The sequence below is a fragment of the Triticum aestivum genome, chromosome 2D, assembly GCF_018294505.1.
Source record: "Triticum aestivum cultivar Chinese Spring chromosome 2D, IWGSC CS RefSeq v2.1, whole genome shotgun sequence".
Lineage (NCBI taxonomy): Eukaryota > Viridiplantae > Streptophyta > Magnoliopsida > Poales > Poaceae > Triticum > Triticum aestivum.
The window spans coordinates 487,766,191-487,910,369 of record NC_057799.1 but is presented as its reverse complement, the minus strand read 5'-3'; positions in this window follow the sequence as shown (position 1 = coordinate 487,910,369).

Sequence of the window (144,179 nt, the reverse complement as noted above, 5' to 3'; positions counted from 1 at the left end):
TGATGGACTACAGAATAAGGAGTGGCAAGAACCTACGCTTGGGGATGCTCAAGGCACGCCAAGGAAATATTCAAGGACAACCAAGCATCTAAGCTTGGGGATCCCCCGGATGGCATCCTGATGCGGAGCATCCCAAGGTCATCCCCAGGGACCTACCATCGTCTCACCAAGTGCCAAGAGGACTGATGACACAAGCATGAGCTGGAGCTCTCGAGACCGAGGTGACATCTCTCCTTAGTGATATTCCATATGACCCACTCGAGACATGGCTACTACCTAAGTCCGGAATGTTATGCATGATCAGGTATCAAGAGGAACCTCTCGGAGATGTACATGAAGACGGATAAGTCCCCAAGTTCATGGATGAAGAGGACCGATGGAAGGAACGAAGAAGTCGTCAGGACCCGGACATCCGGGCCCAAGACCCGGACATCCGGCCCCTGGAACATCAGCCAACACAGCCCAAAAACCAAAGCTACAAGGCCCGGACATTCGGCCCAGGCCCCGGACATCCGGCCCGACGCGTGCCTTGGACATCCGGCCCCAGGCCGGAAATCCGGCAGTCTACATAGAATGCAACCGGAGCCAGGCCGGACATTCGGCCCCCACAGCCCGGATATCCGGCACCCCTCGAAGGCACAGACATCCGGCCCGACGCCTGGACATCTGGCCCCCCTGTCTGTGCACAGTAAAGGGCCGAAGCCCATGTACCCCTTCGCCCCCCTAGACCATATATACTCCTCCCCCACCATTTTAGGGTTAACATTGGTTTAGCTCATTTTAGAGATAGAGCTTTGCTCATCCACTTGATACATACTCCATTGGAGACCGAGGCCTCCTAGGAGAAGATCCCCCAAGTGGATTCAAGACCCCATCAAGGGAAGATCCCCCCGTGGATTCAAGCCCCCATCTCCTCACGGATTGGGAAGAACTATCGACCGTTTGTATCGTCCCTTGTTGTGTTTGGATCGTGTGTGTCATTGTGTACTTGGCTTTAGCACATGTGTAATCGAATCTCGTTGATTTGAGTGTTTTCCTCTCGTTTCCCTTGTGTTTTCACCTCGTGTGCTCTTCGTGTTCTTCAGGGGATTTGCTCCAATCGTGAACGATCGGCCTCTAGGGTTCCACCCTACATCATCTTGGTATCATGAGCCAAGGTTGATCACGATTTTGGAGTCTCTCCCTTCGTTTTGTAGCATAATTTTTTTGTGTTTTGTCCCAATTTTGAAAATCCCTACAAAAATAGCCTCCCATTTTTTTGTGATTTGTTGGTGTGATGGTGTTTTGTTTAATTTGATCCGTGGATTTGATGTGTTGCAGGTAGATCTAGCTTCTCCTAACTTTTTCCCCAATTCCCTCCATGAAATTCCTCGAATTTTGCCCCGAAAATTTTCTTTCCCACGAGATCCACCGAGTTCATCATGGATTTGGAGCCCCGGACATCTAGCCCGTGGCCCCCGGACATCCGGCCCGCAAGCCCGGACATCCGGCCTCCCGCAACATCACCTCATCCACTACTCATCCTTTCGCCTAACTTTTGCCAATTTTGACCGGGGTTCCACCAATACTTCCACATACCACCACTGCTTTCCGCAACCACCATTTCTTACGCGCTACCACCTCCGACAATTTTGACATGTTTTGTTCTTTGAGAATTTGAGTTACAGTTTCGTTTCCTAACGTGTTTCGGCTACTTAGGGACGGCTCGCCAATGAAATCACCACCGCTGATCTTCGCCATGGACTCGTCATCGACAACAACCACTTCACCATTTTGACACCTTCAACCGTAAGCAAGGGCGGTAACTTCGGCTACACTCTCGGACATTCTCCCTTGCCATAGTTTTGTTAATCCCTGGCCTACCTTTTGCGTCACTTGCCTATCGAGCCTAGCCATTGAGTATTGTCGGCAACGTTACTTGTGAACATTAGTGTTCATCATCCCCATTGCATATATCATATCGCTTTGGTATTTGTAGCTCGGTATCATCTTGTTATCACTAGTGCAACATCCTTGCTCTGCATACACAATTGCTATCTTGGTTCGTGAAGTTTTGAATAAGTGGCCAAAAGAAAGAGATCAAAGAAAAAGAGCCAAAAGCTTTTAAGCAAAAGAGGAAGATAAGCAAAGAGCTTTTAAGCAAGAACCATGGCATCATATTACATTGCACTTAAGATTGTCATATTCGATCATCTTGGATTATACCACCGAAACATCATACATATAGCATACTTGGGATAGGAAGTCGTTGCATTGTTGCTTTGTAGGTTGTGCACAAGTCTCGTATCCGCCTATTGAACAATCGTGCTAGCGTCTCTCTAGCGTTGTGCAACAAGAGCCTTTTCCATGGATTCCACATTTTGAGCTCGTTCCTTGGTTGCACAACCCCATTTATCAATCTGTGTGTGTGTTTCCGTGTACCATTATTTGCTATCGGTCTACTAGTTGCATTTGCAACTTTGCGAATCTTTTTCAACATTATTTGAATCTCGCTAATAATCACATAAGATTTTGTGCCACCATCCTAACCAAGCTACTCCAAAATCCTTACTTGTGTAGGTGTGAGAATCGACAAGATCCGGTAGGAATTGTGTTATTTCCTTGTTACATTAATCGAGTGATCATTGGTCCATTCTCAACATCGGATAAGGTACATTTGGTATAATTTTTTCCTTTAGTCCACTCACACATTTTCTTGACATGATGGCTAGGTCAACTACTTCTACCAACCCACTCTTCATCGAGCAAGATGAGGACCCGAACATCTATGTCACCAAGAACCACCTTTTCGGTGCGCAAAGAACTTTACATAGAGAATGAAGCATTGAGCGACCGCATCAACCTACTCGCTACCGGCTTGCGACAATACGAGCAACGTACAAGAGACTACGTCGACAACAAGCTTGCCGCACAAAAAGAGGAGAACGATGCAAGGATGGAAGAGATTCGTGCCTTGTTGGTCAACCGTTCTTCTACATCTTCGTCCTATTCAAGACGGAGCTACTCAAGTCGACATTCTTCGCAATCTTCTTCAGATGCAAGTCCCCCTAAGGCTCGCTCGCATCATCACCAAGACCATGAAGATCATCAAGCTCCATGAAACCCATTCCATGGCAGTGGTTTACAACCCGCCTCCATGAACGTGAACGACTACGTCGACAAGCTAATGATCCTCCGGTCCAAGAGCAAGCTCCAATATGCCAAGATCAACAAGAACAACAAGATGGCGACGCCCTTCAACAAGAGCAACATCGTCGTGAGGTACAAGCACTTGAAGCCCAGCGTGCTCTATGTGAATCAACTAAAGCCGTCAATGAGCGCAACCGCCAAGTACGTCTACAAAAGAAGCCCTCCACCAAGAGCGACAAGAAGAAGCCACACGCCTTGAGGAGTGCCAAGAAATTAGGAACCGTGCAAGAATCCACGTCCTCCTTGTTAAGCTAATAATGAAGATCACGAGGAGCAAGCGGCTCAAGATCCTCCACCACGGCAAGAGCGTCATCAAAATCACAATCGACCCGCACGCATTGAAGAGCAACGCTACGGCAAGCTCAAGTTCAACATGCCTAAGTTTTTCGGCGGCACCGACCCCAAAGACTACCTCTCATGGGCAATGAAAGTTGTCAAGATCTTTCGCTTGCACAACTATGAAGAAGAAAAGAAGATCACGATGGCATCTCTTGAGTTGCAAGACTATGTCCTCGTATGGTGGGAGCAAGTCATTGAGCGGCGCGAAGTAAGAGGTGACCTACCCATCACAACATGGAATCATATGAAGGATGTCATGCGAGCACCCTAGGGGCGCCCTGAGGGCTTGTGCCCCCCGGAGCTCCTCTAACCCTAATTCTTGGCCTATAAATTGACAAATATTCCCAAACGACCAGAAACGTCCAACAAAATACTTTTCCGCCGCCGTAACCTTCTGTACCCGTGAGATCCCATCTTGGGGACTTTTCCGGCATCCTACCGAAGGGGGATTCGATCACGGAGGGCTTCTACATCAAATCTATTACCCTTTCGATGAAGCGTGAGTAGTTTACCATAGACCTACGGGTCCATAGCTTGTAGCTAGGTGGCTTCTTCTCTGATCTTGAATACAATGTTCTCCCCGATGTTCTTAGAGATCTATGCGATGTAATATTCTTTTGCGGTGTGTTTGTCGAGATTCGATGAAATGTGGATTTATGATCAGTTTATCTATGAATATTATTCGAGTCTTCTCTGAATTCTTATATGCAAGATTTGATATCTTTGTATTTCTCATAAAATTATCGGTTTGGTTTGGCCAGCTAGATTGGTTCTTCTTGCAATGGGAAAGGTGCTTAGTTTTGGGTTCAATCTTGTGGTGTCCTTACCCAGTGATATAGTAGGGGTAGCGAGGCACGTAATGTATTGTTGCCGTCAAGGGTAAAAATAATGGGTTTTCATCATATTGCTTGAGTTTATCCCTCTACATCATGTCATCTTACTTAAGGCGTTACTCTGTTCTTATGAACTTAATACTTTAGATGCATGCTGGATAGCGGTCGATGTGTGGAGTAGTAGTAGTAGATGCAGACAGGAGTCGGTCTACTTGACACGGACGTGATGCCTATATTCATAATCACTGCCTTGGATATCGTCATAACTTTGCCCTTTTATATCAATTTCTCGATAGTAATTTGTTCACCCACCATATGTTTTCTTTCAAGAGAGAAGCCTCTAGTGAAACCTATGGCCCCCTGGTCTATTTTCCATCATATATTTTCAGGTCTATAAACAAAAAAACACAAAAATACCTTGATGCAATTTATTTGTTTTTACTTTGTTTTATGTTTTAGTAATCTTTTATATCTATCTCTATTAGATCTCATCCTTGCAAGTGATCGTGAAAGGATTGACAACCCCTTTATCGCGTTGGGTGCAGGTGTTTGATTGTTTGTGCAGGTGCACAGATTGGAGACTTGCGTGTACCTCCTACTGGATTTATGCCTTGGTTATCAAACTGAGGGAAATACTTATCTCTACTTTGCTGCATCACACCTTCCTCTTCAAGGGAAAAACCAACGCAAGCTCAAGAAGTAGCAGGAGCCGCCACGGGCGTTGCGGCAGACTTGCGGGGCGGCCGCGCCCTCTCTTCGGCGGCGCCAGCTCCGGCTCCTCCCGTGGTGCCTTCCCCTTTTCGGTAGCAGAAAACCTCCTCACTGGTGCCATGGCCGCTACGGCAAAGGCTTGGGGTGGAGAAGCGAGAAGACGAAGATCGGTCGGAGGCACCATCGGCCAGAGAAGGCCAACCGGCGTACCTTCACATTCGGAGCAATGATGACCTCATAGCATGCACGACCAGGCTTTTTGTTAGCCTGGGCAGTTGCCAAGGCGACATGGGGAAGTGGAGGTGTCCGCGTCCCGTTGTCGGTTCTATATCCGGCATATCTCGTAGTAGGGGTCCTAAGCTAGGCGTCTTGGAGCGATGGTAACATGGACATAGGGTTTTACCCAGGTTCGGGCTCTCTTGAAGAGATAATACCCTACATCCTACTTTTGATTGTATTGATATGGGTGTAGTACAGAGTACATGTATCTATCACGGGATTGTTCTAATGAATATCAGATTGTCTATTGACTAGCCTGGCCTCGGTTTATATAACACACTAGAGGCCTAGGGTTTAGGGGAGTCCTCGTCTTGGGCGCCAAGTCTTGTGGGATCTCCCTTGTATGCGGCATGGGCTACCCGAAGTGGCCCATGAGTAAATCGCCATGGGGGTCCTCGGCCCGATCCAGCTGGCCGGGAGACGACATGGTGAGTACCCCCTAGTCCAGGACACTGTCACCCGTCACGCGCCACGCGTCAAACCTGGCCTGCAGGTGGTGAGGGCCCATGTCGCTTCGCCCTCCCTTCGCCTTGAAGCCAGGCCGAGCGCGCCATGGGCCCGAGAGCTACTATTGGTGTTCTGGGACCGGGGGTACCCCGACCCGTCTGCCTATGGCCCAATGCGTGGCCCCATCAACGGCCCTGTACGGCCCAACTCCAAGGACTCACGAGCAAGACCCTCACGAGGGCCCCCCCCCGCCTTGCGAGGCACGACATCAAGGCCTCCCGAGGAGCAGATATCTCTAGGCAGGCGCCCCACCTCACAAGGCGTGCAGTGACATGAGCCATGATGACCAAGGCCAGGACGGTGCCAGCGGGCGCGGGAGAGGACAGTTTCCTCTTTGGTGCTAAGGAGGCAAGGACGTACGCGGGTTCCCAAGGAATCCCCCAAAGGTTTCCATTCCAGTGCAACAAGACCAAGACCGCTGGCTCGGCAGGATGGAGGTCATCACCGAGCCCACCACCGCATCATGACCAGAAGCTTTGTAGACGAAGACCACCTTGAGTCAGAATAGGGTGTACTCTTGTCCCCTTTCAAATTAGCCAATGTGGAATCCCGTCCCGCCTAAGCTATGAGGGAAGAGGACCAAGGCCACTAGAAATATAGGCTAGTCTCCACCATAGAGAAAGAGAACCCTTCGGCCATTGAGCTCTCTCGAGGCAGCTCACACTTGTACTAGTTCAAACTGATCCTACTCGCGAGGCAATCCACCACAAAGTAGGAGTAGGGTTTTACACCGCAAGGTGGCCTAAACCTGGGTAAACCACCGTGCCACCTCTTCTTCCCACTCGCTCGAACCCGACGAGGCCAAGCCATGGGGCAGTGAGCTGAGAGTTGCGGCTTGGCTAGATCCTTCGCACATGCTCCAGAGTTCGAACCTTGTTTGGGTCCGCGGAGCCCCGATCTTGACAGGTGTATTGTGACCACTTGAGGGGCCGTGCGGCTTTGATCCTCGGGAGGGCCACATTCACCTCACGAGAGAACTGCTTGAAGACGCAGTTTGAGGCGGGTGCCTAGGCACCGCCGAGGATACACGCAATCGCGTGAGGCTCCTGATGGTTGACATCGTTCCTCCTCGGTGGTGGTGGCAGCGGAGGGAGGCCGGCGTTTCCCTGAGGATGGGCTTCATGAGGCTGATCGCGCCAAGGGCCGTTGTGAGGTTGATCACGCCAGCCACCCTTGCGAGGCTGGTCGCGCCAGCCCGGACGAGGGTTGCGGTTGTCCCAGTGGCCTCCGTTGTCGGATTCAGGGTTCCTCAGACCCTTGAGAGGTTCGAACTCTGGGGTGCGTGCGAAGAACTCGTCCTCCCTAGTCTGCCTACTCGCTAATCTCACTGCCTAGCTCGATGAACTGGATGTAGAAGGGACACAACAGTTTATCCTGGTTGGGGCCACCTTGCGGTGTAATACCCTACTCCAGCTTTGTGGTGGATTGCCTCGAGGGGCTGAGGATGAACTAGTACAATGGTAGAACAGCCTCAGGAGGTGAGGTGTTCTTGTGCTTGATGATCTGGTGGGTGTGAGGATGATTTGAATGATCCCTCCCCTCTATGGTGGTGACTAAGTCCTATTTATAGTGGCCTTGGTCCTCTTCCCAAATATAAGGCGGGAAGGGATCCCACAATGGCCAAATTTGAAGGGGGGCGGCTAGTACATGCTATCCTGGCAAAAGCAATCTTCACCTGCGAAAAGCTTCTGGTCGTGACGCCGCGGTGGGCTTGACGATGACCTCCGTCCTGGCGGTCTTGGTCTTGTTGCACCGAAATGGAAAGCTTTGGCTGATTCCTTGGGACCCCGTGCCTGCGCTTGCCTCCTTAGCGCAAAAGAGGAAACTGGTACACTGCGCCCGCTGGCGCCCGCCTGGCCTCGATCGTCATGGCTCACATCATATGAACCTCGCGAGGTGAGCCTTGCATAGAAATCTCCGCTCCTCGGGAGCCAGCCTGAGGAGGCCGTCCCTCGAGGAGGTCTTGGTGTCGTCTGTCTCGCGAGGCTTGGCCCCTCGCGAGGGTCTTGGGTTGTTGATCCTGAAGCTGGGCTGTACCAGGCCGCCGATGGAGCCACGTCAAGGGCTGCAAGCAGACAAGTCTGGGCACCCCCGGTCCCAGGACACCGACAGTAGCCCTCGGGCCCAACGCGCGCTCGAACTTGGCTTCCAGGCGAAGCCAAGGGGCAAGTGCGGAGCGCCGTGGGCCCTAATAGCCTGTGGCCTCGGTTGACGTGTGGCAATTGATGGGACGTAGGCGTCTCTGCTTCCCCATACTGCCTCGGCAACCGCTCCTGGCTGACAAACAGGCTGGTGCCTACTGCGGGGCCTTCATTGCCCTTCCTTCGTCTTGCTCCAGATCCCCTTCTCCTTCTGCCCAGAAAAACTCTAGATCCGCCGAATCTCTTCCCCAAGCCCGCGACCGATGGCCACCGATAAGGCGAAGTCCTCGGCCGCGGCCGCGCGCTCATCCTCCTGGTTCGAGCCTGCCCTGAGCGCGTCCACCATCACCGAGGAGAAGCACCTCGCCACCGCGCTCCAGCTGATGGCGGGCAGCAGCAACGAGGGGGGAGAGACGGTGCTTCGGGCCGGCTCTGCCAAGCCGGAAGCCTTGGGCGGTACCTTCTATCCCTTCTTCCTGCACAACGTCTTCGCGGGGCTGGTTCCCCCTTTCTCCAGCTTCTTCTACGCCGTCCTTCGCCACTATAATCTCCATGCCCTCCATCTTCGTCCCAACTCCATGCTCCTCCTGTCAATCTTCGCCTTTTACTGCGAGGCGTTCGTGGGGGTGATACCCACCGTGGCGCTGCTCCGCCACTTCTTCTATCTTCGGGTCAATGGCAGCCAGTGTTCGGGGTGCGCCAACTTCATCACGGCCAACGGCAGCAATGCGATTTCGCGGGCCGGCAAGAAGGTGGATGACTTCCGGAACAAGTGGATCTTCATGGACGCCAAGCGCTCCTACCCCCGGCTGGAGCTGCCGACCGGGCTGCTGACGCCCCACGAAGGATGGTCTCATGAGAAGCTCACCGATCCCTGTGCGGAGCATTTGATGGAGAAGATGGTGGCCGAACTGAAGCCGGACGATCCGAGGGCGGGGAAGCTGACGGGCGCCATGATCGTTAAGGAGTTCCTGACGCAGCGCCTGGCTTCGCTCCAGGCGCAGTCGCGCCCCCTATGGAGGCTCAGGGGCGCGGAAGCTGACCTTCGGCTGCGCCCGGACAACTTGTGTGACGAGGAGCTGAACAAGGTCGTGCGCCTCCTGCTCGGGAAGGACTAGGGTTGCCCCCCGGACACCCATCTTCCGCTGTACCGCCGCCCCGACTGGGAGAAGATTGCCGATGCCATGCCCATCTTCGACGAGCGCGGGCTCGTGCCTCTGGCGCCTTCTCGGCCCCCGGGCTCCCCGATGACGGTGTCCTCCGGTGAGTCCGACGAGGAGGAGAAGGAAGGCTCGGAGGCAACTTGGGAAGGTGCAGGGAAGACCTCTCCCCCGCACCAGTCCGATCTTCTCCGCGTCCTTCCTGACGACGACGCCAGCGAGCACCCGGTCAGGGAGTCGTCGCGCTCCGCCGGGGTCACCATGAGGTCCAAGGTCACCCCTCCGAAGAAGCTGAAGCTAGGGGTCCCGAAGAAGGGCAGGTCGGCGCTGATCCCCCGAGGCGATGCCCCTACCTCGTCGCCAGCCGCCACCATTGCAAAGGCAGTCGTGCGTCCGTCTACCCCTGAGGGCACGATGGATGCCCACGCAGCCCGCGGGCCTCGCGCTCCTGAAGAGGACGAGGCATTACGTCGCCACAAACCAGTAAGCGCGCCGTCTTCTTGGTTTCTTGATCTTGCCGTAGTGTCCTGACGTTTGTTTCCTCTGTGTCTAGGCCAATGCCGGTGGTGAAGAAGAAGAAGAAGGGGGCTGGATCCACCGAGGCCAAGCAGCCTGCCGCGGCCGCCCCTCCCCCCGGCGCAGAAGGATGGGGCTGGCCCACGTGCTCCCGCGGCTGGGTCGTCCTCACAAGGCTCGGAGGCCCATCCTCAGGAGGAGGTGGTCTCTGCGGCCAGGCCTACTCCAGAGATGCCCGCCCTCAGCTCCCCTGCTGAGGTTCCGAAGGCCTCGGAGCCCCCGGCCCTTCTGCTGCTGCTACTTCACCAATCCTGGCACCGGCGCCGCTTCCTCCCTCGTCCATTACGCCGCCGAACCGCGGCTCTTCTGCCGCACCTGGTGCTCTGGAGGAGGCTCTTTCCATGCTGAACCAGCTTCGTGACGACCTTCAAGGCGTCGACCAGCGCCTGGCGTCGGGGCGCCTAGAGCTGATCTCGGGATGGCTCCGAGCCGATGCATCCGTCAGGGCGGCATGGCGCCAGGCCGTGGCAGCCTCAGAGGAGGGCGAACAGGCTGCCGGCCTGGCCGCGGCCGCCCGCGACGTGGCAGTGAAGGATGCTGAGGCTGCTGAGGAGTGCTGCCGAGCGGTGGAGGCCGAACCGTAGACCCTCCACGACAGGCAGGCCGCCGAGGCTCGTCAGCACGAGGCGCGGGAGGAGGAGCTGAAGGCCCGGGAAGTTGCAGTCGCCAACCGTGACATTGAGCTGGAGCAAGCAGCAGAGAAGCAGACCGCAGAGTGCGACCACCTGGAGAAGTTGAAGGAGGAGGTGGAGGCGGAGAAGGCCCAGCTGGAGGCCAAGGCAAAAGTTCTTGCCGAGGGGCGTGCCGCCTTCGACTCCCTTGAGAAGAGGTCTCGCAAGGCACTGCGGGATCTCTATGGGAGGGGGTTGAAGGAGCCGTTGGTGACTGTGGAGGAAGGCCCCGCCGAGCTGCTCCCCCAGCTTGTCACGATGCTCGAGGGCGTTGTCGTTGGAGTCGGCCCCATGGTGGAAGGAGAAGCCCGCGCGCTCTCCACCTCGGCTGTGACGCGCGTCTTCAGCCGCCTCCATCTTCGCGACCCCAGCTTCGACTTTGGTGCCTTGGTCGAGCCTATGGGCCCGGAGCGTTGCACCACCGCCGTCGAAGCCGTGAAGGACCAGGTAGAGGCCCTGCTGCGGTAGTTCCTCGCCGTCGACCCCGCGACCACGGCTGATGGCGCCGCCGACCCCACGGCCACGGCTGACGGCACGGGCGACGGCGACATTGTCGACGACGGGGCACCCCTTGCGGGCGATGGCAGCACCCAAGGCTGAAGAAGGAGCTCGATGGTGGCGCCCCCCTCTGTTTTATCTCCTGCAACATGCATCATGCCTCGTGGAGGCGTAAAAACTTATATGCTTTGCACCTTTAAGAGACAGTATGTTTTGTAATAATTTGCTAGGATTTTGCGATTTCCTTCCCGTTTGCTTTAATGTTCTGCGTTGGCAGGGCCCGGCCCCGTGCATACCTCAGCCGCCGTTGGGTCATCTGGATCACCAGGACGAGACCAAGGGGTGAGGGGCTACGTGACCAGTTAGGCTCCTGAGTCACGATGCTTAGGAGTCCCCCTTGACGCGCAAACAACCCTCGGGAAGGAGATGTGAGAGTAGGCCTTAGCGTTCTGCGTGGGCAGGGCCCGGCCCCGCGCATACCTCAGCCTCCGTTGGGTCATCCAGATCACCAAGACGAGACCAAGGGGTGAAGGGATATGTGACCAGTTAGGCTCCTGAGTCGCGACGCTCAGGAGTCCCCCTTGACGTGCGAACAGACCTCCATACCTTCCCTTGCCGAGGTCCCGCTCGGGAGGGGCGCACGAAGACCAGGTCCGAGGGACCTGGCAGGGTGGTGTACACCAAGCGTGACCTGAGCGTAGCCCCCGTGCCCAGCCCCCTCGCACGACTCTCCCAAAGGGAAAGCGTTGCGGTGAGGCTGAACACCGAGCTTGGTAGCTCCCCGAGGTTGGTACAGCCATGGGGCCGCCCTCAGTTGTTTATCACCAGCGCGGAGCATGGCGCTTCCGCACTTGCACGGGCATAGCCGCTCCTCGACCGTGTCGACTACCAGCGCGAAGCATGGTGCTTCCACTGGTGCGTGGGTGGGGGCTCCCTTTGAGTGGAGCCCCCAGGGCGTGTACAGCCCCGCCCTGACATGTGGCTTGCATGGCAGGGCTAGAGGAGCTGTGTCTGGGCACTCGTGAGCCAGCGCGGGACTCACGAGGCCCTACCTCAAGGCGGGTTGTGCCTGAATTTGATTCGGAACACTTGTGATGATCCTGCGAGATGGTTAGGCGACCTGCGCCGAATGAATCTCCTGAGGTTATCACTTGAGAAGGCCAAACACCAACGACCCAGGAGGTGACGTGAACGGGGCCTACCCGTCAGACAGAGCTCAGTCGTTGGGTTTGTCGATGCTGCAGGGACGGACCCGAGCACAGACGTCGTGCCCAGTCTTCTCATGCAAAAGTCCTGAAGGAAAACAACCGGTGCGCGGCTCCCGTGTTGACGAGGCACCATGTCACGCGCCCTAGCTCATCCGTCCGCGATTAGCTCATGCGAGAACAAAGCACCAAGGGCCATGGGAGGTGACGTGCACGGGAGCTGGCCCATGAGCCAGAGCTCAACCTCTTGGGTTTAGCGACGATGCAGGGACGGACCCGAAAACAGACGTCGTGCCAGTCTGTCGGAGTAAATGGCCACGGGTAGCCTAACCAACTCCCCCTGGCTCTTTGAAAAATTACCAGGCCATTCAAGCCTTCAAGCATACAAAGCACAGGGCCGACTCCCAGAAGGCGACCAAGTCTCAGAAACCTCCCCCAAGAAAGACACGAGATAACCGACTCACAGGGAGCCGGCTCCAAGAGGACCGACTCCCAGAAGCCGGCCATGAAGAAAGCCAACTCTCGGAAGCCGGCCATGAAGAAAGCCGACTCCCGGAAGCCGGCCGTGAAGAAAGTCGGCTCCCAGAAGCCGGCCAAGACTGCACCCACAAAGACTGTACCCACATAATGGTGATAGGATGGGGCGTGGCTGCAGTACAGCCCACTACCCCCGAATCCGGAACAGGTATGGCCACAGGGCGCCGTACGGGCCTGCCATCTCCCGTCCGGCGCGGCACTGTAGCCATGTTGGCCTCGATGTCACCCATCACAGGCGCCAGTACGGCCCGTCGGCGGCGGGCCCCTTTGCCAGAGAGACATCTGAAGACGGCCCGGCCTCCTCTAGTCGGCCAGGGATGTGGCCAGCTCCCAATAGCCGGCTACCTCCCTCCCTCGAATCATGCGCCCCATTAAGGAGACAAGACGAGGTAAGGCTACAGTGAGAGCTCGTAAGGCGGCGACACTGTAGCCACGCTTACCTCGACAAAGCCCTCGTCATCAGAGGCGAGGCAACAGTAACCAACCGCCGACAAAGCCCCCAAGCGGTGGGGCCGGCGTGCCGCCCAAGAAGCCGGCAGCCGGCGGGACCCACCAGTCGGCGGGCCCCAATGACCGGCGGAGAAGCCGGCGAGCATAGACACTGACGGCTGGGACCCGCGCCTAGCCGGATTACCATTGTACCCCTGGGGGGTAGGCCTATAAAAACCCCCGGGGACACCCATGCAAAGGGTTGATCTCATAGAGTTACACACACCACCTAGAGAGAAAGGAAGAGCTAGCCTTGCCCTTCTTCTTCCTCTAGCCAGACAGCTCGAGGAGCACTTGTAGCCACTTGTATTGATCTAGTGATCATGCGGAGACCCCGCAGAGCAGGACTAGGGGTGTTATCTCCACGGAGAGCCCCGAACCTGGGTAAGATTCGCCGGCGTGCATGTCTTCACCTCATCCCGTTTCCAGGCACCGACGATGTCTTACTGGCTCCCACAATGATAAGCCACCCGTTGGCATATGTCGCACCTACCACCCGACATTTGGCGCCCACCGTGGGGCCAGGTGCACCGTCGTCCGGAGACCTGTTCTGGACGGGAACCCTTTTCCTTCCCCGCGAGCGCAGCCAGCCTGTTGTGCCCGATGGCGCTTGCCCTGACACGCTGCAAGGCGTTGACGACGCCTGCGCAGCGAGCTGCCTCGCCGATCTACTCGGCGAGACTCGCACCTCCGACGAGCCCGCGTCCGACGCAGGCACGGACTACCCCGAGAGTCGCCTCGTCAGTCTCCTCGACCAACTTCACGTCTCCAGCGAGCCTGCTGTAGACTTGGAGTCGGTCGGCTCCACCGACCCGATGCTTGTCGACTCCGACACGGCATCGCTCGACACCTACCCCTCCGACGTGGTAGTCTTCAATGACCCTCTCCCTCGAGCTGACAGCGGCAGCAGCGCTGTCACTGAGGTGCTGGTCATCAGCCACGTCGTAGACTCGGGCGAGAACGCTCACGACGCCCTGCAAGCGATGATGCATGACTTGTCCGTCCCCATCCCGGCCAACGCCGACGCCGAGACCCTGGAGGCACGCCGCCTTGCCCTCATCGCGGAGGGCCAGAAGATAGCCTCCATGAGACGCCTCACCGAGGCCCACCAGCGCGAAGTCGACCGCGCCGCCTTCGGTACGCCGCCTCATGACGGGCCGAGCCGAGCCGGCCTCGTCAAGAAGCGCGGCGCGACCATCCCCAGCATGCTGGGGGCAGACCGCCCCGTCTACGCCACACCGCTCGAGAATCTGCGAGCCGCTCAGGCGGCCGCTGAAGAGCTAAATGGGCTGGGGGCTGATGAGCTCCCCTACATGACAAGGCGCATCCAGCAGCTGATCGACGTGGCCGTGGAACGGCATGAAGCCGGCGCCCGCGCTGGAAGTCCTCCCCCGCGCCAAGAGCACGCCGCGACATCTCGGTCGCCGACTGCGAGCGGCGCCCGCGCAAGAAAAGACAAGGAGCCGGCAGCTAGCCGCAGCCGGACTCGGATTACCATCGAGCGCGAAGCGGAAGGCCGCCCTCGAGCAGTGGAGCGCCAAGGCAATCCGCCTCCACCCCCGCCTCGGGGGGAGAGGCGTCCCACCCCGTCGCCTGTCACACATCCGACTCTCGGTGGCCGACTGGGCCGCCGCGAAGGAGTCGGCGAGAACGACGCCCGCCACCGGATCGACCGCCTAGCTCGATCCCTAGCGCTAGAAGAAGAAGACGATGTCGGCCCGCCATGCTTTGGCCCCCGCATCCGCGACGAGCCCTTCCCCAAAGGGTTCTCGCTCCCTAGAGACACGCCCAAGTACAACGGCTCTGTGAAGCCGGAAGATTGGCTCATCGACTACTCTACCGCTGTCAGCATAGCGAACGGCAACATGCACGTAGCCGTGAAGTACGTCCCTCTCATGCTGCAAGGCACGGCACGCACCTGGCTCAACAGCCTCAAGCCCTACAGCGTCAACAACTGGCTGGACTTCACGGAAGTCTTCGTCCGCAACTTCACCAGCACGTACAAGCGGCCTCCCAAGCCCCGCCAGCTCTCCCTATGCGTCCAAGGGCCCCACGAGTCAACCCGCGACTACCTCACGCGGTGGGCCGAGCTCCGCAACTCCTGTGAGGGGGTGCACGAGGTGCAAGCCATCGAATACTTCACCGCCGGGTGCCGAGAAGGAACCCTCCTCAAACACCGACTCCTCTGCAACAAGCCGGCTACCCTCGACGAGCTGCTGGTCATTGCAGACAAGTACGCCACAGTCGACTCCTCGATGAAGACCGAGCTCCGAGTGGACGCCTCTGGGAAGGTGCTTGCTCCGGCTCCTAAGACACCGGCTGGCGACTCCAACCGGCGCCCCTACCAAAATGACCACAAGCGCAAGGCCCCCATGCCGCCTTCCACCAGTCGGCAGGTGGCCACAGTCGAAGATGAGCAGCCCGAAGAACGGCCCGCTCCCAAGAAGAAGGGCGGCAGGCCGGCTTGGCAGCCGGCCTTCTCCTACGAGCAGACTATCGATGCCCCCTGCAAGTTCCACAGCGGCGCGAAGCCATCCAACCATACGACTCGAAAGTGCCACTGGCTCACACGGATCTCCAAGGGCGAGGGGCTGGTGCCGCCTCCGCCTCCCGGCCCGCCGCCTCCAGCCCCCCAGCAGCCGGCTGCTCGACCAGCAGTCGGAGCCATTCAAGATGAGTTCCCTAATGAGCACGCCGCCTACGTCGTCTTCACAAGCCAGATTGAAGACAAGCGCAGCCGGCGCCGACAGCACCAAGAGGTCAACGCAGTCGCCTCCAGCAACCCCGAGTTCATGCATTGGTCCGAAAGGCCTATCAGTTGGAGCCGGGCCGATCACCCAGAGGTGATGCCGTCCCCTGGCTCCTACGCATTAGTCTTGGATGTCACCCTCGCAACGGAGAGGCGAGCTACCCGATTCTCCCGTGTTCTGATTGATGGCGGAAGCAGTATCAACATACTGTACCGCGATACCATGGAGAAGTTGAACCTCAAGGTAAAGCAGCTCATGCCAAGCCGGACCGTGTTCCATGGCATCGTACCCGGCCTGTCCTGTTCCCCGATCGGCAAGATCAAGATGGATGTTCTCTTCAGAGACAAGGATCACTTTCGCCGAGAAGCAATCTGGTTCGAGGTAGTGGATCTGGAAAGCCCTTACCACGCCTTGCTTGGCCAACCTGCCCTGGCCAAGTTCATGGTTGTGCCCCACTACGCCTACCTGAAGATAAAGATGCCGAGCTCGAAGGGGATCATCACTGTAGCCGGAGACTACACGAAGTCCATCGAGTGCGCTGCAGCCAGCAGCCGGCTGGCCGAGTCCCTCGTAGTGGCAGAGGAGAAGAAGATGCTGGAGCGAGTTGTGGCCATGGCCGGCAAGCAGCCGGCCTTGTCCCCCAACCCCAAGGATTATGATGCGCAGGGCTCCTTCCAGCTGGCCAAGGAGACGAAGAAGATACCTCTGGACCCGGAGAACTCGGAGAGGTTCGCAGTCATCGGTGCAAACCTGGACAGTAAATAGGAAGGCGAGCTCGTCGACTTCCTCCGTGAGAATCAGGATATCTTTGCATGGTCCCCAAAGGACATGCCGGGTGTTCCGAAGGATTTCGCCGAGCACAAGTTACACGTCCTAGCCGACGCGAAGCCGGTCAAGCAGCCTCTCCGCCGACTGTCAGAAGAGAAGAGAAGAATCGTAGGAGAAGAGATAGCCCGGCTCCTTGCCGCCGGCTTTATTATGGAAGTGTTTTTCCCAGAGTGGCTTGCCAACCCAGTCTTGGTGTTGAAGAAGAATAACAAATGGCGTATGTGTATAGACTACACTAGCCTCAACAAGGCCTGCCCCAAAGATCCGTTTGCTCTGCCACGGATTGATCAAGTAATAGACTCCACAGCCGGATGCGAGCTGTTGAGTTTTTTGGATGCCTACTCAGGATACCACCAGATCAAGTTGGACCCAGCAGACCGCCTGAAGACTGCCTTCATCACACCATTCGGAGCTTTCTGTTACCTGACTATGACATTCGGCTTGAGGAATGCCGGTGCCACTTTTCAGCATTGCATGCAAAAATGCCTCCTCAAGCAACTCGGCAGAAATGCCCACGTCTACGTAGACGATATTGTGGTGAAGACAGAAAAGCGCGGCACCCTGCTGGAAGACCTCAAAGAAACATTTGCCAACTTGCGCCGATTCCAGATCAAGCTCAACCCCGAGAAATGCGAGTTCGGAGTGCCAGCTGGCCAGCTTCTAGGCTTTCTGGTCTCCGAACGCGGCATTGAGTGCAACCCTGAGAAGATCAAGGCCATTGAGAGATGGAGGTTCCCACCAAGTTGCGGGACGTTCAGAAGTTCACCGGGTGCCTGGCCTCCCTAAACCGCTTTATCAGCCGGCTAGGAGAGAAGGCTCTCCCCCTGTACCGACTCATGAAGAAATCCACTCATTTCGAGTGGAATGACCAAGCAGACCAAGCCTTCCATGAGTTGAAGAAGATGCTGACCACTCCACCTGTCCTGGCGGCGCCGACTGAGAAGGAGCCCATGCTCCTCTACATTGCCGCAACTAGCCGAGTGGTCAGTACAGTCGTCGTGGTCCAGCGCCCAGAAGAAGGCCGAGCCCAGCTAGTCCAGAGGCCGGTATACTATCTAAGCGAAGTACTATCCAGCTCAAAGCAAAACTACCCACACTACCAGAAGATGTGCTATGGAGTATACTTCGCCGCCAAGAAACTGAAGCCCTACTTTCAAGAGCATCCCATCACGGTCGTGTGCACCGCCCCGCTTGCCGAGATCATAGGCAGCCGGGATGCATCCGGCCGGGTGGCTAAATGGGCCATTGCGCTTGCACCTTACACAATCTTCTATCAGCCCCGCACCGCCATCAAGTCCCAAGCGTTGGCCGACTTCCTCGTCGACTGGGCCGAGACCCAGTACCTACCGCCGGCTCCCGACTCCACTCATTGGCGGATGCACTTCGACGGGTCCAAGATGCACACCGGCTTGGGAGCCGGCATTGTCCTCACCTCTCCCAAAGGCGACAAGCTCAGATACACGCTGCAAATCCACTTCGCCGCCTCCAACAACGTGGCCGAGTACGAGGCGCTCATACACGGGCTCCGGCTAGCCAAAGAGCTCGGCATACGCCGGATCCTGTGTTATGGCAACTCAGACTTAGTGGTCCAGCAGTCATCTGGCGACTGGGACGCCAAGGACGCAAACATGGCGAGCTATTGATTCCTCGTCCAGCAAATCAGTGGGTACTTCAAAGGGTGCGAGTTCCTTCACGTGCCACGGGCTGACAACGACCAAGCAGATGCCTTGGCACGGATCGGCTCCACCCGACAGGCTATACCAACCGGTGTCTCTCTCCAGCGCCTCCTCAAACCGTCCATCAAGCCGTCTCTAGAGTCGGACTCTATCTTTGTACCGCCCACCCCTGATGCAGCCGGATCCGACTGGAGGGACCCAGCAGGCAGCTCGAGGACTTCGACAAGTGACCCGGGGACTGCCGTAGTCGCACCCGGCTCCGGGACTTCAGAACCCGGCCCGGGGATTGCAGCAGTCGGCCCGGGGACTGCAGCGACACAAGAAGTGGTGGCCGACTCCAACTCTCCACCACCCAACCCACCCACCCGAGTCACAGTGGCCGTACTGACAGTAGAAGAAGTCACAGCTCCATCATGGGCCCAGCCCATCCCCAACTTCCTAGTCAACAGAGAGCTGCCGACTGATGAGATCTCAGCAAGATTAGTGCAATGCCGAGCCAGAGCATATGCAATAATAAACAGAGAGCTTGTCAAGCGCAGCGTCACTGGAGTCTTCCAGCGCTGCGTCGAGCCAGAGAAAGGTGTGGCAATCCTCAAGGATATCCACCAAGGCGAATGCGGCCACCACGTAGCCTCAAGATCACTTGTGGCCAAAGCTTTCCGCCATGGTTTCTTTTGGCCGACTGCTTTGGAAGATGCCAAAGAGATAGTCAAAAGCTGCAAAGGATGCCAAGTCTTCAGTTCCAAGCAACACCTGCCGGCTTCTGCACTCAAGATCATCCCCCTCACCTGGCCCTTTGCCGTCTGGGGGCTGGACATGGTCGGCCCATTCAAGACAGCCTGCGACGGCTGGACACATCTGCTTGTCGTCGTGGACAAATTTACCAAGTGGATCGAAGCGAAGCCGATCAAGAAGCTGAACGGGCCGACTGCCGTGACATTCATTGCCGACATCACTACTTGGTACGGCATGCCGCACAGCATCATCACCGACAATGGCACAAATTTTGCCAAAGGAGCACTGGCACGTTTCTGCGCGATGCAGGGTATCCGACTAGACTTAGCATCCGTTGCCCACCCGCGGTCAAACGGCCAGGTCGAGCGAGCAAATGGACTCATCCTCTCCGGCATCAAGCCCCGACTGGTCGTACCACTGGAGCGATCGGCCGACTGCTGGCTCGATGAGCTGCCGGCTGTCCTCTGGAGTCTGCGTACTACCCCAAACAAGTCAACCGGCTTCACTCCGTTCTTCCTTGTATATGGTGCCGAGGCTGTCATCCCAACTGACATCGAGTTCGACTCGCCTCGGGTCACCATGTACACGGAGGCGGAGGCCAAGGAAGCGCGAGAAGATGGCGTCGACCTGCTGGAAGAAGGCCGGCTGTTAGCACTCAGCCGGTCCGCCATCTACTAGCAGGGTTTGCGCCGTTACCACAACCGAAAGGTCAAGCCAAGATCTTTCCAAGAGGGCGACCTTGTGCTTCGGCTGATCCAGCAAACAGCCGGCCAACACAAGCTCTCGGCCCCTTGGGAAGGCCCTTTCGTCATCAGCAAAGCACTAGGCAACGACTCCTACTACCTGATTGACGCACAAAAACCAAGAGCACGCAAGAGGGATGATTCCGACAAGGAGTCGGAGCGACCATGGAACGCGAACCTCCTGAGAAGATTTTACAGTTGAAAGCAGTATGTATCATGCTACCTTTTTGTGTTAAGTACGAAACAACGCCCCCCCCCCCGAGGAGCACTCGGGGACTGCCCTCCTTTATCTATGAATGACGAGCGTCATACTCATGAATGTATTATTACATTTGATTTTCTGTCTGGCATCGGGTTCGACTAGTCGGCCCGGGGACTGGCCGCCTTAAGTTATATTAAAAGTTCTACCTGAAGTCAGACAAGTAGTGTGCCGGCACCCGAGCCCTCTCTTGTTGAAAGTCGCAGCTCGAAGAACCGACTGTCCGACTGGCAAGAGCCAAAGGCAGGAAGGATGCCCACACGAAAAACGACTAAGGACTAACGAACTTATATAACGCAAGCCGGCCTCCAACCACGCCTACCGGCTGTCAAAACAGCCGGCTGGCCGGCCTCCCAGTCACTTCGCTAAAATCCAACAAAGCTAGAGTACTTGCCCTCCCAACTGGCCAAGCACTTCTCCAGCCACAGATTGCAGAGCAACTGTCCGACTGGGGTGGCGGCAACCAAGGGAGGGCGGCAAAGGAAACAGCAGAAGGATGAAAAGCAAAGAACAAGGGAAAGCCAAACGCATGCATAATTATATTTACACATAAGGCCCCAAAACCGGCCGGCAGTCAATATAGTTCGAATACACCCAGTGGGTGGAATTGTGCAAACTTAACCAAATACTGTTCCAAGAGTGGTAAAACAGGAAAATAGAGGCAGCAGACTAGACTATGGGCGCAGTGTGGGAGCCGGGTTGGTCGGTGGAGACGGCGCCACCGGCTGGAGGAGTGGCCGGCTGGCGGGTCTCGGCTTGATCATCGCCGGCTGCAGGCGGTGCACCTGCGTGTGCCTTGTTGCTGGAGGCACGGTCAAGCTGAGGCTGACCGGCCGCTCCACCATCTGGCCTGGCGTCTTCACCCTCCTCCTCCTCCTCCTCGCCCTCGTCGCTGGAGTCGATCTCCTCCGCCGAGTCCTCGCCGTCTGCCGGGTTCAGCCCGAACCACTCCTCTGGCTGGGCAACGCCGCTGTCGTCCAGCTCAGGAGCGAAGACGCTGGTGTCGGTGTAGTCGGCGATCGCCGAAGCCCGCTGGATGATAGCCGGCCGCGCCGGCTCCAGCTCCGTGTCGGCCTCCTGCCGCCAGGTGGCCAGCTGGTCCAGACTCAGCTCGGGATACCAGGCCTTGGCGAACTCCAGCGCCCGCCTGGCGCCGGACCGAGCCGCCGAAGCCTTCCAGGCTTCGAAGCAGCCGACCGCCACCTCCAGCCAGTCGGCGGTCCGACTGGGGGTGCGCGGAATCACCTCTCTAGGCCAGAGGGCGGCTAACACCTGCGCCCCAACACGCTGAAGCCGGCGGAGCATGCGATGAGCCGGCTGAAGGCGGGCTTGAATCGCTAAGAGCTGCTCCTCCAGCGACCGACGAGCGTTTGGCGCGATCTCGGCGCCAACCTGCCTCCGTGCCTCGCGGTGGGCCTCGACAACCTGGTTGGCGGCGGTAGAGTAGCCAGGGAAGTACTCTGCGCAAGGCAGAAAGAGAAAGAATAGAAAAACACCAAGTCAGAAAATGAGCTAAAACGGCAAGCGGCAGGCAAGGACGAAGAAGAAGGCGGCCTACCGTCAACCAAGTCTTCGATCTGGCCATAGCCGTTGATCAGCGTCTGCTTTGCTTCGGCCCAGTTGGCCGCCTCTGTCTCATACTCGGCTTGGAGGGCGGCCTCGCTGTCCTGCACTGCCTTCAGGGCCGCCTTGTGGCTCTTCTCCTGGTCGGCCAACCTCTTGGCCAGGCGGTCACGCTCCTGTGCCAAGGCGGCAAACTCGGCCTCCTTAGCGCGGAGGGCGGCCTGAGTCCCGCCCAGCTGTTCCCTCAGACTGGCGTTGGCCGCTGCAGGGATGGCAGAAAAGAAAGAAGCAATAAGGGAGAAGTCGTCAAGGAAGATCCGACCCGACTGCTCAGCAGTCGGCCCGAATCTCGGGGACTACACCCAGTGGGTGCGCTGACGCGCCCCCACGTGAGATAAAAGACGAAGCACTTACCCCGGCTCTCAGATAGGTCAGCAGTCTTCTGGGTCAGCTCCCGAGCCTGGGAGTTGAAGGCAGCCGCGCGGAGGTTGTGGTAGTCCTGCAAGTCAGACAGAGGAGCGAATGAGAACAAGAATAGCAAAACAAGGCCCGCTAGGAAGTTCCAAGCCGCCTGCTCTGCAGCCGACTCGGAACTCGGGGACTACACCCAGTGGGTGCGCTGACGCGCCCCCACGGAAGAAACCAAGATCAAAAAAGCAAAAATAAGAAGACTAACCCGAATGGCCGCCCGCGTCGCAAGGAACTCGTCATTATATTTCCTCAGCGCCGCAGCCTGGGACTGAAGTCGGCTCCAGATGTCCTGCGCTGCCACGTTCACCACAGCCGTCCCTCCACCCGGCGTCCACCCCGAGCTGGCGCTGGCCGCCTCCACGTCCTGGGCCGACGAGCTGGAGCCCGCGGCCTTCTGCGGCTCCGATGCGGCCTTCCCCGTGCGTTGGCGCAGGGGCGACTGGACCACCAGATCCGTCCTTGCGGCCGGCTCGCCCTCGGCCGATTGCGCAGGCGGCAAGTTAGGCCGGCCGCCTTGGGTCGCCCCAGTCGGCGGGGCCGGTGCCGCCTCCCTCTCTAGGACGACGACGTCGTCCTCCCTCTCCAATCCCGGCTGGTCACCGCCGGCTTCCTCTGGCAGGGGCTCTGGGGCCTCAGGCGCGGCGACGCGCAGAGGGGTGACGAGCAAGGCCCCCTCCGCCATCGCCGCGGCCGCAGACTCCGCTTGGGCCTTGGCCGCTGCGTCGGCGCGCGCCTTCGCCGCCTCCTCCTCCTGTGCCGCCTTGGCGGCAGCCGCCCTCAACTCCTCTGCCTCCCGCTCCTCCCGCGCCTCCTGCGCGTTTCGCTCCGTCGCCGCCTGAAGCTCGGCGCGGGGGTCCACGCGGCGGGTGCTCCCGGATCCTCCCGGCGATCCAACGACGGAGGCGGCAGTAACCCGCTCGAGCGACAGCAGAGCCCTGATTTTTTGAGAAAGGACAAGGATTCAGAAACTACCAAAGGAAAGAAGAAAGAATGCACAAAGGAGTATGCACTTACGTCGACACCGTCTGCGGCTGCTTCACCACCTTGCGGAAGCGGGCCGCCTTTGCGGCCGCCTCATCCCGCCTGGTCACCGCCGCCCCGCCCTTGGGCTTCTTCGGCCGACTGCCGAACAAGCTCGGCGCGGCACGACGCTTCTGTACGCCGCCCCGAGCAGGCGGCGCGGCGGAGGAACCCGCGCCGTGGCCAGACGCCGGCTGGCGGCGTGGGACGACTTCCGCCTCGTCGTCATCCGGCCAGTCGTCGAAGCTGGCTCCAAGACCGGAGCCGCCTGCCTCGCCGCCGGCTTCGCCGCCACCCGTCTCGGTGTTGTCCTCCATGCCCGCCGCCCCCAAGTCGTAGTCCTCCAGGTCATGCTCCGCCCGGTCGGGGAGGAATCGGCACTTCGTCTCCGACCCGGCTGCAGGTCGAAGGAGAGAGCTCTGCCAAGGCGTGCCGACTGGTCAGAGGCGGCCAGAAGGAATTCGGCAACAAAACTAAGGAAAGAAAAGGAAAGAGAAAACATACCATGGGCGGAGGATGCGCACGGGAATATGGCTCCTTACCAAACCGCCACTCTGCGGAGAGCTTGCAGTTCGCAAGGTAATTCACCATGTGGGCCACCTCATCATGCGGCATGTCCTTGGTGCACATCCGGCTCGGATCGAGCTGGCCGCTCATCTGACAGATCAGGTGAGGGCGGCTCTGAAGCGGAAGCACCCGGCGCACGACGAAGGCGGCTAGCAAGTCAGGCTCAGTCAGGCCCTCCGACTGGATCATCACCCGCAGTCGGGCGACGGCCGCGGCTCCAACCGGCGTCAGCGATGCGGCCCGATAGGACCAGTGGGGCCGCCTCCCAGCCGGCGGGCCGGCTACGTAAGCCGGCAAGTTGACGTAGTCGCCTTGCGGGGCGACGTTCTTCACGTAGAAATAGGACTTCTGCCAGCGCTTCACCGACTGGATTAACGTGATGACGGGGAAGGGGTTGTCGGCCGCCGGCCTCCGCATCGCGATGAAGGCGCCGCTCTGGGCCGGGCACTCCCTGCATGCGGGTGCCCAGCTTAGATTGGAAGAACTCCCCCAGAGCTCGAGGGTGGGGAGAACGCCAAGGAAGCCTTCGCACAAGGTGACGAAGGCGGACAGCAGCACCACCGTGTTTGGAGTGAGGTGGTGCGGCTGGAGTTGATAGAAGTCGAGGAAGGCGTGGAAGAAAGCGCTCGCCGGCAAGCCGATGCCGCGCAGGAAATGCGAGCGGAAGACTACCCGCTCACCTTCCACCGGCTCCGGCGTGATCTCCCTTGCAGGCGCGAGACGGACTCCCACCTGGTCCGCGCTTGGCAACCGCCGCGTCTTGCGGAGGAACTCGATGTGGTCCGTGTGGACGTTGGAGCCGTCCCAGTCCCCGTCGTACTACATGGTGGCGAGAAGCTAGCAAGGAAGAGTGCGGCGGCGGAGAAAGCACGGCCCTGCGGCGGCAGAGCTGTGGGGCGGAGTGAAGAATGGTGGGACGGCGCGGCAGCGAGGCGCTGCTACAAGGGAAAGCAGGAGGAAGAAGATGGCAGAGAGGAGAGGAGCGTGCGAGCGTCCGCCACTTCCCCCTCCTCCCCCTACTTATAGCCTCGTGCGGCGAAGCCGAGAAGGCGAGGTGTGGGGAGGAACGTGGGATTAACTGCGCCCACTCCCCCATGTCCCGCGATTATTGCGCCCTAACGGCGTGCGGAAACCGCCGCCGGAAGACGTGCGGACGGCTTTGGGCCGCAAAGAATCCGCGCCTGGGCCTAGGCGTAGGAGTGCTGGGCCCTTGGCCTGCGGCGACGTCTTGTCGCGCGCGTGGGTTGGCAGGCTCTCTTCAGCCAGGGGATGCCACGTGGTTCGCAGGCGGCGAGCGGCCGGCCCGCAGCCCGGCGCACGCGCCAACAGACTCCTGCCTTCCGACTTTAAAATTTTTGCCAAGACGGCGCGCCCAACCGAAGCCGGCTCCTAGCTGCTGGCTCGTCAAGATAAGAAGCTGACCGAGCTTCTCGACCTCCACTCAGCCTCGAAGCCCAACCAGCTTCGGGGACTACTGTCGGAGTAAATGGCCACGGGTAGCCTAACCGACTCCCCCTGGCTCTTTGAAAAATTACCAGGCCATTCAAGCCTTCAAGCATACAAAGCACAGGGCCGACTCCCAGAAGGCGACCCAGTCTCAGAAACCTCCCCCAAGAAAGACACGAGATAACCGACTCCAGGGAGCCAGCCCCAAGAGGACCGACTCCCAGAAGCGGCCATGAAGAAAGCCGACTCCTGGAAGCCGGCCATGAAGAAAGCCGACTCCCAGAAGCCGGCCGTGAAGAAAGTCGGCTCCCAGAAGCCGGCCAAGACTGCACCCACAAAGACTGTACCCACATAACGGTGATAGGATGGGGCGTGGCCGCAGTACAGCCCACTATCCCCGAATCCAGAACAGGTATGGCCACAGGGCGCCGTACGGGCCAGCCATCTCCCGTCCGGCGCGGAACTGTAGCCATGTTGGCCTCGATGTCACCCACGACAGGCGCCAGTACGGCCCGTGGGCGGCGGGCCCCTTTGCCAGAGAGACATCTGAAGATGGCCCGGCCTCCTCTAGTCGGCCAGGGATGTGGCCAGCCCCCAATAGCCGGCTACCTCCCTCCCTCAAAGCATGCGCCCCATTAAGGAGACAAGACGAGGTAAGGCTACAGTGAGAGCTCGCAAGGCGGCGACACTGTAGCCACGCTTACCTCGACAAAGCCCTCGTCATTAGAGGCGAGGCAACAGTAACCAGCCGTCGACAAAGCCCCCAAGCGGTGGGGCCGGCGTGCCGGCCAAGAAGCCGGCAGCCGGCGGGACCCACCAGTCGGCGGGCCCCAATGACCGGCGGAGAAGCCGGTGAGCATAGACACTGACGGCTGGGACCCGCGCCTAGCCGGATTACCATTGTACCCCTCAGGGGTAGGCCTATATAAACCCCCCGGGACACCCATGCAAAGGGTTGATCTCATAGAGTTACACACACCACCTAGAGAGAAAGGAAGAGCTAGCCTTGCCCTTCTTCTTCCTCTATCCAGACAGCTCGAGGAGCACTTGTAGCCACTTGTATTGATCTATTGATCATGCGGAGACCCCGCAGAGCAGGACTAGGGGTGTTATCTCCACGGAGAGCCCCGAACCTGGGTAAGATTCGCCGGCGTGCATGTCTTCGCCTCATCCCGTTTCCAGGCACCGGCGACGTCTTACTGGCTCCCACAATGGTAAGCCACCCGTTGGCATATGTCACACCTACCACCCGACACAGTCCTTAATCATGAGGCGGTCGTGGGTGGGTTTGCAAGGGCGTACGACGTTCATGGCAACGAAGTACCGGACAGGCAGATGATAATCATAAAGCGACTGATGGAAAGAGTAAAGCTAGTTCTGATAGAGGCAAATGATACATGCCACAGGGACGACCGACGTGGCCTGGGGATGATGCAGCCCGAGGGGCGTCCCCAACTGAATAAACCGGAAAATGTCACCTTGCACCGTTGCTGAAGAGATGTTGGAGTAGCTGAAGACGCGTGCTGAAGGAGTCGCTCCTCACGAGCCACGTTGGCCTTGTGCCTCAGGAGGTTCCGGAGGCTCGGCAGGCTCGTGAAGGACCATCGCCATCTCCATGAGGACCGCCTAGTGCCTGGCCTCCTGAGCCGCCAGGACGCTCCGCATGTGGTGCTGGAAGGTAAAAACCGTGTTCGGTAGGCCAAAAGGCATGCGAACGTAGCTGTGAGGGGGGCCCTCGCACCGACCAACACGCGATGGCCGGAAGCGCTCCTGAGATGCGGCCCTGTCGAGCCCAGGGATGTTGACGCAGGCACGTAGCTTGCTATCCTCGCCAGAACAAGGAGCCGCGCCGGGTGGTGCGCGGCGATCGCCACGCATGGCTCTCGCCTCTTGAAGCTCCTTGGTTGCCTTGGTGATGAACTCCTAAGCACATGGCACCCCGTGCCTAGTGCCCTCCTGGCGGAAGCGCGCGCTGAAGCACGCCTCCACATGGTGCCCGAGCGCCTCCCTCGTGACGTTGGCTAGGTCAAAGGCTCTCCGGAGGAGAGCCCCTGAGCCCAGCCTGAGAGGGCGCCGGGTGCGCGTTCATATGCGTGAGAGGGAGGCGCCCCATCCGTGGGCGCAGGTCCTGAGGTGGTGCTGCTGGAGACGCTGTTCTCCTGAGGCCCTTGGTGGAGCAGCTACTTCTTCTTCTTGGCGACAGCCTCAGGAGGGTAGACGGTGGCTTCGTCGTCGGGGTGCTCAACTACCATAGCCTGGTAGGTGCGCTCGAGAGAGCACACTGCGTCCTTCTCCTCGCAGGCGATCATGATGATGTCGCGGTTCCCTGGCATCTTGAGGACATTGTAACCATGATGAGTCACCGCCATGAACTTGGCCAGGGCTGGATACCCAAGGATGGCGTTGTACGGAAGGCGGATGTGGGCGACGTCGAAGTCGATGAGCTCAGTGAGGTAGTTGTCACGCTTGCCGAAGGTGACAGGGAGGCGGATCTGCCCTATCGGGGTGGTGGAGCCGTCGGTTACTCCTGAGAAAGGCTTGGTGGGCCGCGGCTGGTCATAGGGCACTTGGAGGCGGTCGAACGTCTCAATGGAAAGAACATTGAGTCCCGCACTGCCATCGATGGGAGTCTTGGTGACGAGGATGTTGCTGATGACGGGCGAGCAGAGCATCGGGAGGGCACCAGTAGTTGCCGCGCACTTGAGCTGGTCGGTTGAGTTGAAGTTGATGGTGCACTTGGACCACCTGAGCGGCCGCATGGCCTCGAGCCTGGGGAGGGCTGCGTTCACTTCGCGGGCAAACTGCTTGAAGATGTGATGAGATGCTGGGGCCTGAGCACCGCCCAGGATGCAGGCGATGGCGCGAGGCTCCTAGAAGCCCCCAGCCCCCTCGTCCTGGTGGTGGTTGTCGTTCCTTCTTGGTGGTGGTGGTGGCGGAGGGAGGCCGGCGTTGCCCAGAGGACGATCCTCACGAGGCTGATCTCTCTAGGCGCCCTCACAAGGCTGGGCTTGCCAGTGCTCCTCACGAGGCTGATCGCCCCACTCCTGGTGGGGGCCGCGGTCGTCCCAACGTCCTCCTCCTCGGCCTCCTCCACGGCCGTAGCCTCGGTCGCTGTGCTCGAGGCGATGACCGAGGCGCCCGTCGCGGATGGACCTGAGCTCCTGACAGTCATTGGTGTTGTGGCTATGCACGTTGTGGAAGACGCAGAACGGGCGGCTGCCCTTGGATGACTCTGGGTGGTCGCAGTCGCGCTTCATCGCCGACTCAGCCGCAAGCACGGCCGGCCCCTTGCGCTTCACATCCTTAGCCTTGGCCTTCTTGTCTTCTGGGTCTGTCCCTGGGAGCTCCAGGAGGGAGAGGCGACCCTCCTCAGCTCTCGCGCACCTGGTTGCCATGTTGAACATCTCCAGAGCCGTGCACAGGTCCTCGTGTATGGCGATCTCTTCCTTCATCTTGACGTCGCGGACGCCATCAGAAAACACAGAGATGATGGCCTCGTCTGAAACCTTGGGGATCTTGAGGCGAACACTGTTGAAGCGCTAGATGTACTTCTGCAGGGTCTCCCCTGGCCGCTTCTTGATGCGCCGCAGGTCACCTGCAGCCAGCGGGTGGTCGCGAGTGCCCTCGAAGTTGGCAACGAAACGGTCGCGCATCTCGCCCCAGGAGGAGATCGATGCCGCGGGCAGGTTCAGGAGCCACGAGCGTGCGCCATCTTTGAGGGCCATGGGAAACTAGTTCGCCATGACCTTCTCATCGCCGTTGGGCGCCTCGATGCTCAGCTCGTAGAGCTATAGGAACTCAGCAAGGTCGGGGGTGCCATCGTAGCGTGGAGGCAGGTCAGGCTTGAACTTCCCCGGCCAGACGACACTGCGAAGCTCCAGAGTGAAGGCACGGCAGCCCGCGGTAGTCATGGGAGCCCATCATGGAGGTGGAGCCTGATCTTGGCACTCATGTGCCACCACCGCAGGCGGCGCGCGGTCTTGACGTGGTGGTGCTGGGAGTGCAGGAGCATCTTCTTGCGGCCGCTGGACCTCCTGGCAGCTTTCTTCTTCACGCGCGGGCGCCCTGCGTGGTGGGTCATGCCGTGGGGCCGCGCATCTTGGCCCAAGGGCGACGTCTTGACGGGGAGGTGGAGGAGGTGCTCCATGGGCTACGTCGCCTGCAGCAGGCGGCAGGCGAGGCAGCGAGAGAAATGGTGCAGGAGAGCCCCCAGCGGCGCTGACTAGCTCGGCGATGCGGTCCAGCCAGCCTTCGTAGAAGTCGTCGACGGGGCGGTAGCGCAGGAGCTCGCGCGCCATGAGCAGCGCAGCCTACGCGTCCGCCGGCGCGCGACGAGCATGAGATGACGAACCAGCCGGAGTCAGCGGCGGCGTGGCCGTGGGTCCATCGCGCCGTACGAAGGGGTGTAGCGACGAAGCTTCCTGCTCATGCCGCGCCGGGCTGGTGGCGGCGTTGGCGGCAGGCGATGGAGAACGGTGGGGAGGCCCACTGGCAGGCGCCATCTGGGCGACGCGAGCGGCGAGGGCGGCCTGATGCTCGGCACAGGCTTGACGGGCGTCAGCCATGGAAGCAGTGGAGCGGTGGCGGGTCGACTGACGGAAGAGAGGCTCCGACGCACCCCTACTTGGCACGCCAAATGTCGGATTCAGGGTTCCGCAGACCCTTGAGAGGTTCGAACTCTGGGTTGCGTGCGAAGAACTCGTCCTCCCGAGTCTGCCTACTTGCTAATCTCACTGCCTAGCTCGATGAACTGGATGTAGAAGGGACACAACAGTTTATCCTGGTTCAGGCCACCTTGCGGTGTAATACCCTACTCCAGCTTTGTGGTGGATTGCCTCGAGGGGCTGAGGATGAACTAGTATTAGAACAGCCTCAGGAGGTGAGGTATTCTTGTGCTCGATGAGCTGGTGGGTGTGAGGATGATTTGAATGATCCCTCCCCCTCTATGGTGGTGCCTAAGTCCTATTTATAGTGGCCTTGGTCCTCTTCCCAAATGTAAGGCGGGAAGGGATCCCACAACGGCCAAATTTGAAGGGGGGGCCAGTACATGCTATCCTGGCAAAAGCAGTCTTCGCCTGCGAAAAGCTTCTGGTCGTGACGTCGCGGTGGGCTCGGTGATGACCTCCGTCCTGCCGTCCTGGCGGTCTTGGTCTTGTTGCACCGAAATGGAAACCTTTGGCTGATTCTTCGGGACCCCGTGCCTGCGCTTGCCTCCTTAGCGCAAAAGAGGAAACTGGTACACTACGCCCGCTGGCGCCCGCCTGGCCTCGATCGTCATGGCTCACGTCATCTGAACCTCGCGAGGTGAGCCTTGCATAGAAATCTCCGCTCCTCGGGAGCCAGCCTAAGGAGGGTGTCCCTCGAGGAGGTCTTGGTGTCGTCTGTCTTGCGAGGCTTGGCCCCTCGCGAGGGTCTTGGGTTGTTGATCCTGAAGCTGGGCTGTACCAGGTCGATGATGGAGCCACGTCATGGGCCGCAGGCAGACAAGTCTGGGCACCCCCGGTCCCAGGACACCGACATCTGCCGCGGCCAAAGCCACGGTCACCACGCTCGGGCGATGGCCCAGGCGCTCATCCCCGAGTGCCCTGAGCTCATGACAGTCATTGGTGTTGTGGGTGTGAACATTGTGGAAGACGCAGAACAAGCGGCTGTCCTTGGCGGGCTCGTCGCGGTCACGGCCGCGCTTCATCTCAGGCTCTGCTGCCAACACGATGGGGCCCTTGCACTTCACTTCCTTGGCCTTGGCCTTTTTGTCTTCAGGATCGACGTCTGGGTGCTGGAGGAGGGAGAGGTGGCCCTCGTCGGCCCTGGCACACTTGTCCGCCAAGTTGAACATCTCCAGCGCTGAGCACAGGTCATCGTGGATGGCGAGCTCCTCGCTCATGTTGACGTCCGTGACGCCCTCGGTGAACGCCAAGATGATGGCTTTGTCTGAGGCTTTCGGGATCTTGAGGCGGACCTGGGTGAAGTGTTGAATGTACATGCAGAGAGTCTTGCCCGGCTGCTGCTTCACGTGCCGCAGGTCGTTGACAGTGAGGGCGCGGTCATTGGTGCCTTGGAAGTTGGCGATGAACCACTCGCGAAGCTCATCCCAAGAGGAGATCGATCCCTCTGGGAGGTGCATGCGCCAGGATCGCGCGCCGTCCTTGAGAGCCATGCGGAACCAATTCGCCATGACCTTGTCATCCCCATTTGCCGCCTCGATGCTCAGCGAGTAGAGCTGGAGGAACTTCGCATGGTCAAGGATGCCGTTGTAGCGCGGAGGCAGATCTGACATGAACTTGCCAGGCCAGACGACGCGGCACAGCTCACGGGTGAAGGCGCGGTGGCCCGCCGCGCTCATGGGAGCAGCCCGCGTGAGCGGGGCTCGGTCCTGACGCCCATGCACGGCTACCTCCAAAGCGGCCCGGTCTTGATGTTGACACGGCGGTGTGGGAAGTGCACGCGCGTCATACTATGGTTGCTGCACCACCTGGCAGCTGGCCTCGCCCCTAGCCGGCGTCGGTGCCCTGCACGGCGGGTCGCATGGACGCGTGTCACGCCTCGGCTCGACGTCGGCGCTACGCAGAGGAGGAGGTGGAGGCGCGCCATGGGCCACGTCACCCGAGCGAGATGGCGGGGTACGGAGCGAGTGGGAGGGTGTCGGGGCCTCTCCGGCGGTGTTGACTAGCTCGGTGATGCAGCCAAGCCAGGCGTCATAGCCCTCGTTTGCAGGACGGTAGCGTAGCAGCTCACGTGCCATGAGAAGCGCAGCCTGCGGGTTCACCGGCCCGCAGCGAACATGGGAGGACGACGCCGTGGCGGGAGTGAGGGAAGGTGTGGCGGTGCGGCCATCATGCTGCACGAAGGGCGGCAGCAAAGAGTCCTGCTGCTCATGAGCAGCGGGATCAGTGGTAGCGTTGGCTGCGGGAGAGGCGAAGCGGCGGGTGGCGCCACGGCCCACCGGCACCGTCTGGGTAACGCGGGCGGCTCGGCGCTCGGCGCAGAACTCGGTGGGTGTCGTCCATGGGGGCAGCAAAGTGAGGACGGGGCAAAGCAAAAGGGAGAACTTCGACATGCCCCTACCTGGCGCGCCAAATGTCGGGATCAGGCCTCCCCAGACCCAAACAAGGTTCAAACTCTGGGGCATGTACAAAGGATCTCGCTTGGCTACAGCTCTCTGCTCGCCGCCCAATGACCTGGTCTCGTCGAGTTCGGGACAGCGGGAAGAAGAGGTGGGCGCGGTAGTTTACCCAGGTTCGGGCCACCTTGCGATGTACAACCCTACTCCTGCTTTGTGGTGGATTGCCTCGCGAGGAGGATGAGTATGAACTAGTACAAGTGTGAGCTGCCTCGGGAGAGCTCAATAGCCAAGATCCTCTCTTTCTCTACGGTGGAGACTAGCCTATATTTTTCCACATAATAAGGAGGCACTACCTTGTGTGCGAAGATATGGCTGGTGTGTTCCAACTGTTGAGGGAGGAATTTTTTTTGCCCATAATAAGGAGGCATTTTCTTGTGTGAAAAGATGTAGCTGGTGGGTCCTAGCTGTCAGGGGGAGGAATCATTTTTTCACTTAATAAGGAGGCACTTCCTTCCGTGTGAAGATGTAGCTGGTGGGTCCCAGCTATCAGGAGGAGGAATTTTTTTTGCGCATAATAAGGAGACACTTCCTGGCGTGCAAAGATGTAGTTGGTGGGTCCCAGCTGTCAGGGGGAGGAATCATTTTTTTGCGCATAATAAGGTGGCACTTCCTTGCATGCGAAGATGTAGCTGGTGGGTCCCAACTGTCAGCCTCTTCACATACAGTCCTCTTTCGATTCCTCTCATTGTTGACCATGTTGACCACGCAGCGCCGAGCGCACCAAGGCGTTGGACGGCGGCGAGGCCTAGGATGGGAACAACCCGGAGTAGTGGAAGACGGGGCATTGGGGAGTACGAGGGTTGATTGGTTCGGCTACGGGGTGAGGCTACCGTCGCTGGAGAATGACAGAAGGTGTGGGTGAGTACATGTATGACCTGGCCACCGGTGGGAGTAGGGTGGGCCGGTGAGGCCTGTGTAGTTGCACAACCAGCCACAAGAGGCAAAAGTAGGCGCTCCCTGATGACCCACAAGTATAGGGGATCAATCGTTGTCCTTTCGATAAGTAAGAGTGTCGAACCAACGAGGAGCAGAAGGAAATGATAAGTGATTTTCAGTAAGGTATTCTCCGCAAGCACTGAAAATAGCGATAACAGATAGTTTGATAGCAAGGTAATTCTAACAAGTAGCAAGTAGTAATAGTAACAAAGGTGCAGCAAGGTGGCCCACTCCTTTTTATAGCAAAGGACAAGCTGGAATGATCTCTTATAATAAGCAAAGCGTTCTCGAGGACACATGGGAATTCATCTAGTCTCTTTCATCATGTTTATTTGATTCGCGTTCTACTTTGATAATTTGATATGTGGGTGGACCAATGCTTGGGTTCTGTTCTTACTGAAGCCTCCCACTTATGATTACCCCCTCTCGCAAGCATCTTCAACTACTAAAGAAGAATTAAGATAAATCTAACCATAAAATGAAACATATGGATCCAAATCAGCCCCTTATGGAATGACGCACAAACTAGGGTTTAAGCTTCTATCACTCTAGCAACCCATAATCTACTTATTACTCCACAATGCCTTCCCTTAGGCCCAAGTATAGTGAAGTGTCATGTAGTTGACGTTCACATGACCCTACTAAAGGAAGCAACAACATACATGTCATCAAAATATCAAACGAATACCAAATTCACACGATTACTTATAACAAGACGTCTCCCATGTCCTCAAGAACAAAAGTAACTACTCAAATCATATTAATGTTCAAGATCAAAGGGGTATTGAATATCATTAAGGATCTGAACATATAATCTTCCATCAAATAAACCAACTAGCATCAAGTACAAGATGTAATAAACACTACTAGCAACCCACACGTACCAATCTGAGGTTTTGTGACAAAGATTGAATACAACAAATAAACTAGGGTTTAAGATGAGATGGTGCTGGTGAAGATGTTGATGAAGATTGGTCCTCCCATGATGAGAGGATCATTGGTGATGTTGATGGCTTGGATTTCCCCCTCCCGGAGGAAAGTATCCCCGACGGGATCGCTCCACTGGAGAGCAAAAGTGCTCCTGCCCAGGTTCCACCTCGAGGTCCTCTCCTTATTTTTTTTCTAGGTTAAAACCCCTCATATAGCAGAAGATTGGCACTAGAGGCCAGCTGGGGGCCCCATAAGGCATCAAGGTGCGCCCAAGGGGTGGACGTTCCCTGTTGCCTTGTGGACAATTGGTGGGCCCCCTTGATACGTCACCAGCGTATCTATAATTTTTGATTGTTCCATGCTATTATAGTATCGATCTTGGATGTTTTATATACATTTACAAGCAACTTTATATCATTTTTTGGGACTAACCTATTAACTTAGTGCCCAGTGCGAGAGTTGTTTTTTTTGCATGTTGTTGGCTTTTCAGGAAATCAATATCAAACAGAGAAAGAACTTTGGATTTTTTTCCTAGACCAAAAGAGACCCTAGAAGGTTCGGGAAGAGGCCAGAGGAGCCACAGGGAGCGACAAGACCTAGGGGCGCGGCCCCCAGGCTTGTGGGGCCCTCACGGCACATCAAACCCTAATTCCACCTCTATAATACTCAAATATTCCCCTGACATCGGAGAGACACCCAAAATACTTTTTCCGCCGACGCAAGTCCCAGAACCACGAGATCCCATCTGGAGGCCTTCTTCGGTACTCCGCCGGAGGGGGAATCGATCACAGAGGGGCTCTACATCAACCTTGCTGCCCTTCCGATGATGCGTGAGTAGTTTACCACAGACTTACTGGTCCATAGTTCGTAGCTCGATGGATTCTTCTCTCTTTTTGATCTTCAATAAAATGTTCTCCTCGGTGTTCTTGGAGATCTATTTGATGTAATGACTTTTTGCGGTGTGTTTGTTGGGATCCCATGAATTGTGAGTTTATGATCAGATCTATCCATGAATATTATTCGAGTTTTCTCTGATCTCTTTTATGCATGATTAATATAGCCTCGTATTTCTTCTCCGATTTATTGGTTTGGTTTGGCCAACTAGATGGATTTATCTTGGCATGGGAAGAGGTGCTTTGTAATGGGTTCGATCTTGCGGTGCTCAATCCTAGTGACAGAAACGGACATGAGATGTACGCATCGTTGCTATTAAGGGTAAAAAGATGGGGGTTTATTCATACGTGGGTTTATCTTGTCTACATCGCGTCATCTTGCCTAAAGCATTACTCTGTTTTTTCACGATAATACACTAGATGCATGTTGGATAGCGGTCGATGTGTGGAGTAATAGTAGTAGATGCTAAATCATTTCGGTCTACTAATCTCGGACGTGATGCCTATGTATGATCATTGCCTCGGATATTGTCATAATTATTTTCTTTTCTATCAATTTCCCATCAGTAATTTGTTTACCCACCGTATGTTATTTTCTCGAGGGAAGCCTCTAGTGAAAACTATGGCCCCCGGGTCTATCTTTTAGCATATACTAAAAATAAAATACCTTGCAGCAATTTTCTTTTATTTATTTTATTTTGTATTTTTGTTCAATCTATCTATCGAAAACTATAGTAGATCCACTACTATCCTTCTTCACAAATTTTATGTGGGCATTACTACTTGGTATAGATTCGTTCTTGATACTATTATCGGAGGGAATTTCTTGAGTTTACCCTATGGATGCTTTCAGTGCTATGGGAATTTAGTGGGATCACCACCTATCACTATTAATGAAACAATTTTAACTCTGGAACATGTTATGCAAAGATTAGATGCTATTGAAAAGAAAATGCCTACAATAGAGCATATTGAAAATTTGGATAAGAAGATTCACAACCATGTCACTCAATTTGGATGAAAGGTAGGGATTACCCTTAAGATGCTAAAGGAGAAAGAAACAATAATTAATGAAAGGGTAGAACAAAGTCCCGCTCGAATCGATAAGTTGGAAGAGATTTTTAACAATTTGGGTTCTGCCTTTTCTTCTGTTAAAACTATTGAAAAGACTCCTCCTAATAAGTTGATTAGTGTTCACCCCAATTGTGTTGATAAGTTGCAAGTTTGCTTATGTCCCTAAAAATAAAGGTTCCCCTTCTAGTAGCAACAACGAAGATCTTAAGATGATTAGTGTTCACCTCAATTGTGTTGAGTTGATAAAGAAACCTTCTTGCGAGAATGGATTCCTCAACTTTGGTCCTAGAAGCGTGATCATTAAAAATATGCATGCTAGAACTCTTAGGAATTACGGATGTGTGATTGAGGATTTGGAAACCAAATATGACAATACTTGAAACTATGCATTATGCCTAGCTAGGGGCATAAAACAATAGCGCTTGTTGGGAGGCAACCCAATAGTTATCCTTTAATTTTTTTTATAAATACACAATTATGCTACTGTTATGATTGTGATTTTTATGTTTTAATTAGTGTTTGTGCCAATTAAAGCCTTTAGGATGGTTTGGGTGATAGTTGACTTGATTCGGTTAAAAAACAGAATCTTTTGCGCCCAGTTTTGGAATTTTGTAAATTCATAGAAACGTGTTTTTGCTCTGAATTTTGTACACATAATTGATATAAAATTTCCCATGTCATCCTATTTGTTTCATAATTTTTAGAGTTACAGAAGTATGGTCAATGTTCAGATTGCTACAAACTGTTCTGTTTTTGACAGATTCTGTTTTCGTTGCATTGTGTGCTTATTTTGATGAATCTATGGATTTGTATAGGGGGTATAAGCCATGGTAAAGTTAGAATACAGTAGGTATAATGCAATAACAAAATATGAATGAGTTTGCAACAATACTTAAAGTGGTGATTTGCTTTATTATACTAACGGATCTCATGAAGGTTTTTGTTAAGTTTTGTGTGATTCAAGTTTCAAGTTTTGGGTGAGATCACGATGGATGAAGGAATAAGGAGTGGCAAGAGCCTAAGTTTGGGGATGCCCGAAGCGCTCCAAGGTAATATTCATGGACTCCGAAGCAACTAAGCTTGGGATGCCCCGGAAGGCATCCCCTCTTTCTTCTAACGACCATCGGTAATTTTACTTGGAGCTATATTTTTATTCATCACATATCATGAGTTTTGCTTGGAGCGCCTTGTATTATATGAATCTTTGCTTGTTTTACTTTTTAGTTTGTCACAATCATCCTTGCTGGACACACCTATTTGAGAGATCCATAAGTTTATTATTATTTGTTATAATCGCTCTATGTGCTTCACTTAAATTTTTTGAGCTAGGGAATTGCTCTAGTGCTTCACTTAAATATTTTTTAGCATGGTGGTGATTTTATTTTGAAGAAATATGCTCTCATACCTCACTTATATTATTTTTGGAGTTTATAAATGTTGAAGAAATATGCTCTCATGCATCACTTAATCTTTTTGAGTTGATATGATAAATTTTGAAAAAATATTTATGCTCTCGTGCTTCACTTTAATCTTTTTGAGAGTTGATAATAGTAATGGTAATTTGCACGAGATATGCATTTGGTCCCAAAGTGATGAATATTCAAGAGGGATATAATAAAAACTTTCATGAAGATCATTGGATATTATAAACTTGATTCCTTGCAATAGTTTTGCGACATGAAGATAGTGATATGTGAGTCATGTTCATGAGTAATTATGCTTTAGTAAGAATATTGGTGTTAAGGTTTGTGATTCCCTATGCAAGCACGAAAGTCAATGGTTATTCAATGAAGTTACATCCTACTTGTGGTGCATTATTCAATGTTAGTTATGTTTAATGCGTGTTTATGACTATTTTTGTTTTTTGGTTGGTCGCTTCTCAATCTATTTGCTAGCCTTCATTTGTACTAAGCGGGAATGCTGCTTGTGCATCCAACTCCTTAAACCAAAGTTGTGCCAAATGAGTACACCATACCTACCTATATGCAGTATTTCCATGCCATTCCAAGTAAATTTGTATGTGCCAACTCTAATATTCAAAATGAATTTCCTTTTTGTGTACCCGTACCGCTCACGAGGCGGCAGGGGGTGGCCAATTTTTTCCATGCTAGGTATTTTATTCTCCTGATCAGTGTTTATTCACTTGTCATGGCACGAGAGTGTGGCAGGTAATAGGGATGCCCGATCCCAAAATGGTTTTTTTAATATGTTGTTAATAATAAAAATTCCTTGGAAAGTGTTGGTATGGAAGGCACCCGTGGATACGGCTAGCCATGGATTGTGTAAGAATGGTGGAAAGGAAATAAACTTTACTTTCTGCTTGGGAACCGCCTATGATTTATCTAGCATGGAAGGTATTGGGAATTCTCAGTTGGTTTTGTTGATAGTAAAAGCATGGCTCACAAAATAATTTTATCTCTCGGTTTAAGCTATGAGCTCTGGCACCTCTACAAGTGTCTGCTTCCCTCTGCGAAAGGCCTATCTATTTGCTTTTATGCAATTTTTATTTTAATTTTGAGTCTCCATCTGCTCTTATAAAGCACCAACTAGGGAACACTATTGTCATACTTGTGCATTGGATGTAGCTAATATTTGAGTGTGTTTCATCTTTAGCGTTGATATTTTGAAAGACATGGTTCTTGTTGATATGCTTGAGTATTGATGTTTTCATGTCAAATTATAGACTATTGCTTTGAATCATTCAAGTCCAAATGTCCATGCTACAAAGAAAAGAATATATGATGAATATGTTAGGTAGCATTCCACATCAAAAAAATTGTTTTTATCATTTACCTACTCGAGGATGAGCAGGAATTAAGCTTGGGAATGCTTGATACGTCTCCAACGTATCTATACTTTTTGATTGTTCCATGCTATTATAGTATCAATCGTAGATGTTTTATATACATTTACAAGCACCTTTATATCATTTTTGGGACTAATCTATTAACTTAGTGCCCAGTGCCAGTTGCTGTTTTTTTGGCATGTTTTTGGCTTTTTAGGAAATCAATATCAAACAAAGTCCAAACAAAGAAAAAACTTTGGATTTTTTTCTGGACCAGAAAAGACCCTAGAAGGTTCGGGAGGAGGCCAGAGGAGCCACGAGGGAGCGACAAGCCCTAGGGGCGCGGCCCCCAGGCTTGTGGGCCCTTCGTGGCACATCAAACACTAATTCCACCTCTATAAATACTAAAATATTCCCCTGACATCAGAGAGACACCCGAAATACTTTTGATGCCGCCGCAAGTTCCAGAACCACGAGATCCCATCCGGAGGCCTTCTCGGGTACTCTGCCGGAGGGGGAATCGATCATGGAGGGGCTCTACATCAACCTTGTTGCCCCTTTGATGATGCATGAGTAGTTTACCACAGACCTACAGGTCCATAGTTAGTAGCTAGATGGCTTCTTCTCTCTTTTTGATCTCAAATACAATGTTCTCCTCGGTGTTCTTGGAGATCTATTTAATGTAATGACTTTTTGCGGTGTGTTTGTTGGGATCCGATAAATTGTGAGTTTATGATCAGATCTATCCATGAATATTATTTGAGTTTTCTCTAAACTCTTTTATGCATGATTAATATAGCCTCGTATTTCTTCTCTGATTTATTGGTTTGGTTTGGCCAATTAGATTGATTTATCTTGCCATGGAAAGAGGTGCTTTGTAATGGGTTCGATCTTGCGGTGCTCAATCCTAGTGACAGAAAGGGACAAGACACGTATATGTCGTTGCTATTAAGGGTAAAAAGATGGGGTTTATTCATACGTGAGTTTATCTTGTCTACATCATGTCATCTTTCCTAAAGCATTACTCCGTTTTCCATGAACTTAATACACTAGATGCATGCTGGATAGCGGTCGATGTGTGGAGTAATAGTAGTAGATGCAGAATCGTTTCGGTCTACTAATCTTGGACGTGATGCCTATGTATGCTCATTGCCTTGGATATCGTCATAATTATTTGCTTTTCTATCAATTGCCCAACAGTAATTTGTTTACCCACCGTATGCTATTTTCTCGAGAGAAGCCTCTAGTGAAAACTATGGCCCCCAGGTCTATCTTTTATCATATATTAAAAGTAAAAATACCTTGCTGCTATTTTGTTTTATTTTTTATTTTTTATTTTTGTTCAATCTATCTATCAAAGACTATACAATTTAATCTTGCTCATGATTGTTGAGGGATTGACAACCCCTCTACGCGTTGGGTTGCAAGTATTTGTTGTTTGTGCGCAGGTGTTGTTTACATAGTGTTGCTTGGTTCTCCTACTGGATTGATAACCCTGGTTTCATAACTGAGGGAAATACTTATCTCTACTGTACTGCATCATACTCTACTCTTCGAGGAAATCCAACGCAGCTCATAAGTAGCACCCCTCTGGTACTTCTTTGCTCCAGTATTTTCTATATATTAAAAAATCTCCATGAAATTTTAGGTCATTTGGAGCTCTGTAGAATAGGTATATATGTTGTAGCTTTTTCATTTCCAGAATTCCTGCTGCCGGCAATCTCCCTCTTCATGTAAATCCTGCAAATTAAGAGAGAAAGGGCATTAGGATTGCATCACAAAGTGTAATAATGATCAAAAACATTATAAACATAAGTAGGAAAACATGATGCAAAAATGGACGTATCACACCCACCGGTGATGGTTTTGGCGGCTGGAACAACAAGATCAGAGATTGAAGGGGCATAATGCCGTTGGATGTCAATCCAACGACTAGAATAGTTTGTTGACTTTTGTTTTTGACCATTGAATCATTTTGTTGACTAAATGCACAACGTCTTTTGCAGGCTTCATCCACGTGGGCCAATAAAGTCAGCTTCGAAAGCTGTGAAGGACATGCAACCCATTTATTTAGTTTTTACAACCCATTTGATTTTGTTTTCCAATACATCTATTTCCTGGGCTGGGTGAAAAAATAAATAGCCTATTTACTATTCTGAGAATTTACAGCATATGATTTTTTTAATACACGTATTTACTAGGTTGGGTGGAAAAATAATATTGCGGACATGCAACACGTTTATTATTTCTGGTAAATTACAACCCATTTCCTTTTAGTAGAAATAGACCCATTTGTTGGGATGGGTGAAAAAACAATGTTGGTCTCGACAAAGCATTTCTTATAAAATATATAACTGAGCTGGGAATTTTATTAAAAAAACTTAAGTTGGGTTTGGCATTCTTATATATAAAAATAGAACTGAGATCTGCATTTTCTTAAAGAAACATAAGCTGGGCTGCGCTTATTTTAGGATGAAACAAAACCTGGGCTGGCATGCATCTTTCGGTCCAGTTGCATTGCTGATGTTCAACGAACAAGGGCTGTTTATTACAGTACAACTTTACATAGCTACTCAGCCCACATCCAACGATGCTTGGAATGGCCCGATCAAGGCTTGTACACTTCTTTTTAAAATCACTCAATTCAAATCATAACTTAAGAAAAAAGGTAGAGTCCAATGAAAGCTAATTAAAAGCTGCGAAGAAATAACTTAGCCGATCCCACTTGTTAGCGAGAGAGTGAGAAACCAATCGGTCGATGCTCATGCATACATCTTCAAGCCATATGCATTCCTGATGCTCAGTACAAACTTATATAGTTGACACAATCATATACAATATCATAGCACATTGAGCTTACATACAAAAGTTTCACGCGGGCGGCACAATAGGGGTGGAAGTAGTGGATCGCTATGGGTAGGGCTATCTTGAAACCAGCAAACTCGTACATCACCGTTCATCGTCTTGATCAATAATGTGGAATTATTTTGAATGTTGTGCAAAGAAAACAGACAGGCAACATAATAAGTTCTGCTAGCACATTAAGTTGACGTACACCTATTCAAAAAAAGTTCAGGTACAAAAATAGAACTTGTCACAATCAAATGCATTGGCACATTAGAGCTTCACTCCTTCAGCTCGGACATAAGTAGTATCCGAGAAGATTCAGTTGTTACCTCAAATTAGAGCACATCCAGGCAGCGAGCCCGGTCTCTTCTCCCAAAGAAGCAGTGGCCTCCGCCACGCGATGGAGTAGGCCCTGTGCCATCCATCATTCCAAGCAACACGAGGAAAGTCTGATGTTGACGCCTGAAATGGACGTCGTCGATGGACCGCGGCACCAATGGCGGCTGCAGGACTTTGATTGATGGATTCACCACTTCTTTGACATGCACAAAGACTCGATACAGGTACATACCTAACATGGTCCGCGGCGGCTGTGGTGGGGATGAATAGTACAACCCAGGTTCTTGCATCGGTATCTCAACACCAATCACCTTTAGTATGGTGGACAACTTCTTCATCCATGCCATAACCGTCAGGGCTCAGCTATCCGGGGGAACAAACATACTTAAGAGATCACCTCCTAGGTCGTTGATAAGCTCATTCATGCACTCGCTCTTCCAAGCCCGTCGAGGCATGCCGTGGAAGGCAAGCTTTGTTAAAAACTCAAGCTTGGAGGGCACCGAGCCCCATCCTGGGTGCCACCGGTCCAAGCTGACCAGCGCATCATTGCGGAAGAAACGCCTGGAAGATTCGAACACACAATTGTAGTTGAATGTTGTCTAGAACCTCATGAAGAATCAGCCGGCGGTGGACAAACTTCGACGAGGAAGTCACTTATTTGGATGCCGTGCGCAATGCCAATAGCTTTGACCAGGTCGTCCGACGAGATGGGAGGTCGGTCGCCATTGATGGTTACCATCAACACTTTGCCGGCAAACTGGTCGTCACCGCCGCCATGCCATTGTTGAGCGATAGCATGCAGCGCCCGAAGGCAGGACGAACCTCAGGATCTCCATTCGAAGATCCGCGTTGATCGGCGACATGATAGTGCACTTGAGTACATGGAGTAGAGGAGGGGTATTTGAGGAACTGGAGTAGGAATCGGGATTCCAGAGGTGGGGGTGGGGCGGGGGATTGGGATGAAAAGGTAGCATGAATTTTGAACGCTCTTGGCGCGCAAGCGCTCCAAAAACAAGTGGCGCCTACATGTCGGCCTCAGAGTTCATTTTTTTAGCGCCCACCCTCAGAGCTCATAACTTGCGTTTGGCATTGCATTACTACTCGGCCCATATTCAATGACACCTCACATGTCCCAAACAAGTGTACATCATCGAAAAGTCAATGAGCTCAGATTATAACTTGAAAAAAGGACACACACACACACACATTGAACACTGTAGAATGGTGATTCCCTCATTTAGCCCATCAACAGTTCGAAACAAAAAACTGTTCAAAACAATGATATATACAACATGCAAACACTGACTAGTGCCCAGTACTGACAAACAGCGAGACATGAAACTTGACACTAGAGAATGTGATGCCCTCATTTAACCCATTAGCAGTTCAAAACAAAAAACAATTCGAAACAACGATATATACATCATGCAAACACCGGCTAGTTACTACTACTGACAAACAGCGAGACATGAAAGTTCATAAGAAGTCTTGCTACACCACTAAAACGCACCCATCTACAACGCTCAGACTCTAGTGATCTAGACACAAGTCACAACGTTCTAAACAGAGCGAATTAGTACATAGTAAGAGTGATGCAGACGAGGATGACCAAATTACAATGAGTCTGCAAAACAAAAGAGAACATTACCCATCCAGAACAAGCAGTAAAGACAGCAAGTCATTCGAAGAGGGAGAACCAGCGCCATCCTAATTTGCAGCTCCCCTTCAGCCACCAGTGATTCATAGACACCAGGACTCCACCCTTTCGGGCAACAGTCCTATTACCTATCAACCTGAAGGCTTGGACCACATCACTTGCTGTCGGAGTTGAGACATCCAATGATCAAAATTAATCCGGATACCTTTCACATTCTTGCCTTCTTTTGGCTGCAGGTTGTATCATTGATAATCAGGGGCGGGTGATCCCATAAATTGAGGGCTCGCCGTGTACACACAGTTTTCCCTAGCAAACAAAGCATGTCTGCCATCAGGATCCTTGCCAAGGGTGATCTTTTTGTTAATCAAATAATTGAGTCCGAAAAACAAAGAGTGTGAACCAATGATGTTTACCTGCCTCCAACTCAAAAATCCTGAAGGCTATAATCAGCTGGTATCCTCCTCAAAGACGTAACGGCCATTCTTCTCATACTCATGGTTTTCATTGGCTTTTTCGTGTTCTTATTTTTTTCTTCGGTTTTGTTGTTTCTTTCTCGTTTTTCATCATTTTTTGTTTTCTCTCGTTTTTCACTATTTTCCTATCCACATTATTTTGGATATATCTAATATATTTTTCTAATACACGTTTAATATTTTTCAAATACATGATCAACATTTTTTAATACCTTGTCAACATTTTTTCTATACAAGTTTAAAAAAATTCAAATGCTTGATTAACATTATTCAAATACAAGACTAAGATTTTTTGAATACATGGTGAACAATTTTTATTTACACATTTAACATTTTTCAAATGTTTAATTAACATTTTTCAAATACATGTTTAACATTTATTGGATACAATACATGATTGACATTTTTTGCATACATGATCAACATTTTTTCTATACACATTCAACATTTTTCAAATGATTGACTAACATTTTCGAAATACTTGTTTAATATTTCTTGAATACGATACAAGATTTGGTTTTGCATACATGGCCCACATTTTTTATACACATTTAACATTTTTCAATTGCTTGATTAACATTTTTCAAATATTTTCAGCACTTTTGCAATATAATACAAGATTAACATTACTGGCATACATGGTCAACGTTTTTCTATACACATTCAACATTTTTCAAATGCTTGATTAACATTTTCAAATACTTTCTTAACATTCAGTTCAAATGCTTGATTAACACCTTTTAAATACATGATCAACTTTTTTCACACACATTGTATATTTTTTGTATAGATGGTCAAAAAAATTTATATACAGATTTCATTTTAGTAATATATATGTTTAGAATATTTGAAAGTGTAAACAAAAGTAAAAAAATCGAAAAAGAAAACAAAATTTGTGAAAAAAAAGAAAAACCCGGCAGTGGCCTTCCGCGCACCAGGCTGGCCCAATTGTGTGGTCCTTCAGCGTGACAGCCCCGGCGGCAATAAGTGAGACCGCTCGCTGAAAAGGGCCAGCCCATTATTCTTTTCAATCGCAGCCACGAGAAGTTTGCTCATGTTCGGTCGATCGATTCGCATATTCGACTCTGTTTTAGTTTTCTCATTCTTTTTTCTTCTTCTCCAGCTTTCTCCGGGTTTTTTCCCTTTGTTTTTACGGTTTTCTCTGGGTTCTTCTTCTCATTTTCTTTTGTTTCTTTTCTTTTTCTTCTCCGATTTTTTCCATTCTTTTTTTCATTAATTTTACGTTTGTTTATTTGGTTTTATTTTTTCTTTATTTTTCCTTGGTATATTTTATTTCTTTTCCAGTTTTCTTTCTTTTGGTTTTCTTTATTTCTTTTGGTTTTTCATTCTACATTTTTGTATATCTTAACAATATTTTCTAATACATGTTTAACATTTTTCCAATACAAATTTAACATTTCTTAATACATGATCAACATAATCCTATGCACATTTTTCAAATACTTGCTTAACATTTTTAAAATACCAGATTTACCTTTTGTGAAAACATTTTCAACATTTTTCTATATATTTAACATTTTTTAGATGCTTGATTAACAATTTTCAAATAAAAGATTAATTTTATTGAATGCATAGTCAAGATTTTTCCTATAGACATTTAACATTTTCCAAACGCATGATTATCTACAAACACTTGTTCTCTGTTTTTTTCACATCCTGATTAACATTTTATATACATGATCAAAAATTTCACCATTTTTTTAATACATCATCAACATTTTTTCTATACACATTTAGGATTTTCTAAATGCTTGATTAACATTTTCAAATACTTGTTCTATATTTTTTCACATGCTTGATTAACATTTTTACATACATGATCAAATTTTTTCATCCTTTTTTTAAACATGGTCAACATTTTTTCTATACACAGTTATCATTTCCCAAATGCTTGATTAATATTTTTCAAATACTTGTTCAATATTTTTGGAATACCTGTTCAACATTTTTGAAATACTTGTTCATTATTCATCAATGTCTTTTAGAGTGTTTTTTATAATGTTTTTTGAAATATTTGCAAGTATAAACAAATCTGCAAAAATAAAACCAAAAAATAAATAGAAAAACGAGGTTATGGCCTCTCGCATGCGTGGGCCATCCCATCTAGCTCGGCCCTTCAACGAGTTGGAAGCTAGACTCACTGAATATGAGATATAGTAAGGCCCGATAAACCCTGTTTTTGTTTATACTTCTGTCAAATCTAATACGCTGAGTAAATAAAAACAGAGACAGTATAAGAATTTATGAACTTTTTTCAAATCTATGATTTGTTTTCAGCATTCAGTGAATTTTGGGAAATTCATGAACATTTTTAGAAATCCAGTTCACTTATTTAAAATCTTTGAACTTTTTTTTTCAAAATCCACGGAACTTTTTCCAAATTTGTGAACATTTTAGGAATTAATGGACTTTTTTTATTGAAAATCCGTGAATTTTTCTCCAAATTTGATGAACTTCTATAAAATCTCTGAATTCTTTTAGAAACGTATGTTTTCTTATTTCAAATAATTTATAATAGGACTGAAACAAGTGTCAAATAGCATTGTTTTCCGATATAGGACATAAAAGTGATTGTGGTGCAGTAGATATGGCGCTTAGTGCATCAAAGATGGCATTCTTGTTTGAACCCCACATCTCGCAAAAATAATAGTGTTGATGATTTTTTCTGTTCCTGGACGCGGGTGATGCTGGGCAGGACCACTACTGCTCGCCTTCGAGAGCCAACTGGCCTAAGCTACGCTGAGAACGACGAACATGAGCGCAATTACTATATCTCGCATTAAGCAAGACCAACTCGCCGGCGCAGAGTTCATAAAGAAAAAAGGGAGGTGAAAAAAGGAGCGCGAAGGGGATTCGAACCCTAGTCTCCTAGTCCCGCTGGCCACTAGGTTTGCCTCAGATTTGTGGTGGACAAGTCGCGCGGTACTACTTAAGCGAAACCAGACGGGTTTTGCACTCTTTTTTCTATGTTTTCTCTTGGTTGTTTTCGTTTTGCTTTCTTTTGTTTTTTTATCGGTTTTTCGCTGTTTTTTCTCTATTTTCATTTGGCCTTTTCTTTTCTTTTCTTTTGGTTTTGTTTTTCTTTATTTTTTCTTTTTTGTTTGATTTTGTTTCTTTTCTTGTTCTTCTTTGGTTTTTAATTCCTTTTGCATATGTTTCTTTGGTATTATTTCATAATTTTTTATTTTTTATTTTCTGGATTTTATTTTCTGGGTTTCTTTGGTTCTTTTGGTTTATTCTACATTTTTTTGTATATGAGTCAACAGTATTTTTCTAATACATGTTGAAATTTTTACCAATACAAATTTGACATTTTTTAATACACTGTTAACATTTTTTCTATGCACAACATTAGTTTTTTTGAGTGATTGATTATACTTATTAATTCATTATTCACATTTTTAATACATGATCAACATTATTTCTATACATATTTAATGCATTTATAAATACCTGAACAACATTATTTCTATACACATTTAACATTTTCCACATGCTTGATAGAATTTTTCAAACACTTGTTCAACATTTCTTTCCAATTTATTAACATTTTTAAATACATGGCAAACAAATTCAATATTTTTCATACATGGTCAAGATTTTTTCTATACACATTTAACATTTTCCAAATAATTGATTAACTTTTTTTGAAATAATTTTTAATCATTTTTCCAATGCTCAATTACCATTTTTATACACATGATCAATTTTCTTCATCATTGTTTAACACATGGTTAACATTTTTTCTATACAGATCTACCATTTCCCAAATGCTTGATTAACATTTTAAAAATACTTTTTTAAATACTTCAATAACATTTTGTATATACATGATAAAAAAATCATCATTTTTCAAATATATGATCAACAATTTTTCTATACACATAGAAAGTTTTTTTTGTAATATACATGGCCAACATATGTTATATACACATTTAATATTATACAAAATTTTCATCAATATTTTTGAAATACTGGTCTCAAATGTGTGATTAATGCTTTTTTAAAACATGATTACATTTTTATATACATTTTATTGTACATTTTTCATAGAGTTGGTAAACATTTTCTGTATACACATTCAACATTTTTCAAATGCTTGGTCAACATTTCACAAATTATTTTTCACAGATGTTTTTGATATACATATTTAGAATATTTTAAATTATAAATAAAATAAAAATAAAGCAAAAAAGAAACAGAAAACGTAAAAAAACAAATCAAACAAGGATTCGGCCTACCGCCCTACTGGCCCGGTCCACCTCGGTCTCCCCTTTGGGGAGGGTTCCTATCTGGTCGGTGAAGGCGAGAGATAGGGGCGCCCCAACAGGAGGTCCCCCTTTTTTTTCTTTCATTTTGTTGTTTCTTTTCAACTTTTCTTTTCTTTCCCATCAAATGTTCAGAACTTTTAAAATCTTTTCATTTTTCCAAATTTTATTCAGTTTTCAAAAAATGTTTCTGTTTTCAAATTTTGTTCAGATATTTTAGAAAAAAATAGAATTTTATAATTTGTATGCTTCTTTTCATAAAATGTTTGACAATACAAGAAAGTTTAGAATTTCATAATTTTAGAAAATGTTCGCATTTCAAATTTTGCTCACAAATTTTAAAAATATTCATGAATTCCAGAATATATTCCTATTTCCAAAAATTTTTCAAATTCAAACGATCTTTAAGGTTTCGAAATTTGTTCACAAATGAAAAATTTGTTTGGTGAATTTGATAAAATGTTCATGGTTTGCAAAAAAAGTGCAAAATTGCAAAAAATGTTTGTGATTTTCAAAAGATGTTCCTGTTTTTAAAATGTGTTCACAAATTCAAACGATGTTTATGTTTTCAAAATTTCTTAGCATATTTTTGTGTGTGTGTGTGAATATTACCTTGGGGTGCCTTGGGAATCCCCAAGCTTAGGTTCTTGCCACTCCTTATTCTCCTCATATTGATATCTCACCCAAAACTTGAAAACTTCAATCACACAAAACTTAACAAAACTTCGTGAGATAGTTTAGTATGATAAAGAGCAAACCACTCACTTTTGGTACTCCCAAAGACAAGATTCATAATTTTTCTCACACAATGCCTACTATACCATATCATTTCCACAGTTTATATTGAGCAATATAAGCCATAGAAACTAGGCAAGCAAACTATGCATTGAAAACAGAATCTGTCAAAAACGGAACAGTCTGTAGTAATTTGTACTCCAAACATACTTCTGCTACTCCAAAAATTCTAAACAAGTAGGACAACGTAGGGAATTTGTATATCTATCACCTGCAAAAAATTCAGATCAAAAGCACGTTCCAGTGAATTATTAAAATTCCTGGACTGAGCGCAAAAGTTTATGTTTTTGCACAGAATCAAGTCAACTATCATCCACACTATCCCAAAGGTTTTACTTGGCACTTTATTGAAACAAAGGCTACAAAACATGATTACTACAGTAGCATAATCATGTGAACACATAAAAACAGTAGGTAAAAGTGTTGGGTTGTCTCCCAACAAGCGCTTTTCTTTAATGCCTTTTTAGCTAGGCATGATGATTTCAACGATGCTCGCATAAAAGTAAAGAATTGAAACGCGAAGAGAGCATAATGAAGCATATGAATAGCACATTTAAGTCTAACCCACTTCCTATGCATAGGGATTTTGTGAGCAAATAACTTTTGGGAGCAAGAATCAACTAGCATAGGAAGGCAAAACAAGTGCAACTTCAAGATTTTCAACACATAGAGAGGAAACTTGATATTATTGCAATACCTACAAGCATATGTTCCTCTCTCATAATAATTTTCAGTAGCATCATGAATGAATTCCACAATATAAATATCACATAAAGCATTCTTTTCATCATACATAAGCATAGAAATTTTGTTACTCTCCACATAAGCAAATTTCTTCTCATCAATAGTAGTGGGAGGAAACTCAACAAAATAACTATCATGAGAGAGAAAATTAAAATCATGATGACAGGTTTCATGGTTATCATTATTCTTTATAGCATACATGTCAGCACCATGATCATCATAGATAGCAACTTTGTTATCATAGTCAATTGAAGCCTCATCCAAAATGGCGGATTCATCACTAAATAAAGTCACGACCTCTCCAAATCCACTTTCATCATTATAATCATCATAAATAGGAGGCATGCAATCATTATAAAAAATTTGCACGTCAAATCTTGGGGGACTAAAAATATCATCTTCATCAAACATAGCATCCCCAAGCTTATGGCTTTGCATATCATTAGCATCATGGATATTCAAAGAATTCATACTAACAACATTGCAATCATGCTCATCATTTATACCAAACATTGTATTGAATTCTTCTTCTATCAATTGAGCACAATTTTCCTTTCAATCATTTTCACGAAATACATTATAAAGATGAATAATATGATGCAACCTCAATTCCATTTTTTGTAGTTTTCTTTTATAAACCAAACTAGTGATAAAACAAGAAACTAAAAGATTCAATTGTAAGATCTAAAGCTATACCTTCATGCACTCACCTCCCCGGTAACGGCGCCAGAAAAGAGCTTCGTTGACGGGATGTGAGTGCCGCTTACCTAACCTCCCCGGCAACGGCGCCAGAAAAGAGCTTCGTTAACGGGATGTGAGTGCCGCTTACCTAACCTTCCTGGCAACGGCGCCAGAAAAGAGCTTGATGTCTACTACGCAACTTTATTCTTGTAGACTCGTGCTGGGCCTCCAAGCGTAGAGTTTTGTAGGACAGTAGCAATTTTCCCTCAAGTGGATGACCTAAGGTTTATCAATCCGTGGGAGGTGTAGGATGAAGATGGTCTCTCTCAAACAACCCTACAACTAAATAATAAAAAGTCTCTTGTGTCCCCAACACACCAAATACAATGGTAATTTGTATAGGTGCACTAGTTCGGCGAAGAGATGGTGATACAAGTGTAATATGGACAATAGATATTGATTTTTGTAATAGTAACAATAAAAAAAACAGCAAGGTAGCAATTGATAAAACGGAGCACAAACGGTATTGCAATGCTTGAAAATGAGGCCCAGGGTCCGTACTTTCGCTAGTGCAATCTATCAATAATGCTAATATAATTGGATCATATAACCATCCCTCACGTGCGATGAAGAATCACTCCAAAGTAACATAAGAAGAAATTGTTTGTAGCTATTCTTTCCGATCGATCTATCCAAGATATCATACTAAAATAACACCGAGTTATTCTTTCCGATCGATCTATCAAGAGTTCGTACTAAAATAACACTAAGTTATTCTTTCCGATCGATCTATCAAGAGTTCATACTAAAATAACACCAAAGAAAATTCAGATTCATAATACTCAATCCAACACAAAGAACCTCAAAGAGTGCCCCAAGATTTCTACCGGAGAAACAAAAGATGAGAACATGCATCAACCCCTATGCATAGATTACCCCAATGTCACCTCAGGAATCCGCAAGTTGAGTGCCAAAACACATATCAAGTGAATCAATATGATACCCCATTGTCACCACGGGTATTCATGGCAAGACATACATCAAGTGTTCTCAAATCCATAAAAGTATTCAATCCGATAAAACAAAATCTCAAAGGGAAAACTCAATTCACAACAAGATAGAGAGGGGAAAACACCATATGATCCAACTATATTAACAAATCCCCAGATGCATCAAGATCGTGCCATCAAGAACATGAGAGAGAGAGAGATTAAACACATAGCTACTGGTACAAACCCTCAACCCCAAGGGTGGAGTACTCCTCCTCATCATGGTGGCCGTCGGGATGATGAAGATGGCCACCGGTGATGATTCCCCCCTTCGGTAGGGTGCCGGAACGGGGTATAGATTGGTTTCTCGTGGCTACAGAGGCTTGCGGCGGCGGAACTTCTGATCTAGGGTTATCTCTAATGGTTTCTCTATTTATATGATTTTTGGCGTCAGTTTCACGCGAAGATGGGCCTCGAGGTGAGCACAACCCACCGGGGCAAGCCGGGCCCACCAGGCATGCCCCAGTGTCTTGTGCCCTACTCCTTCACCTTCTGGTCCTTCCACGAAGCTTCGAGGGTCTCTTTTGTTCCAAAAAAAACGTCAAAAAGTTTCAGCTCATTTGGAGAACTTTCATTTCTGCACAAAAAACAACACCATGGTAGTTCTGCTGAAAACAACATCAGTCCGGGTTAGTTCCATGCAAATCATACCAAAACCATATAAAATTGTTGTAAACATGGCATGAATACTTCATAAATTATAGATATGTTGGAGACGTATCAAGCCATGTTTGCAAGATTGGTTGAGAATGGTCAAGTCTGACTTGGAGATCCTCGAAGCTTAGGGGTAACCCTACCTGCTTTGAGTTCTTAGATACTTTTATTCCTCCCCTCTTGGTGTAAAGAGCAACCAGGACAAAACTACCACTTCCTATATCCAATTTCTGAGAGAGAACCACCTACACTTGTGTTGAAATCAAGGGGATTCCACTCCAACCTTTGATCCTTCATTTCTAGCCTCCCCAAGTTGCTTTCCACTCCAATCCTTCTCCTAGCACATAGCCAAATCTGTGTGAGAGTGATTGAGTGTTGAGGACACTGATAATCCACAGGTATAGGGCTCAATTGTAGCCTTTTCTTGATAAGTAAGAGTTTCAAAACCAACGAGAAGCTAAAGGTATAATTAATATTCCCTTCAAGTTCTATCGATCGCCGATACAACTCTACGCACACTTAAAGTTCGCTTTACCTAGAAAAAGAATAAAAGTACTTTGTAGGTGTAAAGGGATAGGGTTGTAAGAATAAAACTAGAAGTACTTAGCGAGAATAAAACTGTGAGTAATTTGCAAGATAATAAAAGTTAGCGGTTTAGTAGAAATTTTTTGTAACACAAGAGAAGGATTTGTCCCTAGGCAATTGATAACTAGACCGGTAATCACTATTGCAATTTTATATGAGGGAGATGCATGAGCTAACATACTTGTCGTACTTGGATCATATGCACTTATGATTGGAACTCTAGCAAGCATCCGCAACTACTAAAGATCATTAAGGTAAAACCCAACCATAGCATTAAGTAACAAGCCCTCTTTACTCCCATATGCATCAACCCCCTTACTCGGGTATAAGCTTCTGTCACTCTCGCCACCCACTATAAGAGAATTATGAACATATTGCATACACTACAGCGGTAATCCCACACGCTTGCGTGACATGGAGGGCACCATAGGACAACACCAAAATAAAACATACAACTCAAAACAATCACGGTCATCAATCAACCTATAGGACAAAACGAATCTACTCAAACATCATAGGATGGCAACACATAATTGGATAATAATATGTAGCATTAAGCACCTTATTTAGGTAGAGATTACAGCGAGGAGAAGAGGTGTTACACCGCTGCATAGAGGCAGAGAGAGTAGGTGTTGACGGCTGTGAAGTGTTGGTGTAGATCGCCGTCATGATGGTTCAACCGGCGACGGAGAGAGGGGGAGAGAGCCGCCCTACTTCTTCTTCCTTGACCCCCTAGATGGGAGGAGAGTTTCCCCTTTGGTCCATGGCCGCTATGGCTCCCGAAGGGAAGGAGCCCCTCCGATATTGGATCTCTCTCTCCGTTTCTCTTCTGTTTCGCTTCTGTTTCGGACCCCTTCACCATTTTTTATATTCCCAGAGATCCGTAACTCCGATTGGGCTGAAAGTTTGAGTGGATTTTTATCCGAAAATTATCTTCCTTTCTGCGAAAAGAAGGGCTCCAACCACCTTACGAGGGAGTCACAAGGCAACACGGTGCATCCACCCCCTAGCCGCGCCCTGTTGCCTTGTGGCCACCTCGGGCACCGTCTTGCGTTAATTCTTCTTCACAAAAATCACATATATTCCAAAATAATTCTCCGTAAAATTTCATAGCGTTTGGACTTCGTTTGATATGGATTATATGCAAAACAAAAAACATGCAAAAAAGAGGAACTAGCACTGGGCACTGGATCAATATGTTAGTCCCAAAAATAATATAAAATGTTGCCATAAGTATATGAAAGTTGTAGAATATTGGCATGAAACAATCATAAATTATAGATACGACGGAGACGTACTAGCATCCCCAAGTTTAATTCCTGCTCGTCCTCGAGTAGGTAAATGATAAAAAAAGATAATTTTTGATGTAGAATGTTACCTAACATAATCTTGATCATATAATCTAATCATGGCACGAATATTAATATACGAGTGATTCAAAGCAATAGTCTATCATTTGATATACATACATCAATACTCGGGCATACCAACAAACAACCATGTCTTTCAGAATAAAAAGGCTAAAGAACGCTATCCATACGAAATCATATAAACTTGTCATGCTTCATCTTCTTAACACGCTTCAGCTTTTTCAATGCCACGCAATACATGAGCGTAAGCCATGGACATAGCACTTTGGGTGGAATAGAATGCGGTGATAGAGATTAATAAGAGGAAGTCAAAATAGGAAGATAGTCTCACATCGACGCGGCTAATTAATGGGCTATGGAGAGACCCATCAATTGATGTCAATGCGAGGAGTAGGGATTGCCATGCAACGGATGCACCAAGAGTTATAAGTGTATGAAAGCTCAACATGAAAACTAAGTGGGCGTGCATCCAACTTGCTTGCTAAAGAAGACCTCGGGCTTTTGAGGAAGCCCATCATTGGAATACACAAGCCAAGTTCTACAATCAGAAATTCCCACTATTATATGAAAGTGACAACACAGGAGACTCTCTATATGGAAAACATGGTGCTACTCTAAAGCACAAGTGTGGTAAAAGGATAGTAACTTGCCCCTTCTCTCTTTTCTCCCATTTTTATGTTTTTAGGCTCTTTTTGGCCATAGCATTAAGTAGCAAGTCCTCTTTACTCCCATATGCAACAACCCCCTTACTCGGGTATAAGCTTCTGTCACTCTCGCCACTCACTATAAGCGGATTATGAACTTATTACAATACCCTACAGTGGTAATCCCACATGCTTGCGCGACATGGAGGGCACCATAGAACAACACCAAAATAAAACATACAACTCAAACCAATCACAATCATCAATCAACCCATAGGACAAAACGAATCTACTCAAACATCATAGGATGGAAACACATCATTGGATAATAATATGTAGCATTAAGCACCATGTTTAAGTAGAGATTACAACAGGGAGAAGAGGTGTTACGCCGCTGCATAGAGGGGAGAGAGTTGGTGTTGACGGTGGCGAAGTTGTTGGTGTAGATCGTCGTCACGATGGTTCCCCTGGAGGTGCTCCGGTGCCATCGGGAGAGAGGCGGAGAGCCCCCTCCTTCTTCTTCTTCCTTGGCCTCCCCTCCTAGATGGGAGAGTTTCCCCTCTGGTCCATGGCCGCCATGGCTCCTGGAGGGCAGGAGCCCCTCTGAGATTGGATCTCTCTCTGTTTCTCTTTTGTTTCCCTTCTATTTCGGACCCCTTCACCGTTTTTTATATTCCCGGAGATTCGTAATTGGGCTTAAATTTTGAGGGGATTTTTATCTGGAAATTATATTTCTTGCGGCGAAAGAAGGGCTGCAACCACCTTACAATGGATTCACAAGGCAACATGGCGCGGCACCCCCCCCTAGCCGCGCCCTGTTGCCTTGTGGCTACATCAGGGACCGTCTTGCATTGATTCTTCTTCCCAAAAATTACATATATTCCAAAATAATTCTCCATAAAATTTTATCGCGTTTGGACTTTGTTTGATATGGATTTTCTGCGAAACAAAAAACATGCAAAAAACAAGAACTGACACTGGGCACTGGATCAATATGTTAGTCCCAAAAATAATATAAAATGTTGCCAAAAGTATATGGAGGTTGTAGAATATTGGCATGAAAAAATCTAAAATTATAGATATGTTGGAGACTTATCAGACACTATCTTTTGAAGCACAAGAGCAAGGAGATCATCGTCATCAACAACATCTATTACCTTTGGAAGAGTGGTGTCTCCTAGATTGGTTAGATGTCACGCAGGTGCCTCCAAGATGTGGAGTTGAACCAAGGAGTTTGTAAGGACAAGGAGACCGCCTACTTCGTGAAGATCTACCCTGAGTGAGACTAGTCCTTCTGGTGTATACCATGATGGCATAAACAAGGTTGATTCTTCGTGGACCATTTGTGGGTGGAGCCCTTCATGGACTCGCGGAGCCATTACCCTCCGTGGGTTGAAGTTTCCATCAACATGGATGTACGATAGCACCACCTACCGGAACCACAAGAAATCACCATGTCTTCATTGCGTTTGCTTTCTCCAACCCCTCCTTGCCTTCATATGAAAAGTATTTACTTTCCGCTGCCTACTATCTTAGACTTGCTAGAATTGTTAAAACTTGCCAAGAACTAAAATTGGAAAAGGCTAAGTTTTTATTTGGTCAAGTAGTCTGACCACCCCCTTCTAGACCTACATGTGATCCTAAAGAGGCGCTAACATTGGCGAAGGATTTGCAAGCCCATAAGTTTTATATGTGGTATCACATGCGACACATCAATGGTTATCAATGGAATCAATTAGGGCACTCGTCGTATCTATAGCCCCATGCTTAGGGAGATCCAAGAAAGAAGAATGCTTCTAATTCTGACATCTATAATTAGTTGCAAGCTCTATGTCACTTCAGAGTGGTCATTTTATTTGGCTCCTTGAGCCCTGAAACCCTTCCATTATACCCATGAATGTTCCTTGAATAAAGACCATGATTACGCTAAAAAAAGGAGCTCACGTTACTGGAGTTTAGGAACACGCTGACACCAAGCTGTACGTGCCCAGGGTGCAGATACGTTAAATCTGCCTACGCAAATGACCAGAACTACTCTTGATGTGGTATGTAGGAGCGGTCCATTAGGTAATTTGTGTTATATAAGACCATCATAATTAGCAGTCTATCATAGACTAGGCCAATCATCCCTCCACCTAGTTTGGTTTATTCTTGTTGGGTTTATTCCTTTTTTCTGAATTAACGGGTGTGTCGCCCCCGATTTGATTCATAAGAAAGAAATCGGTAAGACAACTAGTCATGACCCATATAAAAAGGGTTCCAAATTTGCACAAGAACAAAACACTGACACCCTACTACTACTTGTGAGCTGCGTTGGGATTTCCCCGAAGAGGAGATCGGGATGATGCACTATAGTACATATAAGTATTTCCCTTAGTTAAGAACCAAGATTATCAATTCAGTAGGAGAACCGTGCAAAACCTCGTTAGCAGCACCTACACACACAAAAGCAAATACTTGCACCCAACGCAAACAAGGGGTTGTCAATCCCTTGGCGGTTAATTGCAAGGACCAAATCTCGTAGTGATAGATAGATAAAATAAAACACAAAATAAAAGAACGGTAAATAAATTGCAGAAAGGTATTTTGGATTTTATATATTATAAAGGTAGACCCGGGGGCCATAGGTTTCACTAGAGGCTTCTCTCTCTAACAAAAAACATACAGTGAGTTAACAAATTACTGTTGGGCAATTGATAGAAAAGTGCATAGTTATGACGATATTCAAGGCAATGATCATGTACATAGGCATCACGTCCGAGACAAGTAGACCGACTCCTGCCTGTATCTACTACTATTACTCCACACATCGACCACTATCCAGCATGCATCTAGAGTATTAAGTTCATAAATAACGGAGTAACACCTTAAGCAAGATGACATGATGTAGACAAAGTAAATCCAACCAATATGAATAGACCCCATCATTTCCCCTTAATGTCAACAATACTAATACATGGCTTGTCCCCTTCTGTCACTGGGATATAGATCACCGCAAGATTGAACCCATTACAACACACCTCTCCCATTACAAGATAAATCAATCTAGTTGGCCAAACCAAACAGATAGATCGGAGAGAAATACAAAGCTATAATAATCATGCATATAAGAATTCAGAAAAGATCAAATATTTATCATGAATAATTTGATCATAAACCTACAATTCATCAGATCCAACAAACACATCACAAAAGAATATTACATCAGATAGAACTCCAAGAACATCGAGGAGAACATTGTATTGAAGATCAAAGAGAGAGAAGAAGCCATCTACTAGCTATGGACCCGTAGGTCTGTGGTAAACTACTCACACATCATCGTAAGGGTAGCAAGGTTGATGTAGAAGCCCTCCGTGACCGATTCCCCCTCCGGCAGAGTGCCAGAAAAGGCCTCCAGATGCGATCGCGGAAGAACAGAAACTTGCGGTGGTAGAAAAAGTATTTTGGGTCACTCTCTATTGGTTTCCCGATTTTAGAGAATTTAGAGAGGTGGAATTAGCTGCAAAAGTTTCTGTTTTTTCACAGAATCGTGTCAACTATCAACCAAATCATCCCAAAGGCTTTACTTGGCACAAACACTAATTAAAACACAAAAACACAACCATAAAAGTAGCATAATTGTGTGCACACTCAAAAACAGAAAAGAAACAAGAAACATAAAGATAACTATTGGGTTTCCTCCCAACAAGCGCTATTGTTTTACGCCCCTAGCTAGGCGTAATGCATAGTTTCAAGTGTTGTCATCTTTAGTTTTAAGAGACGTAGAATTCTCTATTTCACCCTCTTTGCCATTATCAATAATATGAACTAATTGAACAAGCTTGGTGCTAAGAGTTCTTATTTCTTTCAAAACACAAAGGGCATCAACCCTTTGTTCCAAGGCATCAAATCTCCTATTTTGCGACACCACATTGCCATTTATTTTAGAAGCAAGATTAAATATCCCACCAAAATTGTATTCCATACTAGTTTTAGTTTATTTTATTAACACGGTTTTACGATAGCTTACTAGAATGGTGGGTTCAATAGTTTCTACCTTTGGTTGTCCAAATATGCTTTTCATCTTTTCATAGGTGTCGAAAGCATTATTCCCAAGGAAATCATTTTCAAACATAGAATCTAAGACACGTATATGAGCAAGAGATAGACCAACATAAAAGCTCCTAAGGAGTAATGGGATGTGACTTTTGGGCTTAGCTCTCATTTGTATTTCTAACAATCTATCCCAAGCTTCTTTTAAAGATTCATCGCTTAATTGCTTAATATTTATAATTCCGGAACCTTTTCCTAGGTAAGGAGGGGAAGGCATATCAGGAGAAGAACCAGCCATAACGGTAAGTCAAGCAAACAAACAAGCAAACGAACAAAAAGGCAAACGGAAAATATTTTTGTGTTTTTTTGTAAAAAATGTTTCAGAAGCGGGGGAGATGAAAATGAGAGGCAAATGGCAAAGAAATTTTAAACCAAGTAGACGATAGTTTGCATGCACGTACTTGATAGGTTTTGGTGATGTCTCCCCGGCAACGACACCAAAAATTCTTCCTGCTACTTGTGAGCTATGTTGGGATTTCCCCGAAGAGGAGAGGATGATGCAGTACAATAGAGATAAGTATTTTCCTTAGTTAAGAACCAAGGTTATCAATCTAGTAGGAGAACCATGCAAAACCTCGTTAGCAGCACCTACACACACAAAAGTAAATACTTGCACCCAATGCAAACAAGGGTTGTCAATCCCTTGGCGGTTAATTGCAAGGATCAAATCTCGTAGTGATAGATAGATAAAATAAAACACAAAATAAAAGAACGGTAAATCAATTGCAACAAGGTATTTTTTGGATTTTATATATGATAAAGGTAGACTCGGGAGCCATAGTTTTCACTACAGATTTCTCTCTCGAACAAAAAGCATATGGTGGGTAAACAAATACCGTTGGGCAATTGATAGAAAAGCGCATAGTTATGACGATATTCAAGGCAATGATCATGTATATACGCATCACGTCTGATACAAGTAGACCGACTCCTGCCTGCATCTACTACTATTACTCGACACATCAACCGCTATCCAGCATGCATCTAGAGTATTAAGTTCATAAAGAACGGAGTAACGCCTTAAGCAAGATGACATGATGCAGACAAAGTAAAGCCAACCAATATGAATGAACCCCGTCGTTTTCCCCTTAATGGCAATAAAAATACGTGTCTTGTCCCCTTCTATCACTGGGATATAGATCACCGCAAGATTGGCCCATTACAAAGCACCTCTCCCATTGCAAGATAAATCAATATAGTCGGCCAAACCAAACGGATAGATCAGAGAGAAATACAAATTTATAATAACCATGTTTATAAGAATTCAGAAAAGACTCAAATATTTATCATGAATAATTTGATCATAAACCCACAATTCATCGGATCCCAACAAACACACCGAAAAAGAAGATTACATCAGATAGAACTCCAAGAACATCGAGGAAAACATTGTATTGAAGATCAAAGAGAGAGAAGAAGCCATCTAGTTACTAGCTATGAACCTGTAGGTCTATGGTAAACTACTCACACAACATCGGAAGGACAACAAGGTTGATGTAGAAGCACTCCGTGATCGATTCCCCTCTGGCAGAGTGCCAAAAAGGCCTCAGATGGGATCGCGGAAGAACATAAACTTGCGGCGGAAAAAGTATTTTAGGTGGCTCTCTGTTGGTTTCCCGATTTTAGAGAATTTATAGAGGTGGAATTAGGTCAGACGGAGCCACGAGGGGCCCACAAGGTACTAGGGCGCGCCCCCTGGGTGGGCCCTAGTGCCTTGCCGTCTACTCGTTTGCCTTTTGGGCTCCTTCCGAAGCTTCCAGTGTCTCTCTTGCCTAGGAAAAAAAGTCAAAACATTTCATGACATTTGGACTTCGTTTGGTACCGATTTCCTGGAAAACCATTAACAGGCAGAAAACAACAACTGACACTTGGCATTGGGTTAATAAGTTAGTCCCAAAAATGATATAAAATTGCATATAAAATATCCAAGATTGATACTATAATAGCATGGAACAATAAAAAGTATAAATATGTTGGAGACATATCACCTACCGCGATGCATGTGCCAAACTCTATACCCCGGGTCATCAAGCATGAGTCCCTAGTAGTAAGTAAAGCAAGAGAAAACAAAGATCATAACTTTTTCTACAAATGAAATGCAAACATGCTCCATCCTGGGCAACTTTCAACAGATGATCACATCTCCCAGCCGCTAAGTTCCTGAAGACAACTTACATGGACAACGTCAATAACATAGCTTCTACTCCAAAGATACCCCATCGAAGATTCTAGCCAATTCCTATCCTTCGCGTGATCCCATCCTCTTCTTTTTATAACAGAAACATGTGGTAATTTTAATTAGCAGCACCGCTACGGCTCGAAGTATCAACTATTCTTCGTTTTTCTGCACCTTCGACCAATTGGATATCCAATAAGCTATTCGAAAAAAAGAGTACTAGGATCATGCCTATAAACATGATTAAAAGTAGCATCATTCGTGGCTTTCCACCAAGACTAGATAACTGCCGCCACACCCATATACCATTTGTCTCTGATTCTTTGGAAAACTCTCTACCCACCCACTGAAGTCCTCTACTTTGCTGAGAATGTTACAAATATCAGTCACGCTTTTCGTAACGTCCCAAAGAAATTTTGCTACTAAAAACTTCATAGAAGATGCTCCACCGTTTCTTCCTATTCAGAAAAATTGCATTTTGTATCTTCGCCTTTCCAGTTTCTTTTGAAGAGATTATCTCTGTTAAAACACTATTCTGAAAAACTAACCATATATCGGAAATCCGTTGGTGCTCCCGGGAGCGCACGCTCCTGCACGCGAAAAAATATTTTAAAGTGTGAAAAAATTTCAAACAAAAATTTGTCGCATACACCTCAACATTATATGTGTGAACGTCAAGTTTCGGAGAAAACCGACATTTTTTATGGTTTATGCAAAAAAGACGAAACGTTGTCTTGTGAAAAACATTTTTTAACACCGAATTTTGTCTTTTTCACACGCGACACATAAGTTGTCGTTTTTGCTAAACGACTTTGTGAGCATGTACAATATCGAGATGTATGCGCCAAGTTTTTGTTTCGAATTTTTTGACATTTCAAAATATGTTTAAAACACATTTTAAAAAGTAGCGCGTGCTCCCATGTGCCAAAACGCCATATATAATCTTTTCTTTGCAATGGTATTTTAGTAAACCACATCTTTCTGTGAGACCAAACTATTTGATTAGTTTTCAAAGTATATCTTCCCTGACTTTGTTTTTTCATCTCTCGTATATCTTTTCCTTGTTGACTTGACTTAGTTTCTTGGACTTTGTTGAAATGGTTTGGCTTTAGCAATTTGCCATGTAGATGATGGCTAAGACTTGATATGACCCCGACAAGATTAACTATTCCTCCAAAATTCTTATAGTGTTGAATCCCACAAATCAACTATCCCAACTTGAGAGTTTCCTTAAGATTTTTTATCCTACGAAACCCATAAGAAATCTTTGAATCAAAGACAGATTTGGGGAAGCCTTCGCCCTTCTAATATGGGGAATTTTTTCTATAAGTGAATTTGTGTGAGGTAGACTAGATTAGTGGGGAGTGGAAAATAATTTTTAATATGCGGGCACCATCTTATAACCAAAAGTAAACAAGTTCTTATAGATAGTAGCATTTTTAGTTTACTTTAGCATACGAGGTAAGAAATTCTTATGGCCAACTTAAGGGCATATCCAATAGATTTTGCATAATAAGGCATGACCACTTTTTGGGTCAAAATAGTGCTCCAATAGGTGTCCTATATGTAAAAAAGACTTCAAATTTGCAACACCATCAAAATGGGGCACCAAGTGTTGCTAATATGCAATACCTGTGTGGCTGGAGTAAAACAAATTTGCAGCCGCATCCCACCTCTGTGCGTCAGCCGCACCACTGCCACGCCGTCCTTGCCACCAAATCAGCTGAATCAGCACGCCGCCGCCGCATTCAAGGGGTGCATGCGTGTGCCTACGACCACTTCAGTGCCTATTTCTAGTGCGAAAACCATGCTACTCCCTCCGTCTAGGTTGTAAGTCATCTTATGAAAATCAAATAATCCCAAAACACTTAGGTGCGGTGCATTAACTTCTACCTCGTTTCTTGTTTCTTGACATATCAACCAATAAGAGATGTGGGGTGTGCATACCTTTAATGACTTGAGACTACCAAACACGACATGCAGTGGTTAGTTCATTGCATGCAATACTATCAATTAGCAAATAAACATTAAGTTCTCTCGTTTTCTCCTCCTCCTTGGTCACGGTGCACAACCTAAGATGACTTATTCACCTAGACGAAGGGTGGCTCTTCACGTTCAAGATGGCGGACATCATGGCGGTTTGGCCGGTCGATCGACATCGAGGGTGATTAACCTTTCATTGACGTTCTAGTTGTCGTCGTCGGAGGAGTTCACCTTCGATCAAGAGGAGACCCTCGTGTATTGGAACTCAGTCAACATCAACTATGTGTAAGGGCATCTCCAACGGCAACCCGTAAATTTCCTCACGCACCCGTCTGCGAACAGGGGGCCAGTCCATGGACATGGATGCGGGAGGCCGCCATCCAACCATGGCCGCATACATCCGGCATTTCTCATTATATTTTTAAGTCCGCATGAACAAATAGACGCATACAAAGTGTACGGACGTTCAAATAGCCACATGCAGCAGTAGTTCAAATTTAAAAATATTCAAATATTACATCCCAACATTATTTTCCCTGTTCACCGCTCACTGATGCTCAATCAGATCTTCCTTCAGCCGCTTGTGAGTTGGTCGATGCTGAATTTGTTGATGCATTTGAATAAACTCTTCAAATGTGGCCCGATTCTGGTCTGGAAGTTGGATAGGATCACCCATGTTCTCAAATTCTAGAGTTGCGGCAGCATCGTCACCCTCATCCTCGACGATTATGTTGTGCATGATCACACAACATTTCATCACCTCCCACAAAGTATCCAGATCCCATTGTTTAGCAGGTCCACGAACAACTACAAAACGGGCCCGCAAAACTCCAAATGCCCCTTAGACATCCTTTTTAGCTACTTCTTGTTTTTCGGCAAAGTGAGCCTTTTTCTAGCCAACTGGGTTAGGGATGGTGCTGACAAAGGTAGCCCACGGAGGATAGATACCGTCAACCAGATAGTAGCTCATGTTGTACTCATGTCCATTGACAGTTTGGTAAGGATGAGCTTTTCCTTCAGTCAGCCTTGCAAACAACGGTGATCGCTGCAGACGTACTGCCTCGCGAACACGGCGGGCGTGCTCGTGGCGCGGCTCATTGGCCCGGTGCTCCAAAGGTGGCAGCCTCTTTGGGACCCGGCCATGTGGCTGGACGTGTTCGTCGTCCTAAGGAACACATTGGACGACGGGTCGGCCATGTCGCCGTACGTGGAGCTCGTCGAAGACACGGTGGTTCCGGCTGTCCAGGCCTTGGAGTGGAAGACCACGGACTCCGAGCGGGTGCGCCGCTTCCTGGCGCAGTGGAAGGACACACTGCCTCCTTCCGCCGTGCAGCGCATCCTCGTAGAGGTCGTCATGCCGGAGCTGACCGCCGAAGTGGAGTCATGGGACCCGTGGGATGCCTGGCAGGCCAACTGCTGTCACCTCCTGCTTCGCCAGTGGATGCCGCTCGCCGGTCCACTGCTGGAGAGCCTATGCGTCACCGCGAGACGCAAGCTTGAGAGGGCGCTGCGGGAATGGGACGACGCCGGCCACGCCTTGCTCTCCAAGTCCAACCTTAACCTGGTGGCGCCCTGGAAGGCCCTGTTCGGCCGGGCGAGCTGGGAGGAGTTCGTCGACGGGATCGGCGTCGTGTGGCACCTGGAACAGCGCCTGCGGAGCCTCCGGATCACGCCGCCGAAGCAGAATGACGACGCGTTCTTGGAGGTGATCATGAAGTGGGCGCCGCTCGTGCGGGCGGAGGACATGGCGCGGCTCCTGGAGGCCGAGTTCTTCGGCAGGTGGCGGCACGCGCTTCGTCACTGGCTGCTGGCCACGAAACCCGCCACCAGAGAGGCCGTCGAGTGGTGCAACGGGTGGGGGCGCGCCTTCACGCCGGAGCTGCGCGAGGATGAGCGCGTGCATGCCCGCCTCGAGGCTGGCATAGACATGGTCAACAGTGCGGCGCAGGGGCTGGAGATTTAGCGGCGCGTGAGAAGGTAGCTCGTGACTGGCCGTGATAAGGTTGTGCTGGGCAGGGGACATTCTGCGAAAACTATACTTCTGAACTTCGAATTCTTTTTATGATTATCATACATGTGTGTGGGTGTATGTAATATCTTGAGAGAAAATAGAAACATGATTTGAGAGACTGAGACACCTTAGTTACTGCAACTTTGCAACTAATGTATGCATGTGATGTGTGGCCAAATGCGAAACACATATTTTCTCTGTCAAACTGCAATCTCAAGTTTGAGTAAAGATTGTTCCTATGCAAAGTTTTGTTCATTATTACGAGGCATGCATATATTGCTCCAATCTCAGAGCTTCTTACATACACAATTCAGAAGAAAATATAAGCCACCAAGCAATGCAATGAACTCTTTCCAGAGCAGAGTCTTATAGACAAAAGATAGCAGAAAACAAAAGAGATCGAGGCAGACTCTTAAGTAACACTTCCGCATCACATCCACATCCAGATCACTGCTATGCCCACACCCAAGAATACTTACATTACATGATTCTCAAAAATGGATGTTAATATTACATTCCAGTGTGGATTACTCAAGATTAATTAAACTTCTAAAGATAATAACAAGGACGTTCTTCAGAGCCGTTAACATTCTGTTTTTTTTTCTGCGGGAGAAATCTTTACAATCATCACGCACTACCTCCAAAACCTCGTTCGGACCTGAGGCAATCCAGGTCATGATCCTACCATGAACCCTACCAAAAGAAGCTAAGCTATCACTAGCCTTATGTTGTGTGCGAGAGACATGAGTAATACAAATACCTTCACCACCGATGCATACACTTAGCTATCAAGCTCTCCACTTGAAATTAAAGACACTACCGTGGTAGAATCCATCTCAATGGATATAGGCAGGTCTGATCTCTAAATTGCTGAGGATAGCCCTTCCATGCATGCGCACAATTCTGCCTCCAGAACCGTTTAACATCAGATAACAATCAATTGGATTTCTAGTTTAGCGACCGAACAGACAACCAAAGGTCTTACGTAATGGTTGTTTTGTCAATCTCAAACTGTGGAGGGGGAGGGGGATAATTTGGAGATTTTTTCGTGTCTATGAGTTCCTTGCAACATAATTGTACTAGTGTTTCAAGATGAAAAACAGATACAGCTGTAGGAGATGGTTAACACCACAAAAGGTCATAAGCCCCTCCACAATTGGAAGGGAGAAACTTGGTTGAGGTAAGCAGATGTTTACTTTTTCATCATGGATTTCCAGTGGATGAATTAACACCACAGAAGGTTATAAGCCCCTCCTAATAAATTGGAGGGCCCAGAAACTTGTTGAGTTAAGCAGATATTTACTTTTTCATCATGGATTTCCAGTAGATGAATCCTGCGCACTTCAAAACTTGTTGAGTTAAGCAGATATTTACTTCTTTTTATGATTATTATTTCTTGAGAGAATATAGAGACACGATTGAGACATCTTATTTCCAGCAAGTCTTCAACTAATGTATGCATGTGTGGTCAAATGCAAAATACATATTTTTTCTGTCAAACTGCAATCTCAAATTTGAGTACAGATTGTTCCTAAAGTTTTCTTCATTACTACGCATGTCTCAAATCTCAAAGCATGCTTACATAATGAAGAAGAAAAAGTAAGGTTCCAAACAATGCAATGAACTCCGGAGCGAGACTTACTCGACAAAAATAGCATCAAACAACATCAAACACAAGTTAGTTTAGGACATTCTTATTCGTGCCGCAAATGAGGGTTGCAAACCCTTTTGGCCAATACTATGACCCCAAGTCCCAACTCTAAAGTAAGATCAGTGTCATTCTGAATTCATATCCACATCTAGGTCACTGCCATACCAGCACTCAAGAATATGAATATTACATGATTCTCAAAATTATGTACTGATATTACATGTAAGTGTGGAGTACTCGACTTCATAATCATTAGTCTACGCAAACAAGATTAATCTCATGCTCATGACCTATTTGGATCCAAACCAGTTCGCTAATCTCTAAAATAGATAAACAAGCTGGAGCATTCTTTATGTAACAAGTTGAAAGAAACACTAGTCTGCGCAGATAACGACAGGGCAAACACTGTGAAAACCAGCATGAACGTCGTACCTGTTCTGGTAGACGGCTTGGTGTTAATATACTGAGGCGCAACTCCACAAATCGCGTACATAGTTAGGATTACAACTTGTGTGCCAAGGGATAACGAGAGAGAGAGAGAGATATCATATACTAACAACCTAAACTATCTAGTGCCCTGTTTGGTTCGGCTGAGGATTTCTAAAAGCGGCTGTGAAAAATTTGCTGTGGAAAACAACTGTGGAAAATCTGATGTAAAAAAGATGTAGGTCATTTGGCAAACCAGCTGATACAACTTTTTCAGATTTTGGCCCGCAGCGGAATCAGATTTTGAAAAACACGTCCTGGGCTGCTTCCGCTTTTGGTTCAGATTTTGGCAGGGGATTTCTAGAATCGGATTCTGCTGGGTTCTCCCTTTGGTTCAGATTCTGCTGCGCGGTAGCGGAATCTGTCGATAAAAGCTGAACCAAACAGGGCCTATGTTCGGCTGCCCTTGGAGTCCAAGTAATCAACCTGTCACGACCATGTGTGGGTGCGTTGCTTAACACCCTCCCTTAATCACAACTTTGTCAAGTTGAGATTACGCTTGATTTCTTCAAAAGTTCTTGTAGTTAATGATTTTGTGAAGCCATTTGCAACCTGATCTCTTGAATGCACAAAACGAATTTCCAACTGCCGATTTGCAACTCTTTCTTTGACAAAGTGGAAATCTATTTCAATATGCTTTGTTCTTGCATGAAACATATATAGGATTAGCAGATAGATAGGTAGCACCATGGTTATCACACCATATGCATGTAGCTTTGGTGCTCTTCACACCAAGTTCCCTCAACATTGATTGCACCCAAACAATTTCTGCCGTAGCATTTGCAAGTGCCTTGTACTCAGCTTCTGTACTTGACCTGGATATGGCACCCTGCTTCTTTGCACAACATGATATTAAGTTGGATCCAAAGAATACTGCAAACCCACCAGTCAAGCGTCTGTCATTTATGCATCCAGGCCCGTCGAGAAGCATGTGCGAACGATGCAACCGCACAGGGCCCCCAAAATTATGGGGCCCCGATCGCAGAAAAAAAACAAAAAAGCTCGTTCCTGTCGAGCGAAAACTAGAGAAAACGTTTGCGTACAAGTTCATTTTTTATCCCCAACACAGAGTTACACACTCGTACGTAGCGTCTTCTCCGCCTGTATTCACGTTGCCATCAGTCACACTTTGCTGAGAATGTTACAAATATTAGTCACGCTTTTCGTAACGTCCCAAAGAAATTTTGCTACTAAAAACTTCATAGAAGATGCTCCACCGTTTCTTCCTATTCAGAAAAATTGCATTTTGTATCTTCGCCTTTCCAGTTTCTTTTGAAGAGATTATCTCTGTTAAAACACTATTCTGAAAAACTAACCATATATCGGAAATCCGTTGGTGCTCCCGGGAGCGCACGCTCCTGCACGCGAAAAAATATTTTAAAGTGTGAAAAAATTTCAAACAAAAATTTGTCGCATACATCTCAACATTATATGTGTGAACGTCAAGTTTCGGAGAAAACCGACATTTTTTATGGTTTGTGCAAAAAAGACGAAACGTTGTCTTGTGAAAAACATTTTTTAACACCGAATTTTGTCTTTTTCACACGCGACACATAAGTTGTCGGTTTTTGCTAAACGACTTTGTGAGCATGTACAATATCGAGATGTACGCGCCAAGTTTTTGTTTCGAATTTTTTGACATTTCAAAATATGTTTAAAACACATTTTAAAAAGTAGCGCGTGCTCCCATGTGCCAAAACGCCTTATATAATCTTTTCTTTGCAATGGTATTTTAGTAAACCACATCTTTCTGTGAGACCAAACTATTTGGTTAGTTTTCAAAGTATATCTTCCCTGACTTTGTTTTTTCATCTCTCGTATATCTTTTCCTTGTTGACTTGACTTAGTTTCTTGGACTTTATTGAAATGGTTTGGCTTTAACAATTTGCCATGTAGATGATGGCTAAGACTTGATATGACCCCGACAAGATTAACTATTCCCCCAAAATTCTTATAGTGTTGAATCCCACAAATCAAATATCCCAACTTGAGAGTTTCCTTAAGATTTTTTATCCTTCGAAACCCATAAGAAAATCTTTGAATCAAAGACAGATTTGGGGAAGCCTTCGCCCTTCTAATGTGGGGAATTTTTTCTATAAGTGAATTTGTGTGAGGTAGACTAGATTAGTGGGGAGTGGAAAATAATTTTTAATATGCAGGCACCATCTTATAACCAAAAGTAAACAAGTTCTTATAGATAGTAGCATTTTTAGTTTACTTTAGCATATGAGGTAAGAAATTCTGATGGCCAACTTAAGGGCATATCCAATAGATTTTGCATAATAAGGCATGACCACTTTTTGGGTCAAAATAGTGCTCCAATAGGTGTCCTATATGTAAAAAAAACATCAAATTTGCAACACCATCAAAATGGGGCACCAAGTGTTGCTAATATGCAACACCTGTGTGGCTGGAGTAAAACAAAGTTGCAGCCGCATCCCACCTCTGTGCGTCAGCCGCACCACTGCCACGCCGTCCTTGCCACCAAATCAGCTGAATCAGCACGCCGCCGCCGCATTCAAGGGGTGCATGCGTGTGCCTACGACCACTTCAGCGCCTATTTCCAGTGCGAAAACCGTGCTACTCCCTCCGTCTAGGTTGTAAGTCATCTTACGAAAATCAAATAATCCCAAAACACTTAGGTGTGGTGCATTAACTTCTACCTCGTTTCTTGTTTCTTGACATAACAACCAATAAGAGATGTGGGGTGTGCATACCTTTAATGACTTGAGATTACCAAACACGACATGCAGTGGTTAGTTCATTGCATGCCATACTATTAATTAACAAATAAACATTAAGTTCTCTCGTTTTCTCCTCCTCCTTGGTCACGGTGCATAACCTAAGATGACTTATTCACCTAGACGGAGGGTGGCTTTTCACGTTCAAGATGGCGGACATCATGGCGGTTTGGCCGGTCGATGGACATCGAGGGTGATTAACCTTTCATTGACGTTCTAGTTGTCGTCGTCGGAGGGGTTCACCTTCGATCAAGAGGAGACCCTCGTGTATTGGAACTCAGTCAACATCAACTATGTGTAAGGGCATCTCCAACGGCAACCCGTAAATTTCCTCACGCACCCGTCTGCGAACAGGGGGCCAGTCCATGGACATGGATGCGGGAGGCCGCCATCCAACCATGGCCGCATACATCCGGCATTTCTCATTATATTTTTAAGTCCGCATGAACAAATAGCCGCATACAAAGTGTACGGACGTTCAAATAGCCACATGCAGCAGTAGTTCAAATTTAAAAATATTCAAATATTACATCCCAACATTATTTTCCCTGTTCACCGCTCACTGATGCTCAATCAGATCTTCCTTCAGCCGCTTGTGAGTTGGTCGATGCTGAATTTGTTGATGCATTCGAATAAACTCTTCAAATGTGGCCCGATTCTGGTCTAGAAGTTGGATAGGATCACCCATGTTCTCAAATTCTAGAGCTGCGGCAGCATCGTCACCCTCATCCTCGACGATTATGTTGTGCATGATCACACAACATTTCATCACCTCCCACAAAGTATCCAGATCCATTGTTTAGCAGGTCCACGAACAACTACAAAACGGGCCCGCAAAACTCCAAATGCCCCTTAGACATCCTTTTTAGCTACTTCTTGTTTTTTGGCAAAGTGAGCCTTTTTCTAGCCAACTGGGTTAGGGATGGTGCTGACAAAGGTAGCCCACGGAGGATAGATACCGTCAACCAGATAGTAGCTCATGTTGTACTCATGTCCATTGACAGTTTGGTAAGGATGAGCTTTTCCTTCAGTCAGCCTTGCAAACAACGGTGATCGCTGCAGCACATTGATGCCGCTGGGAGACCCGGGCATGCCAAAGAAAGCGTGCCAAATCCAAAGATCTTGTGGTGCAACTGCTTCAAGAATTATGGCGGGCTTCTTAACATGACCCCGATATTGCCCTTGTAAAGCCTTCGGGCAGTTCTCCCATTTCCAATGCATGCAGTCAAGAGACCCAAGCAAACCTGGCCACCCTCTTGCTTCTGAGATTGCCAACAGCCTCTCCGTGTCTGCCACAGTTGGTTCTCTCAGGTACCGTGGTCTAAACACGCCGACCACTACAGTTGCAAAACTGACCATGGCATCTCCGAATGTTCTCTCAGACATGCGTAGGTACTCGTCCCATGAATCAGCGGCCATGCCATGTGCAAGCATCCGGAGTGTGGCCGTGCACTTATGGTAACCAGAGAACCCAATCGTCCCCACAACGTCTTTCTTCAGGATGAAGTAGTCATCATAGGATAGGACGCCATGGAACAAACGATCGAAGACAGTCTTGCGCATCCGAAAACGCTAGTGTAGATGGCCAGCGAAGAGTGCATCGGGGGCAAAGTATTCAACCATCAGTGTCAAATGCCATGTGCCCTGTTGCGGTTGAGCACTCGATGACCCATGATCGAGCCCTTTAAATTGAGAACACATTACTCCGCACGCTCCGCATCTTCAAGGACTGCATACATCATTGCCGTCTCATTGTAGTACTCCTCCTCGTACGACGAGCCGTCAGACGACTCAACATACTGCCCGTATATTTACTCCAAATCAGAATCCATTGCTAGAGAGAAGAAGGGAAGACTTTTTTTAGCTCCGACAATCCATCGAACCGTTGTCAGCCATGGTGAGTATATCAACAGCGGACGGTACCTGGCGGGGCGGTCGGAGGACAGGGTTTGAGCGGCAATGGAGGAGAAGCAGGGTGGAGTCCTTCTGGAGTGCTGGAGGTGACGGACACGTAGAGTTCCCGCAGGGGTGCGGCGTGGCGGTCGGGGTGGTGGAGCGGCGGCTAAGGCAAGAGAGAAAGAAGGAAGAAGAGAAAATGGGAAGGATTGAGGCGCGAGGACCGAGAAGGGTTTTGGGTGGGCCGGGGTTGTTGGAGTCCTACGTGTCTGCTATCTGGACTCCCGCACCCCCCACTTTTGTCTCCAGTTTGCGGGAGAAAACGCGTCCGAACCGTCTCGCGGACCTATACAGGCCCGCGTTGGATGACTTCGCCAGTCCGGACAGGTGCGAGCGGTTTGCAGGTCCGCCTTGGAGATGCCCTAAGACAAGTATAGAGTAGTAGTGATCTTTTATGTTTGATCAAGTAGTATGATGAAATTTTGTGTTTAAGGTTTAAATCTATGTAATGTTCGGATGTTTGTTTGAATTGATCTATGCAATATGCTTTCCAAAAATAATTTGTTTTTAGGGCATCTATTGAAGTTGGAGTTCTTTGGAACAGTTTTGGGTGTTGTAAAATTAACTTTGACGACCTTTAGGTGCCCTATGCACCTATCGGTAATTCTCTAAGGGAACAGTGTAGAAAGGAAGAACATGAACTGGGATGAATGTAAAATTGTATCGAGTCTTTGGAGCATACATTTATACAAGCATTATATATCCTTGAAGAGCGTGATTCCATAAGTCTTGGCGTCTCTACTTCTCCAAATCAAAATAATAAAGTTTTTTAAGAAATAGTAAATTACTAGAAATGGAATTACCCTTTAAGGAGAAAGAAGATAATAATAAGATTTACACACAATTACGCAGAAACTGCGATTTTTTATAATATGAAAGAATACACATATAATTGTGGCATTTTCTCAAAAAATAAGCTTCCTAAGAAGGAATGAATTTGTACCATTAGTATTACCTTTTAAGAAAGAAATGAAAAAACTAAAATAAAATCAAAATAATGAATTTCTCTAAGGAAGAATGAATAAGTGGCATCGGTAATACCCTTTAAGGAAAAAGAATAGCAAAAAAAAAGACACAACTTGCACATGGTTTGCAAAGAAGTTGCGCTATTTTTATAATATGTAAGAGTAAGCATATAATAGTGAAGTTTCACAAAAAAAGTAATTTCCTAAGAAGGAATGAATTAGTGGCATTGATAGTACCCTTAAATAAGAAAGAAAATTGAATTTCCCTAAGATGAAATAAAAACTTAAACAAAATCCAAATAATGAAGTTTTCTAAGAAAAATGTATTAGTGTCATTGGTTTACCCTTTAAGAAGGAAGAAAATGAAAAATAATAAAACAAATAAGGAGCTAATTTGCAAACAATTCACACTAAAATTGCATGTTTTTATAATATGCAAGAATAAAAATATAATAGTTGAATTTGCACAAAAAGAATTTTCCTAAGAAGAAATGAATTGTGGCATTGGTATTATCACTAAAGAAGAAAGAAATAAAATAAAATAAAAACAATCAAAAGTCCAATTTTTTCTTGAAAGGATGAATTAGTGGCTTTGGTATTAGTCTTTAAGAAAAATAAAGATGAAATAATACATAAAAAATAAAAATAATGAGGTTTTATAAGGAAGAATGAATTAGCGATATTGGTATTAATCTTTTAGAAGAAATAAATTAAATTAATAACTAAAAAATAATAATAAAAGATTTGCTAAGGAAGAATAAATTAGAGGCATTGATATTACCTTTAAAAGAAATAAAATAAAAAATTTAAACAACCAACGAAAAAAATTGCACACAATATTCACAAAATGCGTTTTCAAAAATATTGAAGAACAAACATATAATAGTGGAATTTTCGCCAAAAAACAAATCCTAAGCTGGCGTGAAGTAGTGGCATTGGTTTTATCCCTTGAAGAAGAAAGAAAATGAAATAATAACTATTTTTTTCTTCAAAACAAGGCACAAAGAATTTGTAGCATTAGTATTACCCTTTAAAGAACAAAGATAACACAAAAGTTTGTTTTTAAAACGTGCACATAACTTTGCTCTAAAAATGTACTTTTGTAGTATGCAAACAATAATCATATATAGTGCAATTTTTGCACTGATTGCATAGTGTTTATGTGTATACATTTATACTCACCCAACATCCGAAAAATACCCACAGAACAAAAATAAAAACCAAATAACAAAAGAAAACGAAAAGAAGAAGCAAAAAGACATAAAAACAGAAAAAATATAGAAGAAATAAAGGGATAGAGAGGAGGGCTGGATTGCATAGTTAATGGACTTTGGCCCGGTAGCAAATTAATTGACCCTCAAATATAGGGCGTCGAGAAAAGCAAACATAGCACCGATAATCCACTTCTGAGCCCAGGCTCAGCTGCTCCCGTGATGACGAAAAACATCAAAACAAATACTCGAAAAATTCAAAAAAAATCCATTTATGGTGTGATGGATAATTTGATGCGTGAAGTTCGCTCCAATTTTCAAATCATTTGAACATCTGAGCAGCTCTCGGCACCGTTTTGACCCGATTTTTTGAAGTTTACTGTTCACATACTGTTCTAAACCGATTTGTCTTTTGGCTGAGAGGTAGTCAGATGTCCAAATTATCTGAAAATTGGGGCGGATCTCACACATCAAATTATCTACCACACATTTTTTTTTTCAATTCTCTAATATTTATTTTTATTTTTTTCTAACCGGGTGCAGATGAGCCTGGGCAATGAGACGCTACACTCGCCTAGCACAACAAAAATCAACGACCAAGAAAGACTGACCCAAATTATCATTCAGTTGACTGACATATAATAACTAAAGTAAAGGGAATAAGTGTAGAAAGGAAGAACACGAAGTAGGATGAATGTACAATTGTATTCAGTCTTGGGAGCATACCTTGATACAAGCATTATTATATGCCCAGAGAGCGTGATTCCATAAGTCATGCAAGGGACGGAATTGCGCGGGATTCTCAGCTATACACCATATTCAATAGCGGGAAAATACATTGTGTTCAAACAAGTCAGCCCTTGAATATGGTCGAATTCAAACACGATACATACCATACTAGCCTCGTGCGCCCACGCAATTCTGCCGCGTGAATCGAAATGGATATTTCGTGCGTGCGTACCCATACACATTCGTTTGCTTCTGCGTGCCCCTACCACATAGCCCCACTGGTGCTCCAATTTACTGCCTCTCGGCCGCGTGCCTTCATATGCTTCTGAAACCCTTCAAGGATTTATCTCCATAATTTTCCCGTCGCCGCACACCTCTGTTTCACCAAGATCCAATTTGAAGGCCATTTCTGGTACACTGCCAGAGTGGGAAATCATCACACTGACCATCTCCATCAACTTGAAAGCCATCATGACCACTTGTGAGTAGTTTTCATTGGACTATGGGTCCATAAAGTTGCTAGATGGTTCTCTCTCTTCTTCTCATACAAACATCATATGAGCTATCCTACATGATTGTGATCCATCAGATCTATTTATGAATTCTTTTGAGATCTATTTGTTTATTTATTTGCATAACTATTATTCATATATACCCTCCGATCTATTATCTCTTTCTCTAGCCAAGTTTGGGGTTTGATCATCAATGGAGTTGTGTATGATAGTTGGGTTCAACCATGCAAGTAAGCTACCGTAGTGACAAAATGTGGAAAAAAAGACCTGTACTATTGATAAAAATATGGTTTCATAGTTGTCCTTTGAACACAGGGTGAAGACAATATATGATCTACTTCATGCCATCGTTCTCTGTTTTACTTAATATTTTGAGATGCATGCTGGATAGCAATCTTGGGGTGGAGTGCACATAGATGTTGTCGGATAACGGTTTATAGATTTAAGGACGTGATGACCATATGCTAATTATGCCATGAATAATCATACTCATAAACATTGCAATTTATTCACCACATCGTTGCTTATCTTTTGAGAGAGACCACTAGTGAACCTATGGATCCTGGTCCATCTTCATCCATAAAGCTTTCAATATCTTTTACTTTCCTTGATTTTCATTTTTTCCATTAATTTCCGCCAATCATTCCACCATTGCATTTATTTCCTTTTGTATCTAGCATCACTGACAACCTCACTAGTCTTGTTGGGGGCACAAAGAAGGTTTTGTATTTGTGTGTGGAGGTACTGATCATTGGTTGTAGTTGCGTAGCTACCGTGGATTAGATAAACCTTGAGGCCACTCAAGGGGAAGCTGCTGCTTGCTGCAAACGCTTGCATTTGGGGGCGCAACACCTTCCTAGTTGAGTGGAAGCATGTCTCAAGTGTTGAGCCCACGATCGAACGTCTATATAAGTGGAGGTATACCTGCAATGAGTGTATATGAGTTTTGCTCCGACTAGGATTGCAAGTGTTGTATCTAGCCACTTGTTCAGGCCCAAGCTATGCGACTGGACCTAGCAGTCTGTAGCTCGGTGTTCCTACCATACATACCATTAGAGGTAGTGCGCTTTTCCTACTCCGGCGAACTAGTTCGACGGATCCGGTGATCAAGCTAAACGAGTGAGATTGACAACAAGGAGGAGAAGAATTCAGTGATGCGCCGCTCCAACCCTTGTTCCATTATAAGGACGTCATGTCTAGTGGTAATCTCGTGATCTATCTCCTACGAATGCACCTGGGTGATCTGCCGTATATGCATGGGATTAAATCTTAATTTGCTAGGATTAAATCTTAATTTGCCGTATATGCATGGGCGTAGCCCAACAGCTAGCACTAGTGAAGGACTTGCAATCCCATAAGCTTTATATCGCATGTGATATCACATGCGACCCATCAATAGTGATCAATGGAATCAAATGAGGGCAATCGTGGTATCTATAGCCTCGTCTTAGGGAGATTCAGGAAAGAAGAATGGTTCTAATTTTGATGTCAGTAAATTAGTTAAAAGCTCTACGTCGCTTTACAGTGGTCGTTTTATTTGCCTCCTCGAGCCTTGGGACTCTTCCATTGTACACATGAATGTCCCTTGAGTAAAGACCACAATTACAATAAAAAATAGAGCTTGCCTTGCCGAAGTTCAGGTACGCGCCGACATCAAGCTCGGGCATGCGCGCAAGGTGCAAATACATTAAATTCGCCTACGCAAACGACCAAAACTACTCTTGACGTAAGACGTAGGAGGGGTCCATGAGGTAATTACCTTTTGTGAAAACATGTTCAACATTTTTCTGTATATTTAACATTTTTTAGATGCTTGATTAACAATTTTCAAATAAAAAATTAATTTTATTGAATGCATAGTCAAGATTTTTCCTATAGACATTTAACATTTTCCAAACGCATGATTATCTACAAACACTTGTTCACTGATTTTTCCAAATCCTGATTAACATTTTATATACATGATCAAAATTTTCACCATTTTTTTAATACATCATCAACATTTTTTCTATACACATTTAGGATTTTCTAAATGCTTGATTAACATTTTCAAATACTTGTTCTATATTTTTTTCACATGCTTGATTAACATTTTTACATACATGATCAAATTTTTTCATCCTTTTTTTAAACATGGTCAACATTTTTTCTATACACAGTTATCATTTCCGAAATGCTTGATTAATATTTTTCAAATACTTGTTCAACATTTTTGAAATACCTGTTCAACATTTTTGAAATACTTGTTCATTATTCATCAATATCTTTTAGAGTGTTTTTTATAATGTTTTTTGAAATATTTGCAAGTATAAACAAAACTACAAAAATAAAACCAAAAAATAAATAGAAAAACGAGGTTATGGCCTCTCGCATGCGTGGGCCGTCCCATCTAGCTCGGCCCTTCAACGAGTTGGAAGCTAGACTCACTGAATATGAGATATAGTCAGGCCCGATAAACCCTGTTTGTTATACTTCTGTCAAATCTAATACGCTGAGTAAATAAAAATAGAGACAGTATAAGAATTTATGAACTTTTTTCAAATCTATGATTTGTTTTCAGCATCCAGTGAATTTTGGGAAATTCATGAACATTTTTCGAAATCCATTTCACTTATTTAAAATCTTTAAACTTTCTTTTTCAAAATCCACGGAACTTTTTCCAAATTCGTGAACATTTTAGGAATTAATGGACTTTTTTTATTGAAAATCCGTGAATTTTTCTCCAAATTTGATGAACTTCTATAAAATCTCTGAATTCTTTTGCAAACGTATGTTTTCTTATTTCAAATAATTTATAATAGGACTGAAGCAAGTGTCAAATAGCATTGTTTTCTGATATAGGACATAAAAGTGATTGTGGTGCAGTAGATATGGCGCTTAGTGCATCAAAGATGGCATTCTTGTTTGAACCCCACATCTCGCAAAAAAAATAGTGTTGATGATTTTTTCTGTTCCGGGACGCGGGTGATGCTGGGCAGGACCACTACTGCTCGCCTTCGAGCGCCAACTGGCCTAAGCTACGCTGAGAACGAAGAACAGGAGCGCAATTACTATATCTCGCATTAAGCAAGACCAACTCGCCGGCGCAGAGTTCATAAAGAAAAAAGGGAGGTGAAAAAAGGAGCGCGAAGGGGATTCGAACCCTAGTCTCCTAGTCCCGCTAGCCACTAGGTTTGCCTCAGATTTGTGGTGGACAAGTCGCGCGGTACTACTTAAGCGAAACCAGACGGGTTTTGCACTCTTTTTTCTATGTTTTCTCTTGGTTGTTTTCGTTTTGCTTTCTTTTGTTTTTTTATCGGTTTTTCCCTGTTTTTTCTCAATTTTCATTTGGCCTTTTCTTTTCTTTTATTTTGGTTTTGTTTTTCTTTATTTTTTCTTTTTTGTTTGATTTTGTTTCTTTTCTTGTTCTTCTTTGGTTTTTAATTCCTTTTGCATATGTTTCTTTGGTATTATTTCATAATTTCTTATTTTTTATTTTTTATTTTCTGGATTTTATTTTCTGGGTTTCTTTGGTTCTTTTGGTTTATTCTACATTTTTTTGTATATGAGTCAACAGTATTTTTCTAATACATGTTTAAATTTTTAGCAATACAAATTTGACATTTTTTAATACACTGTTAACATTTTTTCTATGCACAACTTTAGTTTTTTTGAGTGATTGATTATATTTATTAATTCATTATTCACATTTTTAATACATGATCAACATTATTTCTATATATATTTAATGCATTTATAAATACCTGATCAACATTATTTCTATACACATTTAACATTTTCCACATGCTTGATAGAATTTTTCAAACACTTGTTCAACATTTCTTTCCAATTTATTAACATTTTTAAATACATGGCAAACAAATTCATTATTTTTCATACATGGTCAAGATTTTTTCTATACAGATTTAACATTTTCCAAATAATTGATTAACTTTTTTTGAAATAATTTTTCATCATTTTTCCAATGCTCAATTACCATTTTTATACACATGATCAATTTTCTTCATCATTGTTTAACACATGGTTAACATTTTTTCTATACAGATCTACCATTTCCCAAATGCTTGATTAACATTTTAAAAATACTTTTTTAAATACTTCAATAACATTTTGTATATACATGATAAAAAAATCATCATTTTTCAAATATATGATCAACAATTTTTCTATACACACTGAACCTTTTTTTAATAATATACATGGCCAACATATGTTATATACACATTTAATATTATACAAAATTTTCATCAATATTTTTGAAATACTGGTCCCAAATGTGTGATTAATGCTTTTTTAAAACATGATTACATTTTTATATACATTTTATTGTACATTTTTCATAGAGTTGGTAAACATTTTCTGTATACACATTCAACATTTTTCAAATGCTTGGTCAACATTTCACAAATGATTTTTCACAGATGTTTTTGATATACATATTAAAATATTTTAAATTATAAATAAAATAAAAATAAAGCAAAAAACGAAACAGAAAACGTAAAAAAACAAATCAAACAAGGATTCGGCCTACCGCCCTACTGGCCCGGTCCACCTCGGTCTCCCCTTTGGGGAGGGTTCCTATCTGGTCGGTGAAGGCGAGAGATAGGGGCGCCCCAACAGGAGGTCCCCCCTTTTTTTTTCATTTTGTTGTTTCTTTTCAACTTTTCTTTTCTTTCCCATCAAATGTTCAGAACTTTTAAAATCTTTTCATTTTTCCAAATTTTATTCAGTTTTCAAAAAATGTTTCTGTTTTCAAATTTTGTTCAGATATTTTAGAAAAAAATAGAATTTTATAATTTGTATGCTTCTTTTCATAAAATGTTTGACAATACAAGAAAGTTTAGAATTTCATAATTTTAGGAAATGTTCGCATTTCAAATTTTGCTCACAAATTTTAAAACTATTCATGAATTCCAGAATATATTCCTATTTCCAAATTTTTTTTCAAATTCAAACGATCTTTAAGGTTTCAAAATTTGTTCACAAATGCAAAATTTGTTTGGTGAATTTGATAAAATGTTCGTGCTTTGCAAAAAAGTGCAAAATTGCAAAAAATGTTTGTGGTTTTCAAAAGATGTTCCTGTTTTTAAAATGTGTTCACAAATTCAAACGATGTTTATGTTTTCAAAATTTCTTAGCATATTTGTGTGTGTGTGTGTGGGGGGGGGGGGGGGGCGGGATTCCGTAAAATGTTTGCATTTGGCAAAAATGCTCGTAGTTTCGCAAAATGTTCCTGATTTTCAAAAAATGGTCCGTATTTCAAAATATATTCACAAATTCAAAAAATGTTCATGTTATAAAAATTTGTTCACAAATTCAGAAAATATTCATGCAATTTCATAAAATATTCGTATTTGATCTTTTATATAATTATGAAAATTGTACATAATTTTGAAACATGTTTATGTTTTTCAAAAATTTCCTATTTTCAGGATTTGTTCTCAAATAAAATAATATGTTCTGGGAAATTCATAACATGTTCCTGTTTTGAAAAGAAAATCACAATTTCAGAAAATGTTTGTGTTTTTCAAAAAAATGTTCGCATTTTCAGAATATTGTTCATAGTTTTGAGAAATATTCTCGTCCTTAATTTTGTTCTTTATTTTTGGAAAAAATGTGTGATATTCCACAGAAATGTTCGTGTTTTCACTGAACGTTTGAGTTTTTATTTTTTTAACAAAATTTGAAAATGTTGGTTATTCATAAAGAATATCACTTTTGAAATTTGAAAAAAAAAGAAATTCATGGCCTGTAATTTTTTAAACTGGGTTGTTATTTTAGAGAACAAATTGGCTAGCGGCGTGGTGGTTGTGTGTTTGATCCCTGCTGATTTTTTTTTCTTTTGAGGGAATACGACCCCTGCTGTTCACGTACTTCTTTTTGTGGATTTTTTTTGCGAATTAGTGTTTATGTTTGGTCGCTTTAAGATGGCTGCAAATCTTTCAATAGGTGAGCTGGTTTCTGTAATCACTAATTGAGGAGTACTCCTCGGAAAGATCACTCCCACTTTTCCAGGTTGTTACAAGTGCGCGTTGCATGTGCGCAACTTATCGTAACCTCGGAGTTCACCCGCAAAAAAAAAACCTCGGAGTTTTCCCCTTTTTCGTAGATTCGTTTATTCAAAACGTTTTATCTCTTAAACCCTGCGTCCAAATCTCGAATCATTTTCACCATTGGATTCCTCGGGTTGAGATCTTCAAAACTAGATCCCATGTTAACAGGTTTTAGCAAACTTTTTTTCACGAAAAAACCGGGACGAAAAAAAACCAAACCAGGAGCATGATTATTTCCCTTTTCAAAAGAGGCATGGCCGTGCCTCTCGTGAAATCACAACCGTGCCTCTAGCGGAAGCAGAACCGTGCCTCGTGTAGAAGAAAAAAAACAGAAAACGCATTTCTTTTTTCATTTCTGAGAGATATGGCCGTGCTTCTCGCGAAAGCACAACTGTGCCTCTCGTGAAAAAAAAAAACAGAAAATGCGTTTTTGTCTGTTTCTGAGAGGCACGGTCGTGCCTCCCGCGAAAGCAAAACCGTGCATCTCGCGGAAGCAAAACCGTGCCTCCAGCGAAAGAAAAAAAAATACCAAAAACTCATTTTTATTTTCCATTTCTGAGAGGCACGGTCGTGCCTCCCGCGAAGCAAAACCGTGCCTCTCGCAAGAAAAAAAAGAAAACACATTTTTTGCGCAAATTGTTTTTTCGATGTTTTTTTGTTTTGAAAGCTAAGGAAGACCGGTGAAAAACCAAAACGCCAAAAAACCCAAAAAAAACCCTGTTTAAACAGCTGAAAACACGTGCGAAAAAAAATCCGAAGGGAGCGCCAGAGCGTAACACGTGGCGGGCGGCTGAGAGCGCTTCAAGTGGCGCTAATCGTTGTGAGGCTCCCAAAGGAACGCTCGTCAACTAGTTGCTGCCGCTGGTTCCGGTGGCAGCAGCATTGGCGGATGTGCCTAGGTAAGTCTTGCATGTTCCGGTTTTAGGAATGTTGTTCCAACGGTTTTTATCGGTTTTGAGAACCTTCTAGAAGGTTCCTGAAGCGGTTTCTCTATTTTCCATTAGCTTTTTTTGGTTTCTTTTTTTTTTCTGTTTCTTTTTTATTTTTGTTTTCCTGTTTCTTTTATTCTTTCCTTTTTCCTTTTTCCCAGTTTCTTTTGTTCAAAAGGTTCAAATATTGTTCAGAATTTCAAAAATAGCTCCTTTTTCAAAATTTGTTCAATTTCAAAAAATGTCTGTGTATCAGAAAATGTTCAGGAATTTCAAAAATGTTCTTGTTTTCGAAATTTGCCCATAGTTTCAAAAAACGTTCATCCATTTAAAAAATGTTTTTCTTTTCATAATTTGTTCACAATTTTATAAATATCATGTTTCATAAAATGTTCAGGAATTTTTAAAATGTTCACATTTTCAAAATTTAGGCACAATTTCGAATAACATTCTGAAATTTTAAAAAATGTTCTCGTTTTCAAAATTTAGGCACAATTTGAAAAACATTCTTAAATTTAAACAAATATTCTCGTTTTCAAAATTTGTTCACAATTTCAGAAATGTCATGTTTTCATAATTTAAATGTTCGGGAATTTCATAAAATGTTTGTGTTTTTCAAAATTGTTTCTTTTATAAATATGTTTGCATATTATTTAAAAAGTTGTCCGTTGTTTCAAGAAAGTTCTTGTGTGAAATATTGTTCCTTTGTTGCAAAATATATTTGAGATTTCCCAAAGAATATTCGTATCTTTTTTCTGAAAATGTTGGTTTTTTAAGGAATAATTTTGGTAAAAAGAAAATCACATTTTGATTTTTTTAAAGATCGTTGAGCTGGTAATGTTACACAACAAATGTTTGAACTACACTGCTAGTGACATGGTGCTCTCATCGGAGGTCATGTGTTTGATCTCACTAAAACACATTTTGGGAAAACTTTTGCGAGTTGTTCTTTAAGTTTTGCCGCTGCTGTTCTCTTCTTTAAAGACCGCGCTGTAAATGTTATACTAAAGTCAGCAGGTCGGATTGGCTAGCAGCGTGTGCGTGCTTGCGGCTGATTGCCAGTTCGATTCCCACCAGGCAACCGACATATAGGAGGTCCTGGTCCCCGTCGCGCCCGCTCGCTGTTCATTGGGAACTGGAGCGCTGTTTTGGCCCATATTGCGTGGCTGGGCGGCCCATGTAGATAGTCCTTTTCATCTTTCTTGCGATTTTTCGAGCGAACACAGGCAGCTGGTAGCCACGACTAGCAAATAGTACATAACCAAGGTTTTAAATAAAATGATGTATTTACGATTTTAAAAAATTTATATATATTAAACTAGGTCGGCTGCCTAACTTCGCTAGAACTATGTATCGCCTAACGCAAGGCATACTTCCGGCTCGCCTTTGGTACCGGGGCTAGAGGGCCGGCCCCGTAAAAGCCGTCTTGTTTATTTTTCTGTGTGACTTATTTATTGGGGTTTTCGGTTTTCTCTGCTGTTTTTGAGTTATTATTTATCTTCATCTTTTTTCTGTTTCCTTATGTTTCTTTCTTCGGTTTTCACTAGTTTTTTTGTTGCTTTTCTTTGGTTTCTTAACACATCTCTTAATTTTTTACACATCGGAAATATTTTGTATAAATATATAATATTTTTTTAAATAAATGGTTAACATTTTTCAAATATATATTCTGATGTCTATTTTTTTAATACACATTGTACATTTCTATATAAATCTAAAACATGTTGGTTTTTAACATTTTTTGAATACAAGTTAAACATTTTCAAATATAGATTGACACATTTTTTTGAAGGATACAAATATTGTTTTAATCTACGCAAAAGATATTTTATATTGTATAAACATTTTTTATAATTTTGCAAACATATTTTCGAAACACCAGATTTTTTAAAAGGTAATGCACATTTTTTCTTCAAAGGTACAAAATATTTGGTCTGAATTACACACACACTGTATACAATTTTAAAAAATGGCACACACACTTTTTTGAAAACGCGTGAATAATTTGAAATATCACATACATTTTTTATATGGTACAAACATTTTCTAAAAGTTAATCATATTTTTTTACACAACATGGACATTATTTAAGTGTTTACTGAATAGACTTAAAAATAAATAGTTTTCAAATGTTAATATTTACTATTTTTCAAAATATAAACAAAAGAAAACAACGTGCCTGACATCAGCATGACGTCAGCCTGACTAATGGCTATTGGACCGACCCACTAACCGGCTCCTTGTAGGCGAGCCAATCTACCGTCCAAACAAAGTGAGACATAGCCGCACCCTACCTTGCCCTACGGGCAGGTCCATCTGTCATGTTAGCCTCTTCACACAAAAACACCTTTTATTGTTATCAGCACAATAATATTTAGTACTACACAGAATACGATGAAACACAAACCTATTGAAGATTTTTAGAAAATTATGCACATAATTTTACCTCTACATTAGTTACTAGATTGCATCCCAAGAATGTAATTAAAATAATCATGATTAGAAACTCAAAGATGTATCTCGAGAAAAAAGAACAAAAATCCTTTGCAGTATTCACAATGTCTATGTGACGCTAGTCCCTCACACTAACCCCTTCTTGAACCGTAGCCCGTTCTGAGTTGCCACCCCTCCCTTTCCCCTTCATTCTATCCTCTCTGTCGCAAGAGGTGGTTGTGATCAAGTTGTGTGACATCGATGAAGGCAGGGGTGAGGCCCTCATCTCCCCCTCACATGGAGGACTTCGAAAGTCAAAGAGACGGCCCCGTGTGGACATGGTTCCTCGGCCTTGGTTTGCTCGCAACTATGGTGAATTGCACGACTGCGATGACTACAAACGACACAGTGTGACCTCGAGCGCAACAGTGGCTTAGGTTGTTCGAGACGCGGTCACGCTGTAACAAACGTGACCCACGGCTGTGCGTGTGGCCTGTGCGGTTAGAAGGTCATATTTGCCCCTTAGTTGGTTTTGGTGTTAATGACATGATGGGTAGTGACCTAACCACGTGTTTTAGTATTTACACAATGCCTTCGCACAATTGAATTGAAAAAAGGACGAAAAAGTGGGCTATCACTTTTTAGTTAGTAGCAGTACTACAAAGAGGGGGGGTGCTTTGGATGAGTAATGAGATTCAACTTCACATATACAAATGGTTGCACCCATAAAACTCATAAACCAAAGGCTTGAGAGAGCCCTTAAAATCCGCAACTATTTGCTTTGGGTGTGAATCGGAGTCTCCATAGCTGTAGATGACAGGCTTCCGGTCTATTTCACCGTATCCAAAACGTTTCTAGATTCCCCGAAACCTCCACTATGGCTTCCGGCCTATCAAATATGTTTTTGCCTGGCCCGGAACCTACGATGAAAGCTGCCCGGACTACCTTAGTACCACAGGTACCGGAACGTCCGGTAGGCAGCCAAACCAGCTCGGAGAGTTTCTATTCTGGCTCAGAAGTTGACCGGAGCCTACCCCGCAGTCGCCGTAGCCTGGAGCTTCCATGCTATGTATTCTTGAAGGATAACATGTGGATTTCTAGGCCATCTATAAAACACTACTTTCTTCCCCAGGAGGAAGGGGACGACTACACACTCTTTCCACAATTGTTGCTAAGCCCAAAAATCTTGAGCTCTCCCTACCTAGTGCCTTAGTTACTTTAGCGATAGCTATAGGAGATCCTGATCTATACTTTCACCAAAACAAAAGTTGAATCCCCTTTGAATACTTACTGGATCTTGTTATTCTTGGAGTTGTGGGGACTCCTAGAAGGTTGGAGTCCTTATGGAAGCATCCAAGTTGTGGATTGTTTTATAGAAGTTTTGAAGTAAATATGCCCTAGAGGCAATAATAAAGTTATTATTTATTTCCTTATTTCATGATAAATGTTTATTATTCATTCTAGAATTGTATTAACCGGAAACTTAGTACATGTGTGAATACATAGACAAAACATAAGTGTCCCTAGTATGCCTCTACTTGATTAGCTTGTTTATCAAAGATGGTTATGTTTCCTAACCATAGACATGTGTTGTCATTTGATGAACGGGATCACATCATTAGGAGAATGATGTGATGGACAAGACCCATTCGTTAGCCTAGCATTATGATCATTACAGTTTCATTGCTACTGCTTTCCTCACGACTTATACATGTTCCTCAGACTATGAGATTATGCAACTCCCGAATACCGGAGGAACACTTTGTGTGCTATCAAACGTCACAACGTAAATGGGTGATTATAAAGATGCTCTACAAGTGTCTCCAAAGGTATTTGTTGGGTTGGCATAGATCGAGATTAGGATTTGTCACTCCGTGTTTCGAAGAGGTATCTCTAGGCCCTCTCAGTAATGCTCATCACTATAAGCCTTGCAAGCAATGTGATTAATGAGTTAGTTGCGGGATGAAGTATTACAGAACGAGTAAAGAGACTTGCCGGTAACGAGATTGAACTAGGTATGATGATACCGACGGTCGAATCTCGGGCAAGTAACATACCGATGACAAAGGGAACAACGTATGTTGTTATGCGGTTTGACCGATAAAGATCTTCGTAGAATATGTAGGAGCCAATATGAGCATCTAGGTCCCGCTATTGGTTATTGACCGGAGATGTGTCTCGGTCATGTCTACATAGTTCTCGAACCCGTAGGGTCCGCACGCTTAACGTTCGATGACGATTTGTATTATGACTTATGTGTTTTGATGACCGAAGTTTGTTGGGAGTCCCAGATGAGATCACGGACGTGACGAGGAGTCTCGAAATGGTCGAGACATAAAGATTGATATATTGGACCATGTTATTCAGACATCGGAAGTGTTTCGGATGGTTTCTGGTAAAAACGGAGTGCCGGAGGGGTTACCGGAACCCCCCGGGGAGTTGATGGGCCTTAGTGGGAAGGAGAGGCAGCAGCCAGGAGGTGGCGTGCCCCCCCCCAAGCCCAGTCCGAACTGGACAAGGGGTTGGGTGCGCGGCCCCCCTCTCCCTTCCTCCCCCCTTCTCCTTTAGGTGGAAACCTACTAGGACTCCATACTTGGAGTCCTAGTAGGATTCCCCTTCTCCCAGCACGCCTAGCTTGGCCTGCCGGCCTCCCCCTCCCTCCTTTATATACGAGGGCAGGGGGGCACCATAGAACACAGAAGTTGATCTTTTAGCCGTGTGCGGTGCCCCCCTCCACAGTTACACACCTCGATCATATTGCCGTAGTGCTTAGGCGAAGCCCTGTGCCGGTAACATCATCATCACCGTCGCCATGCCGTCGTGCTGATGGAACTCACCCTCGTCCTCAACTGGATCAAGAGCACGAGGGACGTCATCGAGATGAACGTGTGCTGAACGCGGAGGTGCTGTACGTTCGGTACTTGGATCGGTTGGATCGCAAAGAAGTTCGACTACATCAACCGCGTTACTTAAGCTTCCGCTTTCGGTCTACGAGGGTACGTGGACACACTCTCTTGTTGCTATGCATCTCCTAGATAGATCTTGCGTGATCGTAGGAATTTTTTTGAAATTACTGCGTTCCCCAACAAGTTTGTGAAGGTTTGGTGGTCATTTCAAGGACAACCACTAGTGATTGAGCTCCTACTTTATGTGAGATCCTCAAAAGAGAAGAAGGTGAATCTTTGTGGCATTTGTGCGTATTTGTTCTGGCCCGCACCTCTCCAAAGAAGATTAGCACTTCCCCAAGAGAACGTGCTTCAAGATATATCCTTCTTCTCTAAATTGTGGTTATCTCATTCCCTTTCCGTTACTTTATGTAAGTCTCTGCTAGTTTTGCTTACTTACCTTGTGTAGCCAATTTTGTCTTGTCATATAGGTTGTATAACATACTTGACTATTTAGAGAACTTACTTTATCTGCAATCCAAATTTGATAAAGAAAATATAGAAAAAAATAGTTCCATATTCACCTCCGCGTTGACATCTTTATCCTTTAATTTGTAAGGAATTTACCTCCTTAAGTGGAAGACAATTGAAATTGGAGAGGGTTATGAACCCCCCATGTTTTATTATGCTGGAAGAGCATTACATGACAGATAATTGCGCTCTCGTCATGATCAATCCACATCCTACAAATGTTTGGAGAACCAAGCTTGCTTATAGAAGATTGTTGATCCACTAGAATCGCCATCAGGTGACTCCTTCCTAGTCGTTGAAAGATTTCATTGCTTGGGTGCTAAGGTGCGGTGAAAGCTACAATTAGGGCTCTATCTCGGTCATAGAATATGGGATATTCACATTCAATAGCTTTGTGTTCGAAGATCCTCAGGCTGGCCTACCCTTCCAGTCAGGTTTATAGTGTCTTTGATATTGACAACACCAACCAATCGTGTTGGTACAATAGTTCCCCATACCCACTATTTGATCGATTAGCAGAAGATTGCAGTTTTCTGTGCAGTCATACTACATGATGTTAATCTCAACCATGAAAATCCAAGAATATTAGACTGAGGGGATATCCAGCTCTAACCACGAAAACCCACGAATACTACATGATTTGCTCTGTAGAAGGCACTTTGATATTGAGGAGGACTATTCATGCTCACTTTGCCCCTATGATACTTTAGCGACCTATAAACATCTATTCTTCACTTGCCACTTTAGGCTACGTTTGGCAGCAAAGTATTTTGAAGTTTTTGAAAAATACTATAGTTTTTCTAGACACCCACAGTTTTAAATACTTTGATGTGTCTGGTGTCCAAAAAGACTGAAGTTCTATAAACCACTGTATTCCTAAAACTGTGGTATTTTTGTTGTATCTAAAAATGAGGGCCCGACCTCTTTTTTCTCAATAGAACGAGAGAACGTCGTGGAGAGAGCTGCTCGCTACCTCCGAAGTCTGAAAAAAATCTGTTATATGGTAAATGAGTTGCAATACATCTCCTGATTATTAGAAGTTTCGGGTAGATTATATTGTGCATCACAAAAAATGATACGTTAGATTGTGTTTCATAGATCTCTCGGGTCCATCTTCCGGCCATTGGCACCTGCGACCAACCTCACCACCAGGGAAGAAAGGTATGGAGCACACTCGGGTAGATTAGACAGCTACCCCCTTCGTCCCATAATATAAGAGCATTTTTGACACTTTATATTATGGGACGGAGGGAGTAGTTGATTGATCCTGTGACGCACATACAAACACGAGTTTTTGGTCTGGATTTAAGCACATGCATACACAAATGATTGTACTGTATTACTTTCGATCTGATTGATGGCACCTTGATAAATCATGCACACCTTCTGCTTAGCAGACGCTAATTTGTATGTCATCCACGCTTACTAATCAGTCAATACTGTGGTAAAGCAGCAACAACCAAACATCTGTTAAACTGAGAAAAAAACTTTGTTTTAAGAAACTGTAGTATCCCTTGCCCACACATTGAAATACTGTGGTTTTCAATTACCACGGTTTTTAAAGACTCTGCTGCCAAACTAAGTCTTAACATTGCATGCTGGGATATTTTAAATATCATATGGAACACATCGTTGGATCTATAGACTATGTTTGATCATGCTGCTAGAGCTTGACATCACCTATGTTTAAGGAGACCACTATTCTAGCTGCATGGAACATCTGGAAACAAAGGAACAAATACTACTTTTATGGTGTGGAGCCATGATGTCTACTACGCAACTTTATTCTTGTAGACTCGTGTTGGGCCTCCAAGCGCAGAGTTTTGTAGGACAGTAGCAATTTTCCCTCAAGTGGATGACATAAGGTTTATCAATCCGTGGGAGGTGTAGGATGAAGATGGTCTCTCTCAAACAACCCTGCAACCAAATAATAAAAAGTCTCTTGTGTCCCCAACACACCAAATACAATGGTAATTTGTATAGGTGCACTAGTTCGGCGAAGAGATGGTGATACAAGTGTAATATGGATAGTAGATATTGATTTTTGTAATAATAACAATAAAAAACAGCAAGGTAGCAATTGATTAAACGGAGCACAAACGGTATTGCAATGCTTGAAAATGAGGCCTAGGGTCCGTACTTTCGCTAGTGCAATCTCTCAACAATGCTAATATAATTGGATCATATAACCACCCCTCACGTGCGATGAAGAATCACTCCAAAGTTCTTATCTAACGGAGAACATAAGAAGACATTGTTTGTAGCTATTCTTTCCGATCGATCTATCCAAGAGATCGTACTAAAATAACACCAAGTTATTCTTTCCGATCAATCTATCAAGAGTTCGTACTAAAATAACACTAAGTTATTCTTTCCGATCGATCTATCAAGAGTTCATACTAAAATAACACCAAAGCAAATTCAGATTCATAATACTCAATCCAACACAAAGAACCTCAAAGAGTGCCAAATAAGCATGGCAAAGGCTATCATTGCCACTTTTATTGAAATAAAAGATGCAAAACATTATTTTAAATAACAGCAAGCAAATCCTAACAAAATAAATTGACGCTCCAAGCAAAACACCTATCATGTGACGAATGAAAACATAGCTCCAAGTGAGGTTACCGATAATGTTGAAGACGAAAGAGGGGATGCCTTCCGGGGCATCCCCAAGCTTAGTTGCTTGGATCTTCCTTGAATATTACCTTGGGGTGCCTTGGGAATCCCCAAGCTTAGGTTCTTGTCACTCCTTATTCTCCTCATATCGATATCTCACCCAAAACTTGAAAACTTCAATCACACAAAACTTAACAAAACTTCGTGAGATAGTTTAGTATGATAAAGAGCAAACCACTCACTTTTGGTACTCCCAAAGACAAGATTCATAATTTTTCTCACACAATGCCTACTGTACCATATCATTTCCACAGTTTATATTGAGCAATATAAGCCATAGAAACTAGGCAAGCAAACTATGCATTGAAAACAGAATCTGTCAAAAACGGAACAGTCTGTAGTAATCTGTACTCCAAACATACTTCTGCTACTCCAAAAATTCTAAACAAGTAGGACAATGTAGGGAATTTGTATATCTATCACCTGCAAAAAATTCAGATCAAAAGCACGTTCCAGTGAATTATTAAAATTCCTGGACTGAGCGCAAAAGTTTCTGTTTTTGCACAGAATCAAGTCAACTATCATCCACACTATCCCAAAGGTTTTACTTGGCACTTTATTGAAACAAAGGCTATAAAACATGATTACTACAATAGCATAATCATGTGAACACATAAAAACAGTAGGTAAAAGTGTTGGGTTGTCTCCCAACAAGCGCTTTTCTTTAATGCCTTTTTAGCTAGGCATGATGATTTCAACGATGCTTGCATAAAAGTAAAGAATTGAAACGCGAAGAGAGCATAATGAAGCATATGAATAGCACATTTAAGTCTAACCCACTTCCTATGCATAGGGATTTTGTGAGCAAATAACTTTTGGGAGCAAGAATCAACTAGCATAGGAAGGCAAAACAAGTGCAACTTCAAGATTTTCAACACATAGAGAGGAAACTTGATATTATTGCAATACCTACAAGAATATGTTCCTCTCTCATAATAAGTTTCAGTAGCATCATGAATGAATTCCACAATATAAATATCACATAAAGCATTCTTTTCATCATACATAAGCATAGAAATTTTGTTACTCTCCACATAAGCAAATTTCTTCTCATCAATAGTAGTGGGAGGAAACTCAACAAAATAACTATCATGAGAGAGAAAATTAAAATCATGATGACAGATTTCATGGTTATCATTATTCTTTATAGCATACATGTCAGCACCATGATCATCATAGATAGCAACTTTGTTATCATAGTCAATTGAAGCCTCATCCAAAATGGCGGATTCATCACTAAATAAAGTCACGACCTCTCCAAATCCACTTTCATCATTATAATCATCATAAATAGGAGGCATGCAATCATTATAAAAAATTTGCACGTCAAATCTTGGGGGACTAAAAATATCATCTTCATCAAACATAGCATCCCCAAGCTTATGGCTTTGCATATCATTAGCATCATGGATATTCAAAGAATTCATACTAACAACATTGCAATCATGCTCATCATTTATACCAAACATTCTATTGAATTCTTCTTCTATCAATTGAGCACAATTTTCCTTTCAATCATTTTCACGAAATACATTATAAAGATGAATAATATGATGCAACCTCAATTCCATTTTTTGTAGTTTTCTTTTATAAACCAAACTAGTGATAAAACAAGAAACTAAAAGATTCAATTGTAAGATCTAAAGATATACCTTCATGCACTCACCTCCCCGGTAACGGCGCCAGAAAAGAGCTTCGTTGATGGGATGTGAGTGCCGCTTACCTAACCTCCCCGGCAACGGCGCCAGAAAAGAGCTTCGTTAACGGGATGTGAGTGCCGCTTACCTAACCTTCCTGGCAACGGCGCCAGAAAAGAGCTCGATGTCTACTACGCAACTTTATTCTTGTAGACTCGTGTTGGGCCTCCAAGCATAGGGTTTTGTAGGACAGTAGCAATTTTCCCTCAAGTGGATGACCTAAGGTTTATCAATCCGTGGGAGGTGTAGGATGAAGATGGTCTCTCTCAAACAACCCTACAACCAAATAATAAAAAGTCTCTTGTGTCCCCAACACACCAAATACAATGGTAATTTGTATAGGTGCACTAGTTCGGCGAAGAGATGGTGATACAAGTGTAATATGGACAGTAGATATTGATTTTTGTAATAGTAACAATAAAAAAACAGCAAGGTAGCAATTGATAAAACGGAGCGCAAACGGTATTGCAATGCTTGAAAATGAGGCCTAGGGTCCGTACTTTCGCTAGTGCAATCTATCAATAATGCTAATATAATTGGATCATATAACCATCCCTCACGTGCGATGAAGAATCACTCCAAAGTAACATAAGAAGAAATTGTTTGTAGCTATTCTTTCCGATCGATCTATCCAAGATATCATACTAAAATAACACCAAGTTATTCTTTCCGATCGATCTATCAAGAGTTCGTACTAAAATAACACTAAGTTATTCTTTCCGATCGATCTATCAAGAGTTCATACTAAAATAACACCAAAGCAAATTCAGATTCATAATACTCAATCCAACACAAAGAACCTCAAAGAGTGCCCCAAGATTTCTACCGGAGAAACAAAAGACGAGAACATGCATCAACCCCTATGCATAGATTACCCCAATGTCACCTCAGGAATCCGCGAGTTGAGTGCCAAAACACATATCAAGTGAATCAATATGATACCCCATTGTCACCACGGGTATTCATGGCAAGACATACATCAAGTGTTCTCAAATCCATAAAAGTATTCAATCCGATAAAACAAAATCTCAAAGGGAAAACTCAATTCACAACAAGATAGAGAGGGGAAAACACCATATGATCCAAGTATATTAACAAATCCCCCGATGCATCAAGATCGTGCCATCAAGAACATGAGAGAGAGAGAGAGATTAAACACATAGCTACTGGTACAAACCCTCAACCCCAAGGGTGGAGTACTCCCTCCTCATCATGGTGGCCGTCGGGATGATGAAGATGGCCACCGGTGATGATTCCCCCCTCCGGTAGGGTGCCGGAACGGGGTCTAGATTGGTTTCTCGTGGCTACAGAGGCTTGCGGCGGCGGAACTTCTGATTTAGGGTTATCTCTAATGGTTTCTCTATTTATATGATTTTGGGCGTCAGTTTCACGCGAAGATGGGCCTCGAGGTGAGCACAACCCACCGGGGCAAGCCGGGCCCACCAGGCATGCCCCAGTGTCTTGTGCCCTACTCCTTCACCTTCTGGTCCTTCCACGAAGCTTCGAGGGTCTCTTTTGTTCCAAAAAAAATCGTCAAAAAGTTTCAGCTCATTTGGAGAACTTTCATTTCTGCACAAAAAACAACACCATGGTAGTTCTGCTGAAAACAGCATCAGTCCGGGTTAGTTCCATGCAAATCATACCAAAACCATATAAAATTGTTGTAAACATGGCATGAATACTTCATAAATTATAGATATGTTGGAGACGTATCAAGCCATGTTTGCAAGATTGGTTGAGAATGGTCAAGTCTGACTTGGAGATCCTCGAAGCTTAGGGGTAACCCTACCTGCTTTGAGTTCTTAGATACTTTTATTCCTCCCGTCTTGGTGTAAAGAGTAAAGTTTTTTTTTATTTTCCTTTGGTCTCTGTACCATGTAGATACTCACGCAAACATTCGACGCAGTTTAATGAAAATCAATAGTAGGAGCTTATCGTGTTATTTTCAGGGTAAAAAAGATTCCTTGTCTCGGTTGTGGAAGATAAAGGTGCCTTCAAAGGTACAAGTATTTTCCTAGCGTCTAGCCCATCAATCTCCTAGGGATGTGCTACATCATAGGAACATGTCAAATTATGCCCGCGTGTTGTGTGTCATGGTGGATTCATGGCACCATTCCCTCATCAAATGCACCATGACTAGATGTGTATGGGCCCTTGCATGCAATCAGGTGACATATCAAATGTCTATGAGCAGTTGCTCGAATGGCTACAAATTTATATTACATATTTTGGAGACCACATTGCACAAAGACTTCATGTTAATTATTTTAATGTTGTTGGTGATTTGGTCCATGAGACGCAAGGCAATGCATGAAAATATTATCATGGCCTGGCGATGATCTTAGGATGTGTCATGTGCATCCATGCAGAGCTACAATTCCCTATTTAGGTGTGGGTTTGTAATGCCCCAACCAAACCCATCAGTTCACCCTCCAGTTCCTGGTTGTTGTGCCTGGCTGCCACCTATGATCTAGACTGGCTCCATAGACCAACACTAGTTTTTCCTGCGCACTTAGTCCTCACTCATGCGCATCCGGGATCAACTTCCAAGTCAATCACCCATCCTCAAATTTCTACAAGCCAAGCACGCTTAACTTTGTGGTCTCCTTTGGATGGGCTTTGGGAAATAAGGTGGACCTTGTTAATATGAGTAGTCTATCATTCCTATTAAGCCGGGATGGCACATACACCCCCACTCAAAGGAACCGACGTCCTCGTCGGCCCAACAAGAACATTCCCTACTGGCACACGTATGCGCGTCTAGTCTACCACATGTGCCTTGCCGTGTGCCATGACGGGTCATACGCACCATGCGCCACATGTTCACGCACTTGGCCCGCGCATGCCACTGCCTAAACCATAACAACTCGGTCTCACCGAAGAGCACTTACCAACCTTCTGTTGCCTACCGGTTTCATCTCAAAAATTCTGAGTGGTTTTGATTGGTCCACCAAAGTGTGGAAAGTGATTAGGTCATCACCCATCGGTCTCACCGAGCTGTTCCAGCTGGTCTCACTAAAAAACTTAAAGTTCACACGTTTTGAACTAGTTGGTCTCACCGAGTGTTCTCACCCGGCACCACCAAGTTGTGCATAAAATTGTGTAACACTTAGAGTTTTGGTGCTGCCTATATATACCCCCACCCATTCCACCAACTATCATAGAGCAACCAGGACAAAACTACCACTTCCTATATCCAATTTCTGAGAGAGAACCACCTACACTTGTGTTGAAATCAAGGGGATTCCACTCCAACCTTTGATCCTTCATTTCTAGCCTCCCCAAGTTGCTTTCCACTCCAATCCTTCTCCTAGCACATAGCCAAATCTGTGTGAGAGTGATTGAGTGTTGAGGACACTGATAATCCACAGGTATAGGGCTCAATTGTAGCCTTTTCTTGATAAGTAAGAGTTTCGAAACCAACGAGAAGCTAAAGGTATACTTAATATTCCCTTCAAGTTCTATCGATCGCCGATACAACTCTACGCACACTTAAAGTTCGCTTTACCTTGAAAAAGAATAAAAGTACTTTGTAGGTGTAAAGGGATAGGGTTGTAAGAATAAAACTAGAAGTACTTAGCGAGAATAAAACTGCGAGTAATTTGCAAGATAATAAAAGTTAGCGGTTTAGTAGAAATCTTTTTGTAACACAAGAGAAGGATTTGTCCCTAGGCAATTGATAACTAGACCGGTAATCACTATTGCAATTTTATATGAGGGAGATGCATGAGCTAACATACTTGTCGTACTTGGATCATATGCACTTATGATTGGAACTCTAGCAAGCATCCGCAACTACTAAAGATCATTAAGGTAAAACCCAACCATAGCATTAAGTAACAAGCCCTCTTTACTCCCATATGCATCAACCCCCTTACTCGGGTATAAGCTTCTGTCACTCTCGCCACCCACTATAAGAGAATTATGAACATATTGCATACACTACAGCGGTAATCCCACACGCTTGCGTGACATGGAGGGCACCATAGGACAACACCAAAATAAAACATACAACTCAAAACAATCACGGTCATCAATCAACCTATAGGACAAAACGAATCTACTCAAACATCATAGGATGGCAACACATAATTGGATAATAATATGTAGCATTAAGCACCTTATTTAGGTAGAGATTACAGCGGGGAGAAGAGGTGTTACACCGCTGCATAGAGGCAGAGAGAGTAGGTGTTGACGGCTGTGAAGTGTTGGTGTAGATCGCCGTCATGATGGTTCAACCGGCGACGGAGAGAGGGGAAGAGAGCCGCCCTACTTCTTCTTCCTTGACCCCCTAGATGGGAGGAGAGTTTCCCCTTTGGTCCATGGCCGCTATGGCTCCCGAAGGGAAGGAGCCCCTCCGATATTGGATCTCTCTCTCCGTTTCTCTTCTGTTTCGCTTCTGTTTCGGACCCCTTCACCATTTTTTATATTCCCAGAGATCCGTAACTCCGATTGGGCTGAAAGTTTGAGTGGATTTTTATCCGAAAATTATCTTCCTTTCTGCGAAAAGAAGGGCTCCAACCACCTTACGAGGGAGTCACAAGGCAACACGGTGCATCCACCCCCTAGCCGCGCCCTGTTGCCTTGTGGCCACCTCGGGCACCGTCTTGCGTTAATTCTTCTTCACAAAAATCACATATATTCCAAAATAATTCTCCGTAAAATTTCATAGCGTTTGGACTTCGTTTGATATGGATTATATGCAAAACAAAAAACATGCAAAAAAGAGGAACTAGCACTGGGCACTGGATCAATATGTTAGTCCCAAAAATAATATAAAATGTTGCCATAAGTATATGAAAGTTGTAGAATATTGGCATGAAACAATCATAAATTATAGATACGACGGAGACGTATTAGCATCCCCAAGTTTAATTCCTGCTCGTCCTCGAGTAGGTAAATGATAAAAAAGATAATTTTTGATGTAGAATGTTACCTAACATAATCTTGATCATATAATCTAATCATGGCACGAATATTAATATACGAGTGATTCAAAGCAATAGTCTATCATTTGATATACATACATCAATACTCGGGCATACCAACAAACAACCATGTCTTTCAGAATAAAAAGGCTAAAGAACGCTATCCATACGAAATCATATAAACTTGTCATGCTTCATCTTCTTAACACGCTTCAGCTTTTTCAATGCCACGCAATACATGAGCGTAAGCCATGGACATAGCACTTTGGGTGGAATAGAATGCGGTGATAGAGATTAATAAGAGGAAGTCAAAATAGGAAGATAGTCTCACATCGACGCGGCTAATTAATGGGCTATGGAGAGACCCATCAATTGATGTCAATGCGAGGAGTAGGGATTGCCATGCAACGGATGCACCAAGAGTTATAAGTGTATGAAAGCTCAACATGAAAACTAAGTGGGCGTGCATCCAACTTGCTTGCTAAAGAAGACCTCGGGCTTTTGAGGAAGCCCATCATTGGAATACACAAGCCAAGTTCTACAATCAGAAATTCCCACTATTATATGGAAGTGACAACACAGGAGACTCTCTATATGGAAAACATGGTGCTACTCTGAAGCACAAGTGTGGTAAAAGGACAGTAACTTGCCCCTTCTCTCTTTTCTCCCATTTTTATGTTTTTAGGCTCTTTTTGGCCATAGCATTAAGTAGCAAGTCCTCTTTACTCCCATATGCAACAACCCCCTTACTCGGGTATAAGCTTCTGTCACTCTCGCCACTCACTATAAGCGGATTATGAACTTATTACAATACCCTACAGTGGTAATCCCACATGCTTGCGCGACATGGAGGGCACCATAGAACAACACCAAAATAAAACATACAACTCAAACCAATCACAATCATCAATCAACCCATAGGACAAAACGAATCTACTCAAACATCATAGGATGGAAACACATCATTGGATAATAATATGTAGCATTAAGCACCATGTTTAAGTAGAGATTACAACAGGGAGAAGAGGTGTTACGCCGCTGCATAGAGGGGAGAGAGTTGGTGTTGACGGTGGCGAAGTTGTTGGTGTAGATCGTCGTCACGATGGTTCCCCTGGAGGTGCTCCGGTGCCATCGGGAGAGAGGCGGAGAGCCCCCTCCTTCTTATTCTTCCTTGGCCTCCCCTCCTAGATGGGAGAGTTTCCCCTCTGGTCCATGGCCGCCATGGCTCCTGGAGGGCAGGAGCCCCTCTGAGATTGGATCTCTCTCTGTTTCTCTTTTGTTTCCCTTCTATTTCGGACCCCTTCACCGTTTTTTATATTCCCGGAGATTCGTAATTGGGCTTAAATTTTGAGGGGATTTTTATCTGGAAATTATATTTCTTGCGGCGAAAGAAGGGCTGCAACCACCTTACAATGGATTCACAAGGCAACATGGCGCGGCAACCCCCCCTAGCCGCGCCCTGTTGCCTTGTGGCTACATCAGGGACCGTCTTGCATTGATTCTTCTTCCCAAAAATTACATATATTCCAAAATAATTCTCCATAAAATTTTATCGCGTTTGGACTTTGTTTGATATGGATTTTCTGCGAAACAAAAAACATGCAAAAAACAAGAACTGGCACTGGGCACTGGATCAATATGTTAGTCCCAAAAATAATATAAAATGTTGCCAAAAGTATATGGAGGTTGTAGAATATTGGCATGAAAAAATCTAAAATTATAGATATGTTGGAGACTTATCAGACACTATCTTTTGAAGCACAAGAGCAAGGAGTTCATCGTCATCAACAACATCTATTACCTTTGGAAGAGTGGTGTCTCCTAGATTGGTTAGATGTCACGCAGGGGCCTCCAAGATGTGGAGTTGAACCAAGGAGTTTGTAAGGACAAGGAGACCGCCTACTTCGTGAAGATCTACCCTGAGTGAGACTAGTCCTTCTGGTGTATACCATGATGGCATAAACAAGGTTGATTCTTCGTGGACCATTTGTGGGTGGAGCCCTTCATGGACTCGCGGAGCCATTACCCTCCGTGGGTTGAAGTTTCCATCAACGTGGATGTACGATAGCACCACCTACCGGAACCACAAGAAAATTCACCATGTCTTCATTGCGTTTGCTTTCTCCAACCCCTCCTTGCCTTCATATGAAAAGTATTTACTTTCCGCTGCCTACTATCTTAGACTTGCTAGAATTGTTAAAACTTGCCAAGAACTAAAATTGAAAAAGGCTAAGTCTTTATTTGGTCAAGTAGTCTGACCACCCCCTTCTAGACCTACATGTGATCCTAAAGAGGCGCTAACATTGGCGAAGGATTTGCAAGCCCATAAGTTTTATATGTGGTATCACATGCGACACATCAATGGTTATCAATGGAATCAATTAGGGCACTCGTCGTATCTATAGCCCCATGCTTAGGGAGATCCAAGAAAGAAGAATGCTTCTAATTCCGACATCTATAATTAGTTGCAAGCTCTATGTCACTTCAGAGTGGTCATTTTATTTGGCTCCTTGAGCCCTGAAACCCTTCCATTATACCCATGAATGTTCCTTGAATAAAGACCATGATTACGCTAAAAAAAGGAGCTCACGTTACTGGAGTTTAGGAACATGCTGACACCAAGCTGTACGTGCCCAGGGTGCAGATACGTTAAATCTGCCTACGCAAATGACCAGAACTACTCTTGATGTGGTATGTAGGAGCGGTCCATTAGGTAATTTGTGTTATATAAGACCATCATAATTAGCAGTCTATCATAGACTAGGCCAATCATCCCTCCACCTAGTTTGGTTTATTCTTGTTGGGTTTATTCCTTTTTTCTGAATTAACGGGTGTGTCGCCCCCGATTTGATTCATAAGAAAGAAATCGGTAAGACAACTAGTCATGACCCATATAAAAAGGGTTCCAAATTTGCACAAGAACAAAACACTGACACCCTACTACTACTTGTGAGCTGCATTGGGATTTCCCCGAAGAGGAGATCGGGATGATGCACTATAGTACATATAAGTATTTCCCTTAGTTAAGAACCAAGATTATCAATTCAGTAGGAGAACCGTGCAAAACCTCGTTAGCAGCACCTACACACACAAAAGCAAATACTTGCACCCAACGCAAACAAGGGGTTGTCAATCCCTTGGCGGTTAATTGCAAGGACCAAATCTCCTAGTGATAGATAGATAAAATAAAACACAAAATAAAAGAACGGTAAATAAATTGCAGAAAGGTATTTTGGATTTTATATATTATAAAGGTAGACCTGGGGCCATAGGTTTCACTAGAGGCTTCTCTCTCTAACAAAAAACATACAGTGGGTTAATAAATTACTGTTGGGCAATTGATAGAAAAGTGCATAGTTATGACGATATTCAAGGCAATGATCATGTACATAGGCATCACGTCCGAGACAAGTAGACCGACTCCTGCCTGCATCTACTACTATTACTCCACACATCGACCACTATCCAGCATGCATCTAGAGTATTAAGTTCATAAATAACGGAGTAACACCTTAAGCAAGATGACATGATGTAGACAAAGTAAATCCAACCAATATGAATAGACCCCATCATTTCCCCTTAATGTCAACAATACTAATACATGGCTTGTCCCCTTCTGTCACTGGGATATAGATCACCGCAAGATTGAACCCATTACAACACACCTCTCCCATTACAAGATAAATCAATCTAGTTGGCCAAACCAAACGGATAGATCGGAGAGAAATACAAAGCTATAATAATCATGCATATAAGAATTCAGAAAAGATCAAATATTTATCATGAATAATTTGATCATAAACCCACAATTCATCAGATCTAACAAACACATCACAAAAGAATATTACATCAGATAGAACTCCAAGAACATCGAGGAGAACATTGTATTGAAGATCAAAGAGAGAGAAGAAGCCATCTACTAGCTATGGACCCGTAGGTCTGTGGTAAACTACTCACACATCATCGTAAGGGTAGCAAGGTTGATGTAGAAGCCCTCCGTGACCGATTCCCCCTCCGGCGGAGTGCCAGAAAAGGCCTCCAGATGCGATCGCAGAAGAACAGAAACTTGCGGTGGTAGAAAAAGTATTTTGGGTCACTCTCTATTGGTTTCCCGATTTTAGAGAATTTAGAGAGGTGGAATTAGGTGCAAAAGTTTCTGTTTTTTCACAGAATCGTGTCAACTATCAACCAAATCATCCCAAAGGCTTTACTTGGCACAAACACTAATTAAAACACAAAAACACAACCATAAAAGTAGCATAATTGCGTGCACACTCAAAAACAGAAAAGAAACAAGAAACATAAAGATAACTATTGGGTTTCCTCCCAACAAGCGCTATTGTTTTACGCCCCTAGCTAGGCGTAATGCATAGTTTCAAGTGTTGTCATCTTTAGTTTTAAGAGACGTAGAATTCTCTATTTCACCCTCTTTGCCATTATCAATAATATGAACTAATTGAACAAGCTTGGTGCTAAGAGTTCTTATTTCTTTCAAAACACAAAGGGCATCAACCCTTTGTTCCAAGGCATCAAATCTCCTATTTTGCGACACCACATTGCCATTTATTTTAGAAGCAAGATTAAATATCCCACCAAAATTGTATTCCATACTAGTTTTAGTTTATTTTATTAACACGGTTTTACGATAGCTTACTAGAATGGTGGGTTCAATAGTTTCTACCTTTGGTTGTCCAAATATGCTTTTCATCTTTTCATAGGTGTCGAAAGCATTATTCCCAAGGAAATCATTTTCAAACATAGAATCTAAGACACGTATATGAGCAAGAGATAGACCAACATAAAAGCTCCTAAGGAGTAATGGGATGTGACTTTTGGGCTTAGCTCTCATTTGTATTTCTAACAATCTATCCCAAGCTTCTTTTAAAGATTCATCGCTTAATTGCTTAATATTTATAATTCCAGAACCTTTTCCTAGGTAAGGAGGGGAAGGCATATCAGGAGAAGAACCAGCCATAACGGTAAGTCAAGCAAACAAACAAGCAAACGAACAAAAAGGCAAACGGAAAATATTTTTGTGTTTTTTTGTAAAAAATGTTTCAGAAGCGGGGGAGATGAAAATGAGAGGCAAATGGCAAAGAAATTTTAAACCAAGTAGACGATAGTTTGCATGCACGTACTTGATAGGTTTTGGTGATGTCTCCCCGGCAACGACACCAAAAATTCTTCCTGCTACTTGTGAGCTATGTTTGGATTTCCCCGAAGAGGAGAGGATGATGCAGTACAATAGAGATAAGTATTTTCCTTAGTTAAGAACCAAGGTTATCAATCTAGTAGGAGAACCATGCAAAACCTCGTTAGCAGCACCTACACACACAAAAGTAAATACTTGCACCCAATGCAAACAAGGGTTGTCAATCCCTTGGCGGTTAATTGCAAGGATCAAATCTCGTAGTGATAGATAGATAAAATAAAACACAAAATAAAAGAACGGTAAATCAATTGCAACAAGGTATTTTTTGGATTTTATATATGATAAAGGTAGACTCGGGGGCCATAGTTTTCACTACAGATTTCTCTCTCGAACAAAAAGCATATGGTGGGTAAACAAATACCGTTGGGCAATTGATAGAAAAGCGCATAGTTATGACGATATTCAAGGCAATGATCATGTATATACGCATCACGTCTGATACAAGTAGACCGACTCCTGCCTGCATCTACTACTATTACTCGACACATCAACCGCTATCCAGCATGCATCTAGAGTATTAAGTTCATAAAGAACGGAGTAACACCTTAAGCAAGATGACATGATGCAGACAAAGTAAAGCCAACCAATATGAATGAACCCCGTCGTTTTCCCCTTAATGGCAATAAAAATACGTGTCTTGTCCCCTTCTATCACTGGGATATAGATCACCGCAAGATTGGCCCATTACAAAGCACCTCTCCCATTGCAAGATAAATCAATATAGTCGGCCAAACCAAACGGATAGATCAGAGAGAAATACAAATTTATAATAACCATGTTTATAAGAATTCAGAAAAGACTCAAATATTTATCATGAATAATTTGATCATAAACCCACAATTCATCGGATCCCAACAAACACACCGAAAAAGAAGATTACATCAGATAGAACTCCAAGAACATCGAGGAAAACATTGTATTGAAGATCAAAGAGAGAGAAGAAGTCATCTAGTTACTAGCTATGAACCTGTAGGTCTATGGTAAACTACTCACACAACATCGGAAGGACAACAAGGTTGATGTAGAAGCCCTCCGTGATCGATTCCCCTCTGGCAGAGTGCCAAAAAGGCCTCAGATGGGATCGCGGAAGAACATAAACTTGCGGCGGAAAAAGTATTTTAGGTGGCTCTCTGTTGGTTTCCCGATTTTAGAGAATTTATAGAGGTGGAATTAGGTCAGACGGAGCCACGAGGGGCCCACAAGGTACTAGGGCGCGCCCCCCTGGGCGGGCCCTAGTGCCTTGCCGTCTACTCGTTTGCCTTCTGGGCTCCTTCCGAAGCTTCCAGTGTCTCTCTTGTCTAGGAAAAAAAGTCAAAACATTTCATGACATTTGGACTTCGTTTGGTACCGATTTCCTGGAAAACCATTAACAGGCAGAAAACAACAACTGACACTTGGCATTGGGTTAATAAGTTAGTCCCAAAAATGATATAAAATTGCATATAAAATATCCAAGATTGATATTATAATAGCATGGAACAATAAAAAGTATAAATATGTTGGAGACATATCACCTACCGCGATGCATGTGCCAAACTCTATACCCCGGGTCATCAAGCATGAGTCCCTAGTAGTAAGTAAAGCAAGAGAAAACAAAGATCATAACTTTTTCTACAAATGAAATGCAAACATGCTCCATCCTGGGCAACTTTCAACAGATGATCACATCTCCCAGCCGCTAAGTTCCTGAAGACAACTTACATGGACAACGTCAATAACATAGCTTCTACTCCAAAGATACCCCATCGAAGATTCTAGCCAATTCCTATCCTTCGCGTGATCCCATCCTCTTCTTTTTATAACAGAAACATGTGGTAATTTTAATTAGCAGCACCGCTACGGCTCGAACTATCAACTATTCTTCGTTTTTCTGCACCTTGGACCAATTGGATATCCAATAAGCTATTCGAAAAAAAAGAGTACTAGGATCATGCCTATAAACATGATTAAAAGTAGCATCATTCGTGGCTTTCCACCAAGACTAGATAACTGCCGCCACACCCATATACCATTTGTCTCTGATTCTTTGGAAAACTCTCTACCCACCCACTGAAGTCCTCTACTTTGCTGAGAATGTTACAAATATCAGTCACGCTTTTCGTAACGTCCCAAAGAAATTTTGCTACTAAAAACTTCATAGAAGATGCTCCACCGTTTCTTCCTATTCAGAAAAATTGCATTTTGTATCTTCGCCTTTCCAGTTTCTTTTGAAGAGATTATCTCTGTTAAAACACTATTCTGAAAAACTAACCATATATCGGAAATCCGTTGGTGCTCCCGGGAGCGCACGCTCCTGCACGCGAAAAAATATTTTAAAGTGTGAAAAAATTTCAAACAAAAATTTGTCGCATACATCTCAACATTACATGTGTGAACGTCAAGTTTCGGAGAAAACCGACATTTTTTATGGTTTGTGCAAAAAAGACGAAACGTTGTCTTGTGAAAAACATTTTTTAACACCGAATTTTGTCTTTTTCACACGCGACACATAAGTTGTCGGTTTTTGCTAAACGACTTTGTGAGCATGTACAATATCGAGATGTACGCGCCAAGTTTTTGTTTCGAATTTTTTGACATTTCAAAATATGTTTAAACACATTTTAAAAAGTAGCGCGTGCTCCCATGTGCCAAAACGCCATATATAATCTTTTCTTTGCAATGGTATTTTAGTAAACCACATCTTTCTGTGAGACCAAACTATTTGATTAGTTTTCAAAGTATATCTTCCCTGACTTTGTTTTTTCATCTCTCGTATATCTTTTCCTTGTTGACTTGACTTAGTTTCTTGGACTTTGTTGAAATGGTTTGGCTTTAGCAATTTGCCATGTAGATGATGGCTAAGACTTGATATGACCCCGACAAGATTAACTATTCCCCCAAAATTCTTATAGTGTTGAATCCCACAAATCAACTATCCCAACTTGAGAGTTTCCTTAAGATTTTTTATCCTTCGAAACCCATAAGAAATCTTTGAATCAAAGACAGATTTGGGGAAGCCTTCGCCCTTCTAATATGGGGAATTTTTTCTATAAGTGAATTTGTGTGAGGTAGACTAGATTAGTGGGGAGTGGAAAATAATTTTTAATATGCGGGCACCATCTTATAACCAAAAGTAAACAAGTTCTTATAGATAGTAGCATTTTTAGTTTACTTTAGCATACGAGGTAAGATATTCTTATGGCCAACTTAAGGGCATATCCAATAGATTTTGCATAATAAGGCATGACCACTTTTTGGGTCAAAATAGTGCTCCAATAGGTGTCCTATATGTAAAAAAAACTTCAAATTTGCAACACCATCAAAATGGGGCACCAAGTGTTGCTAATATGCAATACCTGTGTGGCTGGAGTAAAACAAATTTGCAGCCGCATCCCACCTCTGTGCGTCAGCCGCACCACTGCCACGCCGTCCTTGCCACCAAATCAGTTGAATCAGCACGCCGCCGCCGCGTTCAAGGGGTGCATGCGTGTGCCTACAACCACTTCAGTGCCTATTTCCAGTGCGAAAACCATGCTACTCCCTCCGTCTAGGTTGTAAGTCATCTTATGAAAATCAAATAATCCCAAAACACTTAGGTGCGGTGCATTAACTTCTACCTCGTTTCTTGTTTCTTGACATATCAACCAATAAGAGATGTGGGGTGTGCATACCTTTAATGACTTGAGACTACCAAACACGACGTCATGCAGTGGTTAGTTCATTGCATGCAATACTATTAATTAGCAAATAAACATTAAGTTCTCTCGTTTTCTCCTCCTCCTTGGTCACGGTGCACAACCTAAGATGACTTATTCACCTAGACGGAGGGTGTCTCTTCATGTTCAAGATGACGGACATCATGGCGGTTTGGCCGGTCGATGGACATCGAGGGTGATTAACCTTTCATTGACGTTCTAGTTGTCGTCGTCGGAGGAGTTCACCTTCGATCAAGAGGAGACCCTCGTGTATTGGAACTCAGTCAACATCAACTATATATGTGTAAGGGCATCTCCAACGGCAACCCGTAAATTTCCTCACGCACCCGTCTGCGAACAGGGGGCCAGTCCATGGACATGGATGCGGGAGGCCGCCATCCAACCATGGCCGCATACATCCGGCATTTCTCATTATATTTTTAAGTCCGCATGAACAAATAGCCGGATACAAAGTGTACGGATGTTCAAATAGCCACATGCAGCAGTAGTTCAAATTTAAAAATATTCAAATATTACATCCCAACATTATTTTCCCTGTTCACCGCTCACTGACGCTCAATCAGATCTTCCCTCAGCCGCTTGTGAGTTGGTCGATGCTGAATTTGTTGATGCATTTGAATAAACTCTTCAAATGTGGCCCGATTCTGGTCTGGAAGTTGGATAGGATCACCCATGTTCTCAAATTCTAGAGTTGCGGCAGCATCGTCACCCTCATCCTCGACGATTATGTTGTGCATGATCACACAACATTTCATCACCTCCCACAAAGTATCCAGATCCCATTGTTTAGCAGGTCCACGAACAACTACAAAACGGGCCCGCAAAACTCCAAATGCCCCTTAGACATCCTTTTTAGCTACTTCTTGTTTTTCGGCAAAGTGATCCTTTTTCTAGCCAACTGGGTTAGGGATGGTGCTGACAAAGGTAGCCCACGGAGGATAGATACCGTAAACCAGATAGTAGCTCATGTTGTACTCATGTCCATTGACAGTTTGGTAAGGATGAGCTTTTCCTTCAGTCAGCCTTGCAAACAACGGTGATCGCTGCAGCACATTGATCGTGGCGCGGCGCGGCTCATTGGCCCGGTGCTCCAAAGGTGGCAGCCTCTTTGGGACCCAGCCATGTGGCTGGACGTGTTCGTCGTCCTAAGGAACACACTGGACGACGGGTCGGCCATGTCGCCGTACGTGGAGCTCGTCAAAGACACGGTGGTTCCGGCTGTCCAGGCCTTGGAGTGGAAGACCACGGACTCCGAGCGGGTGCGCCGCTTCCTGGCGCAGTGGAAGGACACACTGCCTCCTTCCGCCGTGCAGCGCATCCTCGTAGAGGTCGTCATGCCGGAGCTGACCGCCGAAGTGGAGTCATGGGACCCGCGGGATGCCTGGCGGGCCGACTGCTGTCACCTCCTGCTTCGCCAGTGGATGCCGCTCGCCGGTCCACTGCTGGAGAGCCTATGCGTCACCGTGAGACACAAGCTTGAGAGGGCGCTGCGGGAATGGGACGACGCCGGCCACGCCTTGCTCTCCAAGTCCAACCTTAACCTGGTGGCGCCCTGGAAGGCCCTGTTCGGCCGGGCGAGCTGGGAGGAGTTCGTCGACGGGATCGGCGTTGTGCGGCACCTGGAACAGCGCCTGCGGAGCCTCCGGATCACGCCGCCGAAGCAGAATGACGACGCGTTCTTGGAGGTGATCATGAAGTGGGCGCCGCTCATGCGGGCGGAGGACATGGCGCGACTCCTGGAGGCCGAGTTCTTCGGCAGGTGGCGGCACGCGCTCCGTCACTGGCTGCTGGCCGCGAAACCCGCCACCAGAGAGGCCGTCGAGTGGTGCAACGGGTGGGGGCGCGCCTTTACGCCCGAGCTGCGCGAGGATGAGCGCGTGCATGCCCGCCTCGAGGCTGGCATAGACATGGTCAACAGTGCGGCGCAGGGGCTGGAGATTTAGCGGCGCGTGAGAAGGTAGCTCGTGACTGGCCGTGATAAGGTTGTGCTGGGCGGGGGACATTCTGCGAAAACTACACTTCTGAACTTCGAATTCTTTTTATGATTATCATACATGTGTGTGGGTGTATGTAATATCTTGAGAGAAAATAGAAACATGATTTGAGAGACTGAGACACCTTAGTTACTGCAACTCTGCAACTAATGTTTGCATGTGATGTGTGGCCAAATGCGAAACACATATTTTCTCTGTCAAACTGCAATCTCAAGTTTGAGTAAAGATTGTTCCTATGCAAAGTTTTCTTCATTATTACGAGGCATGCATATATTGCTCCAATCTCAGAGCTTCTTACATACACAATTCAGAAGAAAATATAAGCCACCAAGCAATGCAATGAACTCTTTCCAGAGCAGAGTCTTATAGACAAAAGATAGCAGAAAACAAAAGAGATCGAGGCAGACTCTTAAGTAACACTTCCGCATCACATCCACATCCAGATCACTGCTATGCCCACACCCAAGAATACTTACATTACATGATTCTCAAAAATGGATGTTAATATTACATTCCAGTGTGGATTACTCAAGATTAATTAAACTTCTAAAGATAATAACAAGGACGTTCTTCAGAGCCGTTAACATTCTGTTTTTTTTTCTGCGGGAGAAATCTTTACAATCATCACGCACTACCTCCAAAACCTCGTTCGGACCTGAGGCAATCCAAGTCATGATCCTACCATGAACCCTACCAAAAGAAGCTAAGCTATCACTAGCCTTATGTTGTGTGCGAGAGACATGAGTAATACAAATACCTTCACCACCGATGCATACACTTAGCTATCAAGCTCTCCACTTGAAATTAAAGACACTGCCGTGGTAGAATCCATCTCAATGGATATAGGCAGGTCTGATCTCTGAATTGCTGAGGATAGCCCTTCCATGCATGCGCACAATTCTGCCTCCAGAACCGTTTAACATCAGATAAAAATCAATTGGATTTCTAGTTTAGCGACCGAACAGACAACCAAAGGTCTTACGTAATGGTTGTTTTATCAATCTCAAACTGTGGAGGGGGAGGGGGATAATTTGGAGATTTTTTCGTGTCTATGAGTTCCTTGCAACATAATTGTACTAGTGTTTCAAGATGAAAAACAGATACAACTGTAGGAGATGGTTAACACCACAAAAGGTCATAAGCCCCTCCACAATTGGAAGGGAGAAACTTGGTTGAGGTAAGCAGATGTTTACTTTTTCATCATGGATTTCCAGTGGATGAATTAACACCACAGAAGGCTATAAGCCCCTCCTAATAAATTGGAGGGCCCAGAAACTTGTTGAGTTAAGCAGATATTTACTTTTTCATCATGGATTTCCAGTAGATGAATCTTGCGCACTTCGAAACTTGTTGAGTTAAGCAGATATTTACTTCTTTTTATGATTATTATTTCTTGAGAGAATATAGAGACACGATTGAGACATCTTATTTCCAGCAAGTCTTCAACTAATGTATGCATGTGTGGTCAAATGAAAAATACATATTTTTTTCTGTCAAACTGCAATCTCAAATTTGAGTACAGATTGTTCCTAAAGTTTTCTTCATTACTAGGCATGTCTCAAATCTCAAAGCATGCTTACATAATGAAGAAGAAAAAGTAAGGTTCCAAACAATGCAATGAACTCCGGAGCGAGACTTACTCGACAAAAATAGCATCAAACAACATCAAACACAAGTTAGTTTAGGACATTCTTATTCGTGCCGCAAATGAGGGTTGCAAACCCTTTTGGCCAATACTATGACCCCAAGTCCCAACTCTAAAGTAAGATCAGTGTCATTCTGAATTCATATCCACATCTAGGTCACTGCCATACCAGCACTCAAGAATATGAATATTACATGATTCTCAAAATTATGTACTGATATTACATGTAAGTGTGGAGTACTCGACTTCATAATCATTAGTCTACGCAAACAAGATTAATCTCATGCTCATGACCTATTTGGATCCAAACCAGTTCGCTAATCTCTGAAGTAGATAAACAAGCTGGAGCATTCTTTATGTAACAAGTTGAAAGAAACACTAGTCTGTGCAGATAACGACAGGGCAAACACTGTGAAAACCAGCATGAACGTCGTACCTGTTCTGGTAGACGGCTTCGTGTTAATATACTGAGGCGCAACTCCACAAATCGCGTACATAGTTAGGATTACAACTTGTGTACCAAGGGATAACGAGAGAGAGATCATATACTAACAACCTAAACTATCTAGTGCCCTGTTTGGTTCGGCTGTGGATTTCTAAAAGCGGCTGTGAAAAATCTGCTGTGGAAAAACAACTGTGGAAAATCTGATGTAAAAAAGATGTAGGTCATTTGGCAAACCAGCTGATACAACTTTTTCAGATTTTGGCCCGCAGCGGAATCAGATTTTGAAAAACACGTCCTGGGCTGCTTCCGCTTTTGGTTCAGATTTTGGCAGCGGATTTGTAGAATCGGATTCTGCTGGGTTCTCTCTTTGGTTCAGATTCTGCTGCGCGGTAGCGGAATCTGTCGATAAAAGCTGAACCAAACAGGGCCTATGTTCGGCTGCCCTTGGAGTCCAAGTAATCAACCTGTCACGACCATGTGTGGGTGTGTTGCTTAACACCCTCCCTTAATCACAACTTTGTCAAGTTGAGATTACGCTTGATTTCTTCAAAAGTTCTTGTAGTTAATGATTTTGTGAAGCCATTTGCAACCTGATCTCTTGAATGCACAAAACGAATTTCCAACTGCCGATTTGCAACTCTTTCTCTGACAAAGTGGAAATCTATTTTAATATGCTTTGTTCTTGCATGAAACATATATAGGATTAGCAGATAGATAGGTAGCACCAAGGTTATCACACCATATGCATGGAGCTTTGGTGCTCTTCACACCAAGTTCCCTCAACATTGATTGCACCCAAACAATTTCTGCCGTAGCATTTGCAAGTGCCTTGTACTCAGCTTCTGTACTTGACCTGGATATGGCACCCTGCTTCTTTTCACAACATGATATTAAGTTGGATCCAAAGAATACTGCAAACCCACCAGTCAAGCGTCTGTCATCTATGCATCCAGGCCCGTCGAGAAGCATGTGCGAACGATGCAACCGCACAGGGCCCCCAAAATTATGGGGCCCCCGATCGCAGAAAAAAAAAACAAAAAAGCTCGTTCCTGTCGAGCGAAAACTAGAGAAAACGTTTGCGTACAAGTTCATTTTTTATCCCCCACACAGAGTCACACACTCGTACGTAGCGTCTTCTCCGCCTGTATTCACGTTGCCATCAGTCACACTTTGCTGAGAATGTTACAAATATTAGTCACGCTTTTCGTAACGTCCCAAAGAAATTTTGCTACTAAAAACTTCATAGAAGATGCTCCACCGTTTCTTCCTATTCAGAAAAATTGCATTTTGTATCTTCGCCTTTCCAGTTTCTTTTGAAGAGATTATCTCTGTTAAAACACTATTCTGAAAAACTAACCATATATCGGAAATCCGTTGGTGCTCCCGGGAGCGCACGCTCCTGCACGCGAAAAAATATTTTAAAGTGTGAAAAAATTTCAAACAAAAATTTGTCGCATACATCTCAACATTATATGTGTGAACGTCAAGTTTCGGAGAAAACCGACATTTTTTATGGTTTGTGCAAAAAAGACGAAACGTTGTCTTGTGAAAAACATTTTTAACACCGAATTTTGTCTTTTTCACACGCGACACATAAGTTGTCGGTTTTTGCTAAACGACTTTGTGAGCATGTACAATATCGAGATGTACGCGCCAAGTTTTTGTTTCGAATTTTTTGACATTTCAAAATATGTTTAAAACACATTTTAAAAAGTAGCGCGTGCTCCCATGTGCCAAAACGCCTTATATAATCTTTTCTTTGCAATGGTATTTTAGTAAACCACATCTTTCTGTGAGACCAAACTATTTGATTAGTTTTCAAAGTATATCTTCCCTGACTTTGTTTTTTCATCTCTCGTATATCTTTTCCTTGTTGACTTGACTTAGTTTCTTGGACTTTGTTGAAATGGTTTGGCTTTAACAATTTGCCATGTAGATGATGGCTAAGACTTGATATGACCCCGACAAGATTAACTATTCCCCCAAAATTCTTATAGTGTTGAATCCCACAAATCAAATATCCCAACTTGAGAGTTTCCTTAAGATTTTTTATCCTTCGAAACCCATAAGAAAATCTTTGAATCAAAGACAGATTTGGGGAAGCCTTCGCCCTTCTAATATGGGGAATTTTTTCTATAAGTGAATTTGTGTGAGGTAGACTAGATTAGTGGGGAGTGGAAAATAATTTTTAATATGCAGGCACCATCTTATAACCAAAAGTAAACAAGTTCTTATAGATAGTAGCATTTTTAGTTTACTTTAGCATACGAGGTAAGAAATTCTTATGGCCAACTTAAGGGCATATCCAATAGATTTTGCATAATAAGGCATGACCACTTTTTGGGTCAAAATAGTGCTCCAATAGGTGTCCTATATGTAAAAAAAACATCAAATTTGCAACACCATCAAAATGGGGCACCAAGTGTTGCTAATATGCAACACCTGTGTGGCTGGAGTAAAACAAAGTTGCAGCCGCATCCCACCTCTGTGCGTCAGCCGCACCACTGCCACGCCGTCCTTGCCACCAAATCAGCTGAATCAGCACGCCGCCGCCGCATTCAAGGGGTGCATGCGTGTGCCTACGACCACTTCAGCGCCTATTTCCAGTGCGAAAACCGTGCTACTCCCTCCGTCTAGGTTGTAAGTCATCTTACGAAAATCAAATAATCCCAAAACACTTAGGTGTGGTGCATTAACTTCTACCTCGTTTCTTGTTTCTTGACATATCAACCAATAAGAGATGTGGGGTGTGCATACCTTTAATGACTTGAGACTACCAAACACGACGTCATGCAGTGGTTAGTTCATTGCATGCAATACTATTAATTAGCAAATAAACATTAAGTTCTCTCGTTTTCTCCTCCTCCTTGGTCACGGTGCACAACCTAAGATGACTTATTCACCTAGACGGAGGGTGGCTCTTCATGTTCAAGATGACGGACATCATGGCGGTTTGGCCGGTCGATGGACATCGAGGGTGATTAACCTTTCATTGACGTTCTAGTTGTCGTCGTCGGAGGAGTTCACCTTCGATCAAGAGGAGACCCTCGTGTATTGGAACTCAGTCAACATCAACTATATATGTGTAAGGGCATCTCCAACGGCAACCCGTAAATTTCCTCACGCACCCGTCTGCGAACAGGGGGCCAGTCCATGGACATGGATGCGGGAGGCCGCCATCCAACCATGGCCGCATACATCCGGCATTTCTCATTATATTTTTAAGTCCGCATGAACAAATAGCCGCATACAAAGTGTACGGACGTTCAAATAGCCACATGCAGCAGTAGTTCAAATTTAAAAATATTCAAATATTACATCCCAACATTATTTTCCCTGTTCACCGCTCACTGAGGCTCAATCAGATCTTCCTTCAGCCGCTTGTGAGTTGGTTGATGCTGAATTTGTTGATGCATTCGAATAAACTCTTCAAATGTGGCCCGATTCTGGTCTAGAAGTTGGATAGGATCACCCATGTTCTCAAATTCTAGAGCTGCGGCAGCATCGTCACCCTCATCCTCGACGATTATGTGGTGCATGATCACACAACATTTCATCACCTCCCACAAAGTATCCAGATGCCATTGTTTAGCAGGTCCACGAACAACTACAAAACGGGCCCACAAAACTCCAAATGCCCCTTAGACATCCTTTTTAGCTACTTCTTGTTTTTTGGCAAAGTGAGCCTTTTTCTAGCCAACTGGGTTAGGGATGGTGCTGACAAAGGTAGCCCACGGAGGATAGATACCGTCAACCAGATAGTAGCTCATGTTGTACTCATGTCCATTGACAGTTTGGTAAGGATGAGCTTTTCCTTTAGTCAGCCTTGCAAACAATGGTGATCGCTGCAGCACATTGATGCCGCTGTGAGACCCGGGCATGCCAAAGAAAGCGTGCCAAATCCAAAGATCTTGTGGTGCAACTGCTTCAAGAATTATGGTGGGCTTCTTAACATGACCCCGATATTGCCCTTGTAAAGCCTTCGGGCAGTTCTCCCATTTCCAATGCATGCAGTCAAGAGACCCAAGCAAACCTGGCCACCCTCTTGCTTCTGAGATTGCCAACAGCCTCTCCGTGTCTGCCACAGTTGGTTCTCTCAGGTACGTGGTCTAAACACCCCGACCACTAAAGTTGCAAAACTGACCATGGCATCTCCGAATGTTCTCTCAGACATACGTAGGTACTCGTCCCATGAATCAGCGGCCATGCCATGTGCAAGCATCCGGAGTGTGGCCGTGCACTTATGGTAACCAGAGAACCCAATCGTCCCCACAACGTCTTTCTTCAGGATGAAGTAGTCATCATAGGATAGGACGCCATGGAACAAACGATCGAAGACAGTCTTGCGCATCCGAAAACGCTAGCGTAGATGGCCAGCGAAGAGTGCATCGGGGGCAAAGTATTCAACCATCAGTGTCAAATGCCATGTGCCCTGTTGCGGGTTGAGCACTCGATGACCCTTGATCGAGCCCTTGAAATTGAGAACACATTACTCCGCACGCTCCGCATCTTCAAGGACTGCATACATCATCGCTGTCTCATTGTAGTACTCCTCCTCGTACGACGAGCCGTCAGACGACTCAACATACTGCCCGTATATTTACTCCAAATCAGAATCCATTGCTAGAGAGAAGAAGGGAAGACTTTTTTAGCTCCGACAATCCATCGAACCATTGTCAGCCATGGTGAGTATATCAACAGCGGACGGTACCTGGCGGGGCGGTCGGAGGACAGGGTTTGAGCGGCAATGGAGGAGAAGCAGGGTGGAGTCCTTCTGGAGCGCTGGAGGTGACGGACACGTAGAGTTCCCGCAGGGGTGCGGCGTGGCGGTCGGGGTGGTGGAGCGGCGGCTAAGGCAAGAGAGAAAGAAGGAAGAAGAGAAAATGGGAAGGATGGAGGCGCGAGGACCGAGAAGGGTTTTGGGTGGGCCGGGGTTGTTGGAGTCCTACGTGTCTGCTATCCGGACTCCCGCACCCCCCACTTTTGTCTCCAGTTTGCGGAAGAAAACGCGTCCGAACCGTCTCGCGGACCTATACAGGCCCGCGTTGGATGGCTTCGCCAGTCCGGACAGGTGCGAGTGTTTTGCAGGTCCGCCTTGGAGATGCCCTAAGACAAGTATAGAGTAGTAGTGATCTTTTATGTTTGATCAAGTAGTATGATGAAATTTTGTGTTTAAGGTTTAAATCTATGTAATGTTCGGATGTTTGTTTGAATTGATCTATGCAATATGCTTTCCAAAAATAATTTGTTTTTAGGGCATCTATTGAAGTTGGAGTTCTTTGGAACAGTTTTGGGTGTTGTAAAATTAACTTTGACGACCTTTAGGTGCCCTATGCACCTATCGGTAATTCTCTAAGGGAACAGTGTAGAAAGGAAGAACATGAACTGGGATGAATGTAAAATTGTATCGAGTCTTTGGAGCATACATTTATACAAGCATTATATATCCTTGAAGAGCGTGATTCCATAAGTCTTGGCGTCTCTACTTCTCCAAATCAAAATAATAAAGTTTTTTAAGAAATAGTAAATTACTAGAAATGGAATTACCCTTTAAGAAGAAAGAAGATAATAATAAGATTTACACACAATTACGCAGAAACTGCGATTTTTTATAATATGAAAGAATACACATATAATTGTGGCATTTTCTCAAAAAATAAGCTTCCTAAGAAGGAATGAATTTGTACCATTAGTATTACCTTTTAAGAAAGAAATGAAAAAACTAAAATAAAATCAAAATAATGAATTTCTCTAAGGAAGAATGAATAAGTGGCATCGGTAATACCCTTTAAGGAAAAAGAATAGCAAAAAAAAAAGACACAACTTGCACATGGTTTGCAAAGAAGTTGCGCTATTTTTATAATATGTAAGAGTAAGCATATAATAGTGAAGTTTCACAAAAAAAGTAATTTCCTAAGAAGGAATGAATTAGTGGCATTGATAGTACCCTTAAAGAAGAAAGAAAATTGAATTTCCCTAAGATGAAATAAAAACTTAAACAAAATCCAAATAATGAAGTTTTCTAAGAAAAATGTATTAGTGTCATTGGTTTACCCTTTAAGAAGGAAGAAAATGAAAAATAATAAAACAAATAAGGAGCTAATTTGCAAACAATTCACACTAAAATTGCATGTTTTTATAATATGCAAGAATAAAAATATAATAGTTGAATTTGCACAAAAAGAATTTTCCTAAGAAGAAATGAATTGTGGCATTGGTATTATCACTAAAGAAGAAAGAAATAAAATAAAATAAAAACAATCAAAAGTCCAATTTTTCTTGAAAGGATGAATTAGTGGCTTTGGTATTAGTCTTTAAGAAAAATAAAGATGAAATAATACATAAATAATAAAAATAATGAGGTTTTATAAGGAAGAATGAATTAGCGATATTGGTATTAATCTTTTAGAAGAAATAAATTAAATTAATAACTAAAAATAATAATAAAAGATTTGCTAAGGAAGAATAAATTAGAGGCATTGATATTACCTTTAAAAGAAATAAAATAAAAAATTTAAACAACCAACGAAAAAAATTGCACACAATATTCACAAAATGCGTTTTCAAAAATATTGAAGAACAAACATATAATAGTGGAATTTTCGCCAAAAAAAAAATCCTAAGCTGGCATGAAGTAGTGGCATTGGTTTTATCCCTTGAAGAAGAAAGAAAATGAAATAATAACTATTTTTTTCTTCAAAACAAGGCACAAAGAATTTGTAGCATTAGTATTACCCTTTAAAGAACAAAGATAACACAAAAGTTTGTTTTTAAAACGTGCACATAACTTTGCTCTAAAAATGTACTTTTGTAGTATGCAAACAATAATCATATATAGTGCAATTTTTGCACTGATTGCATAGTGTTTATGTGTATACATTTATACTCACCCAACATCCAAAAATACCCATAGAACAAAAATAAAAACCAAATAACAAAACAAAAGGAAAAGAAGAAGCAAAAAGACATAAAAACAGAAAAAATATAGAAGAAATAAAGGGATAGAGAGGAGGGCTGGATTGCATAGTTAATGGACTTCGGCCCAGTAGCAAATTAATTGACCCTCAAATATAGGGCGTCGAAAAAAGCAAGCATAGCACCGATAATCCACTTCTGAGCCCAGGCTCAGCTGCTCCCGTGCTGACGAAAAACATCAAAACAAATACTCGAAAAATTCAAAAAAAAATCCATTTTTGGTGTGATAGATAATTTGATGCGTGAAGTTCGCTCCAATTTTCAAATCATTTGAACATCTGAGCAGCTCTCGGCACCGTTTTGACCCGATTTTTTGAAGTTTACTGTTCACACACTGTTCTAAACCGATTTGTCTTTTGGTTGAGAGGTACTCAGATGTCCAGATTATCTGAAAATTGGGGCGGACCTCACACATCAAATTATCTATCACACAATTTTTTTTCAATTCTCCAATATTTATTTTGATTTTTTTCTAACCGGGTGCAGATGAGCCTGGGCAATGAGACGCTACACTCGCCTAGCACAACAAAAATCAACGACCAAGAAAGACTGACCCAAATTATCATTCAGTTGACTGACATATAATAACTAAAGTAAAGGGAATAAGTGTAGAAAGGAAGAACACGAAGTAGGATGAATGTACAATTGTATTCAGTCTTCGGAGCATACATTGATACAAGCATTATTATATGCCCAGAGAGCGTGATTCCATAAGTCATGCAAGGGACGGAATTGCGCGGGATTCTCAGCTATACACCATATTCAATAGCGGGAAAATACATTGTGTTCAAACAAGTCAGCCCTTGAATATGGTCGAATTCAAACACGATACATACCATACTAGCCTCGTGCGCCCACGCAATTCTGCCGCGTGAATCGAAATGGATATTTCGTGCGTGCGTACCCATACACATTCGTTTGCTTCTGCGTGCCCCTACCACATAGCCCCACTGGTGCTCCAATTTACTGCCTCTCGGCCGCGTGCCTTCATATGCTTCTGAAACCCTTCAAGGATTTATCTCCATAATTTTCCCGTCGCCGCACACCTCTGTTTCACCAAGATCCAATTTGAAGGCCATTTCTGGTACACTGCCAGAGTGGGAAATCATCACACTGACCATCTCCATCAACTTGAAAGCCATCATGACCACTTGTGAGTAGTTTTCATTGGACTATGGGTCCATAAAGTTGCTAGATGGTTCTCTCTCTTCTTCTCATACAAACATCATATGAGCTATCCTACATGATTGTGATCCATCAGATCTATTTATGAATTCTTTTGAGATCTATTTGTTTATTTATTTGCATAACTATTATTCATATATACCCTCCGATCTATTATCTCTTTCTCTAGCCAAGTTTGGGGTTTGATCATCAAGGGAGTTGTGTATGATAGTTGGATTCAACCTTGCAAGTAAGCTACCGTAGTGACAAAATGTGGAAAAAAGACCTGTACTATTGATAAAAATATGGTTTCATAGTTGTCCTTTGAACACAGGGTGAAGACAATATATCATCTACTTCATGCCATCGTTCTCTGTTTTACTTAATATTTTGAGATGCATGCTGGATAGCAGTCTTGGGGTGGAGTGCACATAGATGTTGTCGGATAACGGTTTATAGATTTAAGGACGTGATGACCATATGCTAATTATGCCATGAATAATCATACTCATAAACATTGCAATTTATTCACCACATCGTTGCTTATCTTTTGAGAGAGACCACTAGTGAACCTATGGATCCTGGTCCATCTTCATCCATAAAGCTTTCAATATCTTTTACTTTCCTTGATTTTCATTTTTTCCATTAATTTCCGCCAATCATTCCACCATTGCATTTATTTCCTTTGGTATCTAGCATCACTGACAACCTCACTAGTCTTGTTGGGGGCACAAAGAAGGTTTTGTATTTGTGTGTGGAGGTACTGATCATTGGTTGTAATTGCGTAGCTACCGTGGATTAGATAAACCTTGAGGCCACTCAAGGGGAAGCTGCTGCTTGCTGCAAACGCTTGCATTTGGGGGCGCAACACCTTCCTAGTTGAGTGGAAGCATGTCTCAAGTGTTGAGCCCACGATCGAACGTCTATATAAGTGGAGGTATACCTGCAATGAGTGTATATGAGTTTTGCTCCGACTAGGATTGCAAGTGTTGTATCTAGCCACTTGTTCAGGCCCAAGCTATGCGACTGGACCTAGCAGTCTGTAGCTCGGTGTTCCTACCATACATACCATTAGAGGTTGTGCGCTTTTGCTACTCCGGCGAACTAGTTCGACGGATCCGGTGATCAAGCTAAATGAGTGAGATTGACAACAAGGAGGAGACGAATTCAGTGATGCGCCGCTCCAACCCTTGTTCCATTATAAGGACGTCATGTCTAGTGGTAATCTCGTGATCTATCTCCTACGAATGCACCTGGGTGATCTGCCGTATATGCATGGGATTAAATCTTAATTTGCTAGGATTAAATCTTAATTTGCCGTATATGCATGGGCGTAGCCCATCAGCTAGCACTAGTGAAGGACTTGCAATCCCATAAGCTTTATATCGCATGTGATATCACATGCGACCCATCAATAGTGATCAATGGAATCAAATGAGGGCAATCGTGGTATCTATAGCCTCGTCTTAGGGAGATTGAGGAAAGAAGAATGGTTCTAATTTTGATGTCAGTAAATTAGTTAAAAGCTCTACGTCGCTTTACAGTGGTCGTTTTATTTGCCTCCTCGAGCCTTGGGACTCTTCCATTGTACACATGAATGTCCCTTGAGTAAAGACCACAATTACAATAAAAAAAGAGCTTGCCTTGCCGAAGTTCAGGTACGCGCCGACATCAAGCTCGGGCATGCGCGCAAGGTGCAAATACATTAAATTCGCCTACGCAAATGACCAAAACTACTCTTGACGTAAGACGTAGGAGGGGTCCATGAGGTAATTTGTGGCATATAAGTCCATGGTAATTAGGAGTTATTATAGAATAAGCCAACTCTCCCTCTATCTAGTTGGGCTTATTTAAGCTGTGTTTGTTCCTTGACTTTGTTTTTTGGGATTCCAATTTTCTTGACCCTAGTTCCTTACTTGTACTCAGTTTTGTCCAACCGTCTTTGTTTTCCTCACATTTCCTCTTCACCCTCTACTTGAACCTCACAAATGTCCAAACGGAGCATTTCCGTCCGGTCAAGCCCGTTGACCGTTACATGGATGAGTTCATGACGAGTAGACCATTAAAAATGCTGGCATGTGGGGCCGCTTAAAATGTTGACATGTCAACGGGCTCTTGCTAAAAAACAAACCCATCCTCTTTCCAAATATCCATTTTTTTAGCCCAGGCTCATGTGCACCCTGTGAAGAGAAGATTCAAAACAAATACTAAGAAAAATCAAAAAATTCTAATTTTTTTTGCATGGAAGACAACTTAGTGCGTGAGGTGCACTTCAATTTTCAGATCATTTTGACACATGAGTTGCTCTCAGCAAACAAGACAATTTGGGTCATAAAAATACATGAACAGTAAACTTTTTCACAGACTCCCAATTTCTCTTTTTTGCTGAGAGCTACTCGCATGTCCAAATGATTTGAAATTTGAGCGCACTTCACGCACCAAATTATCTTCCACGCAAAAAATTGGAATTTTTTGAATTTTTCTACTATTGTTTGTGAATTTTCTGCTCATCGCGGGTGCAGCTGAGCTTGGGCACCGAATCACCTCTTCCTCCTCCTCCTCTCTCTATTACATGTGGGACCAATAGAACAAAGGGAAATAGGAAGAAAAAAGCTCCCTAGCTCTCTGGCCATGCCGGCGGCCACTAGACACGGCGGAGGTGGCTCCGTGGCTTGAGGCAGCCCGCAGTCTCCCGCATCAAGGATGCCCTCCTCGCTCTTCTCGCTACCGCCCTCGCTCGCACACTCCCTCTCCCTCTCTGCTCTCTCCTCCCGGTGGAACCCTAGCGCCGACTGGGACGGAGTCGCGCACTCGTCTCCGACCACCCTGTCGGTGTACAAAAGTAGGGGCCTTTCTGTACCCCTTTACTTGTGCATGGGCAGTCGTAGCCGCACCTACGGCCGGGCTTGGCGGGGCAGAGGAAGGGAAGGTACAAGGCTGCCGAGGCAGCACTCAAGCCAGAAGTATGAAGAGCAAAGCGGCAAGGTGGATTCCCCCCGGCAAGACCCTTGCCGGGGCGACTTGCCCAACACCAGCAAGGCCGCCACCCTTGAGCCTGAGAGTCCTGACACCATCGACAAACATCAAGACCAAGGCTCAGGGGTGCCTGCGTGGTGGCATGCAGATCTTTGTGAAGACCAAAGACCTGCAAATCTAGATGGGAACCAGAAGAAGAAGACCCCCGGCAAGATCCTTGCCGGGGACAGACGAAGACCCCCGGCAAGATCCTCGCCAGGATGGCCACGAGACCCCTAGTAAGATCCTTGCCGGGGACGCCCACAAGACCGCGGCAAGACCCTTGCCGGGGGCATCTGCGGGTCCACAACCAGGCCCGCACCTACCAAGGTTTCGCTGTCCCACGGCCGTTCCGACGTGGCAACCAGCCTGCCAAACTAGGCACGCACCTACGTGGCAGCAAGCAACCTCTAGGCTAACCAGTCAAGCACCTGCGTGGTGGCATGGAGATCTTCGTGAAGACCCTGCCACCGCACCAGCGCGGCAGCCAGCCAACCAGCGTGGCGCTGCATGCCTTGTCAGCTTGGACGCGCGTCGAAGCAAGGCGAGGTGGTGACGGACGGGACGAGCTTCTCATCATCAAAGACCTCCCCCTCGGCCAGCGCTCTGGTGTCTGCCGTCCCTGGGAGGCGGACGAACAGATCGTCGCCCACCTTAAAGTACTTGCCTGGGGAGGGGGTTGCGGAGGAGGAAGGTTGGTCGTCGACCACCCCCTCCCAGGCAGTCTCCTTGGCGGTCTCCTCGGCAGCATTCTTGCCGGCTTCCTCGGCAGCACCCTTGCCGGTCCCCTCGGCAGGCCCCTTGCCGGTCTCCTCGGCAGCAGCCTTGCCGGCTCCCCCGGCAGGCCCCTTGGCGGCTTCCTCGGCGGCGGACTTGGCGGCCTCCCTGGCCGCGATCTTGGCGCCCTCCGCTTCGGCGTCCTTGGCGACCTCCTCAACGACAGTGTCGATGTCTTCCTGGTCCATCGAGGGAGGGTCTGGAAACCAGAAAGGGGAATGAAGCAAGGCCAAGATCAAAGTTTAGAACAGAGAAAGGGGGGCAGAGCCCGCAAGAGAAATAATCGACAAAGAAGAGATACCGGTTGGGACCGGCCTCGGCGAAGGAGGCAGGAACGATGCGCGTGGCAGGATGCCCCGACGTCTCCCTTCCCCACAGGGGCCTGAACTTCTCCTTGAGGAGGAGCGCGTCGAACGTCGAGGTGAAGAGGGTGTACTGCGTCCGCAGCTCCACCAACTCGCTCTTCGGCGCCCCCTTCCCTCCAACGTCCTTAGCCACTCCCTTGCCCGCCTCCTTCCCTCCGTAGTTCTTGGCCGCACCCTTGCCCTTACTTTTCTTGGGCGCCATGGCGGCTGAGAGGGGATGAGGGATCGAGGGCAATGGGGGCGTGGCAGCGGCGAGCGGAGGCGAAACCTTTGATTTGTGCTTGAAGAAGAAGAGGGGAACGACGGTTCCAAGATTGGAAAAGGCGCAGAGGGTAAATGAACAGCGCCCCCGTGGTTTCCTCTTTTTCTATGGGGAAGACGCGGGCCGCCTCTTTACTATTCTCCGCAGGGTGACGCAAGCGTGCTGCGGCCACTCCACGCACGACCCCCACGTCACGCACTCGATGCGGATCGTGGGGAAGCGCAACTGGCGAAGAAGTTACTACGGTAAAAACTCTGCCACACCTGCCCGCGCACCATTCTGGGCCTGGACCAACAACGCTTCACGCTTATGTGTGGCCCAGGTCCGGGGGGCTCCTGTCGGTGTACAAAAGTAGGGGCCTTTCTGTACCCCTTTACTTGTGCACGGGCAGTTGTAGCCGCACCTGCGGCCGGGCTTGGCGGGGCAGAGGAAGGGAAGGTACAAGGCTGCCAAGGCAGCACTCAAGCCAGAAGCATGAAGAGCAAAGGGGCAAGGTGGATTCCCCCCGGCAAGACCCTTCCCGGGGCGGCCTACCCAGCCCCGGCAAGAGCCTTGCCGGGGCGACTTGCCCAACACCAGCAAGGCCGCCACCCTTGAGCCTGAGAGTTCTGACACCATCGACAAACATCAAGACCAAGGCTCAGGGGTGCCTGCGTGGTGGCATGCAGATCTTTGTGAAGACCAAAGACCTGCAAATCTAGATGGAAGCCAAAAGACGAAGACCCCCGGCAAGATCCTTGCCGGGGACAGACGAAGACCCCGGGCAAGATCCTCGCCGGGACGGCCACGAGACCCCCGGCAAGATCCTTGCCGGGGACGCCCACAAGACCCCGGCAAGACCCTTGCCGGGGGCATGTGCGAGGCCACAACCAGGCCCGCACCTACCAAGGTTTCGCTGTCCCACGGCCATTTCGACGCGGCAACCAGCTTGCCAAACTAGGCACGCACCTACGTGGCAGCAAGCAACCTCTAGGCCAACCAGTCAAGCACTTGCGTGGTGGCATGCAGATCTTCGTGAAGACCCTGCCACCGCACCAGCGCAGCAGCCAGTCAGCCAGCGTGGCATTGGATGCCTCGTCATCTTGGACGCGCGTCGAAGCAAGGCGAGGCGGTGACGGACGGGATGAGCTTCGTTGCCGTCCCCGATAAAGCAAGAGGACACGTAGGTGGCGCATTAAATGCGTTTGTCCCACGATGTCAGGGATAGACTTGTACACTGTAGATGCTTTCGACCTCCTATGTGCCACTGTGGCGACCCCTTTGACATATAAAAGGAGGCCCGAGGCGTATTGAGGAAGGATTCGGACTTTTTGGACTGGGCATGCACCGCAGCTAGTTCAAGAACTCAAGAACACCAAATATACACCAAAGCAGGACTAGGGTATTACGCATCGTTTGCGGCCCGAACGTGGGTAAAAATCCCCTCCCCTCGTGCTGATCTTTTAGACCTGCTCTTTGCGCAGCTCCACGCCTCGCCAACTGTAGTAGGGATTCCATGTGATCCCATAGGTGTCGTTTTCCCCGACACACCCCGACGAATTTGAGCACCTCCGAAACTGCCTCACCATCCTCTTCCATCCCTTGAGTCGTATCTGCTTTGATGTAGTGTAACAACCAAATCGACCGCTTTGTCTCCGACTCAGGCCGCTGCAATTTAAAAATAAGATTGAAAATTGAGCTTTTGCAATTTTCAAATTAAATGGACCATATCCATGTCCTATTTCCATATAAGGTGACAATATTTGGCACAAACATGGGGCTTACCATGCCAAATAAGACTGCCAAAGGAAGATTCCAAGATTTTGTTATAAAATTAAATAAATCATTTTTCAAGCGCCAAAAATGGTTTTTTTTGTGAAGCAAATAGCACAACTAAGATTGAAAATTGAACCTTTATAATTTCACATGAAATGGACCATATTGGGGGCCTATTGCCAAAATGTTTTGAGTTTTTGAGCTTTTTTTTGCTATATTCCATTGATTAAATAAATTTCTAGACGTTTACCAAGAGTAATTCAAAATTGATCTACAAGTGTGTTATAGTTTGGTTACAAAAAGTGGGAAAATCATTTTAAGGTACTTAGGTAGGATTATATACAATATTCATAAAAAAAGTTGAAAGATTCAACCCTTTTCTATGAATATCCATGTTCATAATGTTGACCCCATTTTGCAAAAAGTGAAAGAAAATGAAAAAAGAGTCAAAAAATGCAATCCTTTTGCATGGAGTCCTTTTATATGTACTAGGTTTTAGGAAAAATAATAAACTAGGAATACAATGATTATTTTAAAAAAAGTGTTGACAAAATGGACTACCATCTATGAAGGTTCATGGCTTTCAAGCCAAATGACCAAGTTCATGGCTATATCCTTGTCATATTTACATATAAGGTGACGATATTTGGCACAAACATGGGGCTTACCATGCCAAACAAGATTTTTGTTGTGATTTTTTTCATTTTTAAAGTGCCAAAAGAAGTTTTTGTGTGTGTGAAGCAAATAGCCAAATAATATGCCAAAGTTAACTTATCCATTTTTCACACAAAGTAGACCATATTGCCAAAAGATTTTGAATTTTTGAGCTTTTTTGCCTATATTCCATTGATTAAATGAATTTCATGACATTTAAAGAAAATAATTCAAAATTGTACTACAAGTGTGTTATAGTTTGGTCCAAACAATTGGGAAAAAAATATTTTCAAATAATCAAGTAGGATTGTATGTAGTATCTACAAAATAGTTGAAAGATTCAGAGAGCAGGGATCGGTGCCCAGGCTCGTCTGCACCCATGCTGAATAAGAAATACTAGAAAAATTCAAAAAATTCCATTTTTTTTATGGTAGATAATTTGTTGTGTGAGATCCGCTCCAAATTTCATATCATTTGGACATCTGAGTGGCTGTAGGCAAAAAAAATAAATACAAATATGGGTTCTGTAAAAAACTTTTACTGCTCATGTACTAATTTGACCTAATTTGTCTTTTTTTTGCTGAGAGCTACTCATATGTAGAAATGATCTAAAATTTGGAGCGCACCTCACACATCAAATTATCTACTATACAAAAAACAATTGTATTTTTTTCTTATTTTTTATGAATTTGTTCTTGACCGGGTGCAGATGAGCCTGGGTCAGAAATGGATATTCGAAAGATTCAACACCTTTGCTATAAATAGGAATAAATACAAAATGAATTTAGGAACTTGAATCAACTGAACTAGATTTAAAATTAATATTTTATCATTTTCTTAAGTTGATTGCAAATTCAAAAAGGTATCAACACTATTCGCACTTAAAACCCATATAGAGCAGGTCGACCCAATTATTTAAAGCCCGCACCGAGCAGCGCCAAGGTGTCCAAGTGGGCTCACTCGTTGGGCTCTCATCCAAGGCCCACTCGCCAGGAACCCACCCAGGTAACGGTCAATAAGTTTGACCCAACGGAAATGGTCCGTTTGGGCATTTGTGAGGCAGGGGTGAAGATAGGAGGGGAAAAGCGAGGCATGTTAAGGAGACGGGACAAAACTGAGTAGTGCTAAGGAACCAGGGCACGGAAATAGAAATCCCTTATTTTTTTCATCTCTCCTTCATCTTTGTCTTGTTGACTTGACTTAGTTTCTCAAACTTTATTGACTTGGTTTGACTTTTATAATTTGCATATAGATGATGGCAAAGACTAGATATGACCCCAATAAGATTAACTATCCCCCCAACATTCTTATAGTGTTGATCCTACAGATGAAATATCCTACCTAGATATTTTCCTTAAGAATTGTAATCCTTTGAAATCCATAAGAAAATCTTTCAATCAAAGAGATTTTTGGGGAAGCCTTCCGAGGTAGGGAATTTTTCTACAAGTGAATTTGCGCGCGGTAGACTAGATCAGTGGGGAGTGGAAAATAATTGTTGACGTGGAGGCTCCATCTTTAAACCTAAATTAAACAAGTTCTTATAGATAGAAGGATTTTTAGTTTGTTAGCGTACGAGGTGGGAAATTCCTTATGGCCAACTTAAGAGCATCTCCAATAGGTTTCGCGTGATAAGGCATGGCCACTTTTGGGCCCAAATAGTGCTCCAATAGGTGCCCTATATGTCAAAAAATTTACTTCAAATTTGCAACACCACCAAAATGGGGCACCAAGTGTTGCAAGTATGCAACACCTGTGCGGCTGGAGTAAAACAAATAGCCGCACCCCACCTCCATGCGACAGCCGCACTACCGCCGCACCGTCGCTGCCGCCAAATAAGCTGAATACGCACGCCGCCGCCGTTGGATCTGCCCCCTTCATCGCCGCGCGAACCCATTTCGCCGCACCACCTCCACGCTGTAGCTGTCGCACGCTCGATTCAGCCGTCATTTGTCCCCAAGCCACCCACGCCCATCCCCACCCGACGCCGCACCACTTATGCGCCGCCGCCTTCTCGTCTTTTCCCTCGTCACCGTACCCCCACCTATGCCATGCCGCTGGACCTCAAGTCCAAGACCAAGACCAGCTTCAAGGGGGTGCAGGCACGTGGCTACGTCCACTTCGACGCCTAGTTCTAGTGTGACAACCGTCGCTACTGGCTCGGCACGTTCACGATGGCGGATATTGTGGCGCAAGCCTATGCCGTTGCTTGGCGGTTTGGCCGATGGCGAGAGGAGCTCAGCTTCTCGGAGATCGCAACCAGGGAGGAAGTGGAGTTCATCTGTCCACCGGTGACTATTGTGTCGGTCAAAGAGGAGGAGGTGGAGGAGGATAAGAAGAAGTACATCCACATTGTTCCTGACGAGAGTGATGTGGAGGCCATGGCGAGGTTCACGAGAGAGAACCCGCAGTATGTCTAGTACGAGGTGGAAATCTTCTGGAAGCGATACCACGCGAAGAAGAAGGGGGACGAGTCTGGCCCATCGACGGTGATCAACCCTCGGTCGTCACCGGAGGAGGAGTTCACCTCCGATCAAGAGGGGACCCTGGCGTATTGGAACTCAGTCGACACCGACTATGTGTCGGACGAGTAGAGTAGTAGTTATCTGTTATGTTTGATCAAAGTAGTATGGTGAAGTTTGTGTTGAAGGTTTAAATCTATACAATGTTTAGATGTTTGTTTAAATTGATTTATGCAATATGCTTTCAACAACAATAATTTGTTTTTAGGGCATCTACTGAAGTTGGAAGTCTTTGGTGTTGTTTAAAAACAGTTTTGTGTGCTGCAAAAATTACTTAGCCACCGTTTGGTGCCTTATTATAGGGCACCTTGGAGATGCTCCAAGGGGATAAGTGTAGAAAAGAAGAACGCGAAGTGGGATGAATGCACAATTGTATTTGGTCTTCGGAGCGGGATGAATGTACAATTTTATTCGGTCTTCGGAGCGTACATTTATACTACAAGCATTATATATGCCTAGAGAGTGCGGTTCCATAAGTCATACAAGCGATGTAATTGCGCGGGATATTCAGCTATACACCATGTTCAGTAGCGGGAAATACATTGTATTCAAACAAGGCAGCCCTTGAACACGGTCTAATTCAAACACGATACATACTACGCGCGCAATTCTGGCATGTCAATCGAAATTGATATTTCGTGCGCGCGTACACATACACATTCGCTTGCGTGTTTCTTTCCGCATTAGTACATAGTAAAATATGGCGCCTCCTTAACCCTAGCGTTAAAGCTTGCCAAACTCGTTGCGTTTCTTTCCGCATATAACATATGGGGCCTCCTTGCAGTTAAAGGTTACCAAACTAGCTTTGTTCCTAACTTCCTATATAAGGGCAGCAATGTCGACGGGGAAATGCACCACACACTCTCCTAGTCTCCTTGACGGTTTCACCAGTCCCTCCCTCTCCAATCTCCATTCTCCACCCGCGAAGCAATCCTACTTACGTGCTCATGGCCTCCGCTGGCGCTGATGAGTCGAGCAACGTCATGACGAGCGGCGGCTCCACCTACCGCCACGACGACCGCACGGGCTCTGAGTCCGGCGGTGCGGGCAGCCGTCCGTCGCCCCAGCACAAGAGTCCACGCGGCCCCGGCGATCTCCTCTTCGGACGCGTCCCGTTCGTCGCCGCCGGCTCTGCAGGTCCGTCCTCTCCTCAACACCATCACCAACGCTACACTAGGCAGCACTACAATCCGGCAACGACATGGAAGCCCCAGCCTGTTGTTGAGAGCCCGGTGTTCAAGAACACAACGGTGGTAAATATGATGAGGCGCATGAACTACGAGGTCGGGTCCGGCTCTGGCCTCGGCAAGCACGGCCAGGGTATCACATCTCCTGTGAAGGTGGTGAAGCGGCCAGAGAGCGCTGGTTTCGGCACGGTCGGCGCCGAGGGAGAAGGATCATACGATAACGGACTTCCCAACAAGGTCCCGGAAACCTTGCCGACCAAATGGGGAGCTGACCAGTGCGCGGATGAAATCTCTCAAGCGGTCTACAACGACTGGGAGATGGGCGATGCCGACGGATCGCGGCAGCAAGGCCGGGAGTTCTGCGAGAAAATACTCGCTGAAGTGCGGGAGCTGCAAGATGGTGTCCTGGACGACGGCGAGCATATGGTGGTGGACGCGGCGGAGGAGATCATCGAGGTCGTGACACTGGTGCACCACAAAAGTGAATCGGGAGAGTTGACGGCGGGCCACCTCATCTTGGTGTTCACAAGGCTGAAGGAAAAGTTCCCGGAGGAGTACCAGACGTACTGCCTCGCGAACACGGCGGGCGTGCTCGTGGCGCGGCTCATTGGCCCGGTGCTCCAAAGGTGGCAGCCTCTTTGGGACCCGGTCATGTGGCTGGACGTGTTCGTCGTCCTAAGGAACACACTGGACGACGGGTCGGCCATGTCGCCGTACGTGGAGCTCGTCGAAGACACGGTGGTTCCGGCTGTCCAGGCCTTGGAGTGGAAGACCACGGACTCCGAGCGGATGCGCCGCTTCCTGGCGCAGTGGAAGGGCACACTGCCTCCTTCCGCCATGCAGCGCATCCTCGTAGAGGTCGTCATGCCGGAGCTGACCGCCGAAGTGGAGTCATGGGACCCGCGGGATGCCTGGCAGGCCGACTGCTGTCACCTCCTGCTTCGCCAGTGGATGCCGCTCGCCGGTCCACTGCTGGAGAGCCTATGCGTCACCGTGAGACGCAAGCTTGAGAGGGCGCTGCGGGAATGGGACGACGCCGGCCACGCCTTGCTCTCCAAGTCCAACCTTAACCTGGTGGCGCCCTGGAAGGCCCTGTTCGGCCGGGCGAGCTGGGAGGAGTTCGTCGACGGGATCGGCGTCGTGCGGCACCTGGAACAGCGCCTACGGAGCCTCCGGATCACGCCGCCGAAGCAGAATGACGACGCGTTCTTGGAGGTGATCATGAAGTGGGCGCCGCTCATGCGGGCGGAGGACATGGCGCGGCTCCTGGAGGCCGAGTTCTTCGGCAGGTGGCGGCACGCGCTCCGTCACTGGCTGCTGGCCGCGAAACCCGCCACCAGAGAGGCCGTCGAGTGGTGCAACGGGTGGGGGCGCGCCTTCACGCCGGAGCTGCGCGAGGATGAGCGCGTGCATGCCCGCCTCGAGGCTGGCATAGACATGGTCAACAGTGCGGCGCAGGGGCTGGAGATTTAGCGGCGCGTGAGAAGGTAGCTCGTGACTGGCCGTGATAAGGTTGTGCTGGGCGGGGGACATTCTGCGAAAACTATACTTCTGAACTTCGAATTCTTTTTATGATTATCATACATGTGTGTGGGTGTATGTAATATCTTGAGAGAAAATAGAAACATGATTTGAGAGACTGAGACACCTTAGTTACTGCAACTCTGCAACTAATGTATGCATATGTGATGTGTGGCCAAATGCGAAACACATATTTTCTCTGTCAAACTGCAATCTCAAGTTTGAGTAAAGATTGTTCCTATGCAAAGTTTTCTTCATTATTACGAGGCATGCATATATTGCTCCAATCTCAGAGCTTCTTACATACACAATTCAGAAGAAAATATAAGCCACCAAGCAATGCAATGAACTCTTTCCAGAGCAGAGTCTTATAGACAAAAGATAGCAGAAAACAAAAGAGATCGAGGCAGACTCTTAAGTAACACTTCCGCATCACATCCACATCCAGATCACTGCTATGCCCACACCCAAGAATACTTACATTACATGATTCTCAAAAATGGATGTTAATATTACATTCCAGTGTGGATTACTCAAGATTAATTAAACTTCTAAAGATAATAACAAGGACGTTCTTCAGAGCCGTTAACATTCTGTTTTTTTTTCCGCGGGAGAAATCTTTACAATCATCACGCACTACCTCCAAAACCTCGTTCGGACCTGAGGCAATCCAAGTCATGATCCTACCATGAACCCTACCAAAAGAAGCTAAGTTATCACTAGCCTTATGTTGTGCGCGAGAGACATGAGTAATACAAATACGTCTATATTTGTTCTTAAAAGGTATCTAATTTCCTTCACCACCGATGCATACACTTAGCGATCAAGCTCTCCACTTGAAATTAAAGACACTGCCGTGGTAGAATCCATCTCAATGGATATAGGCAGGTCTGGTCTCTGAATTGCTGAGGATAGCCCTTCCATGCATGCGCACAATTCTGCCCAGAACCGTTTAACATCAGATAACAATCAATTGGATTTCTAGTTTAGCGACCGAACAGACAACCAAAGGTCTTACGTAATGGTTGTTTTATCAATCTCAAACTGTGGAGGGGGAGGGGGATAATTTGGAGACTTTTTCTTGTCTATGAGTTCCTTGCAACATAATTGTACTAGTGTTTCAAGATAAAAAACAGATACAGCTGTAGGAGATGGTTAACACCACAAAAGGTCATAAGCCCCTCCACAATTGGAAGGGAGAAACTTGGTTGAGGTAAGCAGATGTTTACTTTTTCATCATGGATTTCCAGTGGATGAATTAACACCACAGAAGGTTATAAGCCCCTCCTAATAAATTGGAGGGCCCAGAAACTTGTTGAGTTAAGCAGATATTTACTTTTTCATCATGGATTTCCAGTAGATGAATCTTGCGTACTTCTGAACTTTGAATTCTTTTTATGATTATTATTTCTTGAGAGAATATAGAGACACGATTGAGACATCTTATTTCCAGCAAGTCTTCAACTAATGTACGTATGCATGTGTGGTCAAATGCAAAATACATATTTTTTCTGTCAAACTGCAATCTCAAATTTGAGTACAGATTGTTCCTAAAGTTTTCTTCATTACTTGGCATGTCTCAAATCTCAAAGCATGCTTACATAATTAAGAAGAAAAAGTAAGGTTCCAAACAATGCAATGAACTCCGGAGCGAGACTTACTCGACAAAAATAGCATCGAACAACATCAAATACAAGTTAGTTTAGGACATTCTTATTCGTGCCGCAAATGAGGGTTGCAAACCCTTTTGGCCAATACTATGACCCCAAGTCCCAATTCTAAAGTAAGATCAGTGTCATTCTGAATTCATATCCACATCTAGATCACTGCCATACCAGCACTCAAAAATTTGAATATTACATGATTCTCAAAATTATGTACTGATATTACATGTAAGTGTGGAGTACTCGACTTCATAATCATTAGTCTACGCAAACAAGATTAATCTCATGCTCATGACCTATTTGGATCCAAACCAGTTCGCTAATCTCTGAAATAGATAAACAAGCTGGAGCATTCTTTATGTAACAAGTTGAAAGAAACACTAGTCTGCGCAGAAAACGACAGGGCAAACACTGTGAAAACCAGCATGAACGACGTACATGTTCTGGTAGACGGCTTCGTGTTAATATACTGAGGCGCAACTCCACAAATCGCGTACATAGTTAGGATTACAACTTGTGTGCCAAGGGATAGAGAGAGAGAGAGAGAGAGATCATATACTAACAACCTAAACTCTAGTGCCCTGCTTGGTTCGGCTGTGGATTTCTAAAAGCGGCTGTGAAAAATCTGCTGTGAAAAAACAACTGTGGAAAATCTGATGTGAAAAAGATGTAGGTCATTTGGCAAACCAGCTGATACAACTTTTTCAGATTTTGGCCCGCAGCGGAATCAGATTTTGAAAAACACGTCCTGGGCTGCTTCCGCTTTTGGTTCAGATTTTGGCAGCGGATTTCTGGAATCGGATTCTGCTGGGTTCTCCCTTTGGTTCAGATTCTGCTGCGCGGTAGCGGAATCTGTCGATAAAAGCTGAACCAAACAGGGCCTATGTTCGGCTGCCCTTGGAGTCCAAGTAATCTACCTGTCACGACCATGTGTGGGTGCGTTGCTTAACACCCTCCCTTAATCACAACTTTGTCAAGTTGAGATTACGCTTGATTTCTTCAAAAGTTCTTGTAGTTAATGATTTTGTGAAGCCATCTGCAACCTGATCTCTTGAATGCACAAAACGAATTTCCAACTGCCGATTTGCAACTCTTTCTCTGACAAAGTGGAAATCTATTTCAATATGCTTCGTTCTTGCATGAAACATAGGAATAGGATTAGCAGATAGATAGGTAGCACCAAGGTTATCACACCATAGGCATGGAGCTTTGGTGCTCTTCACACCAAGTTCTCTCAACATAGATTGCACCCAAACAATTTCTGCCGTAGCATTTGCAAGTGCCTTTACTCAGCTTCTGTACTTGACCTGGATATGGCACCCTGCTTCTTTGCACAACATGATATTAAGTTGGATCCAAAGAATACTGCAAACCCACCAGTCAAGCGTCTGTCATCTATGCATCCAGGCCCGTCGAGAGGCATGTGCAAACGATGCAACCGCACAGGGCCCCCAAAATTATGGGCCCCCGATCGCAGAAAAAACAAAATAGCTCGTTCCTGTCGAGCGAAAACTAGAGAAAACGTTTGCGTACAAGTTCATTTTTTATCCCCAACACAGAGTCACACACTAGTACCTAGCGTCTTCTCCGCCTGTATTCACGTTGGCATCAGGATTCTGGAGGATAAGGGCGCCCAGGGTTTCAGCTTTCCCTCCTGCCACTCCAGCGGTCAGGCCAACTCCAGCGCACGACCTCAAACGGACGTCCGGTTTGGCCTGTTTTCGTCTGTTTCGGGCGGCAATGGGATCGTCCATGTCCGCTTGGAACCGTTGGGTTGTCGGTGCGCCCAACGCGCGACCGCACCCCAAATCATGTTCGGGTGGACGTGATAAAAAACACAAAAACTAAAATAAAATGCCAAAAAATAAAATAAACGCAAACATAAAACATAATTAAACATTACGGCCACAAAATGGCTCAGTTCCACAGTTCACACAGACATAATTAACATTAAAAAAACAAAAACAAAACGCCGCCGGCGCGCTCCTGCCGTGTCCGTCGATGCCTTGGCCATCGCCGTCTTCAGTGGCCGCCGTTGTCGTCCTTGTCGCTGACGAGGTCGATGTAGGCCAGCGGCGTCCAGAGGTGGGACGGCGGTGCCTGGTACACGGGGGCTTGCTGGAAGGCGGGAGGTGCCTGCACCACCTCCTCCCGTGGCGACGCCTCGCGCTCCGGTGACCGCGGCGGCGTGGGGCACCAGTTCACGCCCCCACGGCGTCGGCCATGTCCGGAGCTGTGCACGACCAGCTTCATCGCTGGCCCACCAGGCCCGGGTGGAACGCGGTGACGGGCTCCTCCTCCAGCACCTCCTCCTTCCTCACCATCTCCAGCTCCGGCACGGCCACGTCGCTGGCAGCAGAGAGGGCCATCATGGTCTCCAGGCCCTCCCACTGGCCCTCGTCATGCGTGTTCATGGAGTCTTCCATGACACGTTGAAAGAGCCGGGCCTCCTCCTCCTCTATCATGCGAGGAGGAGGTGGTGGCGACTGAGAGGGAGACGGCAACGGCATCGGCGTGATGCCGCGCACCACCCTACGCCCGTGCACTCGGGGAGAGCTTGGAGCACGCGCGCGGTGCTCACATGGCCGCCGCGGCCTCGACAAGGTGCCGGCGAAGAAGGAGGCGCGCCGCGTGTCGTGCTCGTCCCGAAACCGCGTGTCCCAGAGGGCGGAGTCGACGCCGTACCTGGGGCCGTAGTAGAGGTCGTCTGGCAGGAGGCGGGGGCGGCGTTCGGTCTCCTCGTGGCGCGCACGGCCGCTCGTCAGGACCGGCGGGTGATACGTCTCCGACGTATCTATAATTTATGAAGTATTCACGCCATGTTTACAACAATTTTATATGATTGTGGTATGATTTGATTAGAACTAACCCGGACTGACGCTGTTTTCAGCAAAACTGCCGTGGTGTTGTTTTTGTGCAGAAATAAAAGTCCTCGGAACGAGCTGAAAATTAACGGAGAATTTTTCTAGAAATTATGAAAAATACTGGAAGAAAAAGATACGGAAAAGGATTCCCGTGGCCACCACAAGGGTGCCCCCCCTAGGCGCGCCCCTCGGCCTTGTGATCGCCTCGTGGGGCCCCCTGACGTGAAACCGACGCCAACTCCTCCTATAAATGCAAAAAGCCCTAGAACAGAAGGGAGATCGGGAGTTCCGCCGCCGTAAGCTTCTGTAGCCACGAAAGATCAATCTAGGCCCTCTCTGGCACCCTGCCGGAGGGGGCCATCATCACCGGAGGCCATGGAGGAGGATCCTGGAGGGGGCCATCATCGCCATGAAGGCTAAGGACCAGAGGGGGGACCTCTCCCCTTCTAGGGGGGAGGCCATGGAGGAGGAAGCACAAGGGGGAGACTCTCTCCCCTTCTCTTTCGATGGCGCCGGAGTGCCACCGGGGGAATCATCACCGCGGTGATCGTCTTCATCAACATCACCATCTTCATCACCATCCTCATCTCTTTTACGCGGTCCACTCTCCCGCACCCCGCTGTAATCCCCTACTTCAACATGGTGCTTTATGCCACATATTATGATCCAATGATGTGTTTCCATCCTATGATGTTTTGAGTAGATTTCTTTTGTCTTTGGGTTGATTCATGATCTAGATTGGTACGAGTTGTATGTTTTATTTTGTTGCTGTCCAATGGTGCCTTCCATTCCGCGCACACGTGAATGATTCCCACTTTAGGGTGTTGCAATACGTTCATCATTCGCTTATAGTGGGTTGCTAGAGTGACAGAAGTTTAAACCCGAGTAAGTGGGTTGCTGTGTATGGGACGAAGGGGACTTGATGCTTTAATGCTATGGTTGGGTTTTATCTTAATGATCTTTAGTAGTTGCGGATTCTTGCTAGAGTTCCAAGCATAAGTGCATATGATCCAAGGAGAGAAAGTATGTTAGGTTATGCCTCTCCCTCATATAAAATTGCAATGACGACTACCGATCTTGTTAACAGTTACCTAAGACAATTCCGCACACCGATCCATCATTATTCCACTCTCGCTATTTATAATATATAGTAATATATTCTAACTTTATATTTTAGTTCTCCGATATCGTGCAAAGTTGTCCTCTTCATACCCACAACGTAGTTTTATTTTTCGTTTCTAGTTGGAAGCAAACGTTCGGTGTACGTAGAGTCGTATTAGTGGCAGATAGGACTTGAGAGAATATTGATCTTACCTTTAGTTCCTTGTGGGTTCGACACTCCATACTTATCACTTCCACCATTGGAAATTGCTACGATGATTCCTTGCACTTGGGGATTATCAAGCTCTTTTCTGGCGCCGTTGCCGGGGAGCAATAGCGTGGGGTTGATATTCTTGTGTATGCTTTTTTGCTTTCTTCACTAAGTAGATTTTGTTTTCCCTTTTGTTTTTGTTTAGTTGTGGGTGAAACAAATAAAAAAATTACAAAATAAAAAATAAAAAAATTACTTGCCTCTTATGCCTAAAAAGTTTTTTAAAAAGAGAAGTGATTGGAAGGTTATGCATTGGAGAAGTGAGGGTCGACCTTGAACACTTGTGTTCATGCTCATGGAAACAATGTAGAATTTTTCATGGAAGTTTCTCAAAAATAAGTATCCCCTTGTATATATTCATTGTATTATAAAAATAATGTGTCACGGTTTGGCTTTAGGATGCTTAAATTGCTTGTTTGGTGTGTGCAGCAGAAAAACAGAAACTTTTGCTGTAGTCTTTTAATTTTCATTTTTACTGGAGCATGATAAAATCTTAATTTTTTTTACAAAATACTGCTCTGCAAGTTGTTTAGATTGTCCTAATTTTTTAGAATTTTTGAAGTTACAGAAGTATACGAAAGTTCCAGATTGCTACAGACTGTCTGTTCTTAACAGATTCTGTTTTTTATGTGTTGTTCGCTTATTTTGATGAATCTATGGGTTGTACCGGGGGATATGAACCATGGTGAAGTTGGAATACAGTAGATATAATGCTAATATGAAATTGGTATGAGTTTACAACAGTACCTAGAGGTAGTGATTTGCTTTATTATACTAACGGATCTCACAAAGTTTTTTGTTGAGTTTTGTGTGGATGAAGTGTTCGAAGAACGAGGAGTTACCGATATGAGAAGAATAAGGAGAGGCAAGAGTTCAAGCTTGGGGATGCACAAGGCACCCCAAGTAAATATCTAAAGGATACTCAAGCATCTAAATTTGGGGATGCCCCGGTTGGCATCCCATCTTTCTTCTTCAACACTTATCGGTATACCCCGGTTTTTGTTTTGTTCACATGATATGTGTCTTTTGAGTTTATTTTTCCTTTCTTTTCCTTTATGCTCCATGCTAGTTTGAGATAGCCCTTCATTGCCTTGTAGAATGCTCTTTGTTCTTCACTTAAATCTTTTGAGTATGGCTTTATAGAATGCTTCGTGTGCTTCACATATATATTTTGAGCTTGGATATTGATAAACATATATTATTTGTAGAATGCTCTATGAACTTCACTTATATCTTTTAGAGTATGAATAAAATTATCATTGAAAGTGGTTTTTGTAAGAGTGTCAACTCTAGGTAATGATCCCACTATTTTGGAGGGTGTTGAATCTTATAATATTTATGAAAGTGGATTTGGAGAGGTCGTGACTTTATTTAATGATGATTCCACTATTTCGGAAGAGGTTCCAATTGATTATGAGAACAAAGTTGCTATCTATGATGATTATTGTGATGACATGTATGCTATAAAGAATAATGATAACAATGAAAATTGTCGTCTTGATTTTAATCTTCAATCGGATTATGCCTCACTTGATAGTTATTTTGTTGAGTTTGCTCCCACTACTATTCATGAGAATAAATTTGCTTATGGGGAGAGTAGTAAAATTTCTATGCTTGTGGATCATGAAAAGAATGATTTGTGTGATAGTTATATTGTTGAATTCATTCATGATGCTACTGAAAATTATTATGACGGAGGAATATATGCTTGTAGGAGTTGCAATAATATCAAGTTTCCTCTTTATGTGTTGAAAATCTTCAAGTTAAGCTTGTTTTGCCTTCCTATGCTAGTTGATTCTTGTTCCCATAAGTTGTTTGCTCACAAATCCCTATGCATAGGAAGTGTGTTAGACTTAAATGTGCTAATCATATTCTTCATGATTCTCCCATTATGTTTCAATTCTTATCTTTTATATGAGCATCATTGAAATCATCATGCCTGGCTAAAAAGGCATTAAAGAAAATAGCTTGTTGGAAGACAACCCAATATTTATCCTTACTATTTTTGTGTCTTCACATGATTAATCTACTATAGTAATCATGTTTTATAGCCTTTGTTACAATAAAGTGCCAAGTAAGACCTTTGGGATGGCTTACGGTGATAGTTGATTTGATCTTGCTGGAAAACAGAAACTTTTGCGCTCAGAAAAACAATTCTCATTTTTAACAGAAGCGTGATAAAATACTGATTCTTTTTGCAGAAGATTAATAAAAAAATTTCTTAGGTTATTATTTTTCAGAATTTTTTGAGTATCAAAAGTATGGTTGTTGTTGAGATCATTACATATTGTTCTGTTTCTGGCAGATTCTGTTTCCAGTGCATAGTTTTCTTGTTTTCTAGTTTCTATGGCTTATATTGCTCAATATAAATTGTAGAAATGATATGGTATAGTAGGCATTGTGTGAGAACCATTATGAATCTTGTCTTTGACAGTACCAAAGTGAATGATTTACTCTTTATCATACTAACCCATCTCACGAAGTTCTGTTAAGTTTTGTGTGATTGAAGTTTTCAAGTTTTGGGTGAGATATCGATACGAGGAGAAGAAGGAGTGGTAAGACCCTAAGCTTGGGGATGCCCAAGGCACCCCAAGGTAATATTCAAGGAAGACTCAAGCGCCTAAGCTTGGGGATGCTCCGGAAGGCATCCCCTCTTTCGTCTTCAAAACCATCGGTATACCTTACTCGGAGCTATATTTTTATTCGTCACATGATATGTGTTTTGCTTGGAGCGTATTTTTTATTTTACTTGCTGTTTGAATAAAATCATTGGATCTGGAATCTTGAATGAGAGAGAGTCCTCCCATGGCTAGTTATATTTAACTACTCATTGTCCTTCACTTATATCTTTTTGGAGTAGTTTGTCATTTACTCACGTGCTTCACTTATATCCTATGAGTAAATGGTTAAATGAATTGAATATCATAAATTTGAATTTATATATGTTTCATATGCTTATCCCATGGGGAGTAATGACTCCACTTACAATAAGTATAGGTGGTAAATTTATTGAAAGTTAGCAAACATAGTATTGGTCACTTGAACAATTCATGAAAGAATATTGAAGGAAGAGAGATTTCACATATAAATATACTATCTTGGACATCTTTTGTAATTGTGGGCACTCATTAAAATATGACATGCTAAAAAGTTGACGTTGGACAAGGAAGACAGCATAATGAGTTATGTTTTCTTATATCCGAATAGAAGTTATATTGTCATGGATCATCCAACATGTTTAGTTTGCCTTTCCCCCTCATGCTAGCCAAATTCTTAGCACCAAGTAGAGATACTACTTGTGCTTCCAAATATCCCTGAAACCAGTTATTCCATGAGAGTCCACCATACCTACCTATGGATTGAGTAAGATCCCTCAAGTAAGTTGTCATCGGTGCAAGCAATAAAAATTGCTCTCTAAATATGTATGATCTATTAGTGTGAACAAAATAAGATTTATACAAACTTGTGATATCGAAGAAATAAAAGCGACGGACTGCATAATAAAGGTCTTCAAGCGGCAATATAAAGTGACGTTCTTTTGCATTAAGATTTTGTGCATCCAACCATAAAAGCGCATGACAACCTCTGCTTCCCTCTGGGAAGGGCCTATCTTTTACTATTATCTTCTACCTTTAAACAAGAGTCATGGTGATCATCACCTTTCCTTTTTACACTTTTCCTTTGGCAAGCACTATGTGTTGGAGCGATCCGGATATTTATATCCACTCAGATGTAGGTTTTCATAGAGTATTACAGTTGACATTACCCTTGAGGTAAAAGGTTGGGAGGCGAAACTATAAGCCCCTATCTTTCTCTGTGTCCGATTGAAACTTTGAACCCATAAATATCACGTGAGTGTTAGCCATTATGAAAGATTAAATGATAGTTGAGTATGTGGAATTTGCTGAATCAAAGCTCTTACATAGACCCTTCCTGAAAATAAGATGAATTGCAATTATTTGATGACTAGGAACATGGTTTATTAATTTTCAAGAAAGTTTATGGTCTATACTTTAACATGTGAATAGCTTGTTACTTGATCATGAGAAGTTTTATGAAGATGAGCTACTGTTTATGATAAAGAATAATGCTAGAAAAAGTGCTTGGAACTTTCATTGATCAAACTTGTGCACTTGATAGCATTCACACTTCATAAATTATTTATTTTATCATTTACCTACTCGAGGACGAGCAGGAATTAAGCTTGGGGATGCTGATACGTCTCCGACGTATCTATAATTTATGAAGTATTCATGCCATGTTTACAACAATTCTATATGATTTTGGAATGATTTGATTAGAACTAACCCGGACTGACGCTGTTTTCAGCAGAACTACCGTGGTGTTGTTTTTGTGCAGAAATAGAAGTCCTCGGAACGAGCTGAAAATTAACAAAGAATTTTTCTGGAAAATATGAAAAATAATGGAAGAAAAAGATACGGAAAAGGAGTCGCGGGGCCACCACAAGGGTGCGAGGCGCTCCCCCCTAGGGCACGCCCCTCGACCTTGTGATCGCCTCGTGGGGCCCCTTGATGTGAAACCGACGCCAACTCCTCCTATAAATCCAAAAAAACCCAAGAACAGAAGGGAGATCGGGAGTTCCACCGCCATAAGCCTCTGTAGCTATGAAAGATCAATCTAGGCCCTCTCTGGCACCCTGCGGAGGGGGCCATCATCTCCGGAGGCCACGGAGGAGGATCCCGGAGGGGGCCATCACCGCCATGAAGGCCAAGGACCAGAGGGGGAACCTCTCCCCATCTAGGGGAGATGCCATGTAGGAGGAAGCACATGGGGGAGGCTCTCTCCCCCTCTCTTTCGGTGGCGCCGGAGTGCCACCGGGGGAATCATTGCCGCGGTGATCGTCTTCATCTTCATCACCATCCTCATCTCTTTTACGCGGTCCACTCTCCCGCACCCCGCTGTAATCCCCTACTTGAACATGGTGCTTTATGCCACATATTATGATCCAATGATGTGTTGCCATCCTATGATGTTTTGAGTAGATTTCTTTTGTCTTTGGGTTGATTGATGATCTAGATTGGTACGAGTTGTATGTTTTATTTTGGTGCTGTCCTATGCTGCCTGCTATGCCGCGCACACGTGAAGGATTCCCGCTGTAGGGTGTTGCAATACGTTCATGATTCGCTTATAGTGGGTTGCTAGAGTGACAGAACCTTAAACCCGAGTAAGGGGGTTGTTGTGTATGGGATGAATGGGACTTGATGCTTTAATGCTATGGTTGGGTTTTACCTTAATGATCTATTGTAGTTGCGGATGCTTGCTAGAGTTCCAATCATAAGTGCATATGATCCAAGGAGAGGAAGTATGTTAGCTTATGCCTCTCCCGCATATAAAATTGCAATGACGACTACCGATCTTGTTTACAATTACCTAGGACAATTCCGCACACCGATCCATCATTATTCCACACTCGCTATTTATAATATATAGTAATATATTCTAACTTTATATTAACAGCACCTACTTTTATATTTTAGTTCTCCGATATCATGCAAAGTTATCCTCTTGATACCCATAATGTAGTTTTATTTATCGTTTCTAGTTGGAAGCAAACGTTCGGTGTACGTAGAGTCGTATCAGTGGCAGATAGGACTTGAGAGAATATTGATCTTAGCTTTAGCTCCTTGTGGGTTCGACACTCCATACTTATCACTTCCACCTTTGGAAATTGCTACGATGATTCCTTGCACTTGGGGATTATCAGCGGGATCGGCACCCGATCTGCGGACAAATGCCAGTTATTGGGTAGGTGCACGTCACCCCAGGGGACCGACGTCCTCGTCTCCCAATAACGACGGCATACATCCACGTGGATGTATTGCCGGTCGCGCTCGCCGGAGGCCGCAGGGGCGATGGAGAATGCAGGAGGTGCGGGGGCCCTTTGCGGTGGTGATGCGGGCTCCTCTTTGACGCCGCGGCGGTGGCGGCCCGAGGACGAGCCAGCCTCGCGGTCCTGCTTCCCCTTGCGGCCGGTGTTCCAGAACCCCATGGCTGCGTGGCGGCCGGCCGACGAGATCGAGGACGGGGAGAGGGAGAGCTATGGTTTGGGGAGTGTCGGGTTTCAAGGAGGCAGCACGGGCTGGAGTGGGGAGTGTGGACTGCGACCGGTCCACGGCTTCCCACTTAAGAAGGACGGCGGCCGTTCGCCTGGGCGGATGACAGGTGGGGCCGACCGCGTGTGCGCATTAATGTCGGGTGGTCGGAGGTAGGTGGCCGCCAGCCGCGCGACCCCGAAGTGGACGAGCGACGCGTCCATTTGCTGTCTAACGTGACCCAAACACGGCGCATGTTTGCGCTCGAAATGGGTCGTCCCGGACACAAAATGGACCAGATGGGTCCAGGCCGTCGCGCGCTGGGCCGTGGGGTCTGTCTGTTTTGCCCCAAACGGACGGGGCCGGACGGGATGGGGTCGCGCGCTGGAGTTGGCCTCAGTCCCGGCCAGCCGTGCCCCATGCCAGACTTCCGCCTCCCCATCCCGAACTCTCCCCATCTTGCGCCGAATTCCCATTGCCCCGACCAGGTAAAGTCTCTACTCTACTCCTTCCCTCCCGTGCCTTGATTGGTTATGCTATTTCATTCTTTCTTCTGATTTTTTATTTCTATAATTGTGCAATTGTTGCATATAGTGAGATTACATGCTTTCCTTGCATATTTTGTTTGGGAATTATGATGATTTCTTGCTTTGGAATGTATATTGTGAGTTTAAACCTGAAATAGAGTTTGTTTGCAAGGTGTTTGTGAAAATGTCTGTATGAAAAAGAAGTTTTTTTGTATTCTACAGAAAATGACAGTAAAAATTTGATCTGTCACATTATGTGTGATCTGCTACTCATGCATGACAAGTTACCAACACCTGATGAATGTCATATACAAACGATCACCGTCAGCATGATGTCAGACACCGAAAGAGCTAGCACTCCGTGCTTGTACCCGCGTGCCGACTCGACTTGGATTCAAATAATTCTTTAGTTATATGCTCGAGTTATATTGGCTCTTTATTAATATGAAGTTTTTAAGGTTTTAGGGCCTTGCTTTGTATTTCGCACCGGGGCCCCAAATTCCTGGAGACAGCCCTATATGCATCCTACCCAGTTAGAGTCACAAAAAGCACTGACTAGAGTAGATGAAGATTTACTAAAGGTAAGACCAATATTCATTGTATTTTTCACATATATCACTATACGTTTAGCAGCAGTCCAATAAACTGTGAGTGTTGGGGAACGTAGTATTTAAAAAAATTCCTACGATCACGCAAGATCTATCTAGGAGAAGCATAGCAACGAGCGGGGAGAGTGTGTCCACGTACCCTCGTAGACCGAAAGCGGAAGCGTTAAGTAACGCGGTTGATGTAGTCGAACGTCTTC